General features: G+C 38.6%; 14 protein-coding genes across 14 annotated transcripts; 6 read left to right on the top strand and 8 right to left on the bottom strand.

Moving 5' to 3' along the window:
• Window positions 1–4,731: 4,731 nt before the first annotated feature.
• LOC101517981 (olfactory receptor 4P4-like) lies at window positions 4,732–5,661 on the bottom strand. Its single transcript, XM_004585553.2, has one exon. It carries the CDS (start codon window positions 5,659–5,661, stop codon window positions 4,732–4,734), a length of 930 nt encoding a protein of 309 aa, XP_004585610.2.
• A 10,180-nt stretch (window positions 5,662–15,841) lies between these two features.
• On the top strand, window positions 15,842–17,055 carry LOC101521474 (olfactory receptor 4C13-like). The gene is made up of 2 exons (XM_058662447.1): window positions 15,842–16,281; window positions 16,716–17,055. Exons 1-2 carry the CDS (start codon window positions 15,842–15,844, stop codon window positions 17,053–17,055), a joined length of 780 nt encoding a protein of 259 aa, XP_058518430.1.
• Window positions 17,056–23,110: 6,055 nt separating this feature from the next.
• LOC101517728 (olfactory receptor 4C11) lies at window positions 23,111–24,031 on the top strand. Its single transcript, XM_004585552.2, has one exon. It carries the CDS (start codon window positions 23,111–23,113, stop codon window positions 24,029–24,031), a length of 921 nt encoding a protein of 306 aa, XP_004585609.2.
• An 8,583-nt stretch (window positions 24,032–32,614) lies between these two features.
• LOC101517480 (olfactory receptor 4P4-like) lies at window positions 32,615–33,541 on the bottom strand. The gene has a single exon (XM_004585551.2). It carries the CDS (start codon window positions 33,539–33,541, stop codon window positions 32,615–32,617), a length of 927 nt encoding a protein of 308 aa, XP_004585608.2.
• Window positions 33,542–46,322: 12,781 nt separating this feature from the next.
• Window positions 46,323–47,252, top strand: LOC131480058 (olfactory receptor 4P4-like). Its single transcript, XM_058662446.1, has one exon. The coding sequence runs from the start codon at window positions 46,323–46,325 to the stop codon at window positions 47,250–47,252; it is 930 nt and encodes a 309-aa protein (XP_058518429.1).
• A 5,536-nt stretch (window positions 47,253–52,788) lies between these two features.
• LOC101516991 (olfactory receptor 4P4-like) lies at window positions 52,789–53,711 on the top strand. Its single transcript, XM_012927020.2, is given in 2 exon segments — window positions 52,789–53,353; window positions 53,356–53,711. Coding segments are annotated over 2 exon segments (921 nt in total).
• Window positions 53,712–57,508: 3,797 nt separating this feature from the next.
• Window positions 57,509–58,453, top strand: LOC101516746 (olfactory receptor 4S2). Its single transcript, XM_004585549.2, has one exon. The coding sequence runs from the start codon at window positions 57,509–57,511 to the stop codon at window positions 58,451–58,453; it is 945 nt and encodes a 314-aa protein (XP_004585606.2).
• Window positions 58,454–68,969: 10,516 nt separating this feature from the next.
• LOC131480057 (olfactory receptor 4C16-like) lies at window positions 68,970–69,902 on the bottom strand. Its single transcript, XM_058662445.1, has one exon. It carries the CDS (start codon window positions 69,900–69,902, stop codon window positions 68,970–68,972), a length of 933 nt encoding a protein of 310 aa, XP_058518428.1.
• A 6,098-nt stretch (window positions 69,903–76,000) lies between these two features.
• Window positions 76,001–76,933, bottom strand: LOC101534198 (olfactory receptor 4C16-like). Its single transcript, XM_004599904.2, has one exon. The coding sequence runs from the start codon at window positions 76,931–76,933 to the stop codon at window positions 76,001–76,003; it is 933 nt and encodes a 310-aa protein (XP_004599961.2).
• Window positions 76,934–97,181: 20,248 nt separating this feature from the next.
• LOC131479976 (olfactory receptor 5W2-like) lies at window positions 97,182–98,965 on the bottom strand. Its single transcript, XM_058662258.1, has 2 exons — window positions 98,926–98,965; window positions 97,182–98,116 (listed from the first exon to the last, which is right to left on the bottom strand). The coding sequence occupies exons 1-2, from the start codon at window positions 98,963–98,965 to the stop codon at window positions 97,182–97,184; spliced, it is 975 nt and encodes a 324-aa protein (XP_058518241.1).
• A 1,816-nt stretch (window positions 98,966–100,781) lies between these two features.
• On the top strand, window positions 100,782–101,541 carry LOC101516504 (phosphatidylinositol N-acetylglucosaminyltransferase subunit A-like). Its single transcript, XM_058662444.1, has one exon. It carries the CDS (start codon window positions 100,836–100,838, stop codon window positions 101,511–101,513), a length of 678 nt encoding a protein of 225 aa, XP_058518427.1. The 5' UTR covers window positions 100,782–100,835; the 3' UTR covers window positions 101,514–101,541.
• A 9,305-nt stretch (window positions 101,542–110,846) lies between these two features.
• LOC101516261 (olfactory receptor 10AG1-like) lies at window positions 110,847–111,788 on the bottom strand. Its single transcript, XM_012927103.2, has one exon. It carries the CDS (start codon window positions 111,786–111,788, stop codon window positions 110,847–110,849), a length of 942 nt encoding a protein of 313 aa, XP_012782557.1.
• Window positions 111,789–124,707: 12,919 nt separating this feature from the next.
• LOC101516017 (olfactory receptor 5T9-like) lies at window positions 124,708–125,661 on the bottom strand. The gene has a single exon (XM_012927109.2). The coding sequence runs from the start codon at window positions 125,659–125,661 to the stop codon at window positions 124,708–124,710; it is 954 nt and encodes a 317-aa protein (XP_012782563.2).
• A 9,629-nt stretch (window positions 125,662–135,290) lies between these two features.
• Window positions 135,291–136,271, bottom strand: LOC101536581 (olfactory receptor 10AG1-like; the record flags this gene model as incomplete). Its single annotated transcript, XM_012927019.2, has 1 exon — window positions 135,291–136,271. A coding segment is annotated over one exon (981 nt), but the record flags the coding sequence as incomplete, so codon positions are not given.
• Window positions 136,272–144,179: the final 7,908 nt, after the last annotated feature.

Below are 144,179 nucleotides of genomic sequence, written 5' to 3'. Positions count from 1 at the left end.
TTCAAGCACCCCTACAGAGTCGCCACCTGATAGCCTCCTAAAAACCACAGAACCCTGTAACTCTCAGGCCTGATGCTATGACACATAATTTTCTCCTGCAACATGGATTGGACTTGAGGTCAATTAAACAATCACTCAATTTGACCTCCAAATTCTCTAACCTAGATAACTTTGGTCACTGCAATGAGAAAAAGCTAGATTTTCTGCATTTAAACCTTCCTTTTCTCCATTCTTGCCCTCTGTCAATCCTGCTCTCTCTTTCAAGCCTTCAGGATACTCTGAACAGACTTCCTAACTCACCCTTCCTCGAACACATCTGACTTCAGGTGTTCACCCGAAGAGAATCTGCCTCCCTTACTTGGTTTCCGCCATACCCTGAAGCCCAATCATTGCCGCCTTTATCCATCCAGCCACGCAGGGACAAAACTCTTTCTGACTCTTTATCCCTCTGTAAGCAGCAGCCACAACTGCTTTCCTGTTCTCCCCTGCCCTTCCTGTCCTGTGGCCATTTGGTAAATCAGCCACTCCTGCAACTGCAGTTTCTCAAAGGCCAGCTTGAACATTTTTAACTCTATTTCTCAGCTGCACTCTCCCCAACCTTTAGCCAAGAAGATAAGCTAATTAGCATATAGTTCAGAAAAATTAAAAAAAAAAAACTTTTACTTGACAAACTTGTTGTGTTACTTGATTGAGTGAAGCCCACAGAAAGAAAATCCTTAGCCTTTTGTACCCTATGAACAATGTCAGCACATAATTACAAGTTTTAAGGAATTGTTTACAACATTCTCTAAAAACGTAACGTTTACATACCAGGATAAACCCATGGATTCTTATCTACTGGTTTTTAGATGAGGAATTAAAATCTAATCCTCTGGTAAAGCAACAGTCTTAAAAGACACATTATTGTAACATCCTCTTTCATTCTATTAATGACTAAATTTTCTAGCCAGCTCCAGTGAACTCTAGGTCTGACTGTTACATTGTCTCAAGATATGATTGAAGTCAATAGACTACTCTTATCTGCAAGTATTTTTATACACTAAGGTAATTCTTGTGTTTTCTGCCTTTCATCAATGTCTCATTGCTTAAAATCAGCAAAAGTTATTAACTGTTTTAAAGGTATTTGAGTGATCATTTTAAGTCAGTAATTATACCTGATCTATTTTGTATCATGTAAACAAATTCTATTTCAACCATGTAATTTGAGCCTTCCTGGCATCCTTGGCAAACATTCAAAGAAACAAAAGTTTCAAAGTTGCTGACTAATATTTCCAAGGAGGCCTCCTGGAGTGTCAAGGATTTATCTCTCATTCCTTACAGACAGCAACTGATTAGACTATTAAGATTATATTAAAAATACTGTCAAGAGGCAAAGAAGTGATAAATTTTATTACAGTATGAAATGCTACTGATAGAAAATTCCAGTTACGCAAGTCTTATGTGTATCAGTAATGATTGTTGACTTGAAAATGTCAGTTACATTTTTCTGTGGAAGCCAGTATGTATTTCCTAAAATACCAAACACAGTAAACAGGTGTCTGCTATCAGTTAATGAGTTTTACGTTTCCAATCATACCTGTTTAAAATCTGACCCTTCAAAAAAAATCTGACCCTTTATAATCTTTCTCCTAAGCCAGTTTTATTTACTCCTGTAACTGTATTTGTAAGCCATCTGAAAAAACATGGTGTACTCAATGTGCTACAAGCAAGAAGTAATTCTAATCAATTTAAACAACCTGTAAAGATCTTAAAGTTTAACAGCACAGACAATAGAAAATGGTGAGGAGAAGAGACAGAGAGTTCTCTCTTGGTTCGCTCTCCAAGTGGCTGCAATGGCTGGAACTGAGCCACTCCGAAACCAGGAGCCCGGAGCCTTTTCCAAGTCTCCCATGCGGGTGCAGGGTCCCAAGGATTAGGGCTGTCCTTGACTGCTTTCCCAGGCCACAAGCAGAGTGCTGGATTGGAAGTGGTGCTGCCAGGGTTAGAACTGGTGCCTATATGGGATTCTGGTGCATTCAAGGCTAGGACTTTAGCTGCTAGGCTACGGCGCCAGGCACTGCATGAATCTTTTCATGATAACTTCCTAACTGGTTAAGCAAAAGCCCTTGCTGCTTCTTCATGTGATAAGCCAGTTGATTGGTTATTCTTGTTCTTCCTTTGGCAGAAAATGTTTTAAACGGAAGACAATTATCACACATATAGTTACCACACTGGCTATAAATAATGAACTAATGAAAAGAATGTTAAATGAAAAGCTTGTTCTATGGAAGACCATATCCCAATAGCCAAGATATCGTGGTGAATGTTTGAGGATATCTATTCTCTTTTTTTAAATTAACTATGTCAAAGGAAGCAGCGTGACATTGTCACATCCCTTCCTTGCTGGTGAGTACTGTTGTCTACCACCTGAGAAGTCTGATTATGCTAAGAAAACTGCAGAATTTCTTTTTAAAGCCCAAGACTGAGTTTTGTCAGATCTGTTAGTAGAACACAGTTGGGTGATACATTGAATTTGAAACTTTTCTGTTGCGGTTGATAAAAAAAAATCTTTCATCACCAAGTATACATTCTCATGCTTATTATTTTTCCCACAAATTTCTTTTTTGCCTACTTAATAACATAATTTTTGGGAAGGGACTGTGGATTAAACACTGTGCTGTAGACTGGAAAGCAAATCCTAAAGAGACCCACTGAGCTTCTGAATAGCAGATGACAACAAATGATGGATATATATTGTGTGGGGACTTACAGAAGGTCATATTTTAACCAATGAAACACTAGATAGAACTAAGTAAAGAACAATTTTTTTCCTTCTTTTAGTGTTCTTTTCAATCAAATAGGCATTAATTTTGGTCCATCGTCAAGGATTTGCAGGGCTGCCTAACATTTGTTTATATATGGATACACTCTGGCCAACACACTCAGAACACAGAGACACACGTATACATATATTACTTAATAGAAAACAAAAGACATTCAGATACAAGGAAGAAACTAATTAAAGAAAATCAACTCAAAGAGCAAACAGGTATGTAGTCAGAAATTATTGCCCTCAGAGTGAAACTCAATTTCCATATGTTATCAAAGGTTACATGGTTATGAGGCAATAGAAAAACAGTCAGTTCTGCGAAATGTCTGAGAATGGAAATATTAAAGTAGTTCTTTGTACTGAAAGCAGGTTTGTGCATCATCTTGTTTTCTGAATATTGTCTATGGGAGGAGCAAAACTCCAAAAAGAACTTGTAGGGATAATTCTTTATTTTGTGTAATAAAGTAAATGCCTAGCAAAGAGAGATTATTTGATTTCTGATAAACAGAATGGATTCCATCTCAATTATGTGATTTTCTAGAAATTAAATCAAAGATAATTGGATTACTAGTATCCATTTGCCACATTACTAAATAAGCAAAAGACATTACAGGGGACAGAGAATCTGCTGGGTTTTATTAGTTCCATGACATAGGGAATACATATTAAAGTGTAAGCATACTCACATTACTTCCTGTTGTTAATGCATATAGGATTAGACATAAGGAAGTTATTACATAAGGAGAGCTACTGCATATGTTAAGACAGCATATGTAATACAATAAAATGAAAATACTACTGATTATTTAAATTTGGTAGGATTGACTTATGTCAACTTGGATCAAGTTAAAAAAGAATGGGTACATAGCGTATATGCTCACTCAATTTGGAAAAACAGTTCATACCCAGGAACGTTAGTACACGACACATGTGGAATGCCATAAATATACAGATGCATGCCAACACAGTAAGAGTGAAGGGACCAAAACATGTCCTATGACTCTTCAGTTTGTGAGAACATACTAAATATGATAAACATCAGGAGACCGAATTATATCCAAGAGAATGACGTAGAAGCATAAGGAAAAGTCTAGGGGTTTAAGCCTCCCAGTAGGTCCCAATGTCCTCAAGGGTGAGGTAACAGTGCACATTAGCCATAAGAACTACTGGAGACAAGCTGATGAAAAGTCACCATTTATTCAACACAAATTACAGGGTTCAAAGGTTAAGGGAGGGGGGCAGAAGGGCATCTTTCATCAGGCTCCACACCCACCAAGGACACTCCACATGAACATAGAGGCATCACATGTTCAAACAAGTAATTTCATATATTTAGTGTAATATTAGCTGACATCACAGATATTTTATAACGAAGATGCACAAATATTAAAACCAAGAACCAAGTCAAAGAGACAAAAACCGACAAAGTGAATTTCTCACCCAGGGCTCCATAACTCCACATCCTGTAGGCCTGACACCATAAAAGCTTGTAGAAGAGTAAACACTGAGTTAAGTAAGTCATTTGACCAGTTTTGAGAAACTGCATGTTTACAATTGAGAAGCCAGTGTTTTACTCAAAAAAAAAAAAAATTAAGTGTCGTGGGGTGTTTTGCTGTTTTGGTTTTTTGTTTATTTGGTGGCTGGTTTTGGAGTGTAAGTTATCGGGGAAGGGAGATTGACAAGATCAAAGGTACATTTTAGAAGGACATTTATTGCACACTTGATATCTGCATGGTCAAATTTGCAAATAATTGAACTCTGTAAACTGCAGGATGCAGTGAAAATAATATGAACATATTAAATTGCCTCTTAGATTCATTTTACATGAGTGACAATTTACTCCGACTCCCAAAGAAAATGCAAAATGCTTCTGTGTAAACTCGCCAAAGGTGGAATTAAAAGCACAGTGAATGCCTGGTGATTTACTGTAATTCTGAATGTGACAATTGAGACCACACCTTCGGCATGGCATGTTTCATCTCCGTATTTCTCAAGGTGTAGATGAGAGGGTTTAGCATGGGAACAATCACAGTGTAAAACACAGACACTTCCTTGTCCTTGTTCTCACTTCCTGCAGGTAGTACATAGATGTAGATGCAAGGCACAAAACACAAAACTACAACCATTATGTGAGAGCTACAGGTTGACAAGGCTTTGCGACGCCCAGCAGAGGACCTTGTCCTGAGGTTGTATAAAATGAGAATATAAGAAGATACCAAAACAAGAAAAATTGCAACTGCCACTATCCCTGAATTAGCAATCGCTAAGATATTAACCACATGGATATCTTTGCAGACCAGTTTCAACAGAGGTTTCACATCACAGAAGTAATGATTTATCTGATTGGGACCACAGAAAGGTAAGCTGAGTACCATGAGCAGGAGAGCAATGGAGTGCCAAAACCCCAGAAGCCAAGCCATGGCAATCAGCATGTGGCACCTCTTCCGGTTCATGATGACCATGTAGTGCAAGGGCTTGACAATGGCCACATAGCGGTCTAATGCCATGCACACCAAGATGAAGATTTCAACACCGGCTAGCAGGTGGAGAGTAAAGAGCTGTGTCATGCACTTCGCATAGGAAATGTTCTTTCTTACTGCAGCTAAGTCCCTGATTAGCCGTGGAACCACAGTGGAGGTGTAGCAGACATCCATGAGGGAGAGGTGGCACAGAAAGTAGTACATGGGCTGTTCAATGAGGTGGCTGCAGGTGATGGTGAGCAGGATGATGAAGTTCCCCATCAAGACCGCCAGGTAGCAAAGCAGGAAGAAGAAGAAGAGCAGTAGCTCTGTGTGCCTGTTTCCCCACAGTCCCATGAAAATGAATTCTGTGACATTGTTATGAATTTCCATGAAGTCTAGGTGTGTGCAGTATTCACACGGAAATTTTAATCCATCTGAACTAGTAGAGAACACAGGGCATTATAATGTCTCTTTTTCAAACTGTTGACCTTAAAATGTCATTGAAATTATTACATTCTTAATCTGAACCCCTTTAAATCAACAGTCTGCGTTTCTAATGATATTTAATAGAAGTACATTTTACACATGGACATTCTTTCAGTCTCTGTCAAGTTACTTTGAAAATCCAAATAAATATTCTAAAACATTCTATTCATGGAAAAAATAATACAAATATTAATGATTTATTATACAAAATTATCAAGCTGGCAGGAGATATGATACCATATCTGATGCTGGATTTCATGCTCCTAAGTGCTGTGCTACATGGTTCAAGCACCAATGGAACCCAAGCTCATTTCTTAGGAGAAAACAAAAAGTGCTCTTTTTCATCCTGTCCTTTACTGCATACACATAACAAACCTTTGTATTTGTCTCAAGTTCATATAATTTCTGTGTAAATATCCACTTCACCGTTCTACTGGAATTCATATTTACAACTGAAAAATGTTCAAGGTAATAAGAAATGTTCAAGGTAATTTTTGCACATGCATGCAAAAATCACACAGGAGAGGCTGGAAAGGAGCAATTGGTGAGAACATTTTTGGCCATCTGAACATGGGGTGTAGAATCTTATGATGTAAATGCCTGATCTTTGGACTGAGTATTTTAAAGGGAAATTGTGGGGTTACACAGATGTATTAAAAATCTTTGAGAGGCTGTCATTCTCTGCTGACATGCTGATGCAGTCCTGTGACTCAGGAAGGATCCGGTGTTCAGTCGCACTGAGAACTGTGTAGCTCTTCTGAGGCGCTGCATCCGGGAGCAGAGGGAGAACACAAGGGTCTCCCCAATGTTCCTGCACAGTACCATGGGAAGATATGTTGGTACATAAAATTGTTGAAACCCACCAGTGTATGTTTTTAATATATATCTTTTCTCTGAATGTGAAGACTCTTAAGTATTAAGTATTGCTTTTTACATTCTTAGGCACTAAAATATTATTTATATTTTTGTACATTATTGATGCACAGATGTGTGGTTACACTACCACCTTTTTCCTTTCATAGCTAAATTTCTTAGCAAAGTCACGGTTTTCCTAAAACATAAATAGCTTTTCTGAACTTTAAAATGGTGCCAATGAATGTATGATCTGATACAGTACACAGATGCCCAGTCTCAGTGTTGTAATCATCAGGATCCTAAGATGCCCTGATCATTTCCTATTGTGTTACCACTGAGCTGTCCAGATGTTGGAAATCCTTCTTCTACCAGTAAGCACAAGCCATGCTACTATCGCCACTCAATATTACCAAGTACAACATTAATGAGCTCACATACAGAATGACAGAAGTAGCTTACCACTGTTAAGAAGTTTATAGAATCACATTAATAGTTGAAATGTTTTCAAGGAGAGCACAGTGTGAATAAAATGAACCATATGCCAATATTTCCCTTGTTCATGATTTCCCCGATGGTGGACTTGTTTTTCCACTAGAAGATCAATTTAAGAACTCTCAAGATGTATGTGAAGTGGACAGAAAGGGACATGGGTGTTAGTACCAGTTTGTTATGGGCACACCTTGTGTAGAATAATCTGTGAGTTAAAGGAGATGAAAGAGTCAACTCTTTATTTCCTCTCGTCACAATCATTGGCTAGCAACACTGTGGAGAACACAGATGTTACAGAAAGTACAACTGAGTGTGAAGAGTATGCCCCTCAGGATTCCCACGAGACCCAAGCCTCATCTGGATCACATTAGCCAGAAGCATTAGTGGGAAACCCACAGAACTATGTGGGAAAAGATGCTTCAATACTGTGTTCTCGGGGTCTCCTCTAAGACCTCTGCAAATGCAGCCTGATGCAGAGGCTTCCCCAGCTCCCATCCTCTGCTCAACCCTCCCTGGCCTTTTAATGCTCAAGTTTTCTGTCACTGCCTTTCTCTGCTTCTCCTTCTACACTCCTCCCTCCTCTCCTTCGTGTGCTTCTGTTCTCACACACACTCACACACACACACACACACACAAACACTCTCACACACACACACACTCTCACACACACACTCACACACACACTCTCACACACACACAAACACTCTCACACACACACACACTCACAAACACACACACACTCATACACACACACTCTCACACACACTCACACACACACAAACACTCTCACACACACTCACACACACACTCACATACACACACACAAACACTCACACACACACACACACACACACACACACACACACACACCCCGTATGTGTTTGGGCTATAGCTAGGAAGAATATTTGGTCAACCTTTTCACATACCTTTCACTTAACGCATGTCCCAGAAATGATTTGCCTTAAAAATAAAAATTATCATTGAATTGTTTCCAGTGATATTTCAGCTGCAAAATGCAAGAGTAAACAAGAGAAAATCACTGAAAATTCTTAAATTTTATGATCATCATGAGATAAAAGGTAAAAATTTCATCAAGGAAAAATTCTATATTTTTGCTTCTTTTACTGTCAAGTATGTACAAAAAAGAAATGGAATTGAAAGTTATAACCTAATGGTTTGATATATTTAATACAAAGTATTAATACAGCCAATATTAGTTAAAATGTCTTCTGGACACTTACCATTACATTACATGAAACTAAACAATTTGCAACTACTTGATCATTTCATTTTTGTCAAAAATAATAATCATGTGCCTGTTTTAAAATCACTGTGTTTTGTAAAAAATGGAAATGGAGTTCATGATAATACAAGTAATAAGATCAGTATTAAGCCACATTTGTGTGATTCAAAACTCAATTTTCACTAAATATGTGATCCCACAAATAAAAATAAAGTCTGAAATCTTTGCCCATATATTAACATGACATCAACTGTTATCCAGATATTTCTGAATATATTCATTTACTTCTCTTGAAAATAACCCTCAGCAAAAAATACACATTTTTAAATTTCACCAATATTATATTTTGTATGAAATGGTTACTCAAACTCCAAAGTAAAACGGTAATTCAATTTAAAAATACATACATGGCACTAACCCTAAGTATTGCTTCAGTGTGGTTGAACTCATCCTTCAAGTGCCAGCGTGGTCTTCCAGGGTGATTCCTTCTTCTCTGGCACTGCCACTTGAAACAGCGAATAGTCATACAGTGCATCCGTCTCACCCATGAGTCTTCAATCCAAAAGAAGCAGAGAGTCATTGCTGGGATTTCTTATATTAAAAAGGACAAAAAAAAAAGTGTACCTTAGGGAAAAACTCCCCTGGCATTTTCCTGAAACAAATTCATGTATAGTTATAATTTTAAAAAATAAGCCCAATTTCATTGAAGTGTTCATAGAAATGAGTTTGAAGACGTCTTTTGATTTATTTTTTTAGGGTTAGTACATGTGTGAATCAAGATTTCCAAAACGTGACATCATTTAGGAAATAGTTTTAATATTTTCACATCTCTTTTGCCATAATCATATTTAAAAAACTTAAATGCTTTTATGTCTGCATAATATATGCTTAATTAATGTTGATGTATGCATCATGCACTTGGATCGATGTGCTAAGAGAACAACATACAAATAATAAGACTATCCTCATCAAATTAGAATTATTGCTATTTCCTTGAAGTCTTGGAAACCATATTTATGTCCACTGGCATTTCATCAGCTACATAGAGTGTTTTGTGTTGAGAGTTACAGCTAACATGGTAGCACTAGCTAAGGCAAAAAACATGCTATTATATATAATCATATTTGTTTCTGTTAAAATTGTTTTTGTGATTTTCTTGGTTTTGTATTTATCTAACCCTGAGTGAGAGCAGGAAAGGAGTGTCAGTACAGAACCTAGATGGAGCAGGATGCGTTAACTGTGGTACTTGGTTCACAGCAGACCAAGACCCACGACAAAATTATCTAACTTTATATATTTTCATATACTTCATTTCCTCTTCTTAGGAGGATATTAATAAGATGTTAAATCGCTATGACAATTCTTGTGATTCTTCATTGTATATCTTTCACCCTCCATATTTGTGCTAATATTAATCATCCAAGACTCAACTCAGTGATTATTTGTGCTAGATTTAAAAAAAAGTTCTACTATATTGCAGAGTATAGAATGAATTTAAATAATTGGCTACTGAGATAGTATTTAGCAGTGTTTGATAACATGTAAATATATAAATAGTTTAACTCTTGAAACAACAAAAAAGGAAAATAATAAACTAAAAATTACCCAAATAAAAAATGCTTCTGATCAAGGAGCCATATCAAGAAAGAAAAGTTGGGGTTGGTGCCAGGGCTTAGTTTGTTAAGCCTCTTCTGTAGCACCAGCACCCCATATTGGCACCAGTTTATGTCCTGCCTCTTCCACTTTCCATCCAGCTTCCTGCTTATGGCCCAGGAAAGCAGTGGAGGATGGCTCAAGTCCTTCTACCCCTGCACCAAAGAGGAAGACCCAAATAAGTTCCTGTATCCTGGCCTCCAATCAGCTCAGCTCAGCTCTGGCCATTGTGGCCATTTGGAGAGTGAACCAGAGGATGGAAGATCTTTCCCTCTCTGTCTCTCCTTCCCTCTGTAACTCTGGATGTAAAAGCGGAGAAAATATTTGAATATATTATCTGTGATAAAGCCCTTGCTTATCAAATACAAATGAAGTTGTATGTTTTTGGAACAAAGACACAAGCATGTAACTTAATACAGTAAAATGAATTAAGTAGCCATTTATCCAGATATGGTAAAGCAATTAATAAAATACACTCAGCATTATTAGTTATTAGGGAAATGCTAAGACTGGAGCCCTTTTTCAACAATGATGAAGATGGAAGTTTGCTAAGTCGCTCTGGAAAGCTGTGTGGAGGTGTCTCAGAAAAGCAAAGAAGATCCACACCAGTTAAGACTTTGATATTCCAACTCTCAGCCTACTTCCAAAGGAGTTGAAATAATCACATCAATGAGATCCAAGCAGTCCCACTGTATTGGAGTGCTGTATAGAGGGTAAGTCTAGGTGTCTGTGAAATCATAAGTGAGTCAGATGTAGCACCTATGCACAATGGAGTGCTGTTCAGACATTAAAGATGAAATCATTTTTTCAGTTTCATTTCTTCCAAACACATTTATTATTGAATTCATCGCTGGCTCATCCATTACATGGTGACATCATTTTACCCAAGAGGCTTTTGTGTTTTCTTTTTGTCAACCATGCATTGGTTACAAAGTGGCATTTTTTTTATTAGTGCTAAAATTTTGCTGTTGTTGTTGTTGCTGTTCTAATTCTTACTGATTTTTGACCTTATTTCATGGCTTCTCATTTATGGGAATGTGTAGTATTGGAGTAATAGAGGCTAGCATATCCAAATGTGGGGATCCAATGCAATATGCGTCCCTGTTTCCAAATCAAAGATGGACTCCTAATGAAACTGTTGGGAATGTGTAGACAATAGGATGCTGGACTGTCTGAGATTGTCTGTATCAGCAATGTCGGGCCATACTTAAAAAAGAGACCTAGGAATAATGACTCCTTATAAAGAACTATACTAATTTAGCAACATGGGGAAAATCTGTCGGAGGGTGGCATTTTGGGGGGGAATCTCAATCTATAGAAATTGTGGGCTCTGCAGCGTGGCCTAGTGGCTAAGGTCCTCGCCTTGATCCCATATGGCCGCTGGTTCTAATCCCGGCGGCTCCACTTCCTCTCTGTCTCTGCTCCTCTCAGTGTATCTGACTTTGTAATAAAAATAAAAAAAAAATCTTAAAAAAAAGAAATTGTACCATAAAATTCAAAAATTCAAAATAAAAAATTAGCAAAAAATGAAGTGTATTAAGTATATAATTATGGAAAAAGTGAAATGCTGACATTCAAGAAAAATTAGTAAAATTTAGGTCACACTGAAGCACACGTATTGTATCATCTCTCATGTGTGAAAATTTTTTAAAATAGTCTATCTCCATACTGATCACTAGAAGTTGAGAGGGACTGGGAAGAGAAGGGTCTGGAGCTAGGCTGAAAACAAGGACCAAACTACCATCAAAATGAGTAATGAGTGTTGGAGTTCCATTTTACTGTGGAATGACTATGACTCACACACCGTAGAAACAACTGGAAAGAAAAACCTAGCAATCTTCAAATACACATAAAGATAATTAAATGCAAACATTAATTGCCTGACTTGATCAGTTTATTTTGTGTTTATTTCTTGAGCTATGGAATTATAAATAAAAATAGAAGGAAATAAACAAAAAAGTATATGATTTTCTAAAATTTGAAAACTAAAATAGTTATAAAATAAAGAAACCCTCTTTCATCCAGAGTCAAACATTATAATGAATTATCATGTAATATCCATTGCATATCCATAATATTGGAAAAACATACCTGAATATTAACAGTACTGACATGAGTATTTAGTAATTGAAAAGTTTTGGGAAACATAACCTATTAAACATTGCATCTCTAAAACTATTTTCAGATAGAGTAAAAACAGTGGTCTAAATAGGCTAATACAAAAATGTTCATGTCAGGGCTGCCAATGGGTGTAGCAAGCAAAGCCACAACCTGCCATGTTGCCATCCAATATGGCCTTCTGTTGTTTCCTGACTGCCCCACTTCCCATCCAGCTCCCTGCCTCTGGCCTGGGAAAGCATCTGGAGACAACTCAAGTGTTTGGGCCTTAGATACCCCGAGGGAAGGCTGGGTAAAACACCTGGCTCCTGGGTGAAGCTTGCTCCAGCAATGACAGTTGCTTGTGACTGTCAAGAGAATGCTCCAGCTGATGGGGACTTTCTCTTTTCCTGTCATTTCTCTCTCTGCAAACTAACTTTCAGATAAACATTTAAACAAACATATAAATCCATTAAACTTTTTGCCCTTATGTAGTCTGTATCAGTACTTCATTTTTATGGCCAAATCATATTTCATTTTCTAGCCATAATATAATGCAAATGTCCATTCATCTCATAATAGCCACTTTCAATAATTGTTTTTTGGCCATATTTATGGAACTGTCACATGGCTTTCATCTCTTAATAATCAAAGTTCAAATAGAGAAAGCAAGCCCTCGCATACTTAGTTATCTATAATAGAAGAAATAGAATTCCCCATTCAAAAATGAGTGGTTCACCCATGATTCTACAGAATGGGTATTCAGCTTCTGAGACAAAATCTTTCCATCAAGAACATAATTAATTCCTCAGAGACAAAGACACAGAGACAAGGACCTTGAGTCTGTATGAAAGTGTGAGTCAAGATTCTTGAAGTACAAGGTGAACCTATTTCTTTTCTGTTGTTTTATTTCATATCCCCTAGAAAGAGTCATCACAGATGGAGTGAGTCTTTAGAATGCTCTTCCTCTAAACTTTCTACTCCTTACACTGAAAGACCAGAGTAACAGAACAATTGCTTCTCTATGATGCAGCAAGTGAATATGCTCTAAATTCAAATCTCGGTTTTTGTTAGTAAAACATGTTTAATCTCTGGGTCAGAAGGTTATGAAGATGATTCCTTTACAGCTGCTGCATTGATAATGGATCATCAGAATAGTTTCCTTGCAAGTGTGCTTTATTTTTATTGTGAAAGTGTTATATCCCAAGAGGAAGTCACTCTGGAAATGAGACCGTGAGCGCTTCTAAGTCTCATCTATGACTTTGAAGGTGAGTTTTTATTTTTCATCCCTTCAAATATTAATACAAAGACTACAAATTCCATGCATTCCATAAGCAAATCTCCAGAGACCATTCAGCCTCCCTTCCTCCTTCTCCTTCACCCTCCAATTCCTCTCCCTTCCTCCCCTTACTTCCTTTCAATCATCTTTGCAAAGACATAATTTTAACTCCTCTACATTTACAGGCTTAATTCATAACCTTTCTTATGAAACAACATTTTGTTAAACATTCTGTACATAAAGGATTTGGAAGATAGAATAGCTGCTTAAGGATGTGGTGGGCAAAACGAAATAACAACCTGAGTCCTATTCTTTTTTTTTTTTTTAACAGTTTGTACCTTTTATTTACTTATTTTTTTAAATTTTGTATCATTTTAAGACACAGTTTCATGGGCTCTGGGATTACCCCAACCCCTCCCCAAACCCTCCCCTCATATTGAATTCCTCCATGTTGTTACAGTAGTACAGATCATATCTAGTCATGATTCCTTCATTGTGGGTATGGACCTTGCGGAGAGTTCAGCATCTTATTGTCCAGATAAATTCAACAGTTTCATTGGGAGACCATCCTTGGTCTGAAAGTGGAGCTGGTAGAATATTATCTCCTCCAATGAGATGTCATTACACAACTTCAACAACAGAAGAATCATCGGAATTAATAACATGATGAAATTAATTAACATGGTATTAAGTGACTAATATGTTAGAAAATGCAAGTTCCTAACCACATCTATAACTACTTCCTTGGCATTCTCAATTTTAGTATATACACAACCAGCTGCTATAAAACTTTTTTTTTCTCCCAAACTAACATGTTTTTGAGTTTAACCTAAATCAGAGTGGCACAGGAACAGTGGAAGGATCAACATTGACATCTATCATTTATTTAACAGCTGAGTACAAACTTAACATCAAAGTTTCTATGCAGTTACATCTTGTTGACAGAGACTAATAAGGTCAGCTAGTTGATAATCACATAGCTTGTACATTACTGATCAGGTTTCCCATTTGGCTTTTCAGATAGACAGAGAGAGACATAGATATAGGAAGTCTGGAACAGCCAGGGAAAAGGCCAACTAGGTAATAATTGCTCAGCCTGTACTTACTGGTCAGTCTCCCTATTTGTTTCTCCTGGACTTTACTAGGTAGGATGTAGAGTTAAATTCTTCCTCACTCACTGGGTTGTTGGGGATTTCCCTGCTCACCTGCCTAAAACTTTTCTATTCTTCAATTGTTAAAATGCAAAGTTCTATAAAACCATGCTTAATCAGTGTAAACTGCAAAGTCTAAATTGTGGCTTAATTTTCTCCCCCAAAACCAAGATGTAACTGTTCCTATTCTTATTCTATGGCTGTTATCTACTTGTTCTGAGGCAAGATTCTTGATGTTACTATGCTTGCACTGCTAGTAAAATAAGGACAGAAATAATAATGGTTGCCATCCACTTTATGAAATCACCAAGTAAGTGCAAACACACACTAGACACACACACACACACACACACACACTCTACATTGAATGTTCAGTTATAGCTATGAACACACACACACACACACTCTACATTGAATGTTCAGTTATAGCTATGAACACTGCTTGCTAAGATAATGTCCTTATCTGTAAAATGAAGGAGGTACAGTCATCCAACCAAGTTGCTGTCCAGTACTTAGAGAAATAATATGTGCAAAACACCTGGCACCAGAATAAACACTCAACATTTTCTAAAATTGGCATTTAAAAAGATATATAATAGATCTCAGGTGCTGTGAATTATTCCTTCCTTGTGCTTGTATCCTCTCATTACATCTCCATCACCAAAGCCGTGCTACTCTTTATGTCAGCCAATACACATCATTTCCAGACCACAATTCCCATCTCTAGATCCCCCACCTGCCTTCCGTAGTGAGCCACAATCCATTTTATTCAAAATACACAAAATTTTTTTTTGCAGTAATGGCCATGATTTCTCCTTCTCTAAATTCCTTGTCATCCTTGCACTCATGTTCTCAATTATTTTTCATTTCTTAAAACAAGTGACTAAATTCTTCAGTTTTACATCTTTGGACACAGCCTACATCTTCTACTTCCTTTTAGGAGCTTACTTGCCATTAAATATGCAATCTACTACCCCAGTTAAGGGCCCTCATCATTTTAGAATAGGAAGATATTCAGGTGGTGTGTGTCTTGGGCCATAAAATTCCTAATGTACATATTTAAAGCATATTCAATCAGGCAATTTTTATACCCTTAAGTAATCTAAAACATTTTATTCCATTTGCAACAAAAAGAAGTTGTAACGTCACACGAATCACCGGAATCCAAAAATTTAACATTTATAATCATAAAGGAGCTTATTATATAAAAATTTTACTTACTTTTCTTACATGTAATACACCTTTAGTCTGAATCACATGGAAAATAGAAACAACGTGACATAGTTTGTTCTCCTGGGTCTTACACAGAATCCAAAGATGCAGAAAATAATACTTTTCATGTTTTTGGTTATCTATATCATCTCTGTTGTAGGAAATGTTTTCATCATGATTACCATCACTGCCAGTCCACTTCTGAGGCCCCCCATGTACTTCTTCCTGGCCCGTCCCTCCTTCATCGATGCCTGCTATTCCTCCATTAACACCCCCCAGCTGATCACAGATTCCCTCCATGAAAAGAGGACCATCAGATTCAACGGATGTATGACACAAGTCTTTGGGGAGCATTTCTTTGGCGGAGCTGAGGTCATCCTGCTTACAGTGATGGCCTATGACTGCTCTGTGGCCATCTGCAAGCCCTTGCACTATACAAGCATTATGAGTCAACACTTGTGTAGGCTGCTAGTAGTAGTGTCATGGGTAGGAGGCATTCTCCATGCAACCATTCAGATCCTTTTCATTGTCCAGTTACCCTTCTGTGGCCCTGTTGGCAACGCCCGCGTCGCCACGTAATCCGAGCTGAGCGGAGGGACTAGGGTTACAACACAGACAACGCAGAGAGACAAGACAAGGCAACACGCAGTACACCGAATGCCGATCGATGACAGATTCATCTTTATTGCAACTCCAGGCTTTCTTTTATACTCTCCCTAGCTCCTCCCAGTGTTTATCCAATCCTGTTGTGGCCACCCTAAATCCCTTGAGTTCCTCCCAGTGTTTATCCAATCCTGTTGTGGCCACCCTAAATCCGTTGAGTTTTATCCAATCCCTTGGCAGATAACTTGACAAATAGGAAGCAGGAACTTGCGGTTAAGCCAGTGGCTAGATGTATCAGGCCAAAATTGCCAATCCTGTCATGCTCTGAGAAACAAGCTAAGCTGTGGAGTTAATCCTTGGGAGACCGGGGCCTGCATGGCCCTAACATCATTGACCACTTCATGTGTGATCTAAACCCGTTGCTCAGTCTGGCCTGTACTGACACTCATATCCTAGGACTCTTTGTTGCTGCCAGCAGTGGGTTCATCTGTCTGTTGAATTTCTTTCTCTTGCTCATTTCGTACGTGGCCATCGTGCACTCCCTGAAGAACCACAGCTTAGAGGGAAGGCTTAAAGCCCTGTCCACCTGTGCCTCCCACATCATGGTGGTTGTCTTAGTCTTTGTGCCCTGCTTAACTGTGTACATGAGACCTGCAGCTACTTTACCCTTTGACAAAGAAGTGACTGTATTCTACACCATGATAACTCCATGTTAAATCCCTTAATCTACACTCTGAGAAATACCCAGATGAAAAATACTATTAGGAAATTATTTAGTAGCAAAACCATTTCCAGTGACAAGTAACGCCACTAGGCCAATACTAATGCAAGTGAAGAAAGGATCAAAAGAACATTTGAAATGATCTCAGAAATACTTGTGATACAAAGAAAACAGTTCTGTGAGTCACAGATTTTTCATTTCTAGGAGCAGACTGCGTACAAGAACAGAGAAAAGACTTAACCCTCTGCACATTTAGAAGATTCTACTAAAATGTGACTTAGTTTTACTGTCGTCATCCATGCAAATGGATATCTGATTTATTAAAAATAAAATAACTAATAAAATATGTGTTCATTGACCCATGTTATTAATAAGACATCACAGATGAAAGCAGTGTAATTAGGCATTTTTCACATTTGTATTGATAGGTGAAATAATATGGGAACAGACAGTCAGTTTAGATTCAAGTATAATCAAATCCTAAAATAAAATGTATCACTGAAAGTTTACATTTTCTTTCCCTCATTAGTTTCTAATCTGTCTTCTTCATTGCTATTAACAGAATAGAAGCAACATCCTCTCAGCAAAAAAAGAGAATACATGACACACACATAGTAAACATCATTGAATGTTCTAGCATTTCCCCTAAGGTAGACATTGAAGATGGCCTGAATCCTAGGGACCCTGCACCCTTCCGAGAGCCCCGGAAGATGTTCCTAGATTCTGGCTTTGGCTCACCTCAGTTCCAGCTATTGTAGCCATTTGGGGAAGGAACCAGTGGATGGAAGGTCACTCTCTCTGTATCTCCTTCTCTCTATAAAATTTTCCTTTCCAATAAAAATCAACAAATTAAAAATTTTCATCCAGTGCTTGATACACTGAAATTTAATTTTCACATCATTTCTTCAGCATTTTAAAAATGAGCTTTATTCTAAACAGATTTTTATTATCATGGGACTTCTAAAAATAATAGAGTTCCTATATACATACGTGTATTTTCTCACATTGTTTTACATTAGCTGTTGTATTTTTCAAAACACCAATCATTGTTAAAACAAGCAAACTAAGATTCATACTTCCTGCCGATATCTTTTTCTTCTACATTTGTCATGTCTGCCCTTTTTCTTTCCAGTATCTTATCCAGGATAACACATTAATTTTTGTCATCTTGTTTTCTTTAGTAACTCAACACGTATTCTCAGGTGTTACTGGCTTTTGATGAGCTTGACAGACTGCAGGAATACCAGTCAGACATCTTATACAGCTATCCTCAGATGAAGTTTAATAGTCTACTCACTTTTAGACTAGGATTATAAATTTGGGGGAGAAAGACCAAAGTTGTGAATTGCCAGTAGACACCATGATGTATCAAATGGGTACATGCTGTTAACATGACATCATGGGGCCTCCACAGTAGTTCAGTGGCTAAATCCTGACCTTGCAAGCTTGGGGATCCAATATGGGCACTGGTTCATATCCCAGTTGTTCAGCTTCCCATCCAGTTCCCGGGCCGTGGTTTGGGAAAGCAGTAGAGGATGGCTCAAAGCCTTGGGACCCTGCGCCCATCCAACAACGCAGAAGCTCCTGTGGCCTGCTCAGCTACAGTTGTTGTCACCACCTGAGCAGTGTACCGGCTGATGGATGATTTTTCTCTCTATCTCCTTCTTTCTGTAAATCTGTTTCCCAGTAAAAATAAGTAAATATTTTATTTTACAAAGACATTTTTATGTTAACCCTGATCACTTGATTATAGAATTAGTGCTTGTCACATTCTCCTCTGCAGTTACTCCGCATCCCTCATCTGTATTCTGTGCTTTGAATAGAAGTCATTTTACACACCCCACACTGCAAACAGTTATCCTTCACAGCCTTGAGCATATAAATACTCTCTACATAAACACTCTTGGATTTTATTAATCATGTTGTTTCTTGTGATCTTTTCTGACAGAGAGGTTGTATTCACTGTTTCACTTTCAAAATGCTTCCTGTTGACAGGCTGGGCCAAGCGAAAGCTGAGAGTCCATGAGTTAAATCAAGTCTCCCATGTGGAAAAAACTGAAAGAGTGACGCCCTGCTGCTTCCTAGGGTCTGCAATAGCAGGAATGTGGAATCAACAAAAGAGCCAGGGCATGAGCCAGGCACGCTAAGATGAAATGTAGAAATTCCAAGTAGTGTCTTCATCCCTACAGCAGCTGCCACTGTGTGAGTGTGTGCTGGTAGGGGTTGCCTCTCTCCTCTATTTACGTAGTTATCTACTCAATCATTTATTACACTGTTGAAATTTTCACATACACAATTACTTCAACAGTGTTTCAGCACAACATTATTTTGTTGCTCATGTGTTTTACATTTTGGGTCATTGAATACTCTTTCAAGGTCTCCTGTGTCCCTATTGTATAACCTTGCCTTCGTGTTGATGTGTGTAAGTGTTTTTGCAATTTTTACAATCTACCACTATAAACACACCAATTCATTGGGAACATTTTCAGCCCCACACCTGGAATCATGCATTTTCTCAAGGGTCTGCAGTATTATTTGGGGATAGTAATGGATTAAAAAATCTGGATTCTACATGACTATTTATGCATCTAGTAAAAAATTCCTTTACTGCCAATATTAAAACCTCTATTTCCCATAATCTACAAGTTGATGATAAATTTGTTCTCAAAACCTGGCTCAGGTGTGCTAATTAAGAAAGAAAGTCACAAGTTAGGGAATAACTTTCCCCAGACTCCTGAAATATTCATCGCTGTGTTAAATACAACACTAGGGAAAGCAAAACATCTCAGTCAGAAATCTGTATAAAAACAGGTTTCAGGAAGTGTACAGTGATACTGGAACCCCTTTGATTTGTCTTCTCTCATGCATAGCAGGGAAAGCGTGGGCGTTTTGTGTGCTCAAAGATATCTTAGTTCCCCAATAATTGTACATTTATTTAAATTACTTTTAAATTCTCATAGAAGTGAGTGTTATTTTGAGATTAGGGCAACTGAAATTTCTGGCATACGTAATCTTCAAACACATGTGATAAGATTTGTTCCAGGACATCATTTAGCTGTCTCTTACACCTGGAGGAAATAAATGGTGTTATTGTCAGCCAGTATCTAACCTTTGCAAGGCACCTGTGGAACAACAGGACTTTTCTGGGAGCACTTGGTCAGCATGAGAGAATTGAAGTACAAGTTACCCGCAGCGCATGCAGGTGGTGTGAGCCATACTGTTATGTAAGGGCAGTGTGCTGATGCAGGATTGGGGAGCATTCAATAGAAATTTTATGCTTTTCCATATTTTCAGGAAATGTTTTGTGGAAGTGTTGGAAGGAAATGTTTCATCTGTATGGTGAATTCAGGATTAGCTTGTCCTCAATGCCAGCTCTGTACTGAAGAGTATAGAATGTTACTAATTGTGTCTAAGGTAATGCTTTTTATTACCTTGTGCATTTAATAGCTATTATTGAGCACCCTGTTTTCTAGATATTGAAAATTCACCTTGATTCAACAAAAAAATTCTTTCTTACTTTCATTTGTTCTACCTATATATGTCATTCTTGTGTCTACAACTTATATGCAGGGGGACTTCAAACAGTTTCTGGGAATATCAAGTTAAAAGATTATTTTATGGAACTATTGGACTTCGTACACAACCTGTTAAAAATTTAAATTTTATGAATGCTTTGAAGACATCTTGCATATACAGTTTTCCAAATTTTCCATTGAATAAAGCATGTATTTTATTTACATTTCTACAGACTTTGGAGTACTCTTAGCTTGTTACTGAACAAATGGCCAGGATATCTCTTTACCTGTCTCTCCATGGGGTTAGGAATACTTAATAACTGACATCTTTCATAATGCTTAATTCATAATAGGCAAACACAACCTGTTTTCTTCAGTAAAAAGTGTCATGAAGGGCACATGTTGAAACCTTCAATAAAACCAGTGAACTGATAATTAGTGACAATGTGCTGTGCAGTGTGTATCTAAGAAGCATTGTTTCAGAACACTGTTTTATTTAAGCTCACCATTTTATTTCACCTTCTGGATGTTTTAATGCTTGCCTAAGGACACTAGTGATACTCCTGGCTACAATAAAAGACCAAGTCAGTGATATGCCAATGTGAGCAGCAGGCACTCCTTAAGGTAACATTTATAAGGTATTATTTTTCAAGCGGCATAGTTGCAATTTGGTTGTAAATTCACTAAGCAAACATTTTAAAGTAAGTCTGACTACACCAGATATGCTTTTCTTGCTGTTCTGTACACAATGTGTTCATATACGTTCATGTGTGGCTAACGTGCATTCCCCTTCTGTTCATGGAAATGTTACCATACTAAGTGTACAACACTGAGCTCTTAACTTTCAATGTGTAACATGCATTATTACACATGTGCATTGCCATTATGCATACATATATTTAGAGTTACAAGAAAATATACACATCAAGGGTACTTTAAAGGGTACATATAAAATTGCATTAACAGGTAAGTTTATTTGGGCAAATTTATGCACATTTTTTTCACAATGTGCACTTTTCATGAACTTTTGAAAAAAACCTCATATATAGACATAGTAACTGAATTCATATTATTGTCTGCATGGAAGTATCCTTCTTGATTTAATTAGTCTTATTTCTATGGGCAATAACATTGATCCATATATAGGTATGGGTATATAGCCACATGTGTGCCATTGAAAGGGGGTACAGTTGTTGCTTTCTAGCCAGTAAGTGGAAATAGAATCATTGGATCAATGTCTACATGCAGTTGTCATATTTCAGCCTTTGAAATTACTCTATAGGAGATTATAAGTGCTTCAACTCCTACCAAAGTTATGTGGGAATTACTTAACTTTTTTTCACAGTATTTGCAAAAAATACTTCCTAAAAAGCATTGCTGTAGTAATTTGTGCAAAAGATATGCAGCAGAAATTTCAGTTTAAATGCTTAAGCTGTTAATGAATTTGATCATCTCTTTGTATGGCAGAGGTTTTCTTTTGGTGTCCACATAATAATTCCATATGTATTCCACACGTAGGTGGTTAGCTGTAATTCTGAAAAGCTAAGACATGTTCTGATTTGTGCCAGCTGTTCTTTCACTGTATCATTTTTCCATTTTAATTTCATCTCCTTGTGTCTCATAAAGTCATGGAAATAGATTCAGTAAATTAATGACAAAAGAATGTGTTAATGTGATATTATGATATAAAAACCACAACATTTAACAACAATGGGTGAAATTAGCAGGGAAAAGACCAGTGTCTTATTTATTTTGGAAAAAGAACAATTGCTTATCATTTCCATTTTTTTGTAAAATATGGGAGGAATCTGGCTAATCCACACAACCACCACAACATTATAATGTACTTTTATAAACTCCCCAATATAAGAACATAAAATGTTTCTTTTGCCATGTCTATAGTAATGGTGTCTCCTTTTTCATGAGGTATATGGAATTTTTACAAAGAAATTTGTGAGGTAAGTTACAATACATCAGCCAATAAGGCCAGAGAACGGATAAGTCTACGCTTGATTAGACAGTTGTTTAGCTTCAATATCATGTTTAAACTACCATTTAAACTCTTAGATGTTTAAACACCTATTAGAATGTTAAATAGGTACTAAACAAACTATGGTCAGACACCAGGATTGAGTAACACAGACATGTGTTGAAGTAAACTTTCATTAGTTTTTCTATATTTGCAGATGTTACCAGCGTATTGACAAAAGCTAATGAATCAAGTCTAGTGCCAGAAGTTTAGCTGTTAATACCAAATCTCCTAAATTAGCATTAACTTTAAAAATCATTTTCTTTTGCATTATGTTTTCATTTCATGAATTTCATGAACAATTCCATAAGTGTATTGAAAAACAACCAAGAATACCATTTTATTCATAAACAGAGTAGACCAAGCTGTTCACCATAAATCACTGGAAATTTACATTGTGCATAAAAGAGATTAAATGCCTAACTTCCAGATTTGGTATTATTTCCCTGTTATTCTTCTATGCTTTGCAGATTTTTTTAACACCTGTTTTTCCATCAACTAAAACAATGCAACTGAACAACAGTGGAACTGAGTTTATACTATTGGGCTTGACACAGGATCCTATGAAGCAAAAATTTGTGTTCTTAGTCTTCTCAATTTTCTATGTGGCAACAATGGTGGGGAACATCCTCATTATCGTGACCATCAAATGCAGCCGGACACTAGGAAGCCCCATGTACTTCTTCCTATTTTATTTGTCCCTTGCCGATTCTTGCTTCTCAACTTCTATTACCCCTAGATTAATCATGGATGCTATCTCTTCCAAGAAAACTATATCCTACAAGGAATGCATGACACAAGTCTTTGCACTGCATTTATTTGGCTGCATGGAGATCTTCGTACTCATCCTCATGGCCTTTGATCGCTATGTGGCCATCTGCAAGCCCTTGCACTACCCAGCCATCATGAGAAGGCAGGTTTGCATCTTCTTGGTTGGTCTTGCCTGGACAGGCTCTTTTATACATGCCACAGCACAGAATATCCTGGTTTTGAGATTGCCCTTCTGTGGATCCAATCTGATTGATCATTACTGCTGTGATTTGCAGCCTTTGTTGAAGCTTGCCTGCATGGACACTTATGTGATCAACTTGCTGTTAGTGTCTAACAGTGGAGCCATTTGCTCCAGTAGTTTCCTGTTTTTGATGATCTCCTACACTGTCATCTTGTACTCACTGCGGAACCACAGTGCAGAAGCCAGGAAGAAAGCACTTGCCACCTGCACTTCTCACATCATCATAGTCATCTTGTTCTTTGGTCCCTGCATATTCATCTATACACGACCCCCAACCACTTTCCCCATCGACAAGATGGTCACTGTGTTTTACACCATTGGTACACCCTTTCTCAACCCACTCATCTACACACTGAGGAACGCGGAAGTGAAAACTGCCATGAAAAAGCTATGGTATAAGAAAATTATTTTATAAAGCAAAATGTGAATTGAAGACCTATGATGTATTCAGACAAGATTTGCATGTTATGGGTATATAATACTGTAATGTATATTATAGTACGTGTGTGTATGTAAATTTGTGAGTTCTCACTTGTGATTGAAATGGAGTATGAATGCCAAAATGGTGCCATATTTGAACTGGATTAACCACCAATCTGGATAATTATGAACCAATGGTCCTCCTTGTTCAGGTTGTATTCCCTTCCAGTCATGCTATTCCCAATATGTGAACCTGACCAGCCTATTTTAATCTAATGCAGAAAATTTCCCATTTTCTCCTTTCTTACCAGAAACTGTTAGCATCCCAGAAATTGTCAGCATGCCTCTTGTATTTATGAGAGCTCATTTCTCCCATTGTTGACTGTGAGCTATGCTTCAGACTCGACCTAGCACACTCTGGATTTATAAAAAGAAAGATATTTTTATAGTCACAACTGCTCAATCCTTTAGCATCCATAAATACAGTGCATCCAATTCTGGATGATACTTACGTTCTTCTGTAACACATCCTCAATAAACTAATGAGCTTCTTCCTGAACACTAATTATATTAATGCCCACCTCTCTGATATATTACCGATTACCCTGGAAAATCTTCATGATTATGAATTAAAAACATTTCTTCATATAATTATAATCTGTACCAAATGTTGCATTATTGATTGTTGTGGTGACCAAGATACTGACAGATATTTTATAAGACTTTTTTCACATCTATGGCAAAATCTGGAGATTTTCAGTTATTTATAAGGTTAATGTATCTTAACTTCAACACAAGGATTCTATGATTTAAGAGTTAGGAGTAAAATAATGAATATTATTTAAAATGAATTTAAGAATTTGAATATACTGGAGATACAACATATTATAAGTGATTGAAAAGCAGAAAAGTAGAAACTGATTTGACACAAAATGGATTAGAATTGATTGTATTTAAACCAAGATGATATCAATGAAATACTCTAAAATTTGTTTTTTTTAAATTTTACTTTATTGGAAAGGTAGATTTTCAGAGAGAAAAAGAGATAGGAAGATTTTCCATCTGCTTATTACTCCCCAATATGTGAACCTGACTATCCTATTTTAATATAATGCAGAAAACTTCTCATTTTCTCCTTTCTGTTTCTATTCACAATGGTATTTCTATTCATAACGGGTGAAGCTGAGCCAGTCTGAAGTCAGGAGCCCTGTCTCTGTTCTTCCATGCAGGTGCATTGTCCAAAGGCTTTGTTCTGTCCTCCACTGCTTTCCCAGGCCACAAGCAGGGCTGGATGGGAGTAGCTGGAACATGAACTGGTGCCCATATGGCATCTTGGTGCCTGTAGGTGAAAGATCAGATTTTGCACTGGGCCCAATCAAAAGTTTTAGAGTTTCAGAAATTATAACATTGATAGCTGCTTAACAGAGTGAGGCACAATCTGCTACTATTGGAAAAAAAAAACAATGTCGTCTGTTTCTACTGTGTCTAAATTAAGGAGATGTGAAGATTCAAAATTAGAATTGCCAAGGACATTTTAATACTCCAAGTAGGCATAGTATATTAGTAGTCACTTCTTCGAAGCACACATGCAGTTCCTTTGTTAAATTATGTACTTTTAACACTTTCAGTGTACAGTCTATCAATAACAATTGTATCAAAATTCAGTTTTCATTTTAATTCTCCTGCTCATTAATAGATGCCAAACATTATGAATTCCAAACATATATCCTGTGAAAAAATTTTCTAAAACAATTTCCATAAAATAAAATGTGTATGTACACATTTACTTGGGGTTTTTGGGATATGAAAGAGTTCCAGTGTGGACATATCATACAGTGGAGAGTTCTTTCTTTAGTAGATTATGAAAACATATTGTTTCAGTCATAAATGTAACAACAGCAACAACACACACACAATCACATGGGTGGGGTGAAGATTGAGATCCTATACAGGCTTTTATGCTGCTTTATATTTGAGAGGAATAATCTGTACAGCATGTGTACAGACTGAAAGAAACATGGCAAATCACAACGACTAAATCCAGGTCAAGAAGTGGTACAAGAACCAGCTACATAGATAAAACACTGGAAGGTTTTCTGTATTTCAAAAGTACTAGCGAGAGCCTGGTGCAGTGGCCCAATGGCTAAATTCCCACTTTGCAAGCACCAGGATCACATATGTGTTCAAATTCATGCCCCAGATGTTTCACTTTCCATCCAGCTCCCTGCTTGTGGCCTGGGAAAGCAGTCAAGGATGGTCCAAAATCTTGGGACCCTGCAACCACATGGGAGACCCAGAAGAAACTCCTGACTCCTGGCTATGGATTTGTTCAGCTCCGACCATTGTGGCAATTTGGGGAGTGAACCAGAGAATAGAGATCTTTCTGTCTCTCCCTTTCTGTAAATCTATTCTGCCTTTACAATAAACATAAAACAAATCTGAAAAAAAAATACAGTGTGAGAGGGACAGGCATTTGACGTAATGATTGATACCGGGAAGGGACATCTACATCATGTGGCAGAATGTCTGGGATCAAATCATGTCCTCATTCTCAAATGCAGTTTTCTGTAAACGAACACTCTGGGAAGCAACAGATGACAGTCAAGCAGTAGCATTCTTTTCCCTCTTCTGGAAGAACCAGAGTTGAACTCATGGCTCGTGCCCTGATGTGACCTATCCCCTAGGCATCTGAATAGTTTCTGGCTCTTTTCCTCCCACATAAACTTTTTTTGGTGAAATAAAGTATAAGCGGGGAAATGATGTGAAATCATTAATTGATTTTGAAGACAGCACATCCTCCCAAAAGAATAACCTTGAATAAACTTACCTATATGTGATTAATTTTAAAAATAAATGGTAAAATTGCATTTTTCCTGAATTTAAAGAGTGTTGAGTTTCTAATGTGTCCAAAGACTTCTGAATTTAAAGCCCATGAGAGATCCTACTAGAACAGTCCAAGTTGGGTATTTCTATTAATACTACTTTTCCCTGAAAAAAAAAAGAATTATAAAGATAGAAACAACAATTGCTTAGAGTTTTGTTTGATTTGGGGATTTTTTTTGTTGTTGTTGCAGAGTGTCAGAGTTAAGATTTTATGTCAGTTCAATAAGCCTGCAATGATTATCTCTTTTTTTTATTATTTGATACAAATAGTTTACCATGGCCTAAAAGAGGGAAATTAGTAAGTTGATGCAGCAACCATGAATTGAGCTTAGTTTCACGATGCACAAGGGAATACTAACAATATGAGATCTACAGACTAAGTGAGTTCAAACCTAAACGCCTTCACTTTATATCTTCATAATTCTAAGGAAAGTAGATGAAATGTTAAGTCTAATTTTGGATGTGTGAATCAAAACTGAAATATTCTATATTCTATACATTTATTATCATCATTAAAGTAGATGTTATTTATAAACAGTGTGAAATCACTTCAATTTAATAAGTGCTATCTATTTTCATCATCTAACATAAGTAATTAAATTTAATAATTTTCTTTTTAAAGAGTTTAAATATTTTTATGGGGAAGGCAGATTATATAGAGAGAAGCAGAGACAGAGAGCAAGATTTTCCATTCACGTTTTTTACTCCCCAAATGGCCACAATATCCAGAGCTGAGCCAATTCAAACCCAGGAACAAGGAACTTCCTCTGAGTCTGATAGCTTTGGGCCATCCTCCAATGCTATTCCAGGCCATAAGTAGGGAGCTGGGTGGTGAGTGGAGCAGTCAGGACATCAGTTAGCACCCACATGGAATGCAGTGTTTGGAGGTGGAAGGTTAGCAAGTTGAACTAATGCAATGTACTGGCTGCTCCACTTCCCATCCAGCTCCCTGCTTGTGCCTCCTTTGGAAGACAGTGGAGAACAGCCCAAAGCCTTGGGCCTTAATTCTTGGGAGAATCTAAAGAAGCTCCCGATCCTGACTTCAGACTAGCTCAACTCCAGCCACGTGGCCACTTGAAGAGTGAAGCAGTCGGGCTGGCGGCATGGACTAGCAGCTAGGGTCCTCGCCTTGAACGCCCCGGGATCCCATATGGGCACCGGTTCTAATCCCGGCAGCTCCACTTCCCATCCAGCTCCCTGCTTGTGGCCTAGGAAAGCAGTCGAGGACGGCCCAACACATTGGGACACTGCACCCGTGTGGGAGACCCGGAAGAGGTTCCTGGTTCCCGGCATCGCATCGGCGCGCACCAGCCCGTTGCAGCTCACTTGGGGAGTGAATCATTGGATGGAAGATCTTCGTCTCTGTCTCTCCTCCTCTCTGTATATCCGACTTTGTAATCAAATAAATAAATCTTTAAAAAAAAAAAAAAGAAGAGTGAACCAGTCAATGGAAGATTTTTATTTCTGTCTTGCCTTCTCTGCAAATCTGACTTTTCTACAAAAGTAAATAAGTCTTTTTAAAATTTAGGAAGATGTACTGACAAATAAGGAAAAAAAAAAAGAAAAGAAAGAAAAAAAAAACAGTCCAAATGTTAGAGAACATATGGTGAGCAAATAAGCATATATCTTTAATACATAGTCTAGGGAATTCCAAATTAAAACAACTGAAACTGTTTCTATATCCCTATTAGAACAATCAAAATAAAAGACACCGGACCACAGAAATGGTGGTGAATATTTGAAACAACTGAGACACCGGTGAAAATGAAAAATTGGTACACTTAAGTGACGATGTGCCAATAAAAACCCATTGTGTGTATCCATTTTATCACGCTGGTGTGAGATGTTGACCAGTGAGAAAGTCAGGCAGGTTTGGAAGCAAATGTGAGAAATCTGCGAGGAACTCCTGGTTCCTGACTTCTGACAGGCTCGGCTCTAGGCATTGAGGCTTATGAAGGAGTAAACCACTGCGTAGAAGATCTTTCTGTTTGTTCTTTCCTTTATAAATCTGGTCTTCATTTCAAACTAAAATAAATAACTAAATCTTAAAATAAACCGCATAATGTGCACAAAATCATCATGAATGATGTGTGAATTTTTTAAATTGAGAAGTACTATAATATTGGAAGCCTTAATTTTAATTATTCATTGAAAGGCTTTAACTATCATCCTAAATAAACTTTGAATCAAAGGGAAAGTCAAGTTTGAGAAAGAAATACATTGTACTAAATGAAAATATATCACATTAAAATTTGTAAGACAAGAGTAAAGTAAGATGAAGGAAATTTATAGTATATATTACTAATCTTAAATTAGTACTTGTCAGATGATAAAATGGCAGGATTGAAGAATGCAATTCAGAAGACAGTATTCTGTCCATAGAATATAGACAATCTAAATCAAAGATTTAAAATGTATATGCTTACCTATATATCAATAAATATATATAAATATTTATGTGTAGGTTCTGTATAATGGAGGCAAGTATACCATGAAGTGTAGAGCAATGTCAGTATGCATCTGAATAAAAGATGGACTCCCAGTGAAACCGTTAAATATAGCTTGACACTAGAAATGATGGACTTTATACCATTCTCTAGACCTATATCATCAGGGTAACATTTAAATAGCAGAATGATGGACTTGTGACTATTGTTGAAGGAGTAAACTTTGTAATTATATTTGGGAAACAGTAGATGGTGAGCGGAAGGGTGGAAGTGGAAAATCCCTGAGCCTAAGGAACTGTATCATTAAAAATAAAGAATAAAAATTTATTTATTTATTGGACCTCTTTTCCCCTGTTGTTCTGCCATTCAAAAAATTAAAAGTTTTAAGATGTAAATAAACAAAGAGACAAATGAGTGGCATGTAGAATTATCAAAGGTCCAAGAACAAAAAAAGGGTAACGTAATATAGCAGACAACTATTGGCAGTAAAGGGGAGACACAGAAAAATGAATTTTCTTGAAATGTGTTAGAGTATTCTGTTCTACTCAACAATAATGGTTTCAGGTGGAGAGGGAAAGTAAAAGAGAGATTTTCTATCCACTGATCCTCTTCTCAGTGCACAAAGTTGTCCTAATTCAGTCTTTCATGCAAGCAGATCAAATCATACGGCTGCTCACCAGAGTCCATATTTAATTGGAAGCTAAAGTAAGGAGCTGGAGCCAATTAGTAAATACAGTTATTCCAATAGGACACTTTAAACATATTTGTTTATTTTTTAACTCAAAGTTAGTTACAGAGAGGGAGAGACAGAGAGAGAGAAATATTAGTCTGCTGGTTCACTCTGCAAATGGTCACAATGGCCAGAGCTGTACTAGTCCGATGCTAGGAGTCAGGGGCTTCTTCTAGGTCTCCCAAATGAGTGTAGGTCCCCAAAACATTTGGGCCATTCCCTGCTGTTTTCCCAGGCAATGGGAAGCTATATTGGAAGCAGAATAACCACGATATGAACCAGTGCCCATATGGCATGCCAGCCGCACAGATGGAAGGTTGGCTTGCTGCATCACTGCACCCACTTCTGAGACTAACTTTGTCTTTACATGCCCTACATCAGTAAGCACAATTCTGGGAATGTGGCCTGGAATGATCTAAACATGAATTTAATGCTAGCATCTAGACAAACTGACCTAGGTCCACAGGTAGATGGGCCTAGTGTCTGAGTTCATGAGACTGGACTTGGAGTCCAGTTCTCTAGGGGACAGATCTATTAATTAGTCTTTAACAGTTGGCCAGGAATCTGGGTCCATAAGATCTGCATGGAACATTGTAGACTTTGAACATAAGCCTGCAAACATTTCTAAGAAGTATTGTTCTTGCACTCACAGTCCTCAGAGACAAGTTTGGTGTTTGTTCAGGCCTAGGGATAGTCATAAGGGAAGAACTGATTCTGGGATTCAGAGCATCTGATTTGGATCTTGATTCCTAACAAGTGACCCTAGAATAGGGTAGACTTTGGGATCTACTAGGTCTAACATCTGGAATCTTAAGCATGAGTATCACCCTAGAACCTGCAATTGGCCCTAGGCCTGGGCAGGCATGGATCCTGGAGGTGTGGGAACTGGAAAAGAACCTAGAACCTGTTTGAACATGTGGTGTCTGGAGTTGTGGGGACCGGTAGAAAGACTGGGTCTACTTGTCTATTGTGCATGTGGACATAAAACTGAAAGCTATGTGTATGAGGAGTCACCTGGAATCTGACTCCAAAGAGGTTGTCCTAGAGCTAGAGTTTAAGGCAAGTCCAGTGTTGGGGTCCACCAGAATAAGCCTAGACTCTGAGTCTGCTTATAGGGTGGTTAAAGGCTCTGTCTTAGAGGGTGAGTCTGGACTGCTGGCCTTGAACTGGAATAAAGTTGGAACATCTGCAGGCAAAAAAGGACCCTCTGTGGCACTAAGGAGGAGTTGGAAAGTCACTTCATGGATACCCTCTCAGAGTTTATCACTGTATGGGTCAGCATGTGGCATCTGTCTGTGGGCCTGTCTGGTATTAGGAAGTACCTGAAGTCTGGAACAATGGGGCCTTAGAGTCTAGGCAGCAGGATCTTTTCTAGTACCAAGTCAGGCTTGGAAGCTCAGTGTATGTGTACTAGCTGAATAGGTGCCTCTTCAGCAGTCGGCTTGCAGGATAAATCCTGAACATCAGCCCAATGATTGGGGCTGTTGGGATCAGTCAGGATGCTGAAGCTGAGACTGACTTGGGAGTGGGGATAGTCCAGTTTCTAGGGCCACTAAAATTGTACTAACAGTAGGGAAGTTCCTAGGTCTGTTCTCCAGGCAGTTTTGGATCTTGAGTCGGCAGGATTCACCATGGCAACACTGTGAGCTAGAGGCTGTGTCCATAGGTGCTGTGACTAGAGTCTGACAGCACAGGGGTCTACATAGCACTGTGATTTCTTTATATAGAGAAAGTATTTGAATTTCAGACACAACATACTCCTTCTCACACTGGGAGAAATCATTATTCGTGCTATGCCTCCTAGACTCAGGAGATGGGTCAACAGTAATGTCAAATAATCTGTCCTACCTTCTTCAATACATCTTTTCCTTTTTCTGTGCTATATTCAGATGTTGTAACCACACATTAGTTTTCCATATTCATCATATTATTTTTGCACATAAGTAATGGTTCAAATGATGTTGGTGAGTGGTGACTGAGTGTTATGTTGCCATTTTGCGGGTGTCATTATGCCAGTATAAAATTTCAATTGTTAAATATCTAACTGTCAGAATACCCCAAACTGAGGACTACCTACAATAAACTGCCAATTACAATATTAGAAAAAAATAATTTTTAGGGAAAAATGTTACCACAAACAATGTGCATTTTTCATGTGCTTTTAATTGCAATGAGAATATAAAAATTGAAATGCTTAGTGTTTCTCTCAATGACAAATATCTCAGTTAACAACATTTCAAGTTTCCCTAGGTAATAGAATTATATGTCATTATGACTAGGATCATGTAAGATTAAATTCCAAAATGCCAGAGCTGGAAGGGAACTTGAAATTATCTGGTGCATACCTGTTGAATACATGCTCAGAAAAGTTTGGTAAAATTAAAAGACTAGGGGTCTTTCCTCTTCAAAGGCTGTAACCGTTGATGCTGGCACACCACCTCTCTGTAACTGCTATAGTGGTCAACACTGATTTTGTGCATAGAGTTTCATCTGGGAAAGCATCCCAACACAACAGTCATTAATTTCCATCCAACAGTTTGTCTTGGCACCACACTTTCCTCATAGCATTCTTCATATCTGTGTTTCTTAATGTGTAGATGAGAGGGTTGAATAAGGGTGCGATCATAGTGTAAAACAGAGCAAACAACTTGTCCTCACTCACAGAATCAGCCATGGGGACATAGGTGAAAATGAGGGGTAAGAAGAACATGAACACAACAGTGATGTGAGAGCTGCAGGTGGAGAGGGCTTTGCGGCGGCCCTTGGATGAGTGGGACCTCAGGGTGCTCAGGATGATGATGTAAGAAATTACCAGAGCAACAAAGGTCAAAATAGACAGCACCCCAGTGGTGGTGATGATTATGATAACCAAGAGACTGGTGTCAGTACAGGCCAGCTTTAGCAAGGGGAATACATCACAGAAATAGTGATCTATCTGGTTGGGGCCACAGAAGGGAAGCCTGACAATGATCACTACATGTAAGAGAGAATGGAAAAAAGCTCCAGCAACAGAGGCCATCACCAGGGCAGAGCACACCTTTCTGTTCATGATGACTGTATAGCGAAGCGGTTTGCAGATGGCTACGTAGCGGTCATAAGCCATGACCACCAAGATGAAGATCTCAGTGGCACCAAAGAAGTGTGCATAAAACATCTGGGCCATGCAGCCATTGTAGGAGATGGTGTTCCACTTAAACAACTGGTCTACGATCAGCTTGGGAGCAACTGTGGAGGTGAAGCAGACATCCATGATGGACAGGTAGCTGAGGAACAGGTACATGGGCTGCTCCCCCAGGTGACTGCCCCTGATGGTGAGGAGAATGAGTAGGTTTCCAGAGAGAACTGCGAAATAGCAAAGTGAGAACAGCACACATCCCACAGCTTTCCCATTCTCACCAGGAAAAAGCCCCAGAAAGACGAATTCTGTGATGTTTCCATTCGCCATGACTTTCACAGTTCTCATTATTCAGAGGTAGAGTTAATACACCTGAAATATTAACCTTTTTTAGTGAATGGCTTACTTTCAAAGTCATCCACATAAGCGCTCACTTCAAGGAGATCACAGAAAAATGGTACAAAAGTTGGGGAATCCATACAAAGTCTTTCATAATAATCATTTCATGAACTTTGTGAAGATCCTTATCTGTGTGGATTTCATGTATATTTCCCAAAGCAAAGTTATCTTTTCATCCGCTTTCCAGGAGCATTTAAAGTACTCACGTATGCAGTAAACATGTACTGATGCTTCCCTCTCATTCAGTCACTGTGACTAATGACAAATGATGCAACGAGCAAAGCACAACCTCTATTCAAAACACAACTCATTAGAACAGAGTATCATGCTAGCGTAAACAAGCAGCTGATGGCATTATGATCAATGCTAAAGAGTCACACTTACTATGAATGAGAGGGTGAATATTTAAAGTGAGACTCACTTTGTCAGTTTAACTTTGAGAGGCAATTTCAGCATTCCAAAATAAGAATAGCTTTTAAGTATCCATTATTTGTGAAACAGATCTGTTCTTCAAACATAGCAAGGATATCGTAATTCTCAGTTCATCATTGTCACCAACATGATGCTAAATCCTGAAGGTTTGGGGGTGTCAGTGTAAGAGTATGGACTCCTTGTTTTCAAGATCATGTCACTAGAACTCAATGGACACAATTTTGCTACATTTTATCTCTGGGGACAGACTTAAAAGCTGTCTTTGATTTTCATCGTTTTTACAAATGGAGGAAGGCAAAGGACAGCAAGGCTACGTGTTGTTTCCCTGTGTGGGCTTCCGGTGAGGTTCTGGAATCCTGGGATTTGTCTCAGTTCTCATTTGATTTTCCAGAGTATCATCATTTCCATCTGAGAGTCCCAGTGAATCATCTAGTGTTACGACAGCAGCATGGAGAGGCACCTTGGCTCCAGAGTTCTTCACTGGGTCAGTTACACTGCCTGGTATTTCTGTTCATTGAACCCCATCTTTTCTTGTCATATTTATCGCCTGCTCATGAATCAAATCCTGGAATATTTCAGTTAAGAAGAGAACATATTTAACATAAATGCAAGACTATGTCTCGTACTTCATTTCTGCAAGTATTTGGTAGCTCTTCAGTTTTTTAAACAATACAACCTACACACGGATACAGCCTTCTCAGCAGGATTGTGAAAGATTAGAATATTGAATAACGTACATTTGCTATACAAAGACATTTTGATAGGATTTCATATATCATGGATTTGTGAACGAAAAGGCATTCATAGAACTGTTAACACCCTCTTCTAAATTGCTGTAAAATTTCTGCAAGATTTAGGCTAAAGTCCAAATGCAATGAAGTAGAATTAGTTTGAACTTTGACTCGATTATACTTTCTTTAACATGTAAATTGTCTCTGAAATATAGAATTATTGGAAGGTACATAAGTACTAAAACAGCAGAGATGTTTCCTAGCTTAAAGTATTACTTCTGTAAGAATTTTTAAATAGGATAATTTTAATATGACTTAAGAAGAACACATTCTATAATGAATCAAATTTAAGCAAAATAAAGTAGAATGTATGATCGCTTATTAGGATTCAGGAAACCCTTACATCATCATTTACTCTCTGGGTCTCACATTGTTTCCTCAGATACTTCAGTAAATTAAGCTATATAGCCTCTTTCCTAAGTGTTATTTCCCAAGAATTGCCTTAAAAATGTTAGCATGGGTAGATAAATGCATTTCTGCCCCTCCAGCATTCCATTTGATTAAAGGAATTAGGAAACAGAACACAGTCACATATGTATCTACATTTATAGCAATATATGCATCTCATTCACATTGCTAATTGAATTTAGATTTTATATGCATTCAACAGAATAACTCTGTGGATTTTAAATTTTGTAATGCATTTTGAATAAATTCCATGTTTCTGTGTTTAATCTGATATGTGATATTTAAGACTCAATTTGTCATTTGCCTTTTTAAAAAAGATTTATTTTATTTTTATTGCTATCATTTACCTTTTATGGCTCCTTGCTTTGCTGAACTCAAACTAGCACTCTATAGTTTTCAAGAAAATTAAAAATGTATTTGCAACAAATAAAAAGGATGATTGAATACTGCGGATATGACACATATCTGAAAGATGTGTTCTGTACAGGGAAACCATTGTATTTAAAGCTTCAGACCACTAAAAATGACCATCTCTGTTGTGATAAGATTATTAATAACATCTGTATTGAATAAAATCCTTTAGGGGACAGTGCAAATACCAACATACTCACACTTTACAGAAACCTGACCAAAAAAAAAAAAAAAAAAAAAAAAAAAAAAAAAAAAAAAAGAAAGAGCTCAGCCTGATTTTTAGGGCCATCTTGGTTTTTCGAAAACAACACTAATTATCAACTCCAAAGGTAAGCTGGCCATTGTGTCTGGAGAAGGCAGATTGCGCTGGTTTGTGAGAACTCTTCCATTAGAATAAATGAGTGCCAACACACAGACTACTACTGAACTGCTCATTGTCTTAGACAAGTTACTCAGCACTCTGAGCCTTGGTTTTCTCTGTCAAACTGAGAGCAGGACTCACACCTGAGGGTTTTGGTAAGAATCAAGTGAAAATAGCCATCTGCAGTGTTTGTGCCAACATAGGTGTTTCCAAGGCATTCTAAGAATTAACTAAATATTATTTCATTCAGTATCAGTTGTCAAAGGGAAACTCCTCTAGCCATCTTCATGGTATTTGCACAGCAAGGAGACCTCAGGGAATCAGTTTTCTTCAATAGTTAAGCGTACCATTGAATATACTGTCTGCAAAACTTATTAAGCATTTTTTTCAGTTACTCTCTACTAAATCCCAAGCTGACCACCAGAACATGTGGAAGGTCATGAAGTTTTCCCATTTTAACATATTAGAAAACTGAAATCAAGTATCACATTTACTCAAAAGTACACAAGGTCACCTATCTATCTTTTATCAATATATACAACTGAGTCGAAACTTCAAAAAATGTCCATTTTATCCATATCGCTATATTTTATCTCACTCATTTTAGAATTTTTATGGATACATTTTATGTGCATATATACACACAAGATGAATTTTAAAAATGTGGAAAAATGTAAGAAAGCATGAAATGTATTCTAATACAAATATGTGTCTCACTCACTGTTAGTTGTTAATCCATGTATAATATGTATGGACATTTTGAAGATATTGCATCATATATACATATATCTATATTTTTGTTAAAGAAACTGATACACTTTATTATTATGATTTCTCTAAGTGTGGAATCTGAGATATTCTTTTATGATGTACATATTTTTAATCTAAATGTCAACGATTTTTGCAAAATCTTGCACAACAGATAATATACTAAGAGAAGAAATTGGTATTGAGGTCTTGATCTACCACTGCTATTCTGTGACTTAGGAAAAGTGTCTTCATTTCCCTGGGCACCTGTCTCCTCAGAAACTGTGGTCTGACTAGATATATCCAGCCTCAACAGGCTAATTCTTTACAGTTCTGATCTACTAAATAATTCATCAATTTATCAAAATTAATTAACTTGTATAATTAACTTCCTATCTGTATTCTGCTTATTATTAATCTTATTTAATAATATCTTAAAACATTAAAACAGTTATAACCATTATCATTGCTTTACTATCTGAAGTGGAGTGACCTGCTCTTAGCTTCCTGTCCTAGACAGTCACAATTTGAAATTAGGATTTTATGTAACATTCCATTACTCACCTGCTATTTGGACAGAGTGCTTAAAATTGGTAAGTTATTGAAACATTTTCCTAAAATAAATTAGGGTCATAAAATAATTATCAATCATAAATATTTTTCAGGATATTAGTAAATTCAGAAAATCAGAAATAAAAGGATGTGGTGCTATGAATATTGATATATATGACTTTTAAGCCTTAATAAAATTACGGAACTAGGAAAATAAAATTATAAGAACTCACATATTTGTTTTCAATAATTCAGCGCTCCTAGTGATATGTTTACTTCTTGAATATATTACCAAACATTGGATGGAGGAACCTATTGTAATGCAATACAACAAATAGATATTCAGGAAGAAAAATTATAGAAGAAACCCTATGCCTGCTATTTAGCTTTCAAATTGCATTTAAAATAAACATGAGAGTGATGCCAATAAGAACAGCATCATAAAATTCCTGGAAAAATGCTGGTGGAGTCTGGGTCTTTTGGTTTTGCCTCTGTTCTGTTCACAGGGTGATGAGCGTAGGGGTGCACTGTAGGAGACTGCTGGAGGAGCTGCAGGTGACACAGAGAGGAGAATTTAAAGGACTTGATGAGGGAACGGAACGCATCCCCAGTAGCAGTCCCCTGGGTAATTCTCAAGTACATTTGTAAAAATAAGTTGTTGTGATTTTAAGTTGTTACTGTTTGGCTTTTCAGATTATTTTAGCTTTTTTTAATTGTATCTTTTGAAACATAAGAGTTTAGGCTTCAAGGTCATTGACCAAAACTTCTAAAGCAGTCTTATTACAGACTTATTACAGTCTTCTAATGTAAAAAGGAAGTAAGTCTTTTTGCATTATAAATGGATGATAGCACCCACAAAAGCAAAGGTCAAGTTTTTTGCGTGGTGTAAATCTTGTGTATAGAACTTGTATTAGCTTCTACACTTTATTATGTCTTTCTGTCTCTGCTTCCACTGTGAAGGCTGTTCCTTTACTATTGAAAGTGTGAGTGGGCATTTAGCCAGCAGTGCTTCATAAAAGTTGATATATTATTCAAGTGGACCAGTATGCCTAGAATGCCGCAAAATATTAATATTAGCCTTATCAGCATAGAATCATTGCCATTTTCATGGGTTCTGGAAATAGTTACTTAGTACTTAATTATACCCATTGGAATTTTATCAGCCATATGTAGTATTTTGTGTTGTTAGTTACAACGAATGTTGTAGTACTAGTTAAAACAGGAGACATGCTACAATACAAAATAAATTTTCCCCTATTTTTATTTGTTCTTTGTTTTCTCACTTTTACTTTTATCTCATTTGGGGAAGGGCGAAAGGGAGTGTCAACAGAACCCAAATGGAGCAGCATGCACACACTGTTCAGAGCGGATAATGATCCAACTGAATTCACATACAACATTATTTTCTGTTACATATTTAATATAATTTATTTCCTTTTTTGTTTATATTAATTAAATATATAATTATATTAATTCAGTATTGCTGGGAACACTTTTGTGGTTCTCTATCCATTGATTTTGCTTCACACTTCATATTTTTGACCATTGCTAATACTTCAAGACTCAATTCAGAAACCGTTTATTCTGATAAAAAAAATTGTTCTAACATAGGTGAAGGTATAGAATGTATTTACAGAATTCACTACAAGTAAAGTGATTACTAATACTTATTGTACTAATGTAAATTGTAATAATTCAATACTCATGAGTCGATTGTTTCTTAACTCTTACAATACACCAGCAAAAAGAAAAAAAAAGATGAATTAACCCCAAATTTAAATCTCTTGTGCGCAATACAATATGATCATGAAAGTGAAAGTCAATACATAAAAGAAAAAATATCTGAATATAATATTTGTGATGATGCTGTGGGTTTGATTTTAAAAATAACTTTATTAAAAAGATGATGAGAATAATTTATCATTAATCATTAGGGAAACACAAGGAAATGAGCCCTTAAAGAATGATGATGAAAGTGCAAGTCTGTACCATCACTGGGCAGAGCCTTGTGGAGGATTCCCAGGAATCCAATAAAGTCTACTGCATGAGGCAACAATCCCCACTCTGAGTATATAGAAAAAGAAATGAAATCAGCATATTGGAGAGATTACTACACCTCATTTTTCCTAAAATGTTACTCAAAAAAGGCTGACAGAATAAATTTCGGTGTATGCTAAGTAGTAAATGAGTATAATGTGGTTCCTATGCACAATGAAACATTATTCAGCCATGAAAAGAATGAAATCCTGACATTAGCAAAAAAAAAAAAAGTGAAACTTCAAGTGACACAAAGAAACAGAAAAATATTATATATGCTCCCTCATGTGTGAAACTTTAAAAAAAAGTCAATATCAACTTAATATTGATCGTTAGAAGTGAGAAGAAGATAGGAAAAATTGGAGGCATTTGTCCCACCCAGGCCTAGGCCTTGACTCTCCATGCCCTCAACGAAGGTCCTCAGAGATGTGCATCCTTGTCAGCTATGTAAACAACATCAGGGTAATGTTTACAATTAAAGAACAAAGAGGTTGAAAGATTTGGGTAAAGAAGGATATGGTATTAGGTGATACCAAACTACAGTCAAATGAAGGTAATGAGGTTTAGATTTCCGTTGTAACATGGAATGATAGTTGCTCACAAAAATGAATTACCCATCACATAAAGAACTGTAATTGAAGAACTAGCAAGCTTGAAAAACACAGAAAGACATTTGCGTAAAGTCCACTTGCTTTTTAATAGTTTATTTTGTTTATATTTTTGAAATATTGTAACCCATAAAAATGTACAGGTAATACACATTATTATGGAAACTTTAAAATCAACATGGTTTTAAATTAAAAAATTGGTCCATAATAATATCACAATGAAATATAATTTCTTTTTACTTGTGTGTGTATAATTTTAGAAGGAAGACATGGACAGTTATAAATGTTGACATGAGTATTTGGAAATTGAGAATTTTCTACTCTATTGATGCAACTGTATGATTCTGCAGAACTATGTACTACTGCAAGTATATTTTCAAGAAATTAATTCAAAGCAATTAAAAACTGTCAACAGGCTCATACAAAATATTCATGGCAGGGCTGGGATTAAGATGTGGCTGATAAATCCACTGCCTGCCATGTGGCACTGCGTATGAGTTCCACTGTGTTTCCTGCTCTTCTTCAGATTCAACTCCCTGCCAATGGTCTGTGTAAAAGAGTGAACCTTGGGTCAAGTATTTGGGACCCTGTAACCACGTGGAAGGCTCCCGCATGAGGCTGTTGATTCTGTCTTGAGCCTGGCTGAGTGCTGGCCAATGCTGGACTCCCATCTGTGGAGTGAACTAGGGGAGGATGGACAGCTCTCTCTGTCGCTCTGTTTCTTTCTGTCATTCTGCAATTCTGACTTTCAAATAAATAAATAAATAAATAAATAAATAAATAAATCACATTAAAAAGTTCACGAACAGTGGCAAAATTATGCAATCACCCAAATACACATCACCTGGTGTCTTCACAATACAAAATTGTTTAGCCGTAAAAATATGATGAATGCTAAAGCATACAAAAAGCTAAATGTTGAAAGTAAGGCAAATTGAGTTAGGAATTATTTGGATTCATTGATACTGAAAGGTTGGAGATGGCCAGGAGCTGGGAACAGAAGGAATTGGAAGTTGAGATGTTTTGACAGAGAATGTCAAAAATATTCCATAACTAGATCATTGTGACAACGACAGAGCATGAAAAATACTGGATGTCAGGCATGGCCTGTGCAATAATATAAGGCTGAGAGGGAGCCTGGGCAATTAGACAAAGTGTCAGAAGCCAGATTAACAGCGAAGGCCAGGAGATGCCTTCCTGCCAAGCCAAGCAATACCAACTAATCCTCTCTTAACAAGTTTTATTCTTGGGAAACCACTGTCAGTATTAATGCTGGAGTTTGTTCAAGGCCATCAGGATGTCTCTACGAGGATGCCAAATGTAAGAGTGCCTGTGGAGATGCAAACTATGAATGTTGTAATCCAGAGATTACTAGCCTGACTTCACATGTTGTTGTGTTAGGCTCTGTTAACCACAGATTGGTCATACAGTGTGTCTCCAGGAAGCTTCTGCTCCAAGACGCCAGGTTCCTATCCGTCTCGTTCATCTCAGTCTGTGCACGTATTTTCCTTATGTCCTCCTAACCAGTTTAAAAAATGCTCTTGCTGCCTGTGCGCGTGAGAAGCCAGCTGGCTATTCTTCCTGTTCTTTCTTTTGCAGGCAATCAGTCAAAAAGAAATCAAAGAGCACTCCTATAAGTGCCATACTACTCTACAAAATACAGAATAAACTGATAAACAGGATTGTCAAATTAAAAAAAAATCTTCTTCTATGGAATCCCATGTCTCGGTAGACAAGGTATCTTGGCAAATTTTGATATAAATTAATTATTTGTAAATCGGTTCTATCAGTGGAAGCAGTATGAGAATGCCACACCTCTTGAGGGTGTGTGATAGCCTGTTCTCAGTGATGAGCTGGATCGTTATGCATAACAGAAGCGACACAAGCAACAGGAAAATCCAATGATAGTGAAATTGTATTTTATAGTTGAAGGTGTGTATCCTGTAAGCACAATGCTGCATCTTTTAGTTTGTAATTAAATACTGAATTCCTTATCATTTTTGTTGATTTCTCAATAAGATTCATTCACTTTTAAGAAAAAAAAGCGCCACAAATCTACAGAGCAAAGGAGAGACAGTGAAAGCTCTTCCATCCTCTGGATCAGTCCCCAAATGAATGAACACAATGGCCATGGCTGAGTCAATCCAAAGCCAGGATCCAGTAGCTTTTGTTGGGTCTCACTAGTAGGTACAGGTCCTAAGGAATAGTTCCATATTCTGCTGCTTTTCCAGGCCATAAGCAGGGAGCTTGATGGGATGTGGAGTAGCCTAGACTCATGATCAGGACCTTATGGGGTGCTTGCACTTACAGGAAGAGGATTAGTCAACTGAGCTATCAACAGGTCCCAGTTGATCTCTTAAAACTTTTCAAACATTGTGTTGTAGTTGATTTGTAAACTCCAAAATCTAGATGGCATGCGGTAAATAGACAACAGCAGTACACACCCGGGCTGTGATGTCCACTTAGGCCACCAATTCTGGAACAAGCACACCCACAAACTGTTAATACCAGGGCCTAAAGCTCTCAGCAACTTCTTTTCTTGTTTTCTATACTGCTTGGGATTACCAGGGCTCTGTGGTATTCATAGGCAGCCAGATGTGCTGAGAACATTAATTTTGTATTGTAGCATTTTTCTTATTTTATCTAGTACTCCAGCACTGGCTTGAACTATAAACACAAAATACTCTATATGGCTGATAAAATTTCAATGGTCATGGTTAAATATTGACTAAAAATTTTCAAGTCCCCATGAAAATGACAATGATTCTATGCTGTTGAAGCTAATATCAACATTTTTGTGGCATTCTATGTACACGTATGTAATTCATTTCTAATAAACTGAATATATAGGCAAAAGAGAGAAGCCTTAAGACATATTGCTATGACTACATAAACAATTATAACTACAGATGCATTTGCTTCAGTAAAATATCTTGGGAGTTTTTCCCTCAGGTACGCCTTTTGCCTTTAAATTCAAAGAAGTCCTAGCAATGAATCGTGGAAGATTCTCTTGGATTAAGCTTCATGGGTGAGACAGGTGTGTTCCGCTTCTCTTTGCTGTTTCATGCTATTATACCAGAAAAGTAGAAGGAGTCACCCTGGAGCACAACACTGACACGCGAACGATGTGTGATTATATATAAGGATTTTAAAGTGGGAATACCATTGTATTGGGAAGTTTGAGTGACTATTTGTATATAAAATGTTATACTAGCCACTTCTCTATTTAAACAATTAACATTTATGCAATGTCTTGCTGGTGTTTATTTTCAGGAGAGAGTGTTGAGAAATACCTGGATGTCAGTTAAAGACAAGTGAATAGGAAGGAAAAGACTGCATGGTTGCATTTTGACTTTGAGATGTTAAAGATTATGAGATATTGAATCACACACATATGATTTAGATGTAGATCTCTCCCCTGTTACTTGTAATATCTTGGATTATAGATTCTATATTTGCCAGCTAGAACATTAAATGCTTTAAATTATGTTTCAATATATTTGATGAAATTAAATGAATGCAGGATGTTTAGTTTCATGCAATGTGTTCTTAAGTTCTGGGAACCCAGTTTGTCTTGATATAGGTTACGGAAATGTTTTTGCTTTAAACATATCCAATAGTTAAGAGACTACAGCTTTCAGTCTTATTTCTTCTGTATTGTATATATGTGATCGTAAAAGAAAGGAAAGATACTCCCTGATGAATTTTTTATTATTTCCATTCTTTTATCTGATTCATCCTAAGAGCCAAACACTATACTTACATGGTTTTGTTTTCACCCTATCAAATTGCAGCTGATACACCACTGAAACATTTCCTCAGAGCGATTTTTCACAAATAATTTTGATTTTGAAGGAGAGACTTTTGGAATCTTGCCTAAATGTAGGTTTGTAGAAATAATCAACCAGCATCCTTCTGAGCAATGACCCTGTAGCTTCTCATGCATGTGAGTGGTGTACATGAGTCTGTGTTTGCTGGTGGACATGACAGAGAGAACGAGGGAATGAGGAAAGCAAGGAGAAACAGAGAATGTGATGGAAAGAAAATCCAAGGTTTGAGAGATCTGAAGAGATTTGAGAACAGGAAAGGAGCTTTGTGTACCTCTGATATGGAATTTTCAAGCGTTCATAGCAGAGACACAAAGGAAATAGCTTAGGAGCATCTTTTCCATGTAATTTTGTAGGTTTCCAACCAATGTGTTCTGTTGTAACTAGATCAGGATTGGATCTACCTGAAAAGAGTACTGGCAGACATATTCTTCACTATAGTGTACTTTAATACCTGTGTTTGTTTCCTGTACCTTTGCTGTAGCATAATTATGGAAAAAAAATTGTGGGCTCTTCAATGTGCTTGAACTCACAAACGTTTCAACATGTTTTGAACACATAACAACACAATAACAACATACCTGTTTCTTTCTGCATGTGCACTTGGTTTTTCTAATTCATCATTTTTTGACAAAACAAAAACCACATCACTGGGATCCTACATTAATAGGAAGAAAATATTTGTATCCATTAAATTTCATAGCAGTTTCCTCCTGGAAAACATTTTCAGGGCTAAGATAATTCTGAAAGTTGACCAGAATTGCAAGCAATCTATGTCATTCGTTTTGTGAATTCATTTGTATTGTTCTTGGTGTGTATTAAGTATTTCTAGAGCATTTTTAAACTATTGATGAAGCAGATATGCAGTGAAAAAGTAGCATAATGGCAATGAAAAAGAAATAATGAAATATCTTAGGCCAGATCCTCAGCTTCATGACCCTTGGACTGGAATTCTGCTCACTTCATTGTAACAGTCACTGGAATAAGTTACGAATTCAGCAAGCATATCAGTGTTTTATGCAAAGAATGTTTTAGCTGAGTGATGTTATTCAGTGACGGACTTGGTGCCCAGAACTGGTTATCACACATGTACTACTAACAGAAAGTTAAGAGCCAAAGTTTATTAACAGCAAAAGACTTCTGGAAAGTAGGGCCACGTAGGCGTAAGGAGGAGAGTCTACAACAGGATGCGATTTATTTCTACACATAAAGTGGAGGTGAGTCAGAAGATGATGTGTTTGTCTGGCAGGCTACTGATTGCTGAACAGAATGTGAGCATTAGAAACTGGAAACATCTCTTTGATCTAATATAAAAGGCTGGGGTTTAGAAAGTTCTATACTCAAACGTTTTCCCATTGCAACTGCTTCAGGACCTGTGCCCTGAAATCAGAGTGTTCTCTCAAGATTACAGTTTCTTATGGTTTTAAACTGGTGAGGTTTTTTGTCCTATCGAGTCCAGTCTTCCTACAGCTGCAAACAGCTAGATATGATTAGAAAACAGGAGGGATATATACATAGGGTTGTGCATCAATAATGTGTGAAAAAGACAAAGTAACATTTCTTTATTTCAATGCATAGGTATATTGAAATTAATGCTGACAAGAGGTCATTCAGAATGTTCTAAAACATGGATATGGAAGAGCTTCACAGATCTTAGTGTGACTAAATACCAGATCTTTCCTGAGTTATATTAACTCTCAGAGTTCAACAGAAAATAACAGAATCTCTGAATATTTTTAACATGTCAAGGCAACCCAACAAATTCCCTTATGAATAATTAGGAGAAAGAGAGGCATTTACATAATAAGAAAAAACTTTCCATGTTCAGATGACCAAAAATATTTTCTCCAATTTCTGTTTTCTGGCCTCTCCCGCTTTGAATTTGCATGCACATGATACGGGAAAGTTACTGAAACACTTATTATCCAATTTCTCAGGTGTAATTGAGTCTTGAAACTTTTTTAGTCATACAGATTAATTAATACTAGCTGTATGGAATAAGAATTATGAAATGGAGGTTTTTAGGTGAGTTATATACAGGTCAAAAAGAGAGAGGACTTTACATACGTTACATAGTAAAGGACAGCATAATGTAGGAGCACATTTCTCTGCAGATATGGAACACAGCTGGAATTGCATTTGTTGTATGGATAGTGTGGCAAAGGAATTAAGAGTCGAATCTGGTATCAGATATGGGAACATATGACATCTTTCACAATTTAAGGTTTTGGTGCAAATCACTAATGATATTTGCATTGATGCTGCATTTATTCAAGTGTAATATGGAGTTCAGAACATCTCATTGGAATTTATGAGAGTGCTACTCACATACATTGTCAGGTATAAATCATATATTTATTAACTATGATTAGAACTATTATGCTGTTTATCCAAAACAGTTTAAAATAGTAAGTAGCAAATATCTATATATAAATAGCTCCAAAAGCTTAAAAAAGTAATATTAAATATGTACTGTGTTCTCTACTATTGCAGATGGATTAAGCTCCCCATGTGCATATTTAGATTCACCTAGACTTCATGGAAAATCATAACAATGTCACAGAATTCATTTTCATGGGACTGTGGGGAAACAGGCACACAGAGCTACTGCTCTTCTTCTTCTTCCTGCTTTGCTACCTGGCGGTCTTGATGGGGAACTTCATCATCCTGCTCACCATCACCTGCAGCCACCTCATTGAACAGCCCATGTACTACTTTCTGTGCCACCTCTCCCTCATGGATGTCAGCTACACCTCCACTGTGGTTCCACGGCTAATCAGGGACTTAGCTGCAGTAAGAAAGAACATTTCCTATGGTGAGTGTATGACACAGCTCTTTACTCTCCACCTGCTAGCCGGTGTTGAAATCTTCATCTTGGTGTGCATGGCATTAGATCGCTATGTGGCCATTGTCAAGCCCTTGCACTACATGGTCATCATGAACCGGAAGAGGTGCCACATGCTGATTGTCATGGCTTGGCTTCTGGGGTTTTGGCACTCCATTGCTCTCCTGCTCATGGTACTCAGCTTACCTTTCTGTGGTCCCAATCAGATAAATCACTATTTGTGTGACGTGAAACCTCTATTGAAACTGGTCTGCAAAGATATCCGTGTGGTTAATATCTTAGTGATCGCTAATTCAGGGATGGTGGCAGTTGCAATTTTTCTTGTTTTGGTATCTTCTTATATTCTCATTTTATACAACCTCAGGACAAGGTCCTCTGCTGGGCGTCGCAAAGCCTTGTCAACCTGTAGCTCTCACATAATGGTTGTAGTTTTGTTTTTTGTGCCTTGCATCTACATCTATGTACTACCTGCAGGAAGTGAGAACGAGGACAAGGAAGTGTCTGTGTTTTACACTGTGATTGCCCCCATGCTAAACCCTCTCATCTACACCCTGAGAAATACGGAGATGAAACTTGCCATGCAGAGGGTATGGTCTCGATTGTCACATTTGGAATTACAATAAATCACTAAGTATTCACTGTGTTTTTTAATTGCATCTCTCTTGGTAAGTCATCATTGGAGAATATACATAGAAGCGTTATAAATTTTCTTTGGGAGTCGGAGTAAATTGTCACTCATGTAAAATGAACCTAAAAGGCAAGTGTTAAGTTACTGTTATTCACCTTGCAACCTGTACTTTATACTATTTTACTATTTAGACTTCGATTGCACCAGGAATTTCTTTCTAATATATATTCTCAATCTTGTCATCAATTTCATTTCCAAAAGAATAACATGAAACTTAATTTCTCCAAAAATGAAATATAAGCTTCTTCTTATCAGTCTCTCAAATTGCTCCAAGTCTAACCTACTTACCCAAGATTTCACTACAATGATAGAAATTTTGATGTTTGGCAATATGTGTCTGAATCAAGGGGTTCTGGGTAAGGATCTATTCAAAATGTCTTTGGAGATATTCTCCCTTAGAAATTTCAAGAAGGTGTTAATTATTTACTAAAACTAGTTTTTGTTTACTTAAAGAGTTATAGAAATGGAAGAGATAGAACTAGATCTTCTGTCTACTGTTTCACTCCCCATATGGCTGTGATGGCTTGGGATGGGCGAGACCAAAGCCAGATGCCAGTAGCTGGGAGCTTATTTCAAGCTCCCATGTGGATGCAGAGTTCCATGACCTTGGCTATTTTCTGTTGCTTTTCCCAGGAGCATCAGCAGGAGATGGACTGCAGATTAAGCATCCCGCTACCCATATGGAACAGTCATACAAATGCTGGTACCCATAGTGTAGCTTGTGTTCTAGGCACAGGCTTCATTTGCTATGCCATGATGCTGGCCTCAATCTATTAATTCTTGCATTGTCTTTCAAATTTATATTGTTCCTGTCACCATTCACATTAAATGTAACACCCTTAAGAGTCATATAGTAGGTCACCCTGAGGATGTTGTTTTTTAGGAATTTCAGAATAATTTGAAATTTTACATTTGACCAATAGTTAAGGTGATGAAATGGGTATTCAGTATCCATAGGCTCCTTTATTGAGAGAAGAAGATCCAGTTTTGTATTGTTAAATGGACTTAGCAAACATCTGGAGCTTTTAAAACATGTGCTTCCTAAACACTATCAGAATAAAACAAAAATCTGACAATGGTTGAGTTGCTGGTTTATAGTCCTCCATACTTTATTTGGATTTTGATATTGGAGAATTGGTACAGTAAATACCTGAAGACATGAGTGTTTCTAAGTCATCCTGGAAGTGACTTGACAGTCAGTCAGATCTAATGATGTGGGAAGAGTATGAACAATAATATCATTGTGCGTTATTTACATTTAGCCTAGTTTCATTTCAGTCTATGATAGCCTTCATTACACATGATGATTTGTTTATTTAAGATAATATAACATAGTTTGGTTTTAGATGGGAATTATTTATAAGCAGAATTTAAGTGGAGCTGAAATAGGTTAAAGTAATTTTTCAGGTTAAAGTAGTTGACAGTGAATTTCTATGTTTTCCATTCTTCTGTTTCTATATATTCTTCCATATTCATGCCAAAAAATAGTCAATTAGGGCTACATGGAGGCATAGAAGTTTTTTCTGTGGTACTGGCATTTCATATGGGTACTTGTTTGAGTTCCAATGCTCCACTTCTGATGCGGCTCATTGCTGATAGACTGCGAAGGCAGTAGAGAATGGCCAAGTGCTTGGGCTCCTGAACCCACTGGGAGACATTTGAAGAAGCTGTTGCCTTCCGGCTTTGGATCCACTGAGCTCTGGTTTTTGCGGTCACTTGGGGAGAGAAGACCTAGTTGTATTTCCTTCTCTCTCTGCCCTTCAAAAAAAAGAAGCAAAGAAAGAGAGAAATAGAGTAAATAATGCATGAATAAATAAATAAGTAAATAAGTAAATAAAATAAATAGCACTGGTTAGGATTTAATAGTTTAATAAAATTCTGCATCTAACAAGCTTCCCATCTTAGAATATGATATTTTTGTTGTCCTCTAAGATAAGTTTATAGCATGCTACATCCTAACACACTTAGAGAATACTTGAGTATATAATGAAAATTGTGTGTTAAATAGTGAATCTAGCCTCATCGTGTTTGTAGCACAACTCAAAGCACACACATAAATTTACTTGATAATATTAAAGACATGTTTGTATTTTTACAACAGAATGCAATCATCTGCCTTGTGATTACTTAGAAATAATACTTTAAAATGCCAATTTATCATCAGACTAACTCAGTTTCTTCAATACCAGTTTACATCGAAGCTTATCAGATCATGCTCATTAAATGCATATTGTGACAGCTTTCCTTCTCTTCACTGGATTTGGCTGACCACGCCTGAATGTTTTAAGCAGTTAGCTTAGGGATTAAAACTGGTTTCTTTTTGTTGATTAATTTATTCATTTAATTGTTTTACCTTCTGCAACACTTCTTTTTTTTTAAAGATATATTTTATTTTTATTGTAAAGTCAGATAAGCAGAGAGGAGGAGAGACAGAGAGGAAGATCTTCCATCCGATGATTCACTCCCCAAGTGAGCCGCAACGGGCTGATGCATGCCGATCCGAGGCCGGGAACCTGGAACCTCTTCCAGGTCTTCCACGCGGTGCAGGGTCCCAAGGCTTTGGGTCGTCCTCGACTTCTTTCCCGGGCCACAAGCAGGGAGCCGGATGGGAAGTGGAGCTGCCTGGATTAGAACCGGCTCCCATATGGGATCCCAGCACGTTCAAGGTGCGGACTTTAGCCTCTAGGCCATGCCACTGGGCCCGCACATTTCCCATTTTTTAAAGATTTCTTTTATTTGAAAGTCAGATATACAGAGAGGAGGAGAGATAAAGAGGAAGATCTCTGTCCATTGATTCACTCCCAAAGCAGCCACAATGGCCACTGCTGCCTCAATCTGAAAGTGGGAGCCTGGAGACTTTCCAGGTCTGCCACACGGGTGCAGGGTCCCAATGCATTGGGCCATCCTTGATTGCTTTCCCAGGCCACAGGCTGGGAGCTGGATGGGAAGTGGGACCTCCGGGGTTAGAACCAGTGCCCATATGGGATCCCGGTAGGTTCATGGTAAGGTCTTTAGCTGCTAGGTTACTGCACTGGGCCCACACATTTCCAATTTAAATGTGAATTGCTCAAGCAAAGCAAGGACTTGAAATCCAGCAGGTTTTATACCTGAAGATTCAAACAGTTTACACACTTCTATTTTTAGTACCCTTGTTAATATTTAATTTATTCTGTAACTCTGACTTTGACATTTTTGACAGAAAATACAGTGAGACAGTTATTAACTGTGATTTAAATCCCAGCTTGGCATACCCTGTGTTGCTATGTACTTATTTCTCTACCTCTGTTACCTCTGTAAATCTAAAGTAATTTTATTTTTTTTCCTGTAGTATGTTGATATTACTTCAATGATACTGCTAGTTGCCTACCAGTTTATAGATTTTTCTTTATACCATTGTGTATACCTACGATGTCAGGAACACTTAAATAGTAGAATGGTGGACTTGTGACTGTTGGTGAGGGGCTAAACTGTGGTTACAATATAGGGGGAGACAGAGGGGGGCGGTTGATAGGGGAGTAGTGTGGAGTGGATGGGGGAGGTGGAATAGGAAATCCCTGAGCTAAAGAAACTGAATCATGAAAAATAAAGAATTTGATGAATTTGTAAACAACAGGTCTATGGTGAATGGCAAAATGTAAGTCATTTGACCAAGGATTTGCTGTAGATCTTAGTTCTTAAAGAATGATCAGTTGTGCTTTGATGCAGTGATGTAACTAGATTTAAGTCATACTTCCAGCGGGCTCACATTTAGTGGAAAAGGAGGGACACACTGCCTTTGAAAAGCATGTTTTGGGCTTTTCTTAGAGTCTGAATTTCAAGAAAGAGCTTTAATAAATAGAATAAGCAGAATATGGCAAGTGAGTGTTAAATCACACATATGTAATGTTGTTGATGAAAACAATTTATACCAGTGAAGAATTCAATACTATTTTATTTCAATACAGTGTTGTAGTTTTCTCAGTAATGGTAGACAACTGCTATGGTTTGATATAGGAAAGTTCATAATTTGTGTCTTAGAACTTGGAAATCTTAATTTAGTTCATGAAATTCTTTTATGAGGATGCATGCATGTTATAAAATTCAGCTTCTACTATTCACCATGGGAGTAACATGGTGAGTTAAAATTTTTAAATTTTTTATTGTCTAAAAAATAATGTCTCATATAAAGTGATTTAAAATTTTCAAAGGAACTTTATGTTCCATTAGTCTTTGACTGTCAGAATCAGGTTTTACTGGTAAGACATTTCTACTTTACCTAAAAAGATGACATAACTCACACTAATGGTAAAAACTCTAGGTACAATATGAAGAGGATAAACTACATTCCAACCTGCTTCCCTATACACACCTTCTATCCATGGATTTGCCACTGTGAATAGTTCATGGGTTTAAGCAAAATGATTGTTGCACAAATACCGAAAAAAAAATACATGCTCTCATTGTAAAGTCAATCTAATTGTAAGGGTATTTCCTTCTTCGCAGTCTTCTTTTAAACATGTCTATTGCCTTTTACTTATTTAATAGTTATAAAGACAGAGACAGAGTTAGACTGAGAGATGTAGTGTCTGCTGGTTTGCTCTCCAGATGGCCACAACATCCGCTGGCTGAACTATGAGTGGTGCAGGTGCTGTGCCTGCCATGCAGGGCTCCCGTACGTGCAACAGTAACCTAGTGCTACAATGTCACCACTGCCTCATAGGATCTGCATTGCCAGGAATTTGGAGTTGGAGCATAGAGTCTGAAATCATACACAGGCATTCTGCTGTAAGAACTGGAGTTGAAACTACTGGGCTTGAACTGCTAGAGTTTGCTCCCATAGTCTTCAAAGAGACTTGGTTTAAGTTTTATTTGTAGGTTCATGAGTTTTGTTTTAATTTAATCACTTACAAGAGCAGAATTCTTATGTGTTAAAATGTCGGCACATAATTTTCACTTGATTATCGAGAAAGTAGGTAAACAGAAGTGTAAACAATAATAAAATCTGAAATGTTTTCACACCTTAAAATATTTCTCTATACATTTTCTTGTTTTTATGCTAACATAATGTATATTCCATTAAGACATCAGACATGTTACACAATGAAAAAATATTGAATTATACACATTTCCTTAATAAACTTTGAGTTTCAGAGAGCAGCAGCAGTATCCTTGACAAAGAAATCGATGTATTGCACAATATTTTGGAAACAGAGATTCCTTAAAACCAAGTTAATACTGTTGATGGAGTAGAGATTTTTGATTACTAAGGCAAGAATTGATGACAATTTGCTGGGAGATGAAGTGAAATTCAAATAGTTTATAGTGAAAAAAAATTATTTGAAAGACCTTTCAATGGAACTTCACATGTTTATTTCCCTAGATATTGTGATAAATCAAATGCAGTTTGTTCATAGGATGGATCTATTGCATATTTCAATATTACATGAATTTTGTCATATCAGGTGATTTATGCATTCTGCCTAAACCAGGACATGGAAAGAAGCAATAATGTCACTGTGTTCGTTCTATTGGGACTTTCACAAAACAGAAATACTGAAATCCTGTGCTTTGTATTCTTTTTATTTTGTTACGTAGGCATTTGGACAGGAAATACACTCATAATGATTTCCATCACATGCTCTCAGCTGATTGACCAGCCCATGTATTTCTTCCTGAATTACCTCTCACTCTCTGACCTTTGCTACACATCCACAGTGACCCCTAAGCTGATGACTGACTTACTGGCCGAGAGGAAGGCCATTTCCTACACTAACTGCATGGTACAACTATTTATCATTCACTTCCTTGGCAGCATTGAGATCTTCATTCTCACGGGCATGGCCTATGACTGCTATGTGGCCATCTGTAAGCCCTTGCACTACACCGTCATCATGAGCAGGCAGAAGTGTAACACAATAATTCTAGCATGTTGTGTTGGAGGGTTTGTACACTCTGCCAGTCAGTTTCTCCTCACCATTTTCTTACCATTCTGTGGTCCCAATGAGATGGATCACTACTTCTGTGATGTGTATCCTTTGCTGAAGTTGGCCTGTTCGAATACACAGTAGGTATCCTAGTCATTGTGAATTCAGGCCTGATTGCTTTCGTGACGTTTGTTGTCTTGGTCTCTTACTTTTTAATACTATACACCATCAGGGCTTACTCTGCAGAGAGCTGCAGCAAAGCCCTTTCCGCTTGCAATTCCCACATCACAGTTGTGGTCCTATATTTTGCACCAGCAATATTCGTTTACATTAGGCCAGCAACAACATTCCCAGAAGATAAAGTGCTTACTCTTTTCTGTACCATCATCGCCCCCGTGTTCAACCCTCTGATCTATACGCTATGGAATGTGGAAATGAAGAATGCCTTGAGGAAGATATGGTGTCATCCAACACCCCTAAAGACAAAGTAACTTCACTGACTATTTCTGCTCTTCGTGACTTGGGTCCATGAGGCTACAACTGTGGGAAAGGTGCATTGTCATCATGTTCTTGTCCTTGATATTTGGAGACGTGAACAGGTAATGGGAAGCAGACTCTCACTTTATGTTCAGCAAATGGATGCTCTTCCACACACTTGCTCTGTCTTAAGTTTCCTCTAATTGGAAACAAGTGGAGGTTATCTGTAAAAAATTAATGACATGACATTAAAATTAGTTTTGCATTTGTATTTTATTAATTCTGAAATTGTGAATAAAATATCACCTTCAGTTATTTTCAGCTTTTACTGAAGTGTATGTATGCTTCTGTGTGTATTTAGTGCATGCTTTTATCGAATCATATGAACTGAAAGAATAATTACCACCACTGTTGCATTTGTGCGGATTAACATTATGATCCTAGATAGAAGAACTGATTGGGTTTCATATTTAGCAATGGTATTTTTTAAATATATATGTTTTTTATTGGTTACACTGCATTGTGTGACACAGTTATATAGGCAGTGGGATGGAGATTGCAAATTAAAGCTCATTGTTCAGCTTACAGTTTGGTTTTAACTATGGAGAAGGACTTTGGAGGAAAGTTTTTCCCCAAGGTCATTACTGTTTTATGTCATTCTCTTTAAATAGATCTTGTATGAAGTTAAGAAACAGCCTTTACTGTTGAAGGATCAGTGGATCATAAGCTTAATCAGCGAGAAAATCAGGAATAAGGAATACAGATTCCTACCAGCTTGTGACTTGTAGGAACTAAGGATTCTTTATTACTGTTCTCTTTGAAGCAGTTCTTCACATGTCACATTTAGTTTACTTTGGACACCAGCACTCAAGTCACCTCCAGAAAAGAGGACAGACACAGAACAGTCTCAAGCCCTGGAAAATCCTGGTGAGGCTTTATTTCTTCTGAAACTAGTGCAGAATAGACATTGTGAGATTTGTAGTTTATAGCTCTTGTTTATTCTCCTTAGGAATAGTAATTGTTCTACCTACCAGATATCAATTTTTTAAATGCTGGATTATTGGAAATATGCAATTGTGAAGACAATGATATTATTTCTCAATATATCACTAAGATAACAGAAAAAGTGAATAAGAAATGTCAAACCAGCCATTTCAAAGAAAGGAAGGTTTTATCACCCTGGAATGCTCAAGCAGGGGGCAGAATCCTTGAGATGGGTGATGGTTTAAAGAGAGATGTTTCATCTGGGTTCCTGCTATATGATAGAGAAGAGCAGTTCTGAGTCTTGTCACTGCCTCTGTTTCTTCCAGATGAAAATCCGAAACAAAACAAAACAAAATAAAACAAACAGCAACAACAACAAAAAACCTGAAATAGCAGTTCCCCAAAACTGTTATGATTTGAACACTCTTAAATTGTAAGGCCCTCTTGCAATGATCATCAGGGTCGCTCCGGAGGCCCCCCCTCAAAAAATTAGAATAGCTAGACAGAAAAATACAAGGAAAGCGTAGTACCAGACAGCAAACAATCAGCGTGGATCCATATACACCTTACTAGGTAGGACACAAAGATTAGTTACTCCTCACTAGGGTATTGAAGATTTCTCTGCACACCCCTCCTAAAACTGTTCTGCACCTCAATTGTTGACAAATGCCTTGTTAGAGTTATAAGCCAGTATAGACTATCCTAAAATCTGCCAAGTTCAGCAAAATTATGCTTCAACACAATAAACTGCTAAATACTAAAATGAAAATAGACATGAGACAGCTGAATAGTACCCTATAACCACTTTAAGGTGTATAGAAACCAGTTCTGTGTATAAACTAAAATTGAAATGTCAATGAAGTAGTCACAGGATGTGGTTAAGAACTTACATTTTTAAACATATTGATTACTCAATACCATGTCAATTAATTCCATAATATTGTAAATTGTTGTTGATGTTGTGCTGGGGCTTTTAATTGATCGGGATGATATTCTGTCAGCTCTACCTTCAGACCAGAGATGGTCTCCCCAAGAAACCATTAAATTTATCTGGGCAATAAGATGCTGGACTCTATGCTTTGTATATGTTTGCAAAGAAAGAACAACAATGTGGAGGAATCCACCATGGGGGGAGGGCACGGGGAGGGACTGGGGGAATCTCAGAGCCTATGAAACTGTGTCACGCAATGCAATGTAATTAATAAAAAAAATTGTAAGGCTTTTTTTAGTAGAGAATATATATAAATTTAACAGGGAAACCAAGGGAAATGATTGAATGTGCATGTAAAGCAGAGCATGTGCATAAGTGCAGTTAAATATAACATTTTATCACTAGAATTCCATTTGTTAATATCGTGTTCTTTTATAATGTCCAAGACAACATCTGTACTCACAACTCTACCAATTCTAATACACAGCGATGAAGAACCATAACTCTGTGATTGACCAAAGCATGAAAGTCCCTCCTTTGTTGTTGATGTAAACAGCTAGCTCTTCCCGTAGCTCAGTTGCAGTTGTAAACACTACATGGGTGCATCTTGAGAGTATGGGATCTCGGGCACACAACCTCTAAAAAGAGGAGTCATTCCATCTCAGGTCTTGTTTGAGGGAAAACTGAAAACTCAATGATTGAAACTATCCCACACACCTCTTGCCACACAAAATACCAGTGACTCCAATGTAACTGAATTTTCATACATTTAGATAAATATACTTTTGTTCAAAGAACCCCTTTTGATCGATCTCTTCCAGACATGTGTAATATACACAATTTGGTAAAATACCATACAAAATGAAACATGAATAATTAGAATGATGATAAAAGAAAGAAAAGATTAAAAAGGCAGAATCCCCCGCCTTTTCCTTTTATTTGTTTTTCAGTTGCCAGAAAAAAAGTTTAAAGTACCATGACTAAGTAAATCCTAGTGAAGCTTCAAGAAATTTGAGTTTGAAGATGGAGGAGTCACGGGGCCACCCAGTCTCCCTTTGAAATCAAACTGATTTTGCATTTTCTCCTAAAATTGCTTCTACACATTGCCTTATTTTTAATCCCGTGTACTATCAAGACTTTCTGGCTTTTCCAAACTGGTAGAAGTGATTTATTTCCTGGTTGGAATAGAAGTTAAGATGACGGGTGATAGTGAAATTGGAGCTTTATTATTTTCCAAATAGGATAAAGGAAGTTGTGTGCAGCTTAATTATTCCCCAGAATTTCAACAACTTTGTTTCAGAATCAGGTTTTGGAAATATTTGGTCTTGTGTCTGTTCTACTCCATGGTCTTTTGATTGTCATTCTAATTAGCAAGAGGTGAATTCATTAGCACAAACATTTGAGTTTCACTAAGAGGAGAAATTGCAGTCTCATTTACTTGAGTACATGTGCATTAATGCGATAATCAGCCATGGCAGTATTTATTGTGCCTGTTTTCACGTCTTGTCGAAAAACATTGCCAGATATAAAATTCCTTTTCCATTTATAAAACTGACAAACTGAATAATTCATACTAGAAGAGCAAAGTGAATTTTAGAAAGAGACAAATAAAGCTTCATCTAAGGTGAACCACTTGGGAGCTTGAAAGAATTTGGTCTTTATGGACTTTCCTCCTCATCTGGAATGAATAAATGCAATGCTTTATTAAGGCAAAAGATAATAGTTACTTTAATTTCTTTGAAGTGTGCTTGTCAGTTTTCATTAAGTATATGTTATTTTATTTTCAAATATTGCTAGCATCCATTGTTTATGACTTAGAAATACTCTAGTATGTTTAATGTTTCTTTCAGGTTCTTAACTGCTTTTTGAGAACTTGGTCTTGTGCGGATTCATGCTATGGGAATATTAAACAACGTAACTGGATTCATTTTCTGGGGACTTTCCCAGGATCCAGAAGTTGAAGAAGTGTGTTTTGTGGTGTTTTCTTTCTTCTACACGGTCATTCTGCTGGGGAACCTCCTCATCATGCTGACAGTTTGCCTGGGCAACCTGTTCAAGTCTCCTATGTATTTCTTTCTCAACTACTTGTCTTTTGTGGACATTTGCTACTCTTCGGTCACTGCTCCTAAGATGATTGCTGACCTGTTAACAAAGAGAAAAATGATCTCTTATGTGGGGTGCATGTTGCAACTCTTTGGTGTACATTTCTTTGGTTGCACTGAGATTTTCATTCTTACTGTAATGGCCTATGATCGTTATGTAGCTATCTGTAAACCACTTCACTACATGACCATCATGGATCGGGACAGATGCAATAAGATGTTGCTGGGGACATGGGTAGGTGGATTTGTGCATTCCATTATCCAAGTGGCTCTGGTTGTCCAGTTACCCTTCTGTGGACCCAATGAGATCGATCACTACTTCTGTGATGTCCACCCTGTGTTGAAGCTGGCCTGCACAGACACATACACTGTTGGTGTAGTGGTGACTGCCAACAGCGGCACTATTGCTTTGGGGAGCTTTGTCATCTTGCTAATCTCCTATTCTGTCATCCTGGTGTCCCTGAGGAAGCAGTCAGCAGAGGGCAGGCGTAAGGCCCTTTCTACCTGTGGCTCCCATGTTGCTGTGGTCATCATCTTTTTTGGTCCCTGCACTTTTATGTACATGCGGCCTGACACTACCTTCTCAGAGGATAAGATGGTGGCTATATTTTATACCATTATTACCCCTATGTTAAATCCTCTGATATATACTCTGAGAAATGTGGAAGTAAAGAATGCAATGAAGAAAATATGGAGAAGGAATATTTTCTTACAAACCAAAGCAAATAGTCAACACTAATGTTTTAAGCTGGATAGCCTCACATGTTAGTCATGGTTGGTTCATTTGGATGGCAAAGACAGCCGATAATGACGTATTATTCAAGAGAATGTCAGAGGCTAACATTCTGAAGATGAATGTATTATTTTCATATTCATGTTAATATTTCATAGGGAAGAAAATTTCTTGACATATACATATGAGAAATCTTAATAAACCCAGAATCTGATTAAGTTCACATTCAGCATTGTTATATTTTATTCTGCTCCCTTTTGCCACTTTCTTTAAAGACTTAATGTCACTTACAAAGTACTTGTTTTTAGGATTTAGAACTGTCATTGAGACATATTAGGCCATCAATATTTTTATATCATGCAAATGATTGAACATATGAAAAACGACATTATGGAGCGCATGCATTTTGAGTTAAATCAACCAGACACAGCAAAACAAAAACTTCACTGATATTCATTTGTATTCATATGCTGGTCTTGGCATAAAGCTTACCACTCGTTCTCTTTACCAAATCAATAAAGAAATTTGATTATTCTAAGATCTCATTAGTGTCCTCTCGTTCTTGACATAAACTCATTTCTTCTCTTATCTCAGTTGATCCTGATGATCAGTTTCTCCTTCTTCAGGAATCATGTTTTTCTGATTTTTGTTTCCTGTTGTAAGTGGATGTATCAGTAATAATCATTACACTGTGGTTTCAATGTTATTTTCACGACTCAAAAGATCCAGGGTCCTGCCTAAGCCTGCATTCATCTCTCTCTCTCTCTCTCTCTCTCTCTCCCCGTGTGTGTGTGTGTGTGTGTGTGTGTGTGTGTAGGCACATACACCATAAAGATGGGTTAAAGTACCCAAAACTTGACATCTTGTATACAAATCCACAATGCATCCACAACGTGAAAGGCTGAGAGATTAAAAGCCTAGAGGGGTATGAATTAGAAGATGCAGCTGAAATATGAGTCCTACCCTGAAACTTTAGATATACCTGTTTTTTGTCTTAGGCATACACACACTCACTGGCTTCCACATGCCTTTGTTTGCTTTATTTTGATATGAGGTATAAAAGCAAGGCTTCAAATCCTTGGAGGATCATCAGAATAACTAACTTTTTTTATACCCAACACAGCATATTTTAGGAGCTTTTTATCAAGTAAGCCAATTGTAAAGATACATAAACAAGTACAATTTTAACAATTTCCTTCGATAATTTTATACAGATTTGAAGTGCATTTGGGAACTTAGATTTGGAAACTGAGACTAGAATATCACTAATATTTTTAGAAGATGAGCATCTTGAGTCAATGGAAACAACCCGCTTCTGGGATAAATTACCTCATTTGTTCTGCTGTCTAACCTACAGGGGGCTACAAAAAATGAACTAAATTTAGAAAATTGAACAGTAATACATAAATGGTACCCATTTAACAGTTTCCCATAAGTTCTTTTCTCTATGACTCCGTACTGAGTTTTTACTCTCAGGGTATATCGAAGATACTGAAACTCTAATGTAGCAGCTGACAGGTGTTCATGGTGTTCAAAAATCAGGAATTGTAACTTGAAATAGCATCTACATTTCCATTAATGGTTTTAAAAACTTAAGCCAGATCATTAGAAAACCTCAGAGTCTTTCCTGTGGATTCCATGACAGAAGATATTCAAGCACCATAAGGATTCAAGCTGCCCTTGTTTCCTCTAGCGTTCAGTCTGATCACATCAGTGGATGTGTGATCTCAGCTGTGGCTGCCAGCTTTGATCTTCACAGCCTTGCTGTGACAATAAGGTTGATAGAACTTTGATTGAAGTCAGCTTTGATGAAAAAAATGGCTACCCTCATCATTTTCCAAATGAAAATAAAAAGGATTTTATGGTGTAAATAATTCTCCCTGTATTCTTGAACCAGTGATTACAGCTCTAGCCCTTGGGAAAGTATGCATTCTTTTGAACAGATTTTTATACAGTTTTTCACCAGATATGTAAATAGTTTTCATGCTTGCCTTGTATTTCATCTTTTTTGATGGTTGTTCACAAATGAAAGCCTTTTCCACCTGTAGGGAGGGGGTCTCAAGAATCTTTGCAGACATGTAGTACTTGAGTAGGTTTGCCTCATTTAGACAGTGTTCAGATGTGCCCTGTTCTTTCATGAGTAGCAGTTGTGAATGCGATGTTTTCAATAAAATCACACATAGACATAACTGATCTCACTGTGAAGTCTGGAATTAAGCCCTGCCAAAGCCAGCTGTCAGCTGAGCCCCATTTTGGCCAAAGACTTGTGAGCAGAATTAAATGCTTGCACAAAAATCCATACATTCAGGATGATTTGTGAAACAGAATGATATGTCATCTTGATCCAAGAAGATTCTGGACAAACAATGAAAGTGAGGGGTGTGAGTGTAAGAATTGTTCATGAATTAATAAGACTTCACATTTCTATAGTATAATGTAATTTGAAAAGAATAAGGGGTTTGTTAAGGTAGCCTATGTGTGTAAGAGAGCAAAGAGAATTGGCGTTTTTTGTGGAGTTGAAAGAAGGAAAGAATGTAGAAGCAAATATGACAAGCAAAAACATATCTAAAGTGTTTCCTCTGTTCAATAACATTATCCAGGTGTAGAGTGGGTCTCAACCCTTCCCTAAGGTCAGCTTAGGGACATTTTTCCTACTGTATAACCAAGGAGTCATTAGGTTCCTTAGGAATAATGAGACACGTAGATTCAGGAAGTCCCCCAACAGACAAAGCTAAGAGAAGGCATGAGGAGGAAATACAGATGGACATACATGTAAAACTCCACTCTGAATATAGATTGTCTATATAATATTATTTATATGGGTAAAGAAAACATATTTTTCACCCAGTTTTCCTTCCCACCATATCCAGTTTCCCTTCCATTGTCGGGTGAAATTGACATAGTATTAACCACATAATTACATTTGGGTAGTTAGGATCTCCTTCTTAAACATTCTCAAAGAGTTTTATTTAGCAAATAATTGTGCATCTTTTGTAGGAAACTCAACCTAGGGACTCACCCCTCTCTTTTCTAGGTAAAGGTAATCTAAGTATTTGAGATAGCTCTCAGAATACTTATGACCAGAAAGCTTGATTTGAGGTAGTTCAGGTGGGACTTGAACCAAAACACTCCAGCAGGGCTTGTGTTTACATTAAGAAATGACTGAAGTACTGTGTGACACATTCTCTCCCAATTTAGGATCTTGACTGGAAAGTTGTAGGGTTTTAATCAACCCTGGAGTATTATCTAAGTCAAGAAGATGAAGAATAGTGCTCTGCCTGAATTTCAGTGCTGATTTTCAATATACCTCTTGTTGATGCATGGCACCAATTACAAGTTATTTATTTATTAGGAAAAATTAGCTTCTTCTCTTCCCAAAGAAGGCAAAGTTTTCTGACGTCTGTATGAACATGGCTCATAGTTATCCCTTGTTAGCTGTTATCTTACGATTTATCTGCAAGTAGGTGATGAAAGGAAATGCTAGTGCTGGCATTTTGTCCCTTTTTTCTGGGGTGTGAATCTTGGATGATACAATAGGTGTGCTTTGCTGTACTCTTAGGTATTATAGATTTATCCACTTATGCCAAGATTAGGCGCTTTCCCTCATGTCCATGTTCTGCAGCATTCATGCCAATATCCTTGTTTTGTCTGAATATTTCACTCAACATAATGTCCACCAGGTGCATCCATTTTGATGCAGAAGATAAAATTCCATTCTTGTTCATAGTTGAAGAGTATTCCATCGTATAGATATAGCAGCTGTGCTTTGTTCATTTATGTGGACACCTTGGCTATTTGCTTGTTTTGATTATTTTGAACAGTACTTCTACATATAGGTATTGCTTTGATACAACTCGTTCATATTTTTGGGTACATACCCAGAAGTGACATTGCTAGATTGTATGAACACCTGTTTCTAGCTTTTAAGAAAATCTCCTATTAAACATTTTTTTTTCCTTTTAAGGTGTGTCTATTGATGTATTTTTCTTATTTCTTAATTGAGTTGAGTTGCTAGTGTGGTTTGACGCTTGAAAATAATCTCCATAAGTCACATTGGTAGATTGAAGAACAAAAATTGTAGAGTCATCTCAAAAGATGCAGAGAAAGTATTTGGCAAGATTTCACACTGCTTCATGATAGAATCCCTCCAAAAAGCTAGGCATAGAAAGAAAATATGTAAAAATTGCACAAGTTATGTATGACAAAACTCTTTGTCAGTATCCTACTGAAAGAAAAAAGGCTGAAAACATTTGCTCTCTGATCTGAACAGAATAAGAATGATAACTTTCACCATTCTTAGTGCAGTATCGCAAATATTGGAAGAACAATCAAGAAAGAGAAAGAAACAAATGGAATCTGAACTCATAAAAAGGAAGTCAAAACATATATTTTTGCAGATGATTGGAGATTGTTCCTAGAAAAAAATACGCTGTTGGATGAAATGTCCTATAAATGACTGTTAGGTACACTTGCAACCAAGATCGAACTGGTGCCCATTTGGAAAGCTGTTGCTGAAGACAGTGGCTTAGCCTGCTGCGTCATTATGCCAGCTCCAACATCTCTTAGTTTCAGTCATTTATTTCACAACCATAATAGCCATACCTTAGATACTAGTAAGCATAATTGTTACAATGCAAAGGAATCCTAAATATTCCTCCAAAAGAGAAGGTATTAAATAGACTGGAACAATTAAAACCAGGCAAAACATGTAAGTAATTTCCCCTGGCAGGGACTAACAGAGGGCTCCTTTAGATGAGTGGATTTTATCACAATGTTCTCACCCTGTTTTGTAAGGATTTGTTAAGGACTTGGGATCTTACTGCTGCTCACACAACGATGTGAACAGGGTTGGGAATGGAGGGATAGTTAACCGAGAGAACAAGAAATAAGACACACAAGATAAAGATTATAAAAGCATTGCAGCCAGATGAGAGACCCCTCTCTAAGTAGGGAGGCATTTCCAGAGGGCTCACTGCTTTGCCCTTTTATTGAAGTGCTTGGAAAGTTAAACTGCAGGAAATGAGGTGGCACAAGCTTTGAGAAACTATGTTCCAGATTGATATTCACCAGCAAATACTTGGTGATCAGGAAGCAACAGCATAGCCCAAGGACAGAAGTGAGTACATGACAATCATGAGGATATTTTAGAATGCACGGTTCTGTGGCTGTGGACCACTGCCTAACTGCAGACCCTTGCCCACAGTCCCCAATCTTGGTTTTGAACACCATTGCCTATGCAATTTGACCTCAGTCTTCAGCACCAATAGTCTGTGACTCAAAATTCCAGGCACATTGTGTCAGGCTCTTCCTTATCCAGTCAAGCTGTTATGTTATTTTATTTTTTATACCTTGCCTACAAAAGAGTAAAATCTCAATAATCAGAGAGAAATTGAAATTCTATAGCTTTATATTCAAGTATATAAGCATACATACACATACACGTATGTGTGTGCACACGCATGTATTTGTGTGTGTATGTGTATAATTTCTTCCAAAAGAAAACTTCCTCCAATTCTTGGATCTGATTCTTTGAATGAAGTCAGGAATAACTCCTAACTTGAAGGTTCATAATGAAATGATGAACCAAATATCTGTAAGTTATACGTGTTTTTCCTGATATGTGGTTGCTTCAAGAAAAATCATTCTGAACCCAGAATATTGGAGACTAGAAGTTGGGAGAGGAGGCAAGGATAGAAGGAATTTAGAATACTAAACAGGGGAAGCTGACTGTGCTTCATTAAATGACACAAATATGAACAGAAACAATGACAAGGAAAACCTTCTGTTGCTGATAGAGAATGAAATAGGTCCTACTAATGGACAGCATAACACTAGGGGAAACTGAATATGGGGGAATATCAGAACTCTGCAGTACTTCACGACTTCTGTAAGTTTAAGATTTTCCTGAAATTATTAAGAGAAATGGTTTTGTTGATTGAATGTTTAAAAGGAACACACATGCTCAAAGAGCTTTGAAATAAAAATACAATTTTTGAATTAGATCAGTGAGAAAAAAGTATTACCTTGTCATAGGAGTTACAAAAACTTAGGCAAAGCAGAAATGTGAGCATATAGCAAGGTAACTAATAAGAATGAAATGCACCGGAATCCCATACAGGCACCTGTTCTAGTGCCTGTTCAAATCCTAGGGGCCTGCTTTTCATCCAGCTCCCTGGTTGTGGCCTCAGAAAGCAGTCGAGGGCGGCCCAAAGCTTTGAGACCCTGCACCCGTGTGGGAGACCTGGAAGAGGTTCCGGGCTTCTGAATTTGGATTGGCTCAGCTCTGGCCGTTGCGACCACTCGGGTAGTAAATCAATGGACAGAAGTTCTTCCCCTCTGTGTCTCGTCCTCTCTGTATATCTGATTTTCCAATAGAAAAAGAAAGAAATCTTTAAGAAAAATGGCATAGTATCTGTTGAGCTCTATTGTCAGTCCAAACTGTGAGGAAGGATTGGGATCCACTATTCACCTTTTGTCGCCTGGACCGACTTCTTGTTTCACAGCTTTTTTTTTAAACCTCTGTGTTTCTCAGTGTGTAAATCAGAGGATTGACCAATGGTATTCCAAGTATAAAACACTACCTTCTCTTTCATTAATGTGACTTCAGTGCCTATAGTCAACACTATAGTCAACAACACTAGGAGACATCAAATGGAACATTGGAAATGTCAGATTGGACAGTGTTTAGAGGCCATCCGTCTGTGCAGTGTAAGGCAGACAGAACTGGGATTTTGTCTGCCTTGGGGAGTTTTTCTGGGTCTTAGATAGTCAATTTGTCATTAATTTTATGCTCCAATGTCCCTGGATGCTCTCTGTGAGAAATACAGATTCTTTACTTTTTGTGAGTGTCTGTGCTGGCGGACTTGGGCTACTGGTGGAAATTGCAGCTTAAGTTCCCATTCCTAGTAGCTGGCACAGGGATGATCTTTACTTTTCAGTGGGAAGCAAAATCTGGAATGAATAACCAATGGACAATGAATCTGTGTCACAGATTTCATGCTACTTTGCTTGGCCTACTGGTTAAGACTGCTGCTTAAAGGGGCAAATATTTGGCCCAGTGACTGAATGGGTTGCTTTTTTCCCACACCAGTGTGTCTGGAAGTCTCACCATCATCACTTCTAATTCAGTTTTTGATGTGATTTGGTTCCTACTACTCACATACATTAACTGAATTGAGTTTCTGCTTCCTGGCTTCAGCAGAGGCAAATCCTGGGCCAATAAATGCATGTGGGGAAGTAGCTTATGTGGGCTTTCTCCCTTTCCTTTCTCTCCATGTGTCTGTCTCTCCTAAACAGGGGGTCATTAAGTGATAATGAAAGGATTATATGAATATGTCAAGCCTCACTCTAAGGTGTAACTCCTTGGATTCATAAACTATGACATGACAACAGAGTTTTGGAATTAATTTTACTTCGACATTACTTAGAACTCCGTCCTTGCCTTTGGCTCATAAAGCAGGAAAGAAAAAGTGCATTCCCTAGGGAATATGATTAAATGTGATCAATTACTTCTAGCATAATCTCTTGGCCTTCAAGGCTGATGCAATACTTTAATTATTTTAAGTGTTTATTGCCAAGACCATTTCCACACTAAGAAGCACTGTTATCAAATCCCCTATGATAATGGCTGCCGTCAAGTTTCTTGGCTAGGAACATCAGAGTTGAATGCTACTACTGAACTACCTAAAACGGGTCCTCCTTGCAGCTCCAACTACCTGAAGTAATTAAAGATTTTCTGACATTATTACGATGGTAAGCAACTGTCAGGAGGTTGGTGTTCTGGTATAGCACTGAATTCACTGCCTGTGGCACTGGCATCCCATATGGGTGCAAGGTTAAGACCCGGCTGCTTCACTTCCTGGCCAGCTCCCTGCTGTGTCTGGGAAAACTGTGCAAGATGACCCAAGTGCTTGAACTCTTGCATTATGTGGGAGACCTAGAAGAAGCTCTTGGCTCCTAGCTGCAGACCAGCTCAGCTCCAGCCATTGCATCCAGGATTCAACTAAAGGAATTCTGACATGTGATTCAGGCATTTTATTGGTTAGACCGATTTCTGTCCCTAATTGCCATTGTTAGACATAACATAAAAATTAAATCTTATCAGGATAATAATGAGTAGTTGGATTTAATTATAATTAGAATGTTAAATTATGTGAAAATGTCAAGATCATTAGAAGGAAAACTACTGACTGGAAAAAATATTTGCAAGTAACATTTGATAAGAGGCTACTTGCTAAAACATGCAAAGAGTATGATGGAAGATTCATTCTCTCTCCCTCTCTCTCTCTCTCTCTCTCTCTCTCATTTTCTTTGTAATTCTGCCTTTCCAATAAAAATAAATCAGTGTTGAAAAATTCATATTCCCCACAGAACTGAATAAATCAGCATGGTCTGATTGGCCCAACTTTTGCTGGCAAAGCTCTCCAAGAGTCTGACAGGACACATATGTAAGGATTCTTCATCAGGTAGGAAATGTCATGATGATATTTGATTCTGCTTCTCAAGGGGCCTGATTCTGTCTGGTCTCACATGGAGCAATGTTTGACTTGTCTGTCTCACTTAATCAAGGAACACATAGAACAAGATATTGCAAGCTCCTAAAAATAAACCAATCTGCAGTCTTCTAGGCTTCTAGGAGTGAAGACCACAGAATTTTCACCTGGGTGGATTGCTAAAGGCCTTCCTCAATAAAAGGCTGTCAGCACAGATTATCAGAGCAAACTGATTCATCAAGGACAGGAACGCACATATTCAAGAAATAGAAAGAATTGGAAAACATCAAGTAAAAACTATGCATTCAGACATTTAAGAAATACATATCAATGAACTGACTTTGAAATGATTTGTAAAAAGTTCAGTGAATTTCAAAAGAGTAAAAAGATCACTAAATGAATTAGAAAATCAATACATGGACAAAACAAGAATAATAAAGTCATGTGCAATAAATTGAACATAAATTCTGAAAGTGAAGACTTTCATCAAAAATTTGCTGAGGGGTTACAAGAGCAGACTTGATGAAACAAAACAATCACGGGACTAAGTCATGACTATTCATTTGAAATTTTCCAATCAGCAAAGCAAAAGTCCTGTGAAAGACGGGATAAAGCATGAAGAAGTCAAATGGTACAACCAGAGGACCCAGTGCAGGCACAATTGGATTTGAAGAAGGGTATTTGAGAGATTATAAAGTAAGTTTAAAGTATTATATCCAAAAAAATAAGGAACAGTGATAAGGAAAGGAAAAGAGTGATAATGAACTGAAAAATTCATAAAGGAAGAGGGAAACAAGGTGGGCATAGGAGAGGGAGGGAAGACAGGGTAGGAAGGATCCTTATGCATTTCCTTAAATTCCCTTAAATCTCTGAAAAGTTGAAGAGACAATTAGGAATCTACATTAAGAAAGCCCCCAAGGTAAAAGAAAGAGAAATGAAAGAATTTTGTTACAAAATAATCAATCAACCAGGAAAAAAAAACACTGAGAAAACAAATAGAGAAACATACTTATTATAAACCAAGCACAAAAAACACAAAAATGGATATAGTCTCTACCAATAATTATGTTCAAGAAAAAATGTAATTAAAATCTCTAATCAAAATATAGTGAGGTTAGCTGGAATAACAAACAGTTCTAATTTCATGTCAACACCAAAATACTCAGGTTAAAGTCAAAGATACATTTATCTGGGACTTACAGGGATAGAAAAAGATGCTCCAAGAAAATGGTAAGTAAGAATCCAACAGTGTCGTAGATATACCTCTATCATTGAAATACAAGTGAAGGCAAAACTTGCAAGAAGAAACCAAGGGGAACATCTCACATTGTTAGGGAAATGCATCATAAAGCATAACAGCCAAAAATTTACATTCAACCAGCATCGGGGCATCTACATATATGAGGCACATGTTAGAAAGAAGGCACAGTAAGGCAACAGGCATAAGGGACCTCGATATCCCACTTTTAACAATGGACAGATCCTACAGACAGAAAATGAGAGACACATATGTGGAACATTCCATTCAAAGTGGCACAATACACATTGTTCTCACGGCTATGTATAATATTCTTTGGGGACTAGTGTGAAACAAGGGTTGATAGATTTCAGAATATCAAAATCACACCAAGTATTTTTATTGATTATCATAGAAGGAAACTGTATCCCAGGGGCTGGCATGCGGGCTCTGCGGCTGATCCTCTGCTCGCAAGTGCCAACATCCCATAAGAGCTCTGATTCTTGGCCCAATTGCTCCACTTCTCATCCAGCTCCCCACTTACGCTGTGAAAGCAGCAAAGGATGGCTCAAAGCTTTGGGACCCTTCACCCACATGGACATCTCAGAAGTTCCTAGCCTCTGGCTTCAGATCAGCTCAGCTCCAACCATTACAAACACTTGGGGAGTGAACCAGCAATAGAAGATCTTTCTATTTCCCCTTCTCTTTGTAAAGCTTTCTAACAAAAATGAATAAATCTAAAAAAAGAAACTATACCTCAATAACAATGGTTTGAAGGATTTGAAGCCTGTATTCATCTTTTACCATCCGAGAATGACTTCTTGCTCCACAATTTTCTCATGGCAGCTTTCACTTCTGCATTCCTCAGTGTATAAATCAGAGGATTGAGCAAAGGTGTTCCAATCGTATAAAACACAGCTATCATCTTATCCACAGGGAAAGTGGTGGCAGGGCGGGTGTATATGAATATGCAAGGACCAAAGAACAAGATGACCACGATGATGTGAGAGATGCAGGTGGACAGGGCTTTTTTCCTCCCTTCAGCACTGTGGTTTCTCAGAGAACGCAGGATGATCACGTAGGAGAACATCAACGTGACAAAACTCACTGTGCAAATGGCGCCACTGTTGGAGACTAGGAGTAGGTTGACCACATAGGTGTCTGCACAGGCGAGGTTCAACAAGGGCTGCAAGTCACAGAAATAGTGATCGATCACATTGGGACCACAGAAAGGCAAACTCAAAGCAAGGGAAATCTGAGCTAAGGAATGGATGCAGGACCCCACCCAGGCTACAGCCACCAAGATGGTACAGACCTGGTGGCTCATGATGGTCATGTAGTGCAGGGGCTTACAGATGGCCACATAGCGGTCAGCAGCCATGAGAACAAGAATGAAGATTTCCAGGCATCCAAAGAAATGGAATGTAAAGACCTGGATTATGCATTCACTGAAAGAAATAGTGGCTGTCTTCAAAAGAGCATCGGCAATGGTTCTAGGAGCAATGGAGGTGGAGAAGCAGGTATCAGACAGGGACAGGTGGAAAAGGAAGAAGTACATCGGACTCCTAAGTGCCTGGCTCGTCCTGATGGTAACAAGAATCAGCGAGTTCCCCAGTAAAGTCCCCAGGTAAGAAAGCAAAAAGGTGACAAACACTGTTTTCTTCCTGATGGGATCTTCTGTCAACCCAAGTAGGATGAACTCAGTCACATTATTATTCAGCTGCATATCTTCAAGAACACGGTGAAGAGACAAGTGTGAAAGGCTTATCTGTTAAATAAAAAGGGGGGTATATATTCAGGGTGTAGTCAGTGAAGCTACAAAATAGTTTAAGCAAAATTGAGTATTCCTCATCAGAGGCATTCTGTCTGCAGTTTCTCAGTGAGTCCAGCAATGTTTGTTCCTCAGTTTGAATGACCACTTCCCAAGGTAATTATGAGAAGCAAATCTGCTTACAAATATATTGTCCTCCTGCAGGCTACTTCAAATAGAGGACCTTGCAGGTTTTGGACAGCTGTGATTGATTTTGTTAATCCAATGTTGTAGTATTAGCTTCCTTTCTTCTATATTCAGTAAATATCAGGTCCACATTGTGGATGGTGTATCGTTGTTCATTTAGAATGTATTTGCTTGGTTTTTGGAGCTTTGTGATAAAAGCCATTACCACCATGTTGTAGAGATTTTACGCGTATTTGGTAGAGTGCATGCCTTTGATGCATGTATTATTTGTGCTAGGGAACATTGCATGCTTCTCCACACAATTTCTCCAAAACTCCCAGCCTGAAAAAAATAAAATGCTTACAGCCTATTATGTAATCAGATACCACCCTAGATGCTAATATTTTAACTGTCTCCTTTATAAAGGGAAACTTTATAAAGTTTCCCTACTTTATTAAAAGGACACATTGGAGCACTTGGAATCATTGAGACTGCATTTAAGTAAAAGCAGTGTATTATTTCCCAATTCACTTCATGTGCAGATATTACACATACACACAGATATATTTTCTCGAAAGGAGGGATACAGACATTACAAAATGCACGACCATGGCAATGAACATAGGGGAAATAAAAAAGAGTAAGCTATATATATGTGCATATATATATATGTAGCTTATACAAATATATGATATATAGCTTCTATAAATTTTATTTTGTATATATACACTTGAAATAAAATTTATTTCTACTGTGAGAACAAATATTATGGGTTTCAATTTCTAGAATGAAATATTCTAAAATATTCAATTAAGTATTAAGTACTAATATATTTTATCAATGAATTGTCCTTGGGGAAAATATGATAAGGATAACACTTTCAGTGTTCCAAGAATAAAATTGGTAAATATTTTGATGCTGTTATTATCAATAAGGATTTCATCCCATAAGAGAACAGGGTTGGAATCTCAAGCTTATTAAATTAAGCTGTTTTTTTTTTTTTTACTTTATTCACCAAGCAGTGATCATAGAAACCTCTCAGAAAATTTTACTTTTCAATAAGGATTCTCCTGATATCTTTTGTTGCAAAATGACATATAATTCTTTAAGTAAAATTATTCTTTTAACCTTTTTTAAAATAAGAAATATTTGCTTTTCATATCTATTTTATTTCCAAATATATTTCATGGATATAATACTCAAAAGATAAGCCTACTTCCCTTCGCTCATTTTTCCTTCCCTCATTTCTACTCTATAATTCCTTTTTTTTTCCTTTTCAAAAATGTCATTTCAGTCTACTCTATAATCCCAGGGTTCAGGCACCACTAATCGCCACTAACCCATAATACAATTATCCCGTACGATTATCCACCAGGGCTGAGAACAAAAGTCAAATCTCAAGATGTCAGCCTTTTTCCTATACAATGTTTTATGTTTTACTAAGTACTACCTGTCAGAAAAAAAAAAAAAAAACATGAAACATTTGTGTTTTGGGGACTCATTCATTTCATTTAGCAAAAGGTTTGGTTTCAAAATAAGTATTTCTTTTAAAATTGTGATAGACTCTGGAGGAGGAAACATGAATGTGCGTGACTAGCAATTTCTTTGAGTGTATAACATTTAATTTCTGTACCAGTAATATGTGTACAGTGTCAGTTGCTGACCTTAAACAACAAGCACACACAACCTAATTCAGTTGGTCATCCTTTCAGAGCCTCATTGAATATCAATTAGCTTTTTAATCCATGGTCAACAATGATCTTCCTTTCATTTTCATCTACTTCAACCACTTCAAAACTTGAAGACCAACTATAGAGATCTATAAGAGACCTTTATTATTATATTAGGACTTTCCTGATATGTTTTCCTAAGGTATTAGATGCAATTGCTTGAATGCAAGTACGTGTACATGTTTAAACTTCTCTTGAAATTAGAATATTGGAAATCTGCCCTTGGTTTCTTATTCTGCACAATACCAAATTGTGTATTTCTCTCTGTCTATAGATATATTGTTTTTGTTTCTGAATTAAATATATTATTATATTTAAAATGCAAAATGAATATATTTCCATAGTTTCCATTTATATGAAACACCTAATTATTACTGTTCTTTTTATTATTCCTAGGATTTTCCATTTATGCTGTATGATCTCTCAAGAAGCATGAACCTAGATTAAAATCTAAAACACAAATTTATGATGAATTTGAACAGTTCTTTGGATAAGAAATATAACTTAGAGTAGAAGGTGCTGTCGTCTGCATATCACTCATTGCCATGAATTGCTGTGGGACCCCGTTACGCATCTTAAGAATATGTTGTTCTTTTACATCCTTGGCCTTAAAAAAATTCATTAAGAACTTTGTCATTTTTCACATACTGATGCATGTACTATGGATGTCGAAATGCGTGACTCTATGCCTGTTTTTTTCTTTTTTTTTTGCTCAGAGGAGAAATAACACTTTTCAACTGTAACTCCCCCAAAATAAGGTACAAAAATACTTCCCAGTGGTCTAGAGACAAAGTAGCTAGCAATTGAGCGTAGCCTCTACACACTATTATACTTGCCTCAACTCTTTAAACAGGATGAGCCAATTTTAAAATGACTGCATTGTCTAAACAATGTGTTGATGTCAGAGGCCATGAAGATGAGTTGAAGGAAAGGCAAGAGCAGGTGGAATGTGGACAGAGGGTGGTGCAGGGAGCCAAGGGGTCCCTTCTGAGCACGCACGGGGTGCAGAGGCCAGAGTGAGGAGCCTTTTGTCTCCTTCTTAGCACCATCCATCCTCTCTTTTCTAGTTGAACTAGATTTACACCTTTGGAGAACCCGGATACATTTAATTTCTATGAAGAAATTGTCATTCCACATTTAAAGGAAAATAGATTGTCCCAGGCTTTTGCAGCCTTCACAATTTAAAATCAGAGATTGCTGTAGTCTAGGCACTTTGAATTCCTCATTCTGTGTAACTAAACCTCCTGACTGTGTTATCGGATCAACAGAAACTAGAGTATAGCCTAGCCTGAGGTCCAAGCAGCTTTTTAAAAGTCAATATCCATTGCCTATGTCTGCTATACTTAATCATCCCAAATATTGTGAACTTGATATTTCATCATTCTTTCACTGAATTGTAACCTGACAGCAGGAATACCTTCTAGGCCTGATTGTAGATGAAATGACACGTTCTAGAAGATTGAGCAGTCACCAAAATGGATGAAAATGAGCATTTTTATCCTAGTTCTCTCATACAGTGCCTCTTCTGTGCATTGGACGCTGTCTTCCGAGCCCAGTGCGTAATGGCCGGGCCCTTCCTGTTCATGTCTACTCTGAACATTCTCTGAGGTATAATTACTCACCTTTTTCAAGCTCAATATTAGTAGGTAAGTTAATTGCACATTATTTTCATGTTGTATCATTTAAGGAGCACAGAAAGAGCTGTAATTCTTTGCTGTCGTGCAAAATGCTCAGAACTGCTATGTGGATCTGCACAAGTTGACTTTCTCCAGCAGTGTTGTGTAGGTCCCTACCAGGCGTCTTTCTATGAACACAATCTCTTTTGAGTTTCTAATACCCACACCCCTAGAGGGTGCTTATTTGGAATAGCTGTCTTACATTAAAAAGATTAAAGTTGCTTGTGAACTTTGATTCATTCAGACATCCTGAAGAACCCCCATAGCCTTAGTCATGGTTAGCATCCTCCTCTTCTCCCACAGTGATGGGTGCTCACATCCCTGACACTCATGAAACATTTGTTCAACTCAAGATATCACTTGATCCCCAAACTGCTATTTTGTTCATTTTATTCCCCATACTATTAGTAAGTTATCAAAATTTTGTGCTGCTTATTTTGTCTTGTCCCTTTCTCAGAGGACATGGTATACTAAAAAGACCTATGAAATAGGTTAAGATTGTATTAAACTACTCTATCATGATACCTCTTTAAATGCAAAAAGATGAGACTAATGTGCCTCTTACCTGGAGGAAGATGCCCTAAGTTATGTTCGAGGTAAATCCAGCCTCCTTGAATGAAGCCTTCCTGTTGAACAGTGGGAAAAAATGTTCCTTTCTGGATTCCCAAAGGAATACTGAGGACATCATGATGTAAGACAGTTTCATCTTAGAGAGCATGATTCCCTAAAGTTTGTCTTTTGCTGATTGGAAACATCTCAAATGAATTTAATTTTTCATCTAGTTAGTCCCTAAAAATAGTAAATTAGCCTCTTCCCAGTAATAATCTGATAGAAAGATTTCAGAGTTTAGGTGCCTCATGTACACTGAAAGCACCCAGGATAAACGGCAAAAATGCGAATCAATGGTGAAAAGAATTTTAGAAAATAAGGCAAAAAAGCAACAGTCTTTTGTATGAAAGCAGATCAAGAAAAAGCTGTTTTCATCAGTGTTGTTATGTCGGCCTTCTCTGTGATCAGGAACAGGTTGCTCTAACTTGGTAAACTGATTGTAATTTACTTAAAATGCAATGCAAGGAATACAACTGATTTCAAAAGCAGAGTTTCTATTCTGCAGACAATCCGCACCAGAAAGCCACAGACATACAGCCAGTGATCTGCTGATTGAAATGTGTACTGGTCAATGAAGGCTGCAATTCTTCACACTTATTTCTCTTTGTTTTTACTACTCATATGAGAAAAAAGGTGTTTATTATGCAGCACTACTCACGTGCAGCTTCTAGAATACATGATATGCATTTCCTTAAATTCCCTTAAATCTCCGAAAAGTTGAAGAGACAATTAGGAATCTACATTAAGAAAGCCCCCAAGGTAAAAGAAAGAGAAATGAAAGAATTTTGTTACAAAATAATCAATCAACCAGAAAAAAAAACGCACTGAGAGAACAAATAGAGAAACACACTTATTATAAGCCAAGCACAAAAAACACAAAAATGGATATAGTCTCTACCAATAATTATGTTCAAGAAAAAATGTAATTAAAATCTCTAATCAAAATATAGTGAGGTTAGCTGGAATAACAAACAGTTCTAATTTCATGTCAACACCAAAATACTCAGGTTAAAGTCAAAGATACATTTATCTGGGACTTACAGGGATAGAAAAAGATGCTCCAAGAAAATGGTAAGTAAGAATCCAACAGTGTCGTAGATATACCTCTATCATTAAAATACAAGTGAAGGCAAAACTTGCAAGAAGAAACCAAGGGGAACATCTCACATTGTTAGGGAAATGCATCATAAAGCATAACAGCCAAAAATTTACATTCAACCAGCATCGGGGCATCTACATATATGAGGCACATGTTAGAAAGAAGGCACAGTAAGGCAACAGGCATAAGGGACCTCGATATCCCACTTTTAACAATGGACAGATCCTACAGACAGAAAATGAGAGACACATATGTGGAACATTCCATTCAAAGTGGCACAATACACATTGTTCTCACGGCTATGTATAATATTCTTTGGGGACTAGTGTGAAACAAGGGTTGATAGATTTCAGAATATCAAAATCATACCAAGTATTTTTATTGATTATCATAGAAGGAAACTGTATCCCAGGGGCTGGCATGCGGGCTCTGCAGGCTGATCCTCTGCTTGCAAGTGCCAACATCCCATAAGAGCTCTGATTCTTGGCCCAATTGCTCCACTTCTCATCCAGCTCCCCACTTACGCTGTGAAAGCAGCAAAGGATGGCTCAAAGCTTTGGGACCCTTCACCCACATGGACATCTCAGAAGTTCCTAGCCTCTGGCTTCAGATCAGCTCAGCTCCAACCATTACAAACACTTGGGGAGTGAACCAGCAGATAGAAGATCTTTCTGTTTCCCCTTCTCTTTGTAAAGCTTTCTAACAAAAATGAATAAATCTAAAAAAAGAAACTATACCTCAATAACAATGGTTTGAAGGATTTGAAGCCTGTATTCATCTTTTACCATCCGAGACTGACTTCTTGCTCCACAATTTTCTCATGGCAGCTTTCACTTCTGCATTCCTCAGTGTATAAATCAGAGGATTGAGCAAAGGTGTTCCAATCGTATAAAACACAGCTATCATCTTATCCACAGGGAAAGTGGTGGCAGGGCGGGTGTATATGAATATGCAAGGACCAAAGAACAAGATGACCACGATGATGTGAGAGATGCAGGTGGACAGGGCTTTTTTCCTCCCTTCAGCACTGTGGTTTCTCAGAGAACGCAGGATGATCACGTAGGAGAACATCAACGTGACAAAACTCACTGTGCAAATGGCGCCACTGTTGGAGACTAGGAGTAGGTTGACCACATAGGTGTCTGCACAGGCGAGGTTCAACAAGGGCTGCAAGTCACAGAAATAGTGATCGATCACATTGGGACCACAGAAAGGCAAACTCAAAGCAAGGGAAATCTGAGCTAAGGAATGGATGCAGGACCCCACCCAGGCTACAGCCACCAAGATGGTACAGACCTGGTGGCTCATGATGGTCATGTAGTGCAGGGGCTTACAGATGGCCACATAGCGGTCAGCAGCCATGAGAACAAGAATGAAGATTTCCAGGCATCCAAAGAAATGGAATGTAAAGACCTGGATTATACATTCACTGAAAGAAATAGTGGCTGTCTTCAAAAGAGCATCGGCAATGGTTCTAGGAGCAATGGAGGTGGAGAAGCAGGTATCAGACAGGGACAGGTGGAAAAGGAAGAAGTACATCGGACTCCTAAGTGCCTGGCTCGTCCTGATGGTAACAAGAATCAGCGAGTTCCCCAGTAAAGTCCCCAGGTAAGAAAGCAAAAAGGTGACAAACACTGTTTTCTTCCTGATGGGATCTTCTGTCAACCCAAGTAGGATGAACTCAGTCACATTATTATTCAGCTGCATATCTTCAAGAACACGGTGAAGAGACAAGTGTGAAAGGCTTATCTGTTACAAAAAAGGGGGTATATATTCAGGGTGTAGTCAGTGAAGCTACAAAATAGTTTAAGCAAAATTGAGTATTCCTCATCAGAGGCATTCTGTCTGCAGTTTCTCAGTGAGTCCAGCAATGTTTGTTCCTCAGTTTGAATGACCACTTCCCAAGGTAATTATGAGAAGCAAATCTGCTTACAAATATATTGTCCTCCTGCAGGCTACTTCAAATAGAGGACCTTGCAGGTTTTGGACAGCTGTGATTGATTTTGTTAATCCAATGTTGTAGTATTAGCTTCCTTTCTTCTATATTCAGTAAATATCAGGTCCACATTGTGGATGGTGTATTGTTGTTCATTTAGAATGTATTTGCTTGGTTTTTGGAGCTTTGTGATAAAAGCCATTACCACCATGTTGTAGAGATTTTACGCGTATTTGGTAGAGTGCATGCCTTTGATGCATGTATTATTTGTGCTAGGGAACATTGCATGCTTCTCCACACAATTTCTCCAAAACTCCCAGCCTGAAAAAAATAAAATGCTTACAGCCTATTATGTAATCAGATACCACCCTAGATGCTAATATTTTAACTGTCTCCTTTATAAAGGGAAACTTTATAAAGTTTCCCTACTTTATTAAAAGGACACATTGGAGCACTTGGAATCATTGAGACTGCATTTAAGTAAAAGCAGTGTATTATTTCCCAATTCACTTCATGTGCAGATATTACACATACACACAGATATGTTTTCTCGAAAGGAGGGATACAGACATTACAAAATGCACGACCATGGCAATGAACATAGGGGAAATAAAAAAGAGTAAGCTACATATATATGTGCATATATATATATGTAGCTTATACAAATATATGATATATAGCTTCTATAAATTTTATTTTGTATATATACACTTGAAATAAAATTTATTTCTACTGTGAGAACAAATATTATGGGTTTCAATTTCTAGAATGAAATATTCTAAAATATTCAATTAAGTATTAAGTACTAATATATTTTATCAATGAATTGTCCTTGGGGAAAATATGATAAGGATAACACTTTCAGTGTTCCAAGAATAAAATTGGTAAATATTTTGATGCTGTTATTATCAATAAGGATTTCATCCCATAAGAGAACAGGGTTGGAATCTCAAGCTTATTAAATTAAGCTGTTTTTTTTTTTTTTTACTTTATTCACCAAGCAGTGATCATAGAAACCTCTCAGAAAATTTTACTTTTCAATAAGGATTCTCCTGATATCTTTTGTTGCAAAATGACATATAATTCTTTAAGTAAAATTATTCTTTTAACCTTTTTTAAAATAAGAAATATTTGCTTTTCATATCTATTTTATTTCCAAATATATTTCATGGATATAATACTCAAAAGATAAGCCTACTTCCCTTCGCTCATTTTTCCTTCCCTCATTTCTACTCTATAATTCCTTTTTTTTCCTTTTCAAAAATGTCATTTCAGTCTACTCTATAATCCCAGGGTTCAGGCACCACTAATCGCCACTAACCCATAATACAATTATCCCGTACGATTATCCACCAGGGCTGAGAACAAAAGTCAAATCTCAAGATGTCAGCCTTTTTCCTATACAATGTTTTATGTTTTACTAAGTACTACCTGTCAGAAAAAAAAAAAAAAACATGAAACATTTGTGTTTTGGGGACTCATTCATTTCATTTAGCAAAAGGTTTGGTTTCAAAATAAGTATTTCTTTTAAAATTGTGATAGACTCTGGAGGAGGAAACATGAATGTGCGTGACTGGCAATTTCTTTGAGTGTGTAATGTTTAATTTCTGTACCAGTAATATGTGTACAGCGTCAGTTGCTGACCTTAAACAACAAGCACACACAACCTAATTCAGTTGGTCATCCTTTCAGAGCCTCATTGAATATCAATTAGCTTTTTAATCCATGGTCAACAATGATCTTCCTTTCATTTTCATCTACTTCAACCACTTCAAAACTTGAAGACCAACTATAGAGATCTATAAGAGACCTTTATTATTATATTAGGACTTTCCTGATATGTTTTCCTAAGGTATTAGATGCAATTCTTGAATGCAAGTACGTGTACATGTTTAAATTTTTTTGAAATTAGAATATTGTCTCCATGCCCCAAGGAGATGAGAGGGGAGGCTCTGTAATTCTGCCTGCTGGAAAAACCATAAATGAATGATGGCCAACAGATTCCACCAGCAGTCAGCAATGTGCTTAGGTAGGCTCATAAACCACTTCCTCTAAGTCTTAGCCATACTGGACAGGAAAACAAGTTCCAGAAAGAGAACCCCAGGAGAAAATGTCCTGGGATGAGCCTTCAGTGATACACTGAGCTATAATTTCAATTCAGTTTTTAAAACAAGATTAATTTTATTTTTACTGGAAAAGAAGATTTACAGACAGAAAGAGAGACAGTGAGAAAGGTCATCCACCAGCTAGTTCACTCCCAAACTAGTCACAACAGCTGCAGCTGAGCTGATCTGAAGCCAGGAGCCAGCAACTTCTTTTAGGTTCCCAAGGCTTTGGGCCGTCCACTACTGCTTTCCCAGGCCACAGGCACGGAGATGGATGGGGAGCAGGGCAACCGGGACATGAACAAGAACCGATATGTGGACTGACGAGCTTGCAAGCGGAGGATTTAGCTACTAAGTCATCATGCTAGGCCCAATTTCAATTCACTTTTAAAAACTGATTTTAGGGTGATCGAGGCTGTGGTGTGGTGTGTTACATCATTTGCTATTTGTGATAAGGACATCCGGAGTGAGCACTGGTTCGAGTCCTGGCTGTTGCATTTTCAGTCCAACTCCTTGGAAAGCAGCAGCAGGTGTCACAAATACTTGGGCTCTATACTCTTGAGTGAGTCCTGGTGGTATTAGAATTTCTGGCAATGAACTGTTGGGGAAAAGACAGTGCTTGCTCTCTGCACCAGGCAGCTGGGGGCCTTCCTGGGCTGAAGTGCCTCCTGCAAATGGGAACCAGGAAGCGTCCCCAGATACTGTTGATGGGCAGGGAGGGCACAGGGCCAGGGGATGGCACTAGCTGTGTGTGGCAAATCAAGTCAGGAGACTGGGCTAACTGCCTGTTTGTCCCAGAACCTGCATTTTCTCCCCTAGGACAATGCCCTTTGCCCACAGCCATGAAAGGGACACTCTGTGTTCATGCGGAAGTGGCTGTCCCAGCTACCCTGGCCTCCATGGCTGTTCTCAGAAACATGAATAATCCTGGCAGGTGGTCTGTCTTACACCCAGCAATCAGCAAGGTCACCCAAGCATACAGCTTAACGGGAGATGCCCCCAGAGACTGCCAGCAGCTCCAAGACATGGGGCTTCCTGAGAGGGCCACATCTCATGAGTGTGGGGTTAAGGGGGCAGTGTAAGATCACGAGTCAGAAACCAGCCTCCACCACCTCCTAACTGCTGGACAGTGCTGCAGGGGGTGCAGGTGTGGGCTTCAGGGAGGGGTTGCAGGAATGTGGCAGTTCTGGTATCTGGGACAGCACTGTCCAGCTTGTTCCTCTGGCTCCTTGGGATATAGCAGGGTCCTGGATATAAACCACCAGGAAAAGCTCCTGCCCTGGCCCTGAATAGATGCCTTCAATCACAATGACAGGAATGCAGGGGACATTTAGTGCAGGATTCTGTATTCCAGGGTCAGTACTGCACCACAAGAGACTCATCTCCTCAAACCTGACCAGGGCTAAGTTGGTTTCCAGAGGGTTCAGGATCACAGAAGGTGGGGTGACCTCCCAGAGGCCAAGCTGCACAGACCTTGGCATCACAACTTTGTTCTTCCAAGTTCTTGCCCACACAGAAATAGGGTTCCAAGCAGAGACATAAACATGATAGTAGATTTGCCTACAGAGGATGAATACACATTCACGTACGTGTGTGTGTGTGTGTGTGTGTGTGTGCGCATTCAGAGGGGCAGCTGCCCAATAGAGACAGAGAGTTGTCATGGGTGGGCCACAGGGTTGCCAGTGAGGAGATATGGTACAAAGAAGCCGGAGAAGGAGGGTCAACAAGGGCCAGGAACCCAAAGGCAAAAGTGGAAGCCTCCACCTGTATCAGTCCCCTTTATGGGGGAGGGGTGGTGTCCTAAAGGAATATGCAAATGAAATGGAGTCTGCATGTGATTTGGGGTGCATGAGGTTCTCTGGGAGTTTCAAGACTCCTTCGTGTGACCATAATGGTGTCTCACCCTTCCTGGTCCTGGGTGAAGCACAGGTGAATCACAGGAAATTGGGCACACCAGACTGATGGATAAAGGGTGGAGTTACAGTGCGAGGCTGGAAGCAGACATCGTGGGGATCATCTTCCAGCTCACCTATGTCTTCAAAAACAAAACAAACAAACAAACAAAAATCAAACAAAAAACCATTTATTTATTTCTATTTGAAATCAGGGCACAGTTACAGAGAGAGAGAAGACACAGAGAAATCTTCCTTCTGCTGGTTCACTCCCCAAATGGCAGCAAAGACCAGAGCTGGTCAGGCCCAACTCAGGAGCCAGGACCTTCTTTGGGTCTTCCATGGGGTGCAGGAGCCCAAGGACTTGGGCCGTTATTCTGCTGCTTTCCCTTGCCATAAGCAGGAAGCTAAATCAGAAGTGGAACATCCAGGATTCTAACTGGCACCTAAACGGCAGAGGTTTAACCCACTATGCCATGGTACCAGCATCCTAGCTCACCTGTGCCTACCTATCTTCCTGCCTGTCACCCCCATATAAATAGCAGCCAAGCCCTAAGGCTAGCATTCACACTCAAGTGGATTGATCCCCTGGAAGACAGGAACCAGGCAGGGGGTCACACAGGGCCCTGCAAGGGCTGATCCTCCCCCATTCTCATCTCCTTTCATGCTTCAGCCAAGTCACATGCCCCCAGGACACACTTGGCATGAGGACTTTCATCATTCCTGCCTCCCACTCCTGGGTAAGTCCTGCCAGGACCTCCAGGCTTGGTTCTTCCCCTAGGCCTGCCTCGCAGGGAGGGTGTTAAGTTCCAAAGTCAAACTGCAAGGTGGCAATTGGCCAAAGGGTCCCTAGTCCTTCGTGTGTGTGTGTGTGTGTGTGTGTGTGTGTGTGTGTGTGTGTGTGAATGTGTGTGTGACTCAGCAGTTCCCCACCCCATAGCCCTGCCTGCCTACCTTCTCCACCCAGCATCAGGTAAAGTAGCTGCTAGGCCTTCAGGGCCCTGGTCACACATGAGAATTTTCTCCATTGTGTCAACTGTGGTCTCTGTGGAAGCAGCTGATTCAGGCTTCCTGTGTCACCCCCACCCTGGGACTGGTGACTTTTGATTGGGGTGGTGGCCTGATGGCCAGGGTCAGAGGGGTGAGCACTGCATGGTTGCATCATGCGTTCTTGTGACTTAGAATTCAATGACTTGTATTTAGCAGAAGATACTAAAATATAATAACATTTTACCTAAAGGGGTTATGCTAAACTTAAGAAATGCCCAATGTTTTTTAAATAAAAAGATGTATTATTTGTTGATTTGAAAGTCTGTGTGACAGAGGAGAGAGAATCATCAGTTGCAGCAGCTAGGGCTGGGCTGGGCCAGGGGCAGCATTCAGGAGCTCCAGCCTGGCCGCCTAGGCCACGGGGTGCTGGGTGGCAGGGACCCAGGTATTTGGCCATTCTGTTGATTTCCCCAGGTATAATAGCTGTCAGCCTTGTGGTCAGCAGCTTAGCCCATTGTGCAAAGCTGGCCCCTGCTTGAGGAGACTGTCGCCAAGCGCTGTACCTGAGTCCTCACTATTTCACTTCAATGTTCTGTTACTTGGAAAAAAAGTAAAAAGCGAATATGGTACAACATTGGCGTTGGACAAAACTGAGTGGGGAGGCCAGAAATCTCTCTTCCATTCCTGCATGAGCTCTCCTGTTGACTATTTCACAAACACCACATGACGGCCATGCAGGTCCTTCTGGGGCAGGCTGAGTAATAACTTCCAAAGTGTCAACTTCCTTGTCCCAGAACCTGTGACTGTGTCACCTTGTGTGCCCCCTGAGACTAAGAAGATCTAGTTAAGTTGTAGGGTTTGAGACGGGAGAGAGTTAGCCTGGAATACTTGGACGTGCCTGTTGAAATCCCAAGAAGCGGTCAAAGGGTTCAGAGTCAAAGGTGATCTGAAAATGGTTGCGAATCCTCACGACATGGTCACAGTCAGTCCATGCACAGCTGGAAGGAATTTGGGCTCAGCTTCATCTGGAGCCTCTGGTAGGAACATGGCTCTGCTGACTTCTAACTGCCACAGGTCATCATCGGTCTGCATTGTTGGGTCTACAACTTCAGGGCAAATTGATGTAGCAGCAATGGATAACCCACACGAGTGAGCAAGCATACTAAGCAACGGAGGTGATTTCTAAGCATGGGAGCAGTAGGCTCAGGGAAGGTATCCCCAGCCCAGGACGGCACAGTTGGAAATTCTCAGTCTAATTGTCAGTCTTGCCTTGGATTAGGGTCTAGACAGCTCTGTGTATCTGCTGGATGAAAGCAAGGATATGGAAATCTTCCAGGACCAAGCATGTAGCCAGTAGCAACACCACAGGATGGTCTCATTTGTCTGTTCTCCACCTACGATGCATCTGGGGCTGGGTACTTTGTCTAAGCCCACGGTGTCAGTATCTGTGTGGTTCTGGTGAGGGCACCCTTCCTGGACTGGGTTTTGACATGATAGAGATGGGAAAAGACAAACAAAATGTATCCTTTCAAATGAATGAAAATGTCCCGGCCAGTTGGGTGTTAGTGATGTCAACATCAATGTTGATGCCTTACAGAGAAGGCTACATGGGGCCAGAGAAGAGCAGTGGAGACTTTTCAGAAGAACTGGGGATCCTGCTGTCTCCATCAAGACCCTCAGAACTGTGCAGGGAGAGGTACTGGGGCACTGCCAGCCATGGGGACGTTGGAAGGCGTGCGGAGTGGTGTTGAAGTTAGGGGGTATGCTGCCAGAGTTTTGAAGGGGGAAAAGGACAGGCCGAGCAAAAGTCTGAAATTGATGGAATTTACACATCAGTCTTCAAGGAACCTGGTGATATCCTTGTGCCAGGGTGAAGGAATAGGACATTGGCTAGGATTTATTTCTGACAAGTTGAACAGAGGGATTTGAATTTGGGGACCTAGAAGGCTGAGCAGTAAGGAGTGGTGGTAGTTCAGGTCTCTGTGCGGCCCTTGCCCCGCCCTCCATAGTTCTTTGTGACAGCAGCTCTGTGATGCAGGTCAGGTTCCAATGGAAACTCCCTGGGGTCAGTTAGCTGTGGTTCACCCAGCTGCTCAGAGGATGGAGAATGGGCTCTCAGTTAGCTGCTGCTCACCGAGTGCTTCATATGTTAGAGAACGCTCTCTGTTCTCTGAAAACTATTAGCGACACATGGCTAAGCCCCAGCTACACTCCCTGGCTGGTGGATTTCCTCCTCCCTGTCCTGTGTGGAGTGGGGCTCTTTCTCCTGATACTCCCCTGGTTGGAGAGAAAGCCAGCCTCACCAAAACCGAGGCAAGATGGGGTGGTCTGGAAGGTAAGCTACCCTCGGCCAAAACCCAATTCTGTCTTCTTCAACACTTGCCTCTGCTTTTCTAAATGAGAACTCTCAGGAATCTGGAACAATTCCTGCTTAGGGATAGGTCACACAGGGCACCACTAGGATGAACACTAAGGAGTCTACTGAGAGCGCTCGGACGGTCTGTGTGGGAGCCTTGGAGAGCACCAGGGCAAAACACCTTAGTACACAGACAAAGCCTGGAGGACTTGGAGTAGGGAATCTTGGGTGGTTGGTGTTGGGAGGTTGGGAGGTTGGGGGAGAAAAAACAGTCTGGGAAAGGCACACGCCTTGAGGCCAAGTCTTTCCCTTGAGTCAGGCTCCCGTTAGGGCATGGCAGTGAGAGGTGAGGACTGGAAGGAGTCCTTAGGCTCCAGGCAGCAGGACCATCCCAGCCAGCTGGCTCCCTGTTCCCTGGGTCAAGGCTGGCTGGTGGTTCACTGGCTCATCCTTCACTGCCTCCCCGTTTGCTTCCTCAGCAGAGGCACAAGGACCAAAGACACCCAGGGTGACGTCACAGGGAACCCCCTCTGTGCTTCCCATAGAAATTTAGTGCACGTTCCCATTTTATTTTTATTCTAACTTAGAAATGAGCAAAGGAAAAGAACACAGAGCAAGTCCTGGTGTTCATGGGCACAGAGAGGTACACTCTGTCCAGAGAGGATAGAGAGCTGGGTCCCAGGCCTTCTTTCCCTCCTTTGTCTCTCAGAGTCCAGGACACACAGTGAAAAAGATCAAGAGCCGGAAGTGCAGAACTCTGAGAGGTAAGGCCTTGCCCTTTGGCCCCCAACCACGCAGGTGGCTTTAGCTCACCAGTGTCCATGGGAGGGGACCCAGAGGGAGGCTGCTGGGAAGGACAGCCCAGCCAACCTGGGAGTGGGTGTTTGCCCACTAGGGGGCACTATGGGCTGCAGAGACCTGCACTGCATTCATAGTCCAGCTGTGGACAAACTGGCCTCACTGCCACAAGGACTATTTCTCTTTGAGGGGAGCCTCTCGTTTGTCCCCCTCGGTGCACTGGTGAGTGTTAGCTCTTTTCTCCACACCCCCTGCCAGACACAGCAAGTGAGCCACAGGACAGGTCCTTTATTTGGATGGGGGTGGTAGCTGTGGGCAGGGAGAAAATGCAGCAGAGAGAGAGTGCGTGAGGAGGGAAGAGAGAGAACAAAGGAGGAAGGAGACACAGAGAGACACAGAGCAGAGCAGCGCAGACGGAGCAAGGGGCAGGGGCATCTTTATAACCTTGAGCTGGCTTGTGGGCAGTGAGGGTACAAAGTTCACTTAGGCCAGTGGGCCTTAAGGGTGTCCGGACCTAGGGTGAACAGGCATTCAAGGGGACTGAGACCCAGGGATTTCAGGCAGTTCTGGAGAAGCAGGTATTCCACTAGGTGGCACTAGGTCCAGGATGGCAGGGTCAGTCTTCAAGGTCATGTCCACTGCCACCTTAGAGTGAGGAGAGATGCAGGGAGACAGAGGTGTGGAAGCACTTTGTAACTGTTAGCCCCGTGATGACACAGATGCTTGGGCTCAAGGTCTGTTCTCCAAGGGCCCCCCTAGAAGGGACATCCCACCAGATCACTCTTCTCCTGATTTCCAGCCTTCAAACATCACCAGGGGAAACCCAAGAAGGCTCCAGGCCTCACTTCCCTTCTGCAAAGGTGAGGAACATTCTGCATGTCTCCTTCTTGCACCTGCTGTAACTCAAAGGGCCCGGAGCCCCAAGGGTAGCAAGTCCATCAGACTGAAATGGGGAAGGTGGGAGTAAGAGATCAATGAAGACATGGTGGGGGGAGGGGCCATGGGCTGCAGGCACCAACCCCTGTCTTGACTGGGTGGGTGAATCACTGGCCCTGCCAGTTCCTAGCTTTAGCTGTGCCTCATTCTCCAACAGACAGCTGGGGAGGCTCCCATGTGGCGATCCCCATGGTGATGAGCGAAGGACAGCACCTGCTCCAGCACAGTGGCCACATGGGGATGAAGACGAGGACTATACCACCCTGTCCATATCGACTTCCCCAGGGCCCCTGATTGAACAGGCTCTGCCAGTGGCTCCTACCCTGTCCCCAGACCCAGTGATTCCCCCTGATGTTTTGTCCCCGAATGTCTCTTGCTCACCAGAGCCATTACCACCCCCCAAAAGCCTCTTGCCCCAGACATCTGTGCTGACTGTTCCCCAACCAGCTCAGGTGGCCCAGCCTCTCCAACCCTCGGACCTCAGCCTGCCTCTACATCAATTCAGGTCAGAAACTCTCCTTCTGGACTCCATGCCACAAGGCTTATATCCTCCCAGCTCTTGGCAGCCTTGTCCCACAGCAGGGCTCTCAGCCCAGGATTCCACCAGCTGCCCCATCTCTGCCCTCTCCTGGTGGCAGGCAGCTGCCAGGGCCTGGAACCAAAGCCCTCCGCCCTGCAGCAACACCCAGTGGGCAGGGACTGACACCTGCTGTTTCATCAAGCCCAATGTCCAGAAGTTGCTGGAGACCAATATGGCAGCAGGGAAGATGCGGACGGAGGGAGCAGAGGAGGAATCAGTCCACCTCCTGGATGCCCTGGGGATCAGAATTGAGTCCTCGGCTGGCCGGCAGGACGCCACCACCCTTCCTCCATTCAGATTCTTGAAAGACAGATTATACGAACTGCCTGATCCTCACAGGTTTTGTTTTCCCAAGGTCCAGGAGGACCCTTTTCAGCAGAAATACAGCCAGCTCTTCTGGGGCCTTCCAATCCTGCACAGTGAGTCCCTGGTGGCTGCTGTCGGGGTCCCATTAGAATGTCCATCTATTTTCTTCAATGGGTTCCAGAAGTCCCTGCTGCCCTGGCGTCAGTCCCCACCTCTGGCATCGATCCAGTCCCAATCTACCCACTCATCGCCGCATCAGACACCTTTACTTCAACCCATGAAAAAATTGCACCAGATGTTGGACCAGTGTAATCCCAACAGTTGGACCTCCCAGGACCACAGGCTAACTCTCAAAATTCACAAAGAGTTGGCCAGCCATGAACTGCGACACAAAGTGGAGCAGCAGCTCCAAAAGAGGCTCACACAGCCCTTGTGTGGGTCTCCCCACAAGACGAAGCAAATGCCAGCACAGGACCCAGTTCCTGGAACAAGTCAGGCAAAGGCTAAGCCCCAGTCCCCTTGGGCCTCCGTTCTAGGACTGCAAAGCAAGAACATGCAAACAATGCCACACCTGCACCCTCCAAGGCTGCACCTTGAGAAGGACTCGGGCAAGGCCCCAGGCTACTGCCTGGCTGGAGTCCTAGGTGATCCACCCAAGGATTCCCAGAGCCCCTTGGCAAAGGCCCAAGGGCAAAACACTAGCACACCATCAGCAGGTGACTTGATGACCTCAACAAACAACCTAGTCAGGAACCTGAACATGCACTTTGAGAAGAAATTAGAGGACATAAAGGCAGGCAGGGGCCTGGGGTCTGTGCTCAGTCAGGACAGACTGGGAACCTTCCTTGTTCCAGCCATCCCTGAAGACTCTACAACCGGAAGCCCAGTGGGCTTAAGTAATGGGGAGTCCTGTGACGTGCCCCCCATGATATTTCTGATCAATTCAGAAAGTCAGAAAACACTAGAAGAGCACATAAGAAAGCTTCGTGTGAAACATCGATGGAGCCTCCCCTTCAGGGTTCTTGCGCCCATTAATCTGCTGAAGGGAAAAAAAACAATAACTTCTCCACTTCTGCCTCCCTTCCACCCCTTGAATGCCACCTGCATCTCTGAGAGATACTCTGAATCTGAGCTCACAATTTCCCTGGGAGAAGCTAATGGGGAAGCGCCAGTGGAGACGATGAAGGCAAAAGAAGCAGTGCTCACCCGGAGGGGTCTTCTCCCTGTCCCCTGGACTGTGCACAAGAAGACCTACAGTACCCTGAAGATGATTCCACCCAGGGCCGTCTGTGGACTCTCTCAGACCCCAGGCAGCAGCCAGACACAAGAGGACAGTGGGACCCTGGCCTCAGCAAACACCTGCCCTAGCCCATTTATCATGGAGCTTTATGAAGCCTCTCAATCTGTGCAGTCTGGCGAGAGCAGACAGGTGGCACAGGTAGGGGAGGACAAGTCCTCTCCACAGGAAGTCACCACGGGACTGAGTTCAATCACCACCTCCCAAAACTCCTTAGTAACCAAACAGAGCCTCTCTAGCAGTCCTGCAGGACCCCAGGAAGGAGAGGCAGACCTGAAGGCCCAGGTTATGCACAGGCAGGACCTCCCAGTACAGGAGGAGTCGGAGGACTTGGCATTGGGCACCGTCCTGCAAGACCTTGCCACTGACCATCACCTCCAAGACTGTGCCCCCGAGCCTTCCTCAACTATGGACATCTTGCCTTTTCAGGCCACTGAGGCCAGATGTGGGAGCCTATCAAGCACCAACTCAGCCTCACACATTGTAACTGAGACTTTGTCCGGGCCAGAGTGCAGCCCAGAGCCACAGGAGCCGAGGAGGATCCTGAACATGAGGCCCCCCTGGGAGAGTGAGCTCAGGATGCGCCCCACTGACAGGTGGGATGTATGCAGAAGAAGCCCATTACGAGGGCAGGAAGGCAAATCAGTAGTTCAGAAAGCTGCCCATGTCCCTGGGCTGTGCCACCCTGTCCAGGACATACTAAGAAGAACATCGCTGCTCCAGCCCAACCCAAAATTGTCACCCCCATGCAACGATTTGGGGAGCATGATAAAAAACTTTTTTAAAAAAATAACAAAAGTTAAGAAAGACAAATCTACTCCCAAAACAACCTGTGGGTGCAACAAGGTGTCAGCCACAAACACTCAGGTGACCCAAGAGGACAAAATGCTGCGTCACAATATGTGTGCCTGCCACCACAAGGGAGCTCCCTTCTCCCCGAGGAAAAAGCCAAGGACAACTACAGTTAACTGCATCGCCAAACCGCCCGCAGATGCCCTGGCCAGCCACAGCTGCACTCTCAGCAACAGGCAGGCTGTGCCACCCAAGGAGCCTTTGTGCCCAGTGAGACCCTGCCACCACCAACTCAAGGAAGCAGGTGCCTTAGGACACAATGTCCACTGCCCCAGGCACTACCGTCACCTGGCAACGGCCAGACAGGACTTTTTCCTGCAATCTGCTGCTTCCAACACCTGCGGAGGTCAGCAGAACACAAGATTTTTCTAGGAAACAATCCAAAAGATACACACTGCTATTTTTATGTTTGTTTTTTTATTTCTTTATTTTTGAAGTTCAATCCCCTCTGCCTTCCAATTTTTATGCGTCTAAACACTTCAGTTATTAATTTATTTTTGGAGTTAAAACATTTTTATTGGTGTTTCTCTTTAAATATTCACACAATTCATTTTTTCTTCGGGGCAAGAAGATTTAAATCTCTCCTATTTTCTTTTTAAATGTTGTAAAATTCCAATTATTTATTTACTTACTATTTATGTAGCAAAAAAATCTGTTCCTTAAATTTTTAAAAATGTCCTTACAACTTCATGATGAATTTATGTCTTTATTCATTTTGAAGTTGAAACCTGTTTTAACTTTATTTTCTGTGCATTTATTTATTTATTTATTTATTTATTTATCTATCTATTTTGGGAGCTAAAATGCTTTTCATACAATTTTTTGTTTAAGCAACTTCGTTATCTATTTATTTTTGTAGTTATAAATCTTTTTCTGCTTTTCATTAATTCCAGTCCTTTATTTATGTATTTGTTTATTTATATATTTATGCATTTATTTATTCTTTAGCCATAACCCTGTCTTTACTTTTTAGCACCCATAAAATGAAGTTATTTATACATTTATTTACTCATTTATTTTTGGAACCCAAACATTTATTTCTCCATATATTTCAGTTATTTATTATTTATTTATTTATTTACTTATTATTTTTGGAGGTAAAACCTCTCTTATTTAATTTTCATAAATGTGGAAGCAATTTCATCATTTGTTTATTTTTTCAGATAGAAATCTTTATTTTATTCGCTTTTCATTCAATTCAGTTATTTATTTATTTATTTAGCCCTAACCCTCAACTTTCTTTTGTAGGATCCATAAAATGAAGTTATTTACACATTTATTTAGTCAGTTACTTTTTTAGTCCAAACCCTTCTGTTTTATTTGAGCTTTTTTAGAATATCCATATTTATTTATTTATTTATTTATTTATTTATTTATTTATTTATTTATAGAGTTAAACTCACTTTCATTTACTTTTTAAAACTTTATATAATTTGTTTATTTACATGACTCCTTTCCCCTTTTTTTCTTATGATTTATTTTAATACATTTAATTTACCCCTGGAGCTGTGGTTTCTGTGTTTCTGTCTGTGCCGTGCTGGGGTATTGGGAAGCGGTCAGCATTTTCTCTTGCTGGGTGCAGCGTCTAGAAAGGCTGGGACGTGCATGAAAGCTGGACTGGGATTGCACACTCACCCTTTCCCAGGTCCCTTGCCGCACCTTAGGTTTTCACAATTTGGGATGCTTGGGTTGAGCAAATAAAGAGTCCGCTCCAAAGGACCCAAGCCGGTCTTTGGTCCCACAGCCTAGAACTTCTTTTATGACTGTAGCAAGGGGTTGCAGGACCAGCTTAGGGCTAAATGGCTTCACACACCATCCAGTGGGCGGGGAGGTTGTATGCACTGCCCCTGAGTGCAGAGGTGGGAGAAATCTTGCTCTCATGGGGTCTGTCAGCAGGGAGCAAAGAGCCATGCATCTTCCCAAGGAAGCATGGAGAGGGGCCCAACTGCTCCCCCATCAGACCTCTGGGAGGAGGGCAGTGCAGGACCTGCAGGCCTACCCAGAGAGTACATCTTTTCTGGATGCTACAACCCAGGAGCCTCCTAGCTGGGCCCAGAAATGAGAGAGGAGCTGGGACCCAAGAGGGGTTGGGACGTGGAGCAGAGCCACTGGTGGTCCTAGAGGGTGATGCCCAGGTTGGGACCATGGGCCCGGAGCCTGCTGGGTCCTCTGAGCATCCAGCAAGACAGGCAAGGGAAGGGGTGGAGCTGGGTGAGAAGCACATGCCTCCTTCAGGAAGTGCGCCACAGTCGGTGATGGGGAACATGAACAGCCCCGTGCAGAGGCAGCAAGTGTCTGTGCTCTCTGCCCTGTCCATTCTGCCACCTGTGACAATGCAGCAAGGTCAGGAATGACCCGGGGCACTCAACGCCACACCCTACTCCCAAGTGTCCTGACTTAGTATCCCTGAAGGATGTGTGACAGGACCCTGCACCCAGACAGCATCCTCTCAGAGACGTCGCCCTGCCCACTACTGCCTCAGTGACACACTGAGCTGACCTACCAAACGTTTTGAACAGATTTCTAGGCACCACAATCAATGCTGTGACATTTTTCTTCCCATCATTCTAACCTGGATTACTGTGCTACTACTTGACTTATTTAGCTTTAATTTCCAAGACATGAAAACTCAATTGAACCGAGGGACAGTCTGTCTTGCATTCTGCCTCCACTCACTACACACACATTTACTACTTGCCAGGCTTCATCGATTAAACTTGAGCTCAATTTGGTTTCCACCCTTCTACTGCCCCCTTCCCATAGCCATGGCCCTTCTACAACATTCTTCACTCAAGTTCAACCGCACATGTATTAGTGCATTTACATCCTTCATGAGCTAGTTTGTAGAAGAGGTCAGTTAACTGCACAGCCTCATTTCTTCTTCAGGATTCCTGTTTTGGAAGAGGATGTGCAAACTGGGCTCCCAAAACTCCCATCCTGATGGGAAGACTGATTCCTCCTCAGTCCAGCCAGTAGATTGATGCCTGAATTGAGCTACACAGCCAGGTCTGCCTCCTGAAGATCCATTTCCACAGCTTGGCTTCTTCCGCTTCCCTGGGAGTTGGGGGCCTTGAGTGTTCTGGCAATCCCCAGCCTTTTCAGCTGTCCACAAAGTTGATCTTGAGCTGGCCCACGTCAGGAGGATTTGGGGCAGGCCTCAAGCAATACAGCTCCTGCAGGAATATTTCAACAGGTTGAGAGGCCAAAAAGTTCTCAGAGAGATGACAGCAAGGCTGGAAGGGCAGAGGGGAGGAAGAGGGAGAAGGGGAGTACGGGGTCTTGGAAGGGATGGCAAGGGATTTATGGAGCAGCTGGAGGGGCTGGTGCACTGCAATACACTTTATACTTACAATGGCATGTGTTTAACTCACAAACACAGGCTTACCACTATGTTAGGTAGAGAATCAACAATGAGTAGAAACATTTTAAAAAGTCTGACTTTGTAAACAACAATCAAATCTCAAAATGGAATATCATCCAAAAACCGGCCTCTATGGAAGATTCTACAACAAATAGGCAAGAGACCTCCAGCCATGATTGGGAGAGGGCAGTGGCATGGACCCCTTTGCAGGAGACGCACAGAGGCAGGCAGGATATGCCAGGGAGGGTACCCCGAGCCCTTGGGCCACCACTGCCAGGGCTGCAGTCTAGGAACACAACATGTCACCATGCTCAACCCAAGGACCCCATTCCTGCTGGGCTGAGTGCGGCCACCAGGCAGCAGCACAGAGGCAGCCTTCTTGGGGCAGGGCTCATGCCCTTGGGACTCCCCAGGGCAATGGCAGGAGTCCTGTGCAGGGCTCCCAACGGCCACAGTGGGCAAAGGGCTGGTCATGGGAAGCGGCCCCAAAGCCCTTCCCTGGGGCCCAGGAGGTTCACCTTGGCCACCACCTGCTGAAGGCCTCTAAACAGCAAACTACCCACCAGCCACACAGCAGTACCTGAGCTGCACCATGAGGTGCTGGACGCTCGGGGAAGAAGACATCTTCAGCCATCTCTTTCTGGATGGCTCCGACTGCATTCTGCTTGTTTATCAAAATGAAGAGCGCCAAGGCTGCAGCCTGCTCGAAGGCAAGCTGGCAGGCGAGGTGTGAACAAAGCTGCCTGCAGCTCTTCCTCAGTTCGCAGGAGCATGCAGAAGGAAGTGGCGGGAACACTGTCCATGCAGGAGGCGGTGCAGCTGGTCTAGCCACAGCAGCTGCTCCACCCAGTGCAGCACCAGCAGAGGCGCCTTCTCCCCCCAGCCCATGCCCCGGGTGCCTCAGCTCGGGGTGGTCGTGCCCTGGAGCACAGGGCATGCATGGAGACAGTGGCACCTTGCTTCACCCTGCCGCACCAGGCCGCTGCCACCATAGTCTCCGTGTCCTTTGGCACCTGTTTGGCCACGATGGCCACAGGCGGCAGCGGGCAGCGCAGCTGAGAGGGTGCCTTCTGGGAGACACCCTGGCGTGCGCCGCCGCTGGACTGTCCTACCTGAGGAACTGAGGCACTGAGGCGGCACTGGGCGGCAAGGGGCAGGGCTGTGGAACATCCAGGGGTTGTGGGCTGGGCTGCAGCCGGCGAGGGACCAGGGTTTCACAGGAGGCGTGTGCATTGGCGCAGGCATATCGAGACAGGCCCAGGTGCCACAGCTCTGGGCTGGAGGAGGCGGCACTGTGTGTGGGCTCACTTTAAAACGCACGAGTGTTTTCAAAACAAGGCTGTTTCGTTTTGAAATCAATGGCATCACTCCATAATTTATTACAACAATCATATGGAGTAATCTAACAAGCTCCTTGGAAATTTTCTAACTTGGGACCTGGTGCGGTGGCCTAGTCGCTACAATCCTTGCTTTGCGTGACCCAGAATCTCATGTGACAGTTCATATCCTGGCAGCCAACCTTCCCATCCAGCTTCCTGCTCGTGGCCTGGGAAAGAAGTCAAGAACGGCCCAAGGCCTTGGGATCCTGTGTTTGCATGGGAGACCCATAAAAAGCTCCTGGCTCCTGGCATGGGATCACCTCAGCTTCTTTCTTCTTGGACACTTGGGGAGTGAATCCGTGGACGGAAGATCTTCCTCCGTGTCTCTCCTGCTCTCTCTATATGATTTTCCAATAAAAATAAGTAAATCTTAAAAAAAGAAAATTTTCTAAATTGAACATTAGGCAATGTAGATGTTTACTACTGTGACATACTTATCAAAGAGTATCAGTGTTATGCATCTTAAAGTCATAAACTACCATTTTAAAATGATTTACAGCATCAAAAAAGACTACCAAGACATCAATTACTCTTCATTTTGTAGCTTCTAATGGAAAGACATTCATCAAAATCCTAAAATGAATTCATGTAGTCCTTGACTTCTGACCTTGGGAACATGCCAGGCAGTCCCTCCTGCAGTTGAACCTCTGGGATGACCAGCTGTTGCAACATGAGTCTCCAGGAGGCAGATCTGTGACATGAGCCAGAGAACAGCAGAGTCTGCTTTGCGTGCATTCACAGTAGCTCTTTGAGACATTCTGCCAAGCCCTATCTAATCATGTTTATGCAAGGCACAAATTCAGTCCTGATCATTAGCACAGAAAGAAAAATACAAGATTTGCTTGGTGTAGAGAAGTGTGTTCATTTGACTAAATTGAAAGACCTGAATATAGTTAACACTGGAGTACAAAGGTGTTACACTGTGGAGGACCATTGCGTTGTAGAATTCCAGGGTGTAGAGACAATAAAAAATCAAACCCCAATGAATTTAGACATACTGGCTAAAAGCTTTTTGTGTTGGTTGTATTCTAATTCTCCCACACGGGTGCAGGGTCCCAAAGCATTGGGCTGTCCTCGACTGCTTTCCCAGGCCACTAGCAGGGAGCTGGATGGGAAGTGGGCCGCAGGGTTTAGAACTGGTGCCCATGTGGGATCCTGGCATGTTCAAGGAGAGGACTTTAGCCACTAGGCCTCTGTACTGAGCCTTGGGTTATTGATTTTTAAGGAAAATTCTTAGAGAAAAATACATACTTACAGCCTTTATCTAAGCTTTGATGTACATATATGCATTGCATAGCCTCCATTCATGATAAATAAATCTATATCCACCAAGATACTGAATATTAATTTAAAATTTTATTACTAATTTAACATTTATTTATGATGAAAAATATCCAATCTATCTTCTAATTTATTTTCACAATCAACTATTCAGTAAGTTAGTATTGAATGCAATTACACTGCAGTGAAATGGAATCCAGAGGTTTTTATTCCAGTCTAGCCATAACCAGGTAGTTATTGATCAACCAGTCCTCAAACGCTCCCTTTCCTGCCTCTCCATGTCACTCACATAATGACTCTGCATATTATCTGCCATGTGAATGACAGGATTTCATTGCTCTTTTTTTTATTTCATTGCTTTGAAGATGTGGTATTATTTGACCCTATGTATAGGCCACAATTTTTTTTATTCACCACTGGATAAGAGTTAGGTTGTTTCCATTTTTAGCTATTGTGAACAGTGCTTAATCAATCATTGGAGTCTGATTTCTGAGTGAGATATTGATTTGTCTGATGAGTATATGTCATATATAGTAGTATTGATGGATCATTTTGTGTTCATTTATTTATATTGGAAAACCAGATCATTTTTTTTATTAATTATTTTGCATTATTTGACAGTTTCATAGGCTCTGGGAATCCCCCCCACGCCCCTCCCCCCTGGTGGCTTCCTCCACCTTGATGCAGTATTACAGTTCAAATTCAATCAAGATTCTTTCCTTGCAAACGTATACCAAGTATAGAGACCAGCTACTTGTTGTCCAGGTGGGTTGAACAGTTCTTGGGGAGACCATTTCTGGTCTGAAGTTAGAGCTGGTAGAATATCATCCCATTCAATTAAGAGTCTCAATATAACATCAACAGCAGTTTGCAACATTATGGAATTGACATGGTTGTGAGTAACCAGTATGTTACAAAAAAAAAAAAAGCAAGTTCTTAACCACAACCTATTATTAGCTCATTGACATTTCAGTTTTAGTTTTATATACAGGACCGACTGCTATATACCTTAAAATGGCTATAAGGTACCATTCAGCTGTCTCGTGTCTATTTCATTTTAGTATTTAGCCATTTGTTGTGTCATACAAACTAAAAAAACCTAAAATAAATAGACAAACAACAAAAAGTAGAGCCTGGAATCTGACAGGAAAGAGCTGGCGTGGATTGGCTCACGCCTCGCTGGGTGGGACACAAAGACTAGTCACTCCTCACCATGGTGTTGGGGATTTCCCTGCACCCCCCCCAAAAAAAATGTTCTTCACCTTAATTGTCGACAAATGTCTTGTTAGAGTTACAAGCCAGTCTAGATCTAGTCTAAAATCTGCCAAGATCAGCAAAATTATACTTCAACCAGATCAGATTTACAGAGAGGAGAGAGAGAAAGAAAGGTGTATCGTTTGCTTGGTTGACTGGCCAAATGGCAGCAAACAACTTATCGCCCTGTTTTATTTTAAGTACTTTAAATCTCTTAGAAATAATGGATTATTTTCGTTATTCAATCTGAGCCATTCAGGAAATATATAACAATGATTAAAATTATTCAGTTTCATTCTGAGAATGTCATAAGGTACAAAACAACAAAGGTATTCCACCATGCAATTGTTGATTACTGAATTTAACTATAATGAAAGTAATGACAGTGAAAAAATTTGGCATCGTTGGTAGTTAGGATAGTTAGGAATATCTTCCATATTGAATGCTCCTAACACCAAAGAGTTGTGCTTCAGCATGATATGCTTCAGAAATGCAATATTTAATAACCATGTCTAGTGAATTTTCACCTTATTAAATTGCTTGTTATAATATAACTTATTTTTTTCTCCAGCATGCAGTATAAATTCCACAAACGAATAGCTATGAATATGTATGTGTATTGACATAAATTTTTAAGAGCAGATTTTATATTTTAGTTTTACTAAAGCTTCTTTCACATCCTTGTTCCGAAGGCTGTAAATCAGAGGGTTCAGCATGGGGATCACTAGGGTGTAAAACACTGAGGTCATCTTGTCTTGATCTAGAGAGTAGGAAGAACTTGGTCTGAAGTACATGAAGAGCATAGTTCCCTGGAAAATGGCAACTGCAGTTAAGTGGGAGGTGCAGGTGGAGAAAGCTTTGAACCTACCTTCAGCAGAGGGCATCTTTAAGACTGATAAGATGATGTAACAGTAAGAGACAAGAACTCCTGAGATAGTACTCAGTTCAATGAATCCAAACACTGTGAAGATCACCAACTCATTAACCTGAGTATCTGAGCATGATAGCAACAGCAGAGGAGGGACGTCACAGAAGAAGTGATTGATCTCATTAGAGCCACAGAAACACAAGCGGAATGTCAATGTTGTGTGTACCAATGCATCTGTCACTCCCACCAGATAAACCCCAACCATGAGCAGGGAACACACCTTGCTGGACATGTTGACTGTGTAGAGCAAGGGGTTGCTAATGGCCTGGTACCTATCAAAGGCCATCACCGCCAGCAGCAGACACTCAGAGTCTGCAAAGATACAGAAGATCAGGAACTGCAGAGCACAGCCATAGAAGGGAATTGACTTGTCTGTAGCAAATATGTCCATGAGCATCTTGGGTCCAACTGCAGTGGAGTAGCAGAGGTCACAGAATGAGAGGTGACTGAGGAAAAAGTACATTGGGGTGTGCAGCCTGGAATCCAGTCTGATTACAGTGATCAGTCCGAGATTTGCCAGAAGGTTAGTGAGATAAACAAGCACAAATGTGGTAAATAAAATCACTTTGATCTCCAGATTATTGATAATTCCCAAAAAAATAAATTGAGACTGGGAGCAATTCTGATGCATTCTTCTTTCTTCTCATGTAAACCTGAGAGAAATTGCTGAAGACATAATTATGAATGGTTAGTCCTTCTCAGCATCCGTAATATATCTGAACAGGCATATTGATGTGTCTCCTTATTCTGATTTAATCCTAAAATTATCAATCATGCTACAAAAGCCATTTTAATCTTTGACTATGATGAAAAATACTTCTCAGTTAAGGATTTTTTATGTATTCCTGCATGTCATTCATGAGATACATAATATTTCAGTTATTGCCTACTCTAGGTAAAACAAACTATTTGAAATCTCATTTCATCTCCAAAATAATACGGAATACATAGATGTTAGAAGATGAGGATATAGCTTATAGGGATAAACTTTTTCTATGCTTTCCAAATATCATTAAAGACATTGCAGTGGTTATATTTGCTGTGTAAAACCATGATTAACTCAGTTTTATTTTGTGCTAGCTTCAGAATTAGAGTTTTCCAAAAATTAAAGAAAGAAGGCATGCAGAAATTCAGAGATGGATAAAATTGGAGCTTATCTTCTTTGAAGTTTATTCATAAAAAACAAAAATTCTGTTTTCTTGATACATTAAAAATTAAAAATTAAAAAGAAATATATATCATATCACGAATTGTTAAAAAGCACTAATTACTGATCTTGGCCTGTGTTTCCTCAGTAGTTAATGAGACATAAAATATTTATTACTGACACATTAATTTTGTTCCAATACTCAATACTTAATTGTTTTAATGTTTGGGATAAGGTTTTTTATTGTAGAGAGATGCTAATGAAAGGGAATTTAAAATGTGTACACTTATGGTTCACTGACTTTTAACAGAATTGAATTCTTTGTCTTGTGGTCTGTTCATCTTCATAGGTGTATAATGTGTTTGTATGCATGTATGTCTTCTTGTTGGTGCATAGAATTGGAACATACAGGATTTTTTTTTAATGTTAGTATGGTATGTGGCTCACCTGAAACTGAATGTGTATCTACTAGTATTTGTAATTTGATGAATCAGGTATGTCTCTAAATGGATAAATCCCTTAAATTCATATATTATTCATGTTCTATTAATTCTGAAGGAAAATATTTTTGATGCCTTAGGTTGGAGAATTTATTAAACTGAATAATTTCAACTAAATGATTCATTTAGAAATGTCTCATCTTTTCTAAAAGCTAATTTTTTTCTAGTGTTATATTTTTGAATCTGAAAATTGAGGAACCTACCTGGTCAGGCAGTTCTTGTATCTGAACACCAGATGGACAGCATTTTATTCTCCAGGTAGCGTGTGGGGCTTCATTCTCTGCCTCCCTTAGGCTTTGGTGTGATTAATCATGCTTCTGGCTCTGCATTTTCCCAGTGTATTTACTAACAACACTTGCAAGGTTTTGAGTTTCAATTGTTACAGCTGACAAATTGATCCCTGGTTGGAGGAAAACTGGGAATTAGTTCACGCTACTGAGTGTGCAATTCTGTCTGAATCCTCCTCCCATCACAGTCTGAATCTAATGAAGCTCAGCTCTGCCAGAATTTTCAACTTCTTTCATACTACTTCTTTTTGAAGTTTCTTCCTGTTTTAAAATTTTCTCCATCATCTTATGTTAATACTTACACACGTTTATTTTATTTTTGCTAAAAGGTTTTTATGTCACATGAGTCACATGTTAAGAGCAAATACATGAATTTTTAGTATATTTATGAAGCTGGACAACTGTCACCACTAATTCCCTAACATTTGCCATCACTCCAACAAGAACACTCCGAGCTAGTAGTACTATCTGTGTCCGAGGACAGCATATGTAAAGAGGTTCACCTTATATGTAATTCTTTTCCAGGTTTCTTTTACAAGAAACAGTAATTTTTAAAGTGCATCTATGTAACATGTATTAGAATATGTCTTTTTAATATTGACCATTTAATTTTGTCTATACAGTATATTATGATTTTCCTTTTATCAAAGTTCAGGTAGTTTAGTCTTGGCCCATATTTCACTGAATTGATGATTATATAGTTTCCCTACACTTTGCACACTCTTTAGCTTCCATCTGCTGACTTACATCTCCATTGCCCTGTTACAGCCGGGAATGGGCCAGCAGAAGCTAGGAACCCAGAACTCGGTGTGAGTCTAACACTTGGGTGAATGAACTCCACGTTACTTACACCGTCACCTGTTGCCTCTCTGTGCGTTGATGGGCAGCTGAGTGGGAGCTGAGCAAGGCCTCAGAGGAGGACACTGTTAGGGAACAAAGTACCTCAAGGAGCATCTGAGCCTATGTTCACACATTGTCCATAAGTGGCATCTTCTTAGTCATTTCTTTTTTTTTTTCATTTAGAAAAAAATTATGGTATAGTTCCATAGGCTCAGGGAGTCTCCCCGTCCCATCCTCCCCTCTCCCTCCACTGATTTCCACTATATTATTACAGTGTTACAGTCTTTGAAAAACAGTCACAGTCCATCATTCTATTTAAGTGTTTGCTGATTTTATAGGTATAGACAATGATAGAAAGTCCAACATTCTATTGTCAAGATGTATTTGGGGGTGGGACTCCAGCGGCAGCCGCGGGAGGTCGGACACCGGCAGCCATGGGACTTGGCGGTGATAGAGGACGTATATCCTACAGGGTGCTCTCAGAACTGATGCCTACTCCATCTGAGCATGGCCTGTCGAGGGAGAGGGACGGGTTTGCTTAGTGGCATAATACCTTAACTCAGAAATATCCTGATTTGCATTTCATGATCGGAGGAGAGGGGCCAAAGAGAATTATTTTGGAGGAAGTACGGGAAAGATACCAGCTACATAACAGGGTGCATCTTTTGGGAGCTTTAGATCACAAGGACGTTAGAAACGTCTTAGTGCAAGGACATATTTTTCTGAATACCTCTCTCACGGAAGCATTCTGCATGGCGATTGTGGAAGCAGCCAGTTGCGGTTTACAGGTTGTGAGTACCAGGGTTGGTGGAATCCCTGAGGTCCTTCCTGAAGATCTCATTATTTTATGTGAGCCTTCAGTAAAATCTTTGTATGATGGATTAGAAAAAGCTATTCTCCAATTCAAGTCAGGGTTACTGCGAGCTCCAGAAGAGATCCACAACCTAGTAAAGACGTTCTACGCCTGGAGGGATGTTGCAGAGAGAACTGAAAGGGTTTATGACCAGGTGGCTGGGGAAGCTGTGTTGCCCATCATCAAACGGCTGGACAGGCTCATCTCTTGCTGCACCCCAGTAACAGGCTACATTTTGGCCTTATTGGCTGTGTTCAGCCTTCTCTTCCTCATTCTCCTGAGATGGATAACTCCAGATTCCATCATTGATGTTGCAGTAGATGCCACGGGGCCAAAGAGCTCGTGGACTCTGCAGCATCCTCGCAGAGCAAAACTGGATGAGGATGATGGCAAGTCTGAAACCAGGTAGAAGAGAACCAGCGCTGTAAAGATCTGAAAGTTTTATAATCTGAAAGTTTTATAATAGTTCAAAGAAGATTATATTGAAAATGACCTTGTTTTTTTTTTTTTAAGTTAAGTTAGTAAGTTATGCTACCTCTCTATCATTCAATGTTTTGAGGAAAGATAGAAACTTATGCAATTCCTGAGTGAACAAACTCCTTGTACTTACTTACAATTTAGGAGAGAAGATTTAAGCCACTCAAGTATGAAATTTTTCAGATTACTGAAATCCTTCTAGCAGAAATGTTTTAACATTATATTTTGAGAGCTTTGGGTGCTGAAGGGCCAAACGTTTTCTGGGCACTTTTTGGCCAGTTTTTAATGTCAGACCATTAATCAACACTCACCAAATGTTTCCAAGTTTTCTTTTGGAAAGTACAACAGCTGCATGAACTATTTTAAATCATATTCACAGATATTTGTTATTAACTTTTTAAATCATGCTCTTGCACATCCGTTGGGTCTACTCAGTAAGTGTTGCGTGCATGTAAATAGCAGGGTTCTGGAGTAACACAGTCTCTTAGCTACCAGCGTGTTCTGAGCACCTGCTATGTATAGCATGTCAAACTAGGCACTTCCGCCATGAAGGACCAGGGGTACATCTGTTCTTTATCATTCAAATGGCTTCCTTCATCGTGTCACAGTTGACATGATATGATAAAATACTCAACATGCCAAAAAGGCTTATGCTAATTTAATGCCAAGACAAAAAACACCGCCAGCATACTCCAAGTACTTTATCCCACTGTATTCTCCTACTGGGATCTTCATCTTCCCGTTACTTTGCGAGGATCCTTTTTGCTTTTTAAATACTAGGGGCCGATATCACTGTTGATAGTACAGAGAAACTTTCCACATTTTCAGTGCATAATTTAGTCCTCTGTGAATGCCTTCGTGTTTCCTGACTAGAATGTACGAGGTGTGCCGTCTCTAAACTAGCTGCTACCTTGTCCTTTTGATATGTCACTACCCTTCACTGATATCTAACAAGCATTGTCAGTGTGCAAAAGGCTTTACTCCTCACTGTGGTATTTATAGCAAACTGACTCTGAAAACATCAGGAACACGGTCCCTGTTTGGGTGCTGGTGTTATCTAGTCCTTTCCCAGAGCCCTGGGGTTCTAACCCCAGCTTATCCATATGGTGTGTAGTAGTAATTCTTCCGACTCTCTAAGTCTGTGTGAGAGTGACTGTGAATATTGCAAGGCGCTGGGGCGCACTGGAGCAAAGCTGTCAGTATTGACTCTATAGGATTTTCTAAAGAGACGTCACTCACAAAGCTTCTTTGGAAAAAGCATCAATATGCCTATTAGCCGGTTGCCACTGTTACAAAAAAAAATGTGTTTTGTTCATACTAAAACGCAAATTTCTCTTAATTTGTGATGAAACAAGAAGAAAATCTGGTCGTCTAACTCTTTCAACATGCCCCTCCCCTCATTCTTTTGATATTTAATTAAGGCCATCTGGATTTTTTGCCACTTAGATAAATTCAGACATTCTTTATTTTTTTTTTTTTAAGATTCCAGCTTCTGACTGCTGTCTAGTTACACAGACACCTCTGCTTTCGAATTTATTGTAAACATGCTTTCTCTCCAGGTATCAAAATCTCTATTGATCTGCTTTGTGCAGAATTAATTACTAAAGTCAGCAGTAATAATACACCATTATATTCCACATTTTCAGTGGTCTAGCATGAGGTATGCTTACACCTGCTCTCTTATTCTGCATTTAAAATGTTGACCTGTGTTGGTGTCTCCTCTGAATTCATATTGGGAAGAAATCATCTTCATTCATGTTTTTGCCAGAATTCCTTACTTTGTAGTTATTCTCTCAGAATCTGCTGATAATTTCTAACTACCTACATCTGTTGCCAACATTACTTTCAATATCAAAGATGAGGAAAATAATTCTCAAAATGTGTGTGCTTAATTTTCATGTGACAAAAATGCATGCTAAGTTTCAGTGCATGGGGTAGTAGACCAGGCTTCCACCTGAGGCACCTGCATCCCATATGAGTGCTGGTTTTGCATTCCAGCTGTTCTGCTTCTGATCCAGTTTCTTCGTTAGGGCCTGAAAAAGCAAGGAGGATGACTCAAGTTGCATTGCACCCATGTGGAAAACTTGGAAGAAGCTCCTGACTCCTCATTCCTAGCTTCAGATCAGCCTACTTCTAGCCACTGCAACTATGTGGGGAGTAAACCAGCTGATGGAAGATCTCACTCTATCTCATTGTGTCTCTCCTTCTGTAACTCTGTGTTTGCAATAAATAAAATATATGTATTTTTAAAACTGCATGTACATCACTTTCTTCATATTTCATCGCTTTGATGTATCTCAGGGCAACATAGGAGACTCTTAGAAGTCTATTCAAAATGCACAGAATCTACAGGTAACTTTGTATTTAATATTAAAATACTATAGCAAAAATATATTAAAATACTAAATATAATATTCCTGCCACACCAGCAAAGCAAGAATACTTACCTTCAGCTCTGTGTTTTCATCAAGTTAGTAGAGTTCCTACCTAGTTTAATAATAAATAAAATAAATAAAGCACAATTAATAAAATGTTACAGAATGGATGAGAAGTAACATCCAGTGGTACCAAAGATAAAAGGACCACTTCAAGACGTAATATGCTAAAAACAAGATATGTAGAATTAATAAATGACTTCAGAAGTGACAGGGATATAAAGTGAACATTAAAGAATACACTGAACTTACACACATATAGAAGCAAATGAAAATTCAGAAATATTGTAATGAAAAATAAAGAAGAGATATTAATGATATTAGAATGAGTACAACAAAATGTGTACTCTACATGCTAAATAACAAAACTTTTTGGAGAGACGTAAATGAGTAAATAGACAAAACACTGCAGATTCAATGTTATGGAGAATTTAGCCTGTCCAAATTTCAAAGGAAATCCTGTGAAATCTAATTTGAAAAAGAGTTGAGTGCTGCAAAATATTCACTCCATAACTTTAAGATTTATAGAAACATAGTATTCACTATATTGTAGTACCAACACCAAAAACACAAAACATAAAGAGATCTCTTTATTCCTAACTGGAACACAAAAATGTAACAGCATTTAAATGAAGATACTAGGCAGGGGTGTTATTAAAGGAGGGTATGTTCAAATGTCCCTTGTGAAGGCAAGAACTGATGCGATGTCCCACATACTCCAATGCGCTTGGAGAATAAATCAAAATGTGATTTTATAAACATTTTATGTCTCATTATTTTTAATAATTTGATATTTAATTTAAATCATTACCTTGATATTTAGCTTAATACATTTAAATAGCATGTATTTGATGTCCAGATATTAATACATTCAATGTTCAGGAACAAGTACAATTCAAACTTAAAGGAAGCCAAGATGCATGAGTATCATTTTTGGTCGTCACATCCAGAAACATGTATCACTACTGGGAATCCTAAACTAAGAATGTGTTGTCAATAAAATCAGATGGCTATTTAGATAATGTCTGTCTCAATATTATTAAGCTACATTACATGATTTGGCAATGGAAAACATATATATATTATTTGAAATTACAAGCTAATTTCTGAGGAAGCTTTTTGAATTAACAGTCTAGAAAGAACAAGGACACGTAGGAGTAAATGCTAAGATCTCAACAAAACTTGGCAAAAGTGGATGGGACACTGTTTACTGACATAAAAGCTATTACTTCCTTTGACTATAATGGAAGATTTGTCTCTGTACCATTAAGTTAGCTGAAATGAGCAAGGAGAAAAATATGACATTTAAAACAAACACTAAAATCTTTGCATAGATTACAGGAAAGTAATTCTAATTGGTGATATGGGTTTCAATTCCCAGGTAACTGATGCTATACAATTGCAATTTCTTCAAATTGGATCTGTGATGATTCTCTGGCTGAATCTGAATATAAAGTCAAATGAAGTGGTAACTCCAGACATCACCGTACCTGAGAATAGAAACAGTTCATTTTTAAGTATTTTATAATTTTTCAATCTTAAGTGGATTTTTATTTGGAACTTACAATAATCTTGGCATTTAGGAAAAGATTGTATTGTCAGTATTTCAGTAACTTTGAACCTAGTGATAATTAGTTCCATGACCTGATCACTATCATGACAAACAAAATAAAATAACAATCAATTATCCAGATTCCTGGAGCCACAATCCTACACCGACACTTGATTCCTACGATACCAGATAAAAGTGTCAAAATTCAGGAAATTACTTAGTTCATTAGTCTTACAGTATATTAAAGTCTCAAAAGTTGTAGCTTAAAATCTGGATTTTTGTGTGCTTAATTATCATGCAATTAACCATTTTATTTGTGAGAAAACATTGTTATTATGTTAATGATTCTACATGGCTTCCAGGTCCTTTTGATGAATGAGGGCCTTAATACCTGAGTAAGAAGGAATTTTCTTATCAGGAAAGTATGAATTAGGCTCAGAGGGAATTTCAACATATATTGGGGCTGGACATCATGGGTCTCATGTAGAGGACCAGAAATCCAGCAGATGATTGATATTTGCTATGGAAATGTTAGAGATCAAAGCCCTATGGGCTCTGCCTGGAGTAAAATGACAGGAAAACAACTACAGTGGTATAAAGTGATTGACACAATAAAGACCCACATAAGTTCATCAGATTCTTTTATCTGGCATGGAGGAGTAATGGCTGTCCCTTCTTATGTTCCAGGATATCCCAATCAAAGTCGCATATGGAAATGGGTAAACACATTATGCTCTATGAAAACATGGATTGGGTATGTGTCACACAGTGCTAGTGAGTTTTCAGCATCATTCAAAATAAACTCCACAGTGCATACTCAGGTATGTGCAAGACTGTCCTTTGTACTACTTAAAGGAACTATAAAATGGAACAAAACCATGGGATTTCTGCATGTGTTAGTTGTGCCTTGTTTGCCTGCATTAATAACTCTATTCCTGCCAGTTTTCCTCTTGAGTCCATCTACACTTTTACAGGTCATGTAGGTGTGTGGATTCCTGTCTGACTGGTAAGGACTTGGGAAGAATCTCCCTCCCCCCTAATGTTGCACACCCTTATTACAGAACTGAAAAGAAGAACAAAATTGGAGTGTTGATAACCGCCATTCTGGGAATCATTGCAATCACTTGCCATGGCAGCAGCAGCAGGACTCGCCTTACATCAACAAGTTCAAAGGGTGCATTGTGTACAACAGGAGCCAAAGGACTCAGTACATTTATGGGTGACTCATGACTCTCGTGTGCTGAGCTTGCAGCTCTTGAACCTGTCACTGGATGATCAGTTGCAATCTATCACAAAACTATTATCCCTTAAGTGCGATTGGAATTTTACTTCAGTTTGTATAACACCTGTCCCCTGGAATAAAATTCTTTTTCTTTGTGATACAGTTAAGTGTCATTTTAAAAAGTCATGGCAATGTCACTGCTGATATTGGATATTTACAGGCTTCAATTTCTGAAACTTTTGATAAACAATTAAGAGAAATTTCAGGAGCTCATTTACTGGAAAGCATTGCTAGTGGTGCTTCGGCCTTGGATCCCTTTAATAGAGTTAGTTCTTGTTTCCTTATGTTGTCTTTGCCTTGTTTGGAGGTGGGTCATGCAAATCCAAACCATAACTCATCATCAAAATGCAGTCAATGTAATCATGCTTCAAAATATAAAAACAAGGGGAAATGAAGGAGCTGAGTGCATCAGTGCACAGGGAGCTAGTCATAAGCCAGGAACACTTTGACTCATGTCTAACCTTGGAACACCAAGTGTCAGACCAAACTCCACAGTGCTATCTCTCCATAGTGCTTCCCTCTTATTAAAAATAACAGAAGTGAGTGTCCCTGGCCTCAATACTATCAACTATTATGTTTTCCTTGAGTTGTAAATAACAGACCAAAGCATATCAAGACACTGTGTTAATGTCTTCTCTCTTTCTGTTTTTTTCTTTTTAGTTTTGCTAACATAAGAATAATCATTTAAAGAATTGCTAGCTTCACACAAGATAAGAATTAAAGAAAACCTTTGTGTGATATATGAGTTCTTTTGGAGTATAAAAGTCTCTGTATTCTCAGATAAAGTACATCATCCTGAAAGTGAAGAATATGAAAATCATTTCTCCATTGAGCTTCTTCTTGTCTGTTTGATTAACCTTGACTCCCAACCCTACCAGTTTCATTGCTGGTCTGAGGTCTTGCCTGTGCTTGTGGTTCCTGCATGCTGCTTTTTCATGGTCCATTTCATCTTGGCATTCACTGGCTCTGCCCAGACAACCCCCAGTCCCAGCTTATGTTGAGGGGTACTGTAGCCAATCACCCTGGCCATCCCAACAGTCCCAACCTTAATGTGAAATGGTGGATATTCCATCTCAACCTGGCCTGGCCTGAACCCCATCCTCTCACGCCTGATGGTAGATGTTTTTAGATTGACCTAGCTTGGCCTGCCCCAATACCTCACCCACATGTATAAGGATGGGCACATTAGCCCAACCTGGCCTGAACTACATCAGCCTCAGTTCTCATGCTCACCAGCAAGGGCAAAATCTTAAAAGGGAAGTTCCCCAAGCTCTGCTAGCAGACCAGTTCCCAGTCATGGATCTTACACACTGGTGGGTGTTTGGCTAAGCCTGATTTGGTTCACCTCCAAGTCCCATCTTCACAAGCAGGTACAGAGGTTTTTCCAGACATGCCCATATTCTTTCTGGCTCTCATTTGTGGGTGCTATAGCCTACCCTTGCTTTGTCCACACTCAGACCCGGCTCTCATGTGGATCAATGGATGCCACAATTTCGCTCATCTTGTCCCACACCCACTCAAGTTCCATGAATGCCAGTGGATGCTGGAACTTAGCCCAGTTTGGCACATCCCCAGACATAGCCTGCAAACATGCTGATGAATGTTGTAGCCATATCCAGCCTGATCTGGCCCGAATCCTAGCTCATGTTCTCAACAGAAGGAACTAAAGCCCAGCAGAGGATCCCCTTAGCTCCACTACCATGCTGCTCCCAGATGCAGACCTTGCCAGTAGTTGCTGTAACCCAGTCATCCATGGTTTAACCTCTGTCTTGTCCCTTGCCATTGGATGCTGCAGCCATGCCAGGCCTGGCTCATCCCAAGTTCCAACTCTTACTGGTGGGGGTTACAGCCTAGCCCTGCTCAGCCTGCCCCTGTTCATGATTCTTATACAAACTAGTGGTTGTGATCGCCTACCCTGACATGACCTGTACCCCTTCCTACCTCCTGCATGCCAGTGTGCTATAGTTTGGCCTGATCTGTCCTGGTCTACCTCCCCAAGCTAGACTACACACCTGCAGACCAATGGAGCATCCTTCTCTGGTGGGACCCACACCCAGTTCCAACTCTCTCACTGATGCAAGTTACAGTGCAGTAAGAGAGTTCCCCAAGTGCCCCCACCAGGTCCTCTTCCAGTCCCAATCTCAAGCATGTTAGTGGGTGCTAAACACTTAATAAGTTTAGTCTTCCCCTCAGTCTCAGCTTTTGTGTGTGTGCTGGTGGATTTTGTAACCCGGTCTGCACAACATCCAAATCTTGAGCACACCTGTAGAGTAGCCTGAACCAGTGTGGCCTGATAACAACCAAATTTCACATTCATGTCGGTGAGTTCTGTGGTTATGCCTAGGTTGGCTTGTCACCACACCCAGGAAAGTCCTCTAGTTTCCCTGCTCCACATCACTGGGTCTCAGATCCTTTCTTACCTGCAAGTGTAGTAGCTTGGTTGGTGTGAGTGCCTCAGAAGTCATTCCTCTTGCGTACCATTCTCCTTCAGCAGATGACCCTCTTACAGATCTCCAGACTCCCTTCCTTGATTAATCCACCACCCCCATGCCAGTGAACATCAGGCTCCCCAAGCCTGCTTATGTGGCCTGCTGGCCTGCTGCCCTGCTAGGCTTACCTGTGTACCACGACATGTCAGTCCTCACACCCCATTTGCTGGCATGTTGGTTTCTACCACAATGTTGCCATCTGTTTCACACATATCTTTAGAAGAAATACAACAGGCAACTATCCTGGCACATTAGTATAGTTAACACAAATTTAGAATTAACCAGGGCCAGAATGTCCAAAATGGATTAACTTCTTTTCTCTAAATATTGTAACACTAGTTTTGCACAAGACAACCTTGACATTTGTTTATACCTTGGGAAATTACTTCTTTTTAAATATCAATCCAGGGAATAAACCTTATCTCTTAGAAATTCATTCCTTTTATATATAAATGATTTATTATGTGACTATGGTGTATTAAAAATTAATGTGCTTACTTGTGTCAATATGAAAGAAAATATCTTGCATTTGTTTACTTTATTAGAGAAACAATAGATTTATTTTAATGATCAACATTTTTATTTCAACATCCACATTAAACATGGCTATTTGCTTTGTTTATTAGAGCAATGACAGACTTATTTCAATGCACAAAATTTTTAGGAACTGAATTTAAAAAAAACAGAATACTATTTCAACACTTATCTAGAATATACACTTACAGTAACATTTTAATTTGTGTGGCTATATATGATGTACAAGGTATATACAAAATACCTATGTTGGTACAACAGATACATAGTTCCTTGAAAACATGTTCCTCTTTTTTAAATTTTTGTTTCTCTATTATTATCTCCTGAAAATGCATTTTAGAAAAGTAACAACTTGCTCCTGGTAGTAAAAGCATGTCTGACTGTCTTTCTTTTTCCAAAGTCTATTATATATGTACATATTCTAATAAAAGTTGTAAAGCCATGCCTGAAAGTTATGAAATATTTAATCTTACAAACGAATCCTAAACAATGCTCAATGCTATTGGTGTCAGCAACATTTATAAAACTACATTCCAGAATATGATGATCATTTCTCTAAGAAGTAACTTCTCTGAATATCCATTGCTAGAACAATGTTGCTTATAGGTATATTTTAAAACTGGTTGTCATAAATCAGTGAAATGAATTCTGTGATTTCTATGGAATTCTGTAATTTCTAGGGAATTTCACAATGAAATATGTACAATCATTGAATCTGTTATATTAGCCTTAGCCTTATCAATGATTGTTAGATTGGGTATTGCACAGGATTATCAATGGAGTATTTTGATATTTGTTGATAAGCATCACACATGTAACTTCAATAGACGTCACTAAAGCTTACAATTCAGTTTTTTTGTACGTCATTACTACTGTGGAGACAGACTGGAGTCAGAGTTCTCCAGAAATTGTATTGCAGATGCAATTAAAAAAATTCCTGAAAGAAGATAGCCTCTAAGTTTAGTACAGTAAGTTACTTACCTAGTAACCTCCCCAAAGCGGTTGTGACATCCTTGTTCCTTAGAGTATATATCATGGGGTTAAACATGGGAGTCAGAATTGTATAGAACAGAGCAAGCACTTTGTCAGTTCCTGCTGAGTGAGTGCTGTTGGGTCTTAAATAAGTAACCATGGCTGATCCAAAGAATAACATCACCACTGTGAGATGAGATGAACAGGTGGAGAAAGCTTTGGCTCGACTTGTGGCTGATGGCAACTTACAAACTGTAGAGATGATTTTAATGTAGGAAGTGAGGATTAGCACAAATGGAACCGAGACCAACACCACTGCGGCTAAGTAGACCATCATCTCATTCACAAAGATTTCCCCACAAGCCAGCCTGAGGACTGGGGGGATGTCACAGCAGAAGTGGTTGATTTGGTTGGAACCACAAAAGGGCAGAGAGAAAATCTGGAGTGTCTGCCCCATCTGGACAGGGACCCCGCTGATCCAGCAAGCAGCCACCAGCTGGGAGCACACTTTGTGGTTCATGATGACAGGATAGTGCAGAGGGTTACAAATGGCCACATAACGATCATAGGCCATTGCAGCCAGCAGGAAGCACTCAGTAGCCCCAAATGTAAGGAAACAGAACATTTGGGAAGCACAGGCAAATAAAGAGATTGCCCTTTGCTGGGTTCCAAGATTCATGAGCATCCTGGGGAGTATAACTGAAACGTAACAGATTTCTAAGGAGGAAAAATTGGCAAGGAAAAAGTACATGGGGATGTGAAGAGTAGAGTCCACTTTTGTTAGCAGTATTATGATTCCGTTGCCCAACAGGATAACCATATAGATGAGTAAGAAGACACCAAAAAGAAACCATCGGAGATGTGGAACATCACAGAAGCCCAAGAGAACAAATTCCACCCACTCAGTGACATTTTCTTCCTGTGACTTTTGCTGGAGCTTCATCTGTAGAAACATGAAAAACAAGCACGGACTGCTGTTCTCTGGACATATCTGAGCACTCACATCAAGCCTTATGATGGCTGCAGTTTTCACTATTCTCAGAATGTTATCACGTAACTGCTTCACATGTTCCTTCTTTGAAGCCAGTGATGTACCACTACACACACTCCCTGAAATTTCTCTCCGTCCTGCTGTCTGCCAACATTCATGATAAGCCAAACTGATGCTGAGCTTTGACCCATCACAGACACAGTGACAATCAGCACTCAAGATCCATACAGAACATTTCCACATGACTCAGATTCCCTTCAGTTTCATTCTGTTTCAACTCTTCTTTCCTCCCATCATCACTTCATTTGATCACTACTGTCTTGACTGTACAGATCACACCTCTAATTGATTTTAATCAGTGACAGACTGCGTTATGGCATGTAACAAAAAGAAGTCTATTTTGGTAGGATACTTCTTGAGAAATAGGAAGGGTTTTATTTGGGAAAGGTAGTCACATGGGGACATGGAGTTGGAATTAAAAAATAGTGACCTAGGGGAAACAGCTTAAGACAGGAGAGTATAAAATCAGTGTAGGTAACTGGGGAGATGGGCAAAGGTACGGGGCTGTCAGGTTATATTTTTTTGGCTCTGTGCCCTAGGACAATCTCTGCTCTTCATGTTATTATCCAGATCCAACATGTGTTTTGCCCCTGTACTCAATGCTTATTGCCCCTCTGTACAGTGCTCAGATGATTGGGTCTCTCCTACATTCCTTGGCATTGCTTTAATTGGGCTGTATCATTCTTTTAGTTTTTAGGTTTTCTAAAAATTTTGTATGCAGAGAACAAATCTGAAATTTTATATTTTAAAAGCGACTACTTTGGTCTATCCTGCCTCCCTCTCATGCTGTATCCAAGGCATCTCAGCTCTGTTCTTCGCTAGTCCCAGTACTGACTTGCTTCTCCATCTGATGATCTGGACTTTGTGCATCAGACCCTGTTTGTACTGACTGTGGGACACAGCCCTGCAGAGCTGGACCGGAACTGAGGCAGGGATCCACTGCTACTGCATGCAGCACTTCATGCAAACTGCTCTGGCTTCCACACTACAGTTTGTTCAGCTACAGCATAGCGTGATAGTGATACCAGTATTTGTGGTCATTAGGTGAATTAATTATCTTAAAATGAATTAAATAAGTTGAGAATTCCTGATGCTTATAAATTTCTACATGAATACTGTTATTCTTGTTATCATAAATTGAATGTTTATTCTAAATTTACTTGCAGTTTTCAACATGAATATTTTCCTACATATCTTCTATTTTAAATTACATATATAATGAATGTAATGTGTGAGCACATAGTGAAATCAATAGACCGTTATAAAATTTCCAAACTTTCAGTATGAAATACCCATGAATTCCTTGCCATATTTTTGTTATATTATTTCTCTGTGAACAAGACACTGTTCACTAATGGAGCTGCCATTGGATATACTCTTTTTAATGACTTCTCTCTCTAACAATGGCTAATCTTAGAGGTAGGAACAGTTGACTCTTTTTGTTGAGAATAACATAGAGGCTAGATAATCATTGTACATCTTTTAAGGTGGCTCAGTGATTGATATGGAAATGAAGCTAATACAAGAGCCACTACTCTACATTTTAAAATACATTTTAATTATGTTAAAAAGTACATTTAGTAAAGGAAAGAGAGACTGTTTCCATCAGCTTGTTCACTTCCCCGATTTCAGCAGTAAAATTATTCTTGCCCCCAAAAGCTGGAAACCAATCCAGATCTCTATGTAAGTGCTCCATGTCCAAAATCATGAGCTGCCTCACAAAGTCTGCATTTACAAGAAGTTGTTTGTGATCCTGGAGCAAGCAAACAAACCCCAGGACACTGATATGAGTTTTGGGCATCTCACATACTATCCAAAATTCACTCAAAGGGGCACTATTTCAATGAGATCAGCACACAATGCAGAAAACAGACTGCAAGATCAGGTGCTATGGTTTAGCTAGTAAATCCACTGCCTGTGAGCCAGCCTCCACATTGCACTAGTGCCAGACCAATCCAGCTCACTGCTAACGCTAACTATCATACATGACAAAGCAGTGAAAGCTGGAGCCAGGGCTTGGGTCTCTCCATCCATGTGGAACATGCAGAGGAAGCTCCTGACTCTTTGCTTTGGAGCAGCTCTAGCCATTGTGGCCATTGGTCAAGTGAAACACAGATACAAAATCTTTCTCACTGTGTTTCTCATTCTCTATCACTTTGTCTTTCAAGTAAATAGATGAATCTTAAAAACAAAATGATAATATATGAGACTAATTTCCAGATAAATATATGGACTTTACAGATGGCACATTTTATGCACATAATTTGACTAAAAGCATTTCCAATGCAAAACAAAACATAATTCCTCATTGCAAAAACTCAAATCATTGACAAGATGTTTTCAAAATATAAAATGCAATATATATGATTTTTGTAAAATTTCGCTAGAAAGGAAGTGAGTGGTATTCAGAAATACGCTAAATTGAAACCACATATGTTAGCATCATATGCAAAATTTTCTTTTCATATAATTGAAAAGAAGTAAATATTTGGTTAGATTCAAACCCATATTCCTTGGAGTCATTCAAATGGCTAAGGAAATTTATAACATTATTCCAATAGATTAGATGTTGAAAGCTCTATAAAGTTCATCTATGTATTTTGGATGTATATTAGCTGTATTAATACACAGAAAGAATTTTTGCATTTTAAATTAGTACTTACCAAGTTATTAAGATTATAGCATAATTATTTCATAATTATAGCCTTTTATTTCCCATTGAAAAATGGTAAGTAAAAAGATTTTTGTTAATATTTCCACCAGAAATATTAAATATGAAAAGTGTATTAATGTATTGACTGAAAAACAAATTTTAATTATATTATAGAATACATGTGAAATTACATCACATAGCACAAAATTTTTATTTTAAAGTAATGCAAATATATTTTACTGTAAGTATATATAAGAAAACAACATAAAATTACTTTTAAGACATTTCCTATTTTGTATCAAGTTGGAATTTTGAATTTTAAACTGTCATGTACTAAAATTTGTACATTCATGTAAAATTATTCGTATTTACCATTTTGATTCTATCAGTTCAGCTGTTTTTCTCACTGTAGGTTAAAACATGTAGATGTTTAAATATTTATGAGTGAAGCCAGTTGTATTATTAAGAATGTTCAAATAACATTAATGATGACTTTTTTTCCTAAACATGAAGTGCTCCTTAAATAGAAGTAGTTAGCCTTACCCCAGAGGCCTCTCCTACCAACACATTCAAATTTCTAATTAGGGTCATCTCTTTGGTGCTCACTGAATTGTTCAATTTACTTTTCCCAGGATAGCTTTCTCTGTGTCCAAAATATTCCACCTTCAGCCTTTGCATGAGGCTGTGTATGCTCAGAGAGCATAGCACATCTTGCTTCTAGACTTAACTAGAATGCCAGGTGGCACTGTTTGAAATCTGTCAACAATGATGCACATCCAGTTCTCAAAGTTGAATGCTGCCCCAAGAGGCCACCTGTCAGTCTTAGCCCTCACACGTTTTGTTTTGTGAGTAATTCTGTGCTCCATAATATTGTTGGGTTCATTTGTGTAACACTTGAGACAAACTACTTTAATAAACTTTACTAAGAATAAATGAGAATGTGAGATCCCAGGACCGGTATCAGAAGTCAGCCTCTCCAGTTTCAATTCATTCATGACAGTTCTACAAACACATGCATTGCTTATAAATGTCACCTTGACCTAACGTGCTAATGTCATAGAATGCATAGAATGTGATTTTACGTTATTAGTAAAAATCAATTGTTACTGGTTTTGGTTAGGACCCGAAGACTCATATCTAGTGCTGTGATAGCAAAGAGCAGTTAGGAAAATTAATCCCAGATTACCAAAATTCATATACCAGAGTTCATGGAAATTGTGAGAGCAGTGAGAACAGAGATCTCTTAGGCAAAGCAAATGTGATCACACACAGAGATGGTGAGCGTGTAAGCATCCTTAAGCCACAACAGGTGTACATCCAAGATACAGGGAATAGAGAATAATTGCAAATCCTTAACATTAAGTTTGGGATAATACTAATAATGATATGAAGATATTTTGATTCCATTTTCTAAAAATCACAAAAAATAACTGCACATAATTGAAAAATTTTTGTGTAGCGCATATGACATGGATTTTGTGACCTGAGACTGTTTAGAATATATAAAATGTGTGGATGTTTGAAACAACTGAGAAACGTTTCAGAAAAATTAAAAACAAAACAAAACAAAACGCTTGTTCCCAGCTAAAGTAAAATGTTAAAAAAAAATAATAAAAACAAATCACTAAAAAAAAAGGAAAAAAGAGCCCACAGATTATACCACAAAGAAGTTACTGAGTGAGTGAGACCAAGAAAAAGACCATGGAAAAATCACACTAGTACTTGTAATACTAAGGAAAAATAAACTCCCAAGCCATGGAATAATAAGAGTAATAATAAGAAATTATAAGAATGATAGTAAGAACTGTTCAACCCATCTGGACAGTAAGTAGCTGGACTCTATGCTTGGTATATGTTTGCAAGGAAAGAATCTTGATTGAATTTGAACTGTAATACTGCATCAAGGTGGAGGAATCCACCAGGGGGGAGGAGAGTGGGAGGGGTGGGGAGATTCCCAGAGCCTATGAAACTGTCACATAATGCAAAATAATTAATAAAAAAATATAATAAAAAAGAATGATAGTAAGAAATAATAATAAGAAACATTTGTCTTCAAAGTCCAACTTTTAGAGATATGCCAAGATAAACGAGACACATATTAAAAAAAAAAGAATCAGTAAACTCAGTACCATAAATAGAGAAGATCTGGAGCCTGTTGTATTCTTGTGATGAGACGGCTAACGACAATACCCGTCAGTGCCAGGAACGTCAACCAGAAACAAAAAAATCTTAAAGAAAAGCTTGGAGACCAGGAATATGAGAAAGATCTTAAAGACGTCATGTTCATAGTAGCTGATTTTATGGTCATGAAAATAACAAAATTCATGAGTCTACTTTTGCCCCATGTTTTCACAACCATAAGTATTTAAATAAAGTAAAAAATCCTTACTTCATATTCAGCCTTTTAAGCACTAACATCAATTGTGCATAAATAAAATTTAATGAATACCATGTGCTGAATCATAAGCATGTTAAAATAACTACTTAAAATCTACTTAGAAATGTCGAAATATTTCACATGTGATGCTAGACTTGTTTTCAATGGAAACCAACACTCTGAAGCTGCCCGTTCTCTGTTACATGTGAATAAAGCAACGTGGGTCTTCTTATTCTGCATCTTTGATAAAAGACATACTTAGATTTCCCACATCCACCTGTGGAATGTCAGTCATGTACTTTCTTTTGTATCACACTTTTCAAAATTATTTATTTCATGTTTTCATTTTGAACTTTTATATTAGTATAATATTTTAATATACTTATATGATCAATAACAGTATTTTGACATGAAGGAAAGCTCTGAAATCCTACAGTGAAGAAAGTAGATGTTGCACAGGGTCCTCACAATGGCCGCCCTCTGCTCCATGTGAGAGCTGTGGAGGTGCTTCAGCTAGGTCGTCCTCCAGGAAAGCACTTGCTGTTTAGCTGCCAGCAGTGTAGAGGGCTGGACGTCAGCACGTGCTGCCACAGTGACCATTGGTGTTCACTCTTTCTCTTTTCTTTTTTTTTCATTTTCTTTCTTTCAGTATGCAAACCAAGGTTTATAAGAGAGAGTGTGGGTCTCCTGCCAAAGTGACAGGAGGAGATTCTGGGGAGGAAAGGCCCAAGGAAATCTAAGAGAATTAAGTTTTCATTATTTAATCTTTATTATGATAGTTTTCTTGAAATTTTCATGGCACATTACTTTTTCATTTTCCCATAAGACATTTTGCAAGTACACTATGTGTCACCCCTGTAATGCAGCTGTGGCATCATGGCTTTCCTGTGAACCTGGCACCTGCTTTCCTCTTTATTTCATCTTTCAAAATCCAATACTGCTATCTGGCATTATGTTTCAAAATCTTATCATATAGTTTCTTGTAAAAAAAATAATCAAGGTTTTATACAAGATGGTGGGTTGCTGAACTATTAAATATTTGGAATATGTGATGGATTGCCATGAGGATGCATTTTGACGACCCCTTCCTTGAGTGTCCTGCAACCTCCCCTTGGTCATGCTCATTCTGATACTATGGTTTAACTGAGTCACCCAGAAACCATTCCTGGGTTGAGGGGATTCTCATCATGCACATTCATCATGACGTTTTCTTTAAATTGATTGTATTTCCAAAACATTACATTGGTGTTTTTATTCCTTAGATTTCTTTATAACATCATTTTCAACTAACATTAACCAATATGTACTTGCACAGTTAGTTTCATTAAACAGATATATTTAATGCCTATGTCATCTGTAATGTTCATATATATTCAAGTATTTTATCATTTTCAACTGTCAAAGACGAATTATATTTCAGGATTTCTGTATGTTTGTTCTTTGAATACATTTTATTTGTTAAATGCAGGAGACCAATTCACTAACTCAATCCATGTTGCTCATCATCACTAAGAATAATTATGCAGTTACTTTTTAAACTACGCACATTCTTATCATCACACAATTATCCATCTCCAGATTTACTCACATGCAGATTGAATCATTTTTCTTCAAAAAATGATCTTACATGAGATTGTTTTATATCATTTTTTCTTTGATATATGGATGAGTTGGCTAGTAGTGCAATTTATCTGTTTGAGGCTAAATATGAAATGAGGCGTTCAGAAGCAAGCCGACTTTTTCTTTGCTTTTCAGTGCTCTATTTTCACAATAAAAATGAATCCTTTGAGGCCAGGTGCAATGGCTCAGTGGCTAAATCTTCAATTTCCATGCACTGCAATCCCACATGGGTTCTGCTTCCTGTCCTGGCTCTCCACTTTCCATCTAGCTCCCTGCTTGTGCCCTGGGAAAGTAGTGAAGATGGCTCAAAGCCCTAGGACCCTGACATGTGGAGAAGACCCAGTAGAAGTTCCTGGCTCCTGGCTTCAGTCCTGAGTCAGCTCCGGCCGTTGTGGCCTCTTGGTCAGTTAACAGACAAAAGATCTGTCTCTATATATCTGATTTTCTCTACATATCTGCCTTTCCAATAAAAATTAAGTAAATCTTAAAAAATTGAATTATTTCTTGTGCTGTCCCTATTATTTTCTGTGTACCAAATTCTATCTATCAATACATAATATTTGACAAGTAGGAGTCCTGTGAAATCCAACTGCTTTGAGGAATATTCTCTTTTAGTATGTACAGTCTTGGAACCCTTAATGCATGCACCATCCACAACCAACCTGCATGTACGGAATGTTTTACGGAATTTTGTAGTTCTCTCCTTGTTTTGAAAAATAGTGTGTTTTATATATGCATTTATATAATTTCTCATGTTAAGAAGCGAGAGTGCGTTGAGTGGATTTGTTAGGGAGCCTGTCTTAGAGACTCTGTGGTGTGCAGTGGTGTAGATGTAGCCCACAGTCTTGCAGCAGTAACTGGAGTGCCTTCCCGGTGACTACAACCTTGACTGCCAGTATTTAAGAACAGAGACTCATAACAACCTCCCTCAGACAAACACGAGTCTGTGAAGATTCTTGGGCATGGATTATTGCCACAAAAGAGATTCAGTGATTCAGCCTGAAAGTGAGAGAACAGGTATTTTTCTTTTCAGACAAACTAATGAAGTATCAATTTTTCCCAAATATATAAAACAATATAGGCAGATATAACATATACATGAATATTAAATAAAATAGTAGATATGCTATATAATTTATTTGATATATAATACATAAACATTTTAAATATATTATACATAAAACATAATTTAGATATTTAATTATGTATGTAGATATGGATTAAATTAATATATGATTTAATTATACATAATTATACTTAAAATTTATGTTATATATTACTAGTATATAAAGATACATTTAATATATATTTCACAATTGTCAAATACATAAAGATTAAACATTTAAAATGTATGCGATATATGCATAATATTACTAACATAGTCCTTGAAAGATGGAGAAGCCATTCCAAGCGATTCTAATAAAAATTTTAATGGTAAAGCTCTATACATGGTGTTATTTTCCAGGGTCTACACTAACAACTTTCACTGAATTTGTAGTTTAAAACAGCAGAAATTGGTCTCTCATAATTGTAAGCCACCAGCTAATATCACAGTACTGTTAAGGCTTGACCTCGTCTTTGGGTTTTTGGCAGCTCTTGACATTCCGTGATTTGTAGCTGATTTGTTCCAGTTTTTGTATTTTCATGCCATGTTCCTCTCAGTTTCTCTGTTTCTTTTGTCTTGGAGAGTCACACAGATTCTAAAATCTTATTGTTTTATTTCCTATGTAAGCTACTCTGAAACAGCAATAGTATTATCCACCCAAGAGCGCCTCTTCTCTGGTGAACAGTTACTTTCTTTTGGCAATCACTCTATTTCATTTTGTAAAGTGACGTTGTTTGTACAGTGCCTTCTTTTCATTTACCCTTGCCCTTGAGCTTTCTTGTTATGGAGTATGTACCTGAATTGCAAACTATCACTTAACTTTTTGGCAATATATTCAGGAAAGAGTTAAAATATTTCTACCAATTTTATTTAATAGACTTAGCAATTGATATGGATTTGTGAATTTCACTTTTATCCTTTCTCATCATTTCTTTGCTTTAATTTTTTTATCATCCATATGCACGTCCTACAAACAGAGGAATACACCCTGTGTTTCCATCACATGAACGTTGTTGACCCATTTGATGGCCTCCAATGAGATCAATAACTGAGCACTCTCTCAAATTAACGTTTTGCAGAAATTAATGCATGCCATGATTCCTTAGAATAACTTAGATTTTTTTCACATGCTCTTAGCTCAGGTTTCAGAGAAGGTGTAAATGATTAAAACTGCAAGGCATACTCAAAATAATCACTTTCAATCACATTGCCTATTTAAAGTATAAATAAAAAGAGAAGAATCCTATTTTCTTAACTTCTCTGTCTGTATTGTCAAATATATAGAGGGTTTTCAAACTTGTAATGCTTTTGGTCTTTTTCATCTTGGAACACATCTACACATTGCATTTTTTAAAATATATTGCATAACAAATGACATTTACAGATGCACAGAGAGGCAAAATTTGTGTTCGTTAGTACATTCATACCCAATACTAAAATAAAGATGAAACTATTATTAGACTCCAAGTGTCTTCACTGTTCTCCTTTCTCCATTTTTTTCCTTTTTTAACAGGGAAAAGAAAGGTCTGTTGCAATTTATGGGATATAATTCATGAAATAAAATTTACAGCTAAATATCATGTTATATATCATCTTTGAAATTTTATACTCTTTCCATACATTAACTTCTATAAATTACAAGAAACAATTTACACTGTGCTTGGTTTATTGCACATAGCATAAAAATGTTCAGTTACATCTCTTTTGTGGCAAATTTTAGGACTTTACCTATGGTTTGAGAGTAAGAGCTAGAGAAAGACTGAGAGAGAGACAGACAGAAAGGAGAGAGAGAGAGAGAGAGAGAGAAAGGGGAGAGAGAGGGAGAGAGAAAAGGATAGAGAAAGAGACAGAGAGAGAATTTCCCCTTCCCTTTTTTACACTCCACGTGGCCATAATAGCCAAAGCTGAGATGATCTGAATGTAGGAGTCAGGAGCCAAGAACATCTTCCAGATTTCCCTCATAGGCACAGGCCCCGATTATTTCATCCTTTGCTGCCTTCCCACATCGCCAGCAGATAGCTGGATTGGAAGTAGAGCACCCAGGACCCCATCCAGCGCCCTATGGGATGCTGGAACAGCAGGATCCTTATTTCCCAATACAAGACTTCATAAGACTTTCGAGTTATATTTTGCTTATGGATAGTTATCCTGAGCATTTTTCATGTGTCTAAAGGACACTTGTATTACGTCCTTTGAAACATTTATTCCTATATATTGCCCAGTATATAAACTGGATTGTTTGTTTTGTCAATGAATTTTTGAGTTCCTTGCATATTTTGCTATTAATTATTTTTCAGATGAATAGCTCACATATCTTTTCCCCTGTTCTGTTTGTTGACTTTTTTTGTTGTTGTTGACTCTAAGATATATACACTTCTTGGCAGTTTTTTCACTTTTTTTTTTTTTACAAGAGATTCTAGACTGCTTGAAAAAGACAACAAAACATAACTTACATGTTATCCAACCTACATAGACCAGTAAATGTGGAAATATTTTCATTCCCTTTATGGTCTTTCCAGATATCTTTTAAAAATAATATACAATAATATATCTGATAAAAGAAGGACACGTCAGTGCTGTCCAATATGGGAAAATATTCTCTAACAGCTGATCATCCAAACTAAATTCAACTCTATCATTGGGGTGACCCTGTGGCAGAGTGTGTTAAACCGTTGCCTCAAGGCTGGCATCCCATGTGAGCACTGGTTCAAGCTCTAGCTGCTCCACTTCTGATCCAGCTCCCTGCTAGTGCTTGGAGAAACAGCAAAGGACAATCCAATTTCTTGGGGTCCTGCACTCATGGTGTGGGCCAAGAAGAAGCTCCTGATGGTTAGCTTCTGTTTGACCCACCTTAGGCACTGAGGCCATTTAGGAAGTAAATGAGTGGATGGAAGTCTCTCTCTCTCTCTCTCTCTCTCTCTCTCTCTCTCTCCCTGTATTTCTCAAGAAACATAAGTTATAAACCTAATCAGCCACATCATATATTGATACATTTGGATGTCGTCCTGGGGTCCTTGGAGTTACTTCAGTTAGATAAAGTCCTGAGAATTAGACCAGTATGATGAAGTCATGCCTATGTATGCAGAGATCTGTATCTAGCATTCCCTAGTTGTAGGGCCATATGTAATTATATATGAAAAAGCTTCTCACCATATGTGGTTTCTTGATCTTTGATTTGCCATTCTCAAGGACTGTAAACCAAATAGACTTCAGTTCTTTATGGATATTATCAGTAACAGATATTCTGCTACATAGTGAAGAAAAATTAACTAAACTGTCTGAAAGGACATCATCAGAAAAGTGAAAGGAATACCTACAGAATGATAAAACACTTTATTTATGACTATTGCATTACATAAAGATTGATTACACATAATTAAATGTAAGTTACATGACTCAACAACGTAAGAGCAAATAATGCATTGAATAGACAAAGATGTGTGATCAGAGTGGTGCCTCAACAGGCTAATGCTTCACCTGCTAGCACCAACATTGCATTTGCATGGTGGGTCTAGTCTTGGCCATTCCATTTCCAATTCATGTGTTTTTTTAGGACCTGGGTAAGCAGTGGAGGATTGCTAAAGCCCTTGACACCCACAACCACATGGTGAACTGGGAGGAATTTCTTGCTGTTGGCTTCAGTTCCGCTCAGTTACAGCTCAATTTGCAGCAAATTGGGGATTGAGCCTGTGCATGGAAGGTATCTCTGTCCCTCATCCTTTACAAATCTGCCTCCCAATAAAAATAAATAAAATTTTAAAAAGTAGACAAAATATATTTATCCAAATATATACAAATGAACAGAGGCCAGGAAAATTTACACAGCATGATTAATAATTAGGGAAATTCAAATAATAATAAAGTGGAAAATCATTTTCCATTTACTAAGATTTAAAAATTAGGCAAGAATTTAAGCAATCTATATTCTTTTAAACTGCTGGATGGAATGTAAAAACATACAATGAATTAGTGACTATGAGAAACAGCTTTGAGATTCTTCAAACACATTGGCATATAATTTACATAATCTTCTTTAATTCCATTTATGTATATGCAATTATTGATACTAAAACAGACCATGCAGCATGTATATGTACCTGCCATATTATTTACAACAGCAAAGACAGAATATACTTGAGTATCCATTAAAAAATGATAAATAAATTGAAGTAAGTGCATCTATTGGACATTTTCCTTAATGAAAGTTGTGAAAGTGTCAACATTTGGCCTAGGAATAAAGATTTTAATCAAGATGATGGCTTCCTCTATTGCAGTGTCTGTGTTAGTCTTAGATCCAGCTCGTGTTTTCAGTCTGTAGCTAATACAGAAACTACGTGGCAGGAGGCTGATTATCTTGATTGAGTCCTTGACACTCAAATGTTAGGAATGGCTTGAGTTCCCAGCTTTGGGCCAACCTTGTCTATTATAGGAACTTGAGGAGTACACCAGGCAAGAGCTGTTTAAGTACAGATCCAAAACCACATTCATGTGAATTTTAGGGACATTATCCTAAGTAAGAGGAAGCAGGTCACACTAAGTGTGATATCATTTCACTTACCCTTTCTATAAAGAAGAGAGGGATTGAGAATAAAGGACCTAGTTGTGACTTTGGAGTGGTGACAGAAGATGGATGCAGTTACTGTACACACCAGCATGTATACTATTCACCACTGAACATTTTCTTTCAAATGAATTTGTTGATTCATTGAATGTGAATTTTAAAGCCACAAAATCCTTTTAGTAAAATTGCTTCTCTGATATATGGTAACGAATACAGAAAGTACAAATTGAACTATGTTCCTAAATTTGTATTGTGAAGTTCACTATAAATATAGGTATGGTAAAATATTTAAAAAGTAAGTATTTGATCTTTATAATATGAGCTAGTATTCACAAAGTTGTTCCCTTTGTTTGCCTAAATGTTAGATTCCTTTGTAGTTTAGACATTTTAACAAATATATTCCTGCTCAAATAGATGAGCATAGATTCCACTTGCTTAACTGGTAACACTAAAGTAGAACAGAAGACTGTCCTGCAAATGGAACTTACATAAGAATCAATGTCTCTTGAGCAGTTTTTTCATTGCCACTTTTACATCTTTGTTTCTCAAACTATAGATAATGGGGTTCAGCATAGGAATCACAATGGTGTAAAATATTGATACTATCATGTCATGATCCAAGGTGTAGCTGGAATTTGGTCTCACATACATGAAAAGGATTGTCCCATGATAAATGGATACCCCAGTTAGGTGAGCACCACACGTAGAGAAGACTTTCTGTCTCCCTTCAGCAGAATTCATCCTCAGAATGGCCAACAGAATGAAACCGTAGGAGATTAGAACGATTAATATAGTAACTACCTCGATAGAGCCTACCAAATAAAATAGTAGAAGCTGGTTTATGTGAGTATCAGAACATGAAATGGCAAGCAGTGGTGGGATGTCACAGAATACATGATGTAATTCATTGGATCCACAAAATGGCAGGTTAAATGTGGCCACAGTGTGGACAGTAGCATGCAAAACACCAGCAATGTAGGATACGATGATGAGTGAGACATAGACCTTGGGTGACATGCTCACTGAATACAGCAGTGGATCGTAGATGGCAACGTAACGATCATAAGCCATCGCAGCCAACAGAAAGCATTCTGTGGTCCCAAATGTAACAAAGAGAAGCATCTGTGTTACACAAGCAGTGAAAGAAATGGATTTATTTTCTGCCAAAAAATTGACCAGCATTTTGGGAGTGACAACTGTAGAGTAGCAGGCATCCAAGAATGATAAAACACTCAGGAAATAGTACATGGGAGTGTGAAGCCGAGAATCTCCAATGACCAACAAAACCAGTCCTAAATTTCCCAGCAGAGTAAAAAGATAGATTCCTAGAAATATAAAAAATAAAAGGCACTCTAGATCAAAATCATCTGTGAAGCCCTTTAATATAAACACAGAGACTTCAGTCATGTTATTACAGTTAATCCTTAAGGAATCCAAATTTGATGCCATGTTAGTTATAATTTATCAGTTCCCGAAGGCATTGCCCATTGGATACAGAGCCCTTGAAATTATTTACTCATATTTTGTTTGATGAGGACATTTGAATCTCTTGTCGGTAAAGCGATTGAAAATGAACATGTTGGATCCAAACGGATATATCATTTGCTGCAATAAATTGAAGACAATCTTTTAGTCATTTGTTGGCTGTACTTACGATTGTGCTTTAAAATCTTTGTCAACTTAATGTATCTGAAATATATAATTTCCAACTTAATGTATCTAATGTAACTATTGATATCAATCCAATCATTTCCACATTGCATTGTGTAAAGGTTCACTCTAGGTTTCTACAAAGTCCATTGAATTTCTTACCTTACTGTCTGAGTTAGAATAGGATGAAGTGCACTTAGATCCTAAGATTGGATCAAATCTAAAAATAAAACACAGAGTGTATATTTTTTGATATTTAAATCTTTTCAGATGAGTAGAAATGAGGTAAGTTACCTTTAACTTTCAAATTATCAGTTGAGGAGTATTTAAGGCCAAGCCATTTCAAAGGCCATTATCAAATTTCATCACTACATGGGAGGAACAGAACAACAGATATTAGTCTTAACGGAAATGTATGTTGCTTGCAGATCAAAGCAGGTTAGCTTTGATTGTGTTTCTTTCTCACCAGGTTGTCTATTTTTTAACTTCTTCTTGTCTTAAGTATTTTTCATATATTGACTTCATACTAGAGTCGGGTGTCTTACTACCTGCTTTCATTCTGCATGCAATGCTCTTCGTGTATTGTTGAAACATATTTATACAAAATAAATTATAACCCTTCTTTTGTCATAGCTATTTTAGATTTGCTAAAACTAGGATACAATCAATATTAGCCTAACTAAATATTTCAGAGAAATTGTTACTCAAATATGAGAACCATCTGATCATTGCTACCAATGTGCAACAATAGAAAAAGTGTAAATGTCATCTGTATCCTTTATGGAAAAACACTAATATTGAAAGACAGATAGTGACACTATAATATTTATGGCAATATTCTATCTTGGTGACTCTTATTTATCCTTCAATATGTTATTGTCTGAAATGTATTTTAGAAGGTGATGTAAGTGCTGTGTGTAGAGATGAGCTGGATGTAGTGACCTGAAATACTTTATATCTTACATAAACACACATTTTTTGTTACACTTTTGTTTAATATAGCCAGAATGAAAAAATCATCTTAAAACAATTCTTAGAAGAAAACCATATGACTGTACTTTCCAAGACAGGTGAGAGGCCTTTGTACAACATTTTAATAATATCCAGAATATAGAACTTCATATGTCTGAGGTTATAATCTAACAACCATAGCTCACCTAGTCTAAGAGACTCCTGAGATAAAACAAAAATGAAGGTAACTTTTAAATTCTCTTCAACTTGGTTATTCTGTATAATTCATGACAGATATACTCTAATAGTATCTAGGTTAGTTTGAGTTTTTGTAGCATTAAATGTTAAACTCACCAATGAGTAATATTTTGCAAAGTTAAATAGAATGATTGAATTAAATGTAAGCGTTTAGTTTGGTGTGAAAATGATGGAAATATTTTTGACATATAAAAGATACATTGTGAAAAATCAGTGAAGGTATTTCAAAATTGTTTTTGCATTAAAATAAATCTGTACTTCAAATTTCATCATTCACAGCGAATACTGTGACAAGCAGGTTAAGCCACCACTTGTGATGCTGCCGTAACGTTTCAGAGTGCCAAGTTGAGTTCTGGTACTCTTCTTTCTTCCTTCAGTCTATATTCCTGCCAAATTTCCTAGACATGCAAAGGTTGATATAATATCTGCTAAACAATTAGAGAGACAAAATCGTGTTTCCCTGCTCTCAGCTTTGCCCTGACCTAGACTTAACTTGAATTTACAACCATTCTCAGAATAAACCTCTGTCCCCCCTGTTTCTCTCTGTCTCTCTCTCTCAATCGGTCTCTTTCAAATAAAAATAAAATATATATGTATGTATGTGTCAGAAACAGTTGTGCTTAAGGTTCATGCTTCTTAAAAGCTAAGTTTAAAAAAGAAATGGCACCTGCAACACTGTCCAATTCATGAGCAAAACATCACTGCAGAGTGCTCAATGATGAGAATTCAAGCCTGGATTTTTTTGACCTCACACACTAAAATAATTCCACTAGAGCATATTGACTTGTTATGATGTACCATCACAATTCTGTAATTACTTCCCTTGAAACAACACAAAAATAACATCTCACATACATGAATGCATCCTACGTAGACCATGAAATGAATGCACTAACAGAAATAATTATCCTAAATAATAAATCCTAACTAAAGATAAAACAAAAAAATCCCAAATAATAATCTGCTTATATCCTCATGGTAGAAAAACCAAGATCTCCAAATTCCATGTAAGTATTGTCTTGCTGGAAGTTAAGCATTCTCAATTTAGATACTTCTCTGAATTACAATTACACCCAGAAATATGAGAGGAATTCTCCCATTTTTTCTTGTTGTATACCGTGGTGTGAGCTCTTTTGCAATATAGCTTCAAGTCAAGTGAAGTCCTCTCCAAACTCTAAACATAAGATCATATATAATGCTGGTAAAATCAATATTCTAGGTTGTAAATATTTTGCGATAAAGACCCTTTGACTTACCTTTGGAAATAAACTGCTTACTCATGGCAATCTGATTAGAATGCACATTGATTCTTATATCAGGTTTTTGAGCTCCTGTTGACATCCACTGACATGCCTAAGGGAAAGCATACTCTCCTCTGGGACAGAAACACATGGAGACGATTTTGCTTTTGTCCCATAAGAAAGATGTGAATAATATGTAGTAATGAATTGCACAATAAAAAGCAATGGGATGAATACATGCTGGCCTCTGCTACAAATGACCCCTCAGTGCAAAAGAAAAATATGCATTGGACCAGAAATCTAATGTTAGAGTATATAATTGAAACATGGATATGAATTATCTACAATTCTGTCGGTAGATATCATAAACAGTGAAATTCACTTTCCTCTTCTTTAAAAATGAAGTTGTTTAATGTTCTCAAAATCAACAGCATGTACAAAATAATATGAAAACATAACATATGGCAGCATGTGAAACATGTGTGCAAGAAAGCATTTGAATATCAGAAATCTGAGTAAAATGTCAGCCTTTTTACTGTGAGAGGCTTTGGGTTTTTGTCTTGAATGTTTTATATGCTAATCCATAGGTATGTTCCTTACTACAGATGCAATCAATTCCTCAAAACATTGTGGGAAAAAGTAGATTGATGCTCAAGTGTATGCAGCAAGTCATGGATGGAATGAAATGCTTGTACATCATGTATATCATTAAAAAATTATTCTAACCATAGAAAGAGTTGTTGAAATCAGTAATTAAAAAAAAAAGACTGCTCAATTAAGAGATATGTCAAGGACTGTATCAAATACCCATGGAAGAAAAATGACAAACGAATGTGTGATATGATTTCCAATTGCAAGTTATCAGGGAAATGCAAGTCAAGACCCAGAGCAGAGACAAAGGACACCAGAATTAAAAAATGCAACAAGTCACATCAGGGGCAGACATGGTTTCACTGTGGGTTAAGCAGCCACCCATGATGGCAGCAGCATATTTGGATGCTGATTTTTGTGTCAGCTAATCCATTTCCCATCTAGAGCCCACTGATGTGTCTGGAAAAGCAGCAAATGCTGACCCAGAATTCTTGGATCCCACACACCCGTGATCAAGAGCCCCATGAACGGAAGCTGCTGACCTCAGCCACCAGTCCTTCGTGGTCATTTTGATGGAAGCAACAGGACACTTCCCTGTCCATCATCTCTCTTTTCAATCCGCAGTTTAATTCATTTCGACATTATTTTTGACACCTTTGTACTTTCAAGTTATAACATGTGTGTAAACTTGTTACTCTTGCCTTTTACAAAGTTGCTCAGTTTATTAATTTGTTGGTTTCTGGTTGCAAATTTATGATTGATGATCCAGAAAGAAGTTCTTCGAGAAAATCAACCAAATAAATTCCTCACCAGCCCAAGAAATTAAAAATGAGTGGGAAGACATAAATTAAATCAGAGATGAAAAAAGGAATACAATAATGGATACCTCAGACACACAGAGGTTATCAGGACCTGGTACAAGCAAGTGTATGCCAGTAATTCAGTGACTATGGGACACAGCCCTGCAGGGATGTACTGGAACTGAGGCAGGGATCCACTGCCCACTTTCTGCAACACTTCATGCAAACTGCTCTGCTTTCCACACTACAGTTTGTTCAGCTACAGCATAGCGTGACAGTGATACCAGTATTTGTGGTCATTAGGTGAATTAATTATCTTAAAATGAATTAAACAACTTGAGAATTCCTGATGCCTATGAAAGTCTATATAAATACTGTTATTCCTGTTATCATAAATTGAATGTTTATTCTAAATTTACTTACTGTTTCCTACATTTCATCTATTTCAAATTGCATATTTTATGAATGTAATGTGTGGGCATGTAATGAAATCAACAGAGCGTTAGAAAATTTCCAAACTTTCAGTAAGAAATACCCAAGAATTCCCTGCCATATTTCTGTACCATTCTTTTCTCTGCTCATAGGGATCTGACACCAAGAGTACAAAGCACTGTTCACTAGTGGAGCTGTGAATGGGTAGACTCTTTTTAATGACTTCTCTCTCAAACACTGGCTAATCTTAGAAGTAGGAACAGTTCACACACTTTCTTGAAAATAACATAGAGGCTAGATAATCATTACACACCTTTTAAGGTGGCTCAATGATTGATATGGAACTGAAGTTAATGCAAGAGCCACTCCTCTACATTTTAAAACATATTTTGATTACTTTAAAACTAAATGTATCAAAAGAAAGAGAAAGAGTGACTGCTTCCATTAGCTTGTTCACTTCCCCAATTTCAGCAGTAACATTATTCTTGCCCCCCAAAGCTGGAAACCAATCCAGATCTCTTATGTGAGTGCTCCATGTCCAAAATCATGAGCTGCCTCACAAAGTCTGCATTTACAAGAAGCTGTTTGTGATCCTGGAGCAAGAGAACAAACCCAGGACCCTGATATGAGTTTCAGGCATCTCAAATAGAATTCAAACATTCACTCCAGGTACATTATTTCAATCAGATCAGCACACAATGCAGAAAAAGACTGCAAGATCAGGTGCTATGGTTTAGCTATTAAAACCACTGCCTGTGAGCCAGCCTCCACATTGCACTAGTACCAGACCAATCCAGCTCACTGCTAACTGACTTACAGGGGAAAACAGTAAAAGCTGGAGCCAGGGCTTGGGTCTCTCCATTCATGTGGGACATGCAGAGGAAGTTTGTGATCCTTTGGTTTGGAATAGCCCAGCTACAGCCCAGCTCCAGCCATTGTGGCCACTGGGTAAGTGAAACACAGTATTTTTAATAATTTTTCAAGATAAATATATGGACTTTGCAGATGACATATTTTATACCGGTAATTTGATTAATTAAAGGCATTTCCAGTGCTAAAGAAAATATAATTGCTCATTGCAGAAACTTAAATTATTGACAAAAAATTTTTAAAATATAAAATGTAATACATATGATTTTCATATGTTTGCACAAAAAGGAAGTGAGTGGTATTCAGAAATAAGCTAAATTGAAATTATGTATGTTAACATCACATGCAAAACTTTCTTTTCACATAATTGAAAAGAATAAAATATTTGATTGGAGTCAAGCCCATATTCCCTGGAATTATTCAAATGGCTAAGGAAATGTATAAAATTATTGCAATAGATTAGACATTAAAAGGTCTATAAAGTTAATCTATGCATTTTGGATATGCATTAGCCATATTCAGACATTGAAAGAATCTATTATTCTGACATCTGTGAACCAAGCAATATGAGCCTGCTTGTTCTGCACCTTGATGCAGTCTTCTTAGTCTGCATCTTTGATGGAAGAAACACTTAGATTTCCTGCACTCAACAATGGAATGTCAACCATCCCCTTTCTTTTGTATCACACTTTTTGAAATTACATATTCCTTTTTAATTTCAAAATTTTTATTAGGATCATATTTTAATATAGGATCAATAACAGTATTTTTATATGAAGAAAAGTTTTGAAATTCTTTTTTTTTAACGATTTATCTATTTTTACTGCAAAGTTAGATATATAGAGAGGAGGAGAGACGGAGAGAAATAGCTTCCATCCAAAGATTCACTCCCCAAGTGACCACAACAGCTGGTACTACGCCAATCCAAAGCCAGGAGCCAGGAGCCAGGAGCCAGGAGCTCCTCTGGGTCTCCCATGTGGATGCAGGATCCCAAAGTTTTGGGCCATCCTCGACTCTTCCGAGACCACAATCAGGGAGAAGAATGGGAAGCAGAGCTCCCAGGAGTAGAACTGGCACACATATGAGATCCTGGCACGTTCAAGGCAAGGACTTTAGCTGCTAGGTCATTGCGCCGCCAGGCCTGGAAAGTTGTGAAATCCTACAGTGAAGAAAGTAGATGTTGCACAGGGTCCTCACAATGGCCGCCCTCTGCTCCATGTGAGAGCTGTGGAGGTGCTTCAGCTAGGTCGTCCTCCAGGAAAGCACTTGCTGTTTAGCTGCCAGCAGTGTAGAGAGCTGGACGTCAGCACGTGCTGCCACAGTGACCATTGGTATTCACTCCCTTTATTTTGTTTTCTTTTTCTTTGTTTCAGCATGCAAAGCAGGTTTTATTAAAGAGAGTGTGGGTCTCCTGCCAAAGTGACAGGAGGAGATCCTGGGGAGGAAAGGCCCAAAGAAATCTAAAATAATTATGTTTTCATTATTTTATCATTATTATGATGTTTTTCTTGATATTTTCATGGCACATTAGTTTTTCATTTTCCCATAAGACATTTTGCAAGTACACTATGTGTCACCCCTGTAATGCAGCTGTGGCATCATGGCTTGCCTGTGGACCTGGAAACTACATTCCTCTTTATTTCATCTTTCAAAATCTAATACTGCTATCTGGCATTATGTTTCAAAATCTTATCAGATAATTTCTTGTTAAAAAGGTTTGATGTAAGATGGTAGATTGCTGAACTAATAAACGTTTGGAATATGTGATGGATTGCAACAAGCATGCATTTTAATGAATCCTACCTTGTCCATCTACCTTGAGTATCCTTCAACCCTACCCTTGGTTATGTTCATTTTGATAATATGGTTGAGGTAATTCATCCAGAAATCATTGCTGTGTTTAGGGAATTATCAACATTCACATTTATCAAGATGTTTTTCTTTAAATTGATTGTATTTCATAAACATTATACTGGTATATTTTGTTCCTTTGATTTGCTTATAATTTTCATCTAACATTAAATAATTACTTGCACACATATTTTAGTTTCATTAAAGAAACATGTTTAATATCTATATGATCTGTAATGTCCATATATATCGAAGTATTTTATCATTTTTGAAGTGTCAAAGATTCAGAAATTGTATTTCAGGGTTTCTGCATGTTTGCTCTTTGAATACATTTTATTTGTTAAATGTTGGAGATCAATTCATTAATTCAATCCATGTTGGTCATCATCACTTTAATAATAATTGCATATTCTCATTGTACAGTTATTTTTTAAACTATGCACATTCTTATCATCACACATTTACCCATCTCCAGATTTACTCACATGTACATGCAATTATTTTAAATTATCTTAAATGAGATTGTTTTAAATAATTTTTTAATTTGATGTATAGATGAGTTTGTTAGTAGTGTAATTTACCTATTTGAGGCTAAATATGCACTAACGCATTTAGAAGCAAGCAGACTTTTTCTTTTATTTTTAGTGCTTTATTTTCACAATAAAAATGAATCATTTTGGGACAGGTGCAATGGCTCAGTGGTTAATCTTCCACTTGCATGCACTGGGATCCCACATGAGTGCTGATTCCTGTCCCGGCCTCTCCACTTCCCATCCAGCTCCATGCTGTGGCCTGGGAAAGCAGTAGAGGATGGCCCAAAGCCCTAGGACCCTGGCCCATGTAGAAGACCCAGAAGAAGTTTCTGCTCCTGGCTTCAGTCCTGAGTTCAGCTCCGGCCGTTGTGGCCACTTCATGAGTTAACCAACACATGCTCGTTCTCTCTGTAAATCTGCCTTTCCAATAAAAATAAAATAAATTTTGAAAAATTGAATGATTTCTTGTGTTTTCCCTATTTTACTTCCTGTGGTAAAATCCATTTATAAATATATAATATTGATAGGTAAGAGCCCTGTGAAATCTTGTTGCCTTAAGCAATATTCTCTTTCAGTATGGACAGTCCTGGATACCCTTAGAATAAACACCATTCAAAACCAACTTGCATGTACAAAATGTTATACTGAATTTTGTAGTTCTAGCCTTGCTTTGAAAAAGCATATATTTTATAAATTCATTTACATAATGTCTAATGTTAATAAAGCGAAGAGGCATTCAGTGGAGTTGTTATGTAACCTGTTCTTAGAGACTCTGTGTTATGCAATGGTGTGTTTGTAATCTAGTCTTGCAGCAGTCTGCTGGAGTGCCTTTCCTTTGACTGCAGCCTTGATTTCCAGTGTTTAGGAAAATATCTGCAACAACCTCCCTGAAACACACAAATATGTGCCGTAAAGATTCTTGGACATGGATTATTGCCACAAAAAGAGATTCCATGATTCAGCCTGGAAGTAAGAGGACAAATATCTTTCTTTTGCGACAAAAGAAGGAAATGCCAAGTTCCCCCAAATATGTAAAATAAGCATATGTAAAAGAAATATGTAAATATTAAAACATAACTGTATTATATTAGCATTATTTAATATATGTTTATATGTTTATATCTCTGTTTCTCTTATAAAGATACCCATCATTCTCTGTCTCCCTTATAATGACACCAACCATTAGATTTTTTGTTACCCCATCTAGCCTCCATTCTGTGATGATGCCTGTTCAAAAGTCTTAGCTTAAACATATTTGCACAGATCCATTTCACAAATAAGTTTACCTTTGCTAATTTGTTGTGCAGACATATTTTAAGGTGCCATCATTTATCCCACTATATGCACATATAAAGAGTTTAAGGTGAACACCTTCACAGCTTGTTATATTGATTAGTTATTTCCAATGCAGTTCTTGAAGCTACAGTGGGAGGAGATAATGATATCAATAGAAATGTGTGAACTCAGATAATACAGGATGAATACTTCTGGAGTTTTAGTCTTTGAAGGTTACAATAATAAGTAGGACAGCGAGATAATCACCCAGACGGATACCTGTAATGAATGAGTAAACTAAGATTGTACACTATCATGACCCTAGATACTGATTATATGACACCATCAGGTTAGCTTTTCTTATATTTTCAGGCACACTTAACCCTTAACCAGGAAAAGAAAAATTAATCTTCAAAATAAGTTATTTACACTTGAGCCAATTTGTTCACTAGTTACACTAACTTGGATAGCTAAACTCTAATTTCCTTTAGTAGAATATGGATTGTTATCATTTTAATTATTAGGACTCAGAAATATAGTCAATAGTTTTATTTTTTTCCCAGTCATGCAAATGTCCAGTCATGACAAATTGTCTACAAGTTCTTTTCGTTTTTTTGTATATTCAGCTATCTGCTCCAAGTCAATAATTTATTCAGTAGTTTTCTCAGTGCCAACATAATGTCTTTGTTCCTCAGAGTATAAATAATAGGATTCAAAGTCGGGATCAAAATGGTATAGAAAAGAGAGATTAGCTTCCCCGTTCCTTCCGAATGATTTGGTTTGGGCTGTAAGTAAGTGATGCCAGCTGTTCCATAGAATAAAACTACAACTGTCAGATGAGAGGAGCAGGTGGAGAAGGCTTTAGCCCTCCCTTTGGCTGATGACAATTTCAGAATACTGGAAATAATTTTGACATAGGAAATAACAGTCAGCATAAAGGGAGCCATGACAAATATCACTGCCACAACATAGACTGCTATCTCATTCACAAATGTGTCACCACAGGCGAGCTTCAGGATTGGAGGGATGTCACAGAAAAATTGATTTATTTTATTAGAAACACAAAAGGGCAAAGAAAAAATCTGCCATGTTTGCCCTATTACAGCAGGAGTTGTGAAAACCCAGGAGGCAGCCACCAGCTGAATACACACCTTGTGGTTCATGACTGAAGCATAGTGCAGAGGGCTACAAATGGCCACGTACCGGTCATAGGCCATCACCGTCAGGAGAAGGCACTCCGTGCCTCCCAGCAAAAGGACAAAGCACATTTGTGCAGCACAGCCAAGCAACGAGATGTTTCCTTTCCGGGTACAAAGATCCATGAGCATCCGTGGGATGGTGACAGTTACATAGCAGATTTCCAGGAAGGAAAAATTGCCAAGGAAAAAATACATGGGGGTTTGGAGAATGGGGTCAATCACAGTTATTAATATAATGATGCTGTTGCACAACAAGATCGTCAGATACAGGAGGAAAAATATCCCAAAAAGAACCCACGGGGCACTGGGAATGTCGGAAAACCCCAGCAGAATAAATTCCGTATATGTAGTATTGAATTTTCCTGTTTTAGTATGCTCTTCATCTGCAAATACAGCAAATTCAGGATGGTTAATTGATTCAAAAGCAAATTATGGTGTCTTCCAATACCAACTGGATGAGGTAAGACTATACAAAAAGAATATCTTTGATTCTTTTCACCCAATACTTATTCTTGGAAACGACATTTGAAGCTTCAGAAATTGCATGCAGTGAAAATCCAATCAAGAGAACATATTAGCACATTATCCTAGACTTATCCTTAAAATAGTAAGTTCATGGAGCTGGATTACAATACAGATTTCTTTCTGTTGTTTCATCTAGTTATGTTACTCTTTTGCAGTTGTCATTTTCCATCTCCTTTTCCCCCAGCTTTTCTATATTGATTCCAAATGCATTTGAACGTCTCCCCTTTATATTCCAATAAAAATCAATTATCTTTAAAAATTCCTTGCTCTTTTGTCACTTCACCCATAACCATGTTGAATATGAAAAGCATTGCTAGCAATATGCTTATCAGTCTTCTATAGAACCACTATTCCATATATATATACAAATTGCCATTCTTAACATTTATGATCCTAGTCCAGATGCACCCAGCTATGTAAAACAATTACTACTGGATTTAAAGGGAGATATAGATGAACATACAATAATCCTAGGAGATCTGAATACCCCACTAACACCAATAGATAGATCAACGCGGCAAAAGCTCAACAGAGAGGCTACAGAGCTCACACAAACAATAGAACAACTGGACTTAGTAGACATCTATAGAATATTTCATCCTAAGGCCACAGACTACACCTTCTTCTCAGCAGTGCATGGCACCTTCTCCAGGATAGAACACATAATAGGACACAAAGCAAGTTTAACTAACTACAAAAAAAATCAGAATCATACCATGTACCTTTTCAGACCACCACGGAATGAAACTGGAAATCAACAACTCAAAATATCCCAGGAAACACGTAAACTCTTGGAGGCTGAACAATATGCTATTAAATGAACATTGGGTCAGAGAAGAAATTAAAAATAAGATAAAAAAATTTATGGAAACCAATGAAAACTCAGATACAACAGTCCAAAACTTACGGGACACTGTCAAAGCGGTGTTACATGGTAAGTTTATTGCAATTAGTGCTCATGTCAAGGCCCAAGAAAGGCAACAAATACACAAATTAAGCACACACCTCCAGGAACTGGAAAAGCTGCAACAGAAGGACCCCACAAACAATAGGAAACAAGAAATTATCAAAACAAGAGGGGAACTAAACCAGATAGAAATAAGAAAAACCATTCAGAAAATAACTGAATCAAAAAGCTGGTTCCTTGAGAAGATAAATAAAATTGACACCCCACTGGGCCGACTAACAAAAAAAAAAAAACAAGACAAAGCAAGAATTAGTAGCATCAAAGATGAAAAAGGCGACATAACAACAGACACTACTACCATTAAGGAAATAATAAGAAATTACTACAAAGAACTATACTCCAACAAATCAGATAACATCTTGGAAATGGAAAGATTCCTAGACTCCCACTACTTACCAAAACTCACCCCGAAGCAACAGAAGACCTGAATAAATCCGTAACTGAATCAGAGATAGAATCAGTGATTAAAGAGCTCCCAAAAAAGAAAAGCCCAGGCCCAGATGGCTTCACCGCAGAATTCTACAAAACATTCCCACCAGAGATAACCCCAATCCTCTACAAGCTCTTCAAAACAATAGAAAAGGAAGCAACCCTTCCAAACTCATTCTATGAAGCCAATATCACCTTAATCTCAAAACCAGACAGAGAACTAACAGAGAAGGAAAACTACAGACCGATCTCCCTGATGAACATTGACGCTAAGATTCTCAACAAAATCCTAGCCAATAGAATACAAAAAAACATCAGACAGATCATTCATCCAGACCAAGTAGGTTTCATCCAGGGAACGCAGGAATGGTTTAACATAAGGAAATCCATAAACGTGATACATCACATCCAAAAACTGAAGAACAAAAACCATATAATAGTATCAATAGATGCAGAAAAAGCCTTTGACAAAATTAAACATCACTTCATGTTAAAAACTCTAACCAGGGTGGGGATAGAAGGAACAATTCACAACATAATCAAAGCAATATATGAAAAACCCAATGCCAGCATCATACTAAATGGAGAAAGACTGGATCCCTTCCCACTGAGATCTGGAACAAGACAAGGGTGCCCACTATCACCACTGCTATTTAACATAGTCCTAGAGGTTCTTGCTGAGGCCATAAGACAAGACAAAGAAATCAAAGGAATCCATATTGGAAATGAAGAAGTCAAGCACTCACTATTTGCAGACGACATGATTCTCTACATAGAAGAACCAAAAAACTCAATACAAAGACTCGTAGAACTCATACGAGAATTTGGCAGAGTGGCAGGTTACAAAATTAATGAACAAAAATCAACAGCCATAGTGTATGCAAACAGCCCCAAGATGGAAGAAGATCTAACCAACAAGCTACCATTCAAAATAACAGAGAAAAGTATGAAGTATCTAGGAATAAATTTAGCCAAAAATGTAGAAGACCTTTATGAAGAAAATTACAAAACACTTAAAAACAAATTGAACAACACTTCAAAAGATGGAACAACATCCCATGCTCCTGGATAGGCAAAATTAATATCATCAAAATGTCTCTACTACCAAAAGCAATATATACATTCAATGCAATCCCAATCAAATTACCCACAACATTCTTCATCGAAGTAGAAAAAATGATACACAGGTTCATCTGGAAACACAAAAAACCACGAATAGCCAGAATCACTCTGAAGAATAGAAACTTAAAAGGGGAAATCACAGTACTGGACCTCTGGACATACTATAGGGCAGTGGTTATCAAAACAGCCTGGTATTGACACAAAGATAGCCAGGAAGATCAATGGAACAGAATAGAAACAACAGAAGTAAACCCACACAGATACAGCCAATTAATCTTTGACAAAAAGACAGACAACAATCCAAGCAAATGGGAAGGTCTGTTCAATAAATGCTGTTGGGACACCTGGTTAATAGCCTGCAGAAACAAAAAGATAGACCCACATCTCTCACCATACACTAAGATTAAATCTAAATTCATAAAAGACCTAAACCTACATCCAGAAACCTTCAAACTTTTGGAAGAAAATGTTGGAAACACCCTGCAAGTCTTAGGTGTAGGCCCTGACTTCCTAAAAAAGACTCCAAAAGCATTAGCAATCAAGACCAAAATAAACAAATGGGACTTCATCAAACTAAGAAGCTTCTGTACAGCAAGGGAAACAATCAACAAAGTAAAAAAGCAACCTACAGAATGGGAGAAGATCTTTGCACACTACATAGGAGATAGAGGGCTGATCTCCAGAACATACAAAGATCTCCAGAGAAACCAAAACACCAGAACAAACAAACTACTCAAGAAATGGCTCGGGAAATGGGAAGACATTTCACAAAAGAACAAACCCAAATGGCAAACAAGCATATGAAAAAATGCTCAAGCTCCTTGGCAATAAGGGAAATCCAGATGAAGACAACAATGAGGTACCACCTAACTCCAGTAAGGATGAAACACATACATAAAACCACCAACAGTTGCTGGCAAGGATGTGGGGAAAAGGGAACCCTACTCCACTGCTGGTGGGACTGCAGACTTGTACAGCCTCTATGGAAATCAGTTTGGCGAATACTCAAACAACTGAAAATCAGCATACCATATGATCCAGCAATAGCGCTCCTAGGGATATACCCAAAACACCTGTTACACAAGAAACCAACACGCACCCCTATGTTCACAGCAAAACAATCAATAATCGCAAAAACACGGAAGCAACCAAAATGCCCATCAACAGAAGACTGGATAAGGAAATTATGGTTTTTTTACTCCATGGAATACTACTCAGCTATTTAAAAAAACGAAATGCAGTTCTATGTCACCAAATGGGCCCAACTGGAGTCTATAATGCTAAGAGAAATGAACCAATCCCAAAACGTTAAATACCACATGTTTGCCTTAATTTGAGATGAAAAGATGTAAATCTGTAAGATAGTACCTGTATATTGTAATATTATTGCAATCTCTAACAGCCTGTATCCAATGCAACAAGATAATGCGATGTAATCTATAAACCAACAATTAATGTCAGACTGCTTAGGATCTACAACGAAAAACTGTAAAACCTAAAACACCCTCAATACCCTATGTTACTCAGTAATGGGGCGGGAATGCAGGGAAATCTTCCATAACCATAAAAAGAGTGAGGAAAAAGTACAATATAGCCTAGCAAGATCCAATCGGGTAATTTATAGACAACAGACGCAAATTGGCACTAGAAAATAGTAAAGCTACTATACTAAAGCATGAGGGGGGAATTGGGAGCGATCCTGACAGCCTCTTAACAGGAGGTCATGTGCATGGAGCAGGGGGGGTACTCCAGAGTGGAGCAGGAGGACAGGAGGAGGCTCGGATGCCAACCCTGAAGACTCCCAGATCCCCACCACGGACTATTAATACAAGCAACAAGGACTATAACCCAACTGCCAAGGAGGCCATGGGGAATTGGAGTGCCCTCGGAGGCCGAGAACTCTGAGGTCACACACCCCCAGGCAGAGCTTCTGCAGGGGATGGAAGAAGTCCAAACACTACCGTGCAGAAACCATCGTCATCAGAATGACAACCAGAAGCCCAGAGAGGCCCGCAGAAACAGAAGAACAATAAATGTCCTTCGGGACCAGGGAGGGAAGCTTTCTCTGGTCCTAGCCTGTTTCCGGCTCTGGACCCCCACCCTCCCTCACAATGACCATCAGGATCGCTCTGGAAAGCCCTCAAAACAATCATACAAACAAACTAAAAAAAAAAAAAAAAACCCTAGAATAAATAGACAAACAGCAACAAGGAAAGCTTAGATCAGACAGGAAAAGGCCAGCGTGGATTTACTCATACCTCACTAGGTGGGACACAATGACTAGTTACTCCTCACTAAGGTGTTGAAGATTTCTCTGCACACCCCTCCTAAAACTGCAATGCACCTTAATTGATGACAAATGTCTTACTAGAGTTATAAGCCAATTTAGACTATCCTAAAATCCACCAAGTTCAGTAACATTATGCTTCAACACTATAAACTGCTAAATACTAAAATGAAAATAGACACAAGACAGCTGAATAGTACCCTATAGCCATTGTAAGGAGTATACCAGCTGGTTCTGTATGTAAACTAAAATTGAAATGTCAATGAGCTAATCACAGGATGTGCTTAAGAACTTACATTCTTTTTTTTCTTTCTTTCTTTTCTATTCAACATATTGGTTACTCAAAACCATGTCAATTCTATAATGTTGTAAATTGGTGTTGTTGTTATGTTGGGGCTCTTAATTGATTGAGATGATATGCTGCCACCTCTACCTACAGACCAGCGATGGTCTTCCCAAGAAACTGTTCAACTCATCTGGACAATAAGATCCTGGACTCCGTGCTTGGTATATGTTTGCAAGGAAAGAATCTTGATTGAATCTGAACTGTAATACTGCAGCAAGGTGGAAGAATCCACCATGGGGGGAGGGCACGGGGAGGGATAGGGGGAACCCCAGAGCCTGTGAAACTGTCACATCATGTAATGTAATCAATAATAAAAAAAAGTTGTAGCAAAGACTCCCATGGAAAACGGCAGTTCTGCTTGCTGATTACCTGAGATAGTCATTTTTAGCTCTTTTTTTCCACTGCCTTTTTTTGTGAGCAATTTTTAATATTTCTTCATATAATACAGTTTCTATAGCTTGCACAATTTAGCCATGCTTTGAGTGTAGACTCCATCTTTGACATTCTTCTTTCCCATCACCTGGCACAGAAAGCTTGATTTTAGTTTTGGAAAGTCCATTTCCTTTTCAAAGCTGTTACATTCATTCTAAGCATATATTATTTTTTATGTTATAAAACTTTGGTCCTCTTTAATAACATAGATAAATACAAACTTTCTCATCCTCCAAAAAAAGAGAACCACTATTCCATATATGATGAATATTAACTGATTATTAACCCACAGTATGGCCATTCCCTTACAATATTGTTTTTCATATTTGTTTTATTGTACATGAGAGATTTCCCCTTGTTGTGATTCTCTTTCAAGTAAATGAAATGCCCTTTCTCTATTTCCCATTCCTAATATCTTCAAAATTATAATATTGGTTAAATCTATATCAAATTGTCCTGTTTCCATATGGGTGTCCACAGCTAAACTGCTAAATCACAAAAGAAGACAAAACATTATTGTTTCTTCATATTAGTATTCTCCAGTGTGACATTGCTTAGGGAGTTAGCCCTGCATTTTCTTAATCTTTTTCCTTCAACTTTAAAAACCAAATATTTGCCTTTTTTTTCTCGCTGTAATATACTACAGCTGTATATAACCAACCCCAATCAGCTAATTCCCTTTACTTACTATGTTGTCAAATAGGAGTGATCAAATATGCTTTTTTCTTTCTGTTTTAGCAAGTTTTTTCAAGATTATCTTACATGGATCCTCTTTGTTAATGATGTCTATATTCTTATTTAAAACAATCTGATTTCCTTGATATTTATTATAGATAAGAGTTGCATAATATGTTAAATAATGAACTAATTTCCAAATTAATGTTAGAATTCCATATGCTTCTATTTTATTAGCTGAAACTTGATCCTCAAATTTAGAAATTTAGAGCCATTCTTAAACAGTTTTATTTAATTACATAGATTATAATAGTTATAGCTTACCTTTAAAGAGAGGCATAAAGAAGGCTACAGTAATAAAAGTGATTTTTTTTTTTACCTGCAATCCTTCTAAGGTATTCGTTTTCTTGGAGAGTCACTCAGATTTCAAAATCTTACTGTGTTTGTCCAATGTACGCTACTTTTAAATAGGAGTGGTATCATTCACCCAAGAGAGCCGCTTCTCTGGTGTATCAATTACTTTCTTTTGGCAGTGGTTCTTTCATTTTGTAAAGTTACGTTGTTTGTACAGTGCCTTCCGTTCATTCACTTTAGCCATTAAGTTTTCTGGTTATGGCCTGTGTCTCTGAACTGCGAAGCATCACTTAACTTTTGGCAGTATTTTCAGGAAAGAGTTAAAATATTCTACCAATTTTATTAATAGACTTAGTACTTGATATGAATTTGTGAATTTCACATTTATCCTTTCTCATCATTTCTTTGCTTTAATTTTTTATTATCTGTATTAATGTCCTACAAACAGAGGAATACACCCTGTATTTCCATCGCATAAACATTTTGCTTGGTGGGTGTCTTCCATGAGATCCCAGCTCAAAAACTGAGCACTCTGTCTTGAATTAACTTTGTGCAGAAATTAAATCATGTCATGATTAGTTAGAATATATTAAATTGTTTTTACATGCTCTTAGCTCGGGCTTCAGAGAAGATGTAACTGATTAAAACTGCAAAGCGTATTGCTTATTTAAAATATAAATAATAAGGGAAGAATAATTATTTTCTTGACATGTTTGTCAGTATTGTTGAATATGTTCAGCATAAAAATTGACACAAGTTTGTTTTACTATTATCTTGATACATGTAGGATTCTTATAATTATAACATTTTGGCTCTTTTTCATTTCTGAACACATCTATGCATTGCATTTTTTAAAGTATACTGCATAAAACAAATGACATTTGCAGATATACAGAAAATTGAAATTTGTGTTCTTTACCACATTCATATCCAAGACTCCAGTTAGGAGGAAAACATTATTAGACTCCAAGTGTCTGCACTGTTCTCCCTTTACATTTTTTTAAAGATTTATTTATTTATTACAAAGTCAGATATACAGAGAGGAGGAGAGACAGAGAGGAAGATCTTCCGTCCGATGATTCACTCCCCAAGTGAGCCGCAACGGGCCGGTGCGCGCCAATCCGAAGCCAGGAACCAGGAACCTCTTCTGGGTCTCCCACGCGGGTGCAGGGTCCCAAT

The sequence above is a fragment of the Ochotona princeps genome, chromosome 4 (assembly GCF_030435755.1).
Source record: "Ochotona princeps isolate mOchPri1 chromosome 4, mOchPri1.hap1, whole genome shotgun sequence".
Lineage (NCBI taxonomy): Eukaryota > Metazoa > Chordata > Mammalia > Lagomorpha > Ochotonidae > Ochotona > Ochotona princeps.
This window is presented reverse-complemented; position numbering and strand designations above follow the sequence as displayed.

Bases quoted from the DNA above. Each gene is read 5' to 3' on its own strand.
- LOC131480058 (XM_058662446.1), top strand. From the start codon at position 46,323: ATGGAAAATCATAACAATGTCACAGAATTCATTTTCATGGGACTGTGG.
- LOC101534198 (XM_004599904.2), bottom strand. From the start codon at position 76,933: ATGCAGCTGAATAATAATGTGACTGAGTTCATCCTACTTGGGTTGACA.
- LOC101521474 (XM_058662447.1), top strand. From the start codon at position 15,842: ATGCAGAAAATAATACTTTTCATGTTTTTGGTTATCTATATCATCTCT. The intron at 16,282-16,715 runs TGGCCCTGTTGG...CCGGGGCCTGCA, and splicing joins ATTGTCCAGTTACCCTTCTG to TGGCCCTAACATCATTGACC.
- LOC101517480 (XM_004585551.2), bottom strand. From the start codon at position 33,541: ATGGCGAATGGAAACATCACAGAATTCGTCTTTCTGGGGCTTTTTCCT.
- LOC101516504 (XM_058662444.1), top strand. From the start codon at position 100,836: ATGATCGGAGGAGAGGGGCCAAAGAGAATTATTTTGGAGGAAGTACGG.
- LOC101517728 (XM_004585552.2), top strand. From the start codon at position 23,111: ATGCAACTGAACAACAGTGGAACTGAGTTTATACTATTGGGCTTGACA.
- LOC131479976 (XM_058662258.1), bottom strand. From the start codon at position 98,965: ATGAACAGACCACAAGACAAAGAATTCAATTCTGTTAAAA. The intron at 98,117-98,925 runs GTCAGTGAACCA...TTACATGAGAAG, and splicing joins AGAATTCAATTCTGTTAAAA to AAAGAAGAATGCATCAGAAT.
- LOC101516261 (XM_012927103.2), bottom strand. From the start codon at position 111,788: ATGAAGCTCCAGCAAAAGTCACAGGAAGAAAATGTCACTGAGTGGGTG.
- LOC131480057 (XM_058662445.1), bottom strand. From the start codon at position 69,902: ATGCAGCTGAATAATAATGTGACTGAGTTCATCCTACTTGGGTTGACA.
- LOC101516017 (XM_012927109.2), bottom strand. From the start codon at position 125,661: ATGGCATCAAATTTGGATTCCTTAAGGATTAACTGTAATAACATGACT.
- LOC101517981 (XM_004585553.2), bottom strand. From the start codon at position 5,661: ATGGAAATTCATAACAATGTCACAGAATTCATTTTCATGGGACTGTGG.
- LOC101516746 (XM_004585549.2), top strand. From the start codon at position 57,509: ATGGGAATATTAAACAACGTAACTGGATTCATTTTCTGGGGACTTTCC.